Consider the following 144,179-nt stretch of genomic DNA (forward strand, 5'->3'; position numbering starts at 1 on the left):
GAAATACTCCCACCATAATAAACCCCAGAAATTATGATCATGGAGGAATGGGTAGGCGTTCTTATTCTTTCCCAGATTGTGAATGATTAACATACAAGTAATTTCTCCTGGCACTCAGAATGTTGTTCACCTTGTAAGTCCCTTGAGTTACTCACTCTACAGCCTGCCAATTAGTGTGTTCACATCATCCTCAGATAATGCTTTTTGTTTTTTCCTATCTGTATTTTTTTTTGGTCTTGGCAAGGAAATGTCAGAAAACAAGCTTTGTTTTGATTTCTTCCCCTTTGTTTTTCTCAACTGGTACCTTTTCAAAAGTTTTCAGAAATCAAATGCGCGCTTCTGCTTTTTTGTTCCTATTTTATCTGTAGTGGTTTCCTAACTTTCATCCTCCAACTCTAATATCTCCTTTAATGGGGTCTCTGTGCTGCTTTTCTCACAAGGTGAACACTTTCTTCGTTTTTGCATCTGAATGATACAGTTGTACTTCATTAAGAGATTTCTAATTTTTGGTAGCTTTGAGATAAGTGAGATCCTACCACTAAACATACCATATTTTGGATGCATTTCTTGTGTGCACAGTTATTGCTCTTGACTTGGATTAATAATAAATCTCCTTTTTTCTCTAAGGCTCTTCTATTCAAATGCATAATTTCTTCTTTCATTTTTAGATGCTTGTCCAAAGGGAGGTTAAAGTTATGCTTGAATATCATGACACACTCATTTTTTAACAGAAAACCCACAACCTATTGATTGACACTCTCTGGAGCACACCCTTGTGATGATAATAACTGTAATGATATGTGATTTTCTGTAGCAATAGTTTTATTGGCAAATACAATGTTTTGCTTCCTAGTTACATCAATGGGTTTTAATAAAAAAATATCATGCAGCTACAGCAAACTCTCTAATGATATTTCACAAACTACTTTTCCCAACAGGAAGGAAAGCCAGTAGCAGGAATACTTGTCACTGCAGTTCATTACAAACATTTTTAATTTTTGTCTCATTTTAGGCTAGGGGATCTTCAAAATAATACAGTATACACACATGTCCAAAACTCAGAGCACAGCTACATTTTCTCTTCCTCTCTAACTCCTGAGGTCCCTGCTGAAGATTTACTTTAACTGTCTTACAGAGTCTGATGTAAGTTCATACCCGAGACAGATCTCAGTCTTTAGCTGCGGTTCTATATCCAAAAGAATAACCACGATGACTTAGTTCCTGCTATTAGATTATTATTGCACCTGTGACTTCTTAAATTAGCCACAGCTGGCCTGGCTGGGACCTACTAGCTGCCATGGGGAGCAGCAGTCTGCCTGTGCTTCAGGAACGCTCGCAGCTTCTCTGTCACGTGCTGTTGAACTGAGAAACAGCAATCAGGCAGAAGAAGGGCAGTGGCAAACTCAGGTTCTCTTTCCTGTCATAGGAAATAAGCCTTTCTCAGTTTTAGTTGAGTCAAAGCCATGTTCTAACACCTGCTTTCCAGATAACTGCTTAAATTTCTGCATACTGCAAAAATACAATAGGCAAACGCCCTTCTTAATTTGGAAGATCTCCCAGTCACCTGGAAGTAAACTATCGTTTTTACTACTTGTGGCTCCTACTTTCTCCAGATATGCAAACAAAAACCTAAAAAACCAAACCTGGTTCCAGAAGAGGAACTGGAAAAATCTCATTTTAAAAAGAGGTTTAGAAGGACTGCTGATTTTATTCCATCCAGTAGATAACGGGTTCTTTAAAAACAAAAAGCATAACAGAAGGGAAGAGTCACCCTTCTGCTATGGCCTTCCTTAGATATCCTCTTCTGGAAAACCTATAAAAGAGGAATGAATTATATGCTTTAAGGATGCCTTTCATTAGTATAATTAGAGAAGCAATACTGTCTTCTGCTTTCTTCTTGGCTTGGCTTGCCTGTGCAAGTCACACTAAACTGGCTGCAACTTTGGTCAGTGAGAACATAGGGAAGCTGGATACAGGAAAGACTGGATCACCACATTTTCTAGCAACATGCTGTCTTTCAACCTTCTTTCTTAAAGAAAGTATACAAATTGCTCCAGGTTTCCAGTGAAGAGTGGTAAAATACAAAATATATTCCTATTCCCCAGAGGTTAAATTAGTGGGTAGAAGTGTTGTCTGATGACTTGCTTGTTTGTAATTGCCAATTAAGGAAAATGAAAGAAATCCTCCTGTTTTGTTTTGAACAACTCTGTCCCCTTTTGAATGTGGGCAGATGTTTACATATGAAAAGCAAATGGAAATAAATCCAAGTATATAACTTTTAATCTTTTACAGATAAGTAAGCTGCTAAAGCTTACTCAGCTGTGCTCTTAATGGTATAATGGAACTGTTTGTGACACTAATTGTGGTGGATTTGATTTTGCTTCAGGTTGACATTTCATAGCACTAAGTTTGAAAAATTACATCCTCAACAAAACCTTCCTTGGTGGAGCTCTTGGAGGCAGGCATTAAGACCTTCTCAGACTAATTAGAGCCTCTATGGTGGCTGAGTGGTTGCTTCACTCTTCTTTTTGGGTATTTGACACTTCCCCTGTTCCCATCAGATGCTAAAGACAAGATGTCTGAGTGACAAATATAAAGGAGAACCACAAGGGCAGGTCAGTTCACTTGGAAATCAAATGAAAATCAAGTGAATGGAGGATGGCCAGAATAGGTTTATCTGTCATTGCTAATCTGGACTAGGCTTTTCTCTCTATTGAAGCTACAAGAGGTCATGTAAATAGGGAATAGTTTTATGTTTTCGAAAGGGATATATTCATATACATACATGTATAATTGCCAAACATGGTGGAAGTTTGTGGAGACTGATTGCCTTGTGAATCAGTAACAATGAAGCCTTGTCTTCGTAAAATTGAGAGCCTTGGATTACAAATCAAAGTAAGTGGGGGCAAACCAAGAGTTAGTTAATGTATGGCAAGGTTGCTTAGGATCAAGAGGGCAGTCTGTCTTTTAAAGGAATGCTGGTCTTGTTACTGAGGCAGAGTTTGGTAATACCAACACATGGCACTGCCATGCAGAGAAAAGATAAATTTAGATTGAATGATTTCTAGTTAAACAGGGACCAACAGGGAGTTTATAATAAAACAATTTACACTCACTTTGGAATATGACAATGGCAATTTTTCTTGTGCTGAAAACAAACCATTCCTGATGTATGTTTGTGACCCAGCAGGAAGTTTTCTGATGCAGACTCCTTCCACATTTATTCAGTCGCAGACATAATTTGTCCAACGTGTCTAGCAGTATATCATACCATGTATTATTAGTACTGTCACATTTTCCTATGATCCAAAAATCATGGTGAAACATTTAGATTTGTTTGTAATCCCCCAGAAGTGACATATGACCTTCAGCCTTGAAAGTTTAGCCCTTAATGAATTAGAGGCTTAAATTTGCTTCTCTGTTTTTAGATTTCATTGAAAATATTTTTGGTGTAATCTCTAATTCTAAAAAATTTATCAGGTAACATTTTGGCATATATAATAGCAATTTTTTGTTCTTATAAGGTAATGTATATCAAGAGGGGTTCCTCTGTCAGTGCAGTAAATTGGGGTGAAAAAACTGACTTCCTTTTTATGGGAAATTTTAGTTGCATTTAGAATGCCTGATACTAGAACTATTCATGTTACTTATGGTTTATTTTAGCTGTGCAACAGGAGGAATATTGTTAGTATTTCTGATCTAAAGTCTGATGTCTCAAGTTTCTGTCTTCAAGATGGATCCAACAAATCCCACATAAGACTGGTACAGTCAGGAGAGCAGGGGGATAGAGAATTGCTTGTAAGATCAACTGAACTCTCAGGTGATGTTCAGGATCACTTCAGGTCAGATGGAACTATCATTTCTCCTCAGCATCAAGGAGAGTCATTTCCAAGACTTCCTTGCTGAATAAGATGGTACTGACACAGCTGATTCTGTACGAGAGAAACAGCTGGTGTTTATAAGCACAGGATTTTGAAGAGCTCCCAATCTAAGGAAAGTTTTGGTTCTTAGAACTGGTGTTCACCCTTGCTTTTATGGGATAAAGGATACCTGAAATTAATTGGAAAGTGTTAATAATTGCACTGAAATTTCTGTGCAGGTCCAATGGGAACACATTCTTCTGATTTCTAGATTCCCTTAATGGGAGATCTGTATAAACTTTAAAATATTTTAAATATATTCTCCTTTAGAAGAAGAATGCAATTTCTTCAGTTCTTTAATTTTTTTTTTTCTTTCCTACTTCTGAGGAAATATTCAAGGAAAAGGAAATACTGTTTGATGCTGTTTTCCTTTTATAAAGGCAGTAGGCTTCTCTTTTTCACCACGGGCAACTGTTTTGATAGTGGTGTAGAAATACTTTGGACCATGTTAATAATGCTGTTCATTACTAATTTCTTCATTATACTTTGTGATTAACTCTCCGCAGGTTTGCTGAGGGATGAGAAAGCCTAAAACAGTAACAAGCAAGGATCTTGAGTTAGATCTGATTGGCTACGGGAGGAAGAGTAGGACATAGCCAAAAAGCTTGGAATACCATAACTCAGCTGTGAAGCTGAATGATTACCGAACACATTAGTAAATGACAATTCTCTTTGTAATTTTAAAACCTTAAAATTTCTATTTGATCATTAGATATTGCTAAATATGTGACAGGTGAATTAAAACATAATTTGCAGATTAATAACAATGTAAAACTTTAATTTATCTAATTAAAATATAAGCATATATAGAGAAGTATTTGCAGATGCAAGCCATGCACATCATTAGTTTAAAACAAAAGTTGTTTAGATTAGTCCAATTATTAAAATTTAATGCAATCTTTTTGGAGCCAGACTGTGCCTGGTCATTCAGAAATGAAGAAAACTGTGCCTAGGTCTCCAGGAAAGAAATGATTCACCTGTCGTTGGATCCAGTGTAGTCAAAGGGCTTGTTCTCTTCTGAGCGTAGGAAAACGCTCTTACTGAGCTGTATGTATTGGGTTATTTGTTGTGTAGGAGAACAGAAATGAGAAAATGACCAACTTTCAGAACTGCCCAAGTCAGTAGACTTGTCAAGAAAAGAACATGTTTCTTCCTTTCTTAGTGACCTGGGAAGTCCTGGGGATCACTGGGCAACACTGTGTCACCATGTCTGTGGGAGTTTGAAGGTCATCGAGGGGGTGGATGAAAACCCAGTTTTTCAATGTAACAAATGACCTTGCAGTTCTATGAGTAAGATTAAACAAGAGAGGTACTCTCTGGCACATAACACTGCCTTGGAATCTACTTAGAAACACCTTCTAGCCGTTCATACCTGAAGAACTCCCATTACGGTAAGAAAATGGCGAAGAAATTTTTCCAGATTTCCATATATTAGATCTTTACACCTCCTACTGTGAGAGAGAATTTCATCAAATGTAAGAGTCTTTGAACCCTTTGTGGCACTTTTGTTTGTCAGAGACAATTCTGCTACATCTGACATCTTCCTTAGGAGGGTACAGTATTTTATTAAACAAAGACTGACTGAGCTGGCTAGCAGTAAAAGGAGTGCAAATGGATATCATATCCCTTTCTACTACTGGAATCAAGCAAAATGATCTAGTATAACTGATTCAGGCTTACAGACTTGTATAATTTTGTCAGATACCAGCTATCACAAAATAAGAATACTATACTGTAGATAGATTGCTTTACTGGATAAATCAGATACCTTTCCTTGCAGGTTCAGAAACTTTCAAAATATTCCACCCTTCAGTTATAAAATTACAGGCTTCTAGAAACAAATTGCTAAATACATCTAGTAGGTGGTCATAGTAGGGTCTGTATTTTTCCTCTGTGCCTGAGTCACTGTAGAGCAGCATCTTCCCTGTACTCCAGGCTGGTAGGTGACAATGGGCTGATCCAGTGGTGAGCTCAAATCATATCCAAATATAGCAACATCTTGATGCTATTATGATGATTACCTCTTTGCAATTGGTATGTCTTAACTCAGCACAAGAACATAACATTCCTAATGAGATATAGCAATAATTTACCTGTCACTAAATAATCTTTTCCCCACTAAATGACAGTGTCTTACCATTACAAACATGTCCCCATTGACTAAAGCACTAATGAATACAGGTCTAGCATTATCATATTAGATATTTATGCCAGTTGATAAAGTGAAGAGCTTGATCTGGATCAAAACTATTCATATCCTGCATGAATCCTGGAGGTAGCTAAAGCAGAGAGGGTATCTTTTCTCTTTTTTGCCTGTCACACAGGAGCCTTGAACTACTCAGGAAATAACTGGAGCAAATGAAGAGATTTTTCAAAGGAGATTAGAGGAGTTAGGCATTGCAGTCTGAGTGTAAGTTTTCCTAAGCAGTTCCTTTTAGAATCCCTGAGCCATTGTTCCTGTAAGGCTCAGTTTTAGACTCCCTCTTTAGGCTTTAAGCCCACAAATTTATATGGGATTAATTCTAGGCACGTGGTCCTGTGGACTTCAATAGAGCTACTTAAGCCTGAAGTTTGGCATATGTGTAGGCATGTTCAGAAACAGAACTGTAGGAGAGATTCCCATTTATTTTGATGGGAGTTTTGCCTAAATGCAGGTTTAGCCCATGTGTTACAAAAGTCATTCTTTGACACTCCAGTTGGACTGTTGTAACTAGGGAGAAGTTAATTTACTGATAAAAATGTCTATTGGAAATTTGGCCACACTCATCAGAGGAGAATGTTTTTGTAGAGAAAACCTATTCCATTTTTACTGAAATATGCAGAGAATCTTTAAAATGGTAAAAGAAGGCTATGTTCCAAAATGGTCCGTTATTAATATTGAGTAAATATGTACAAAAAAGCACACAGAAGGTACGTAATATAAAGCAGATGCAAAATATTTCTTTAGTAATATTATCTGAGTATTTTCTCTTACATAACCATATTTGTATTTGCTTTGTAAGCAAACTGTTTTCTTTTGAAAGAAAATCACAATTCATACTTGACATAATTTCTGGTAGAACAGAATGAACATGCTTTTAAAATGCTACATGGAAATAATTTCTTTACATCACCCCAACAGGTGGACTTAGATAGTTGAAGAAGGTGAGGAAGAAAAATTAAATGCAAGACGACATCAGTGACCCAAGTTTGCTGTATTTCGGTACAGCAACTGATTCTGATACTACAAGCATGTTGATTCAATCCACAGACTAGTAACTAGCATGTAAAAATGAACCATCTCTGAAATATGTAACATTTATGCATAAGCATAAGCATAAATGTCAGAGTTAATTAGCAAAATAGGTGCAGCAACAATTTTACATCTGTGATAGCTGAAATAATTTAATATTTTAATGATGTAATGATGTATACTAAAGCTCCCGTGAGTTTGAAAGTGCCTATTGAAATAACTATTGACAAGTTCTTTTATGTTCTCAGTGCACTACCTGCTCAGCAGTACACTGTCATTTTAGAGTAATTGCCCAGCAAACTTTTAAAATGCTGTCACAAAAAAATTGCTTAAACAGAGGTAGCTCTTTAATTTGTCTGCCACTTTTTCTGTCACTCCTACTACACTTTATGTTGAGTGCAAGGTTTAGCTGTCACATTTGAAGTTCTTCCACATATTTTTACAGTCTGGGTTGAGGCCATGTTGCCAATTTGTCCTACAATGTTAAGGAAAGTTTTAAATAAATATATTTTTTCACACTCCTTTTCCTTGTACACTGTAATATAGAAGATTGCAAATTATTCCTCCTATAGTTGGAGGAAACTATTTTGGATCTGTAAAACATAATGAGTTTCACTAGAGATGATGATTTGTCCAAATCCAGCTGTTTCATAGGAGTATGTGTATGTGTGTGTGTATATGTGTTTTTATATATATGTATAAAACACAGCTGCTTAAGAATGGTCAGTAGTTGTTGTTCTGTCCCGGTAAAGGTTCATAAAATGAAAATTTTTTGTTTATGGAAGATGAAAAGGCTTCAGTGGGAAGTTTGAGAACAACTTACCTCATACTTCAAGTGGCCAGGATGCTCAGCTGGGATGTAAGAGAAGGCTAAAGAAAGAACTAGGATATGCCTCTGTACACTGTATTTTTGTAGTGCCCACTGATTTGTTCAGATGTGAAACAATAAATCATATGAAAGTTTTGAATTTTCATGAGATGGGAAAACTTTCCTTCACAGTTCTGGATCCAGGAAGTTTCTTGTGCATTAGCTTCTGTTGTATGATGCTGGAGGCAAGAAGGCAAAAATATAACTCCATTTTTTGTATCTCTTCTAAAAGACTTTATTTTCTGCTTGCTTTCTTAGGGAGGCCCTTCCAAGCAATAAAATTCTATGTTATCATTCTCCCAAGGCAGAGTGGAGGTATAAAGCAGCTATGTCAGTCAGCAACTTCCATGTCAAGAAATGGGGAAGAGTTGCTTTAAGGCCGCAAGATCGTTATGCAGTCATCAGACTTCCATGTGGTTAGTATTGATCTTTTTTGGATATTCTGAGATCATGAGCAAGAAGTAGGAGGAATTGTCTGGGTCTGTTATCCTTCTTACAAAAGAAACTTAACTAAGGCATGTATTGCAGACTCTACAATTAAAATTGAGTGTAAAATTCTGAATTACAGCAACTTGATCAGCTAAATGCTCTTAGTGCTAGAAAATGGTTTCTGCTATCTGAATCCCATCAAAATTGGGAACCATATTAGGAGGAAACAGCTGAAGTTTACTATCACAATGGATCACTTTTTGTTTTCTCATTCCTTAAACAGAATTTTCATATTTAGCTTTCATACTTTTTCAGGGTAAAATGGGGAAGAAAAAAATTACTGTTTATATGATTACTTTTCCATTTCAATGAAAGAAAAATTACATTTTGATTTTCAACATAATTTAATTCTCTTAAATAGTTACAAAAATAAAAATATGAAGAGCCAAGTATGATATATATATATATTTAAATGATGGAAGAAATCCTTCTTTTAACATACAGAATTACTAACAGTTTGCACATTTGACTGTAGGGGGAGTGAATATTCATAATAAGAGGAATTTCACAATATGAAATGTCAGTAGTTACTGACAATCTGTAGATATCAAAGAATGAGCACTGGCACATTAATAAGGAACTTAAAAGCAGATCCACAGTCTAACATCTTAATAACTATAAAACTACAACTTCTACATGAGTCATATGTTTGAACTCCAAACTATCTTATAAAATTTAGCTAGAACACATTTTTCTTGACACAAATGAGTATATTAATTTCCATAAGATATTATCTCTTGCCATATATTTAATTCAGATTCTCTTTCTACTCCCACTAAAATAATTGCTTACAACATACTGACTTGATTTTATATGGCTAATTAGAGCAGTGCATGGAAAAAAATAGGTTTGCAGGTAATACTAAAATTAAATATGTTAATCTGTAGCTCAGTGCACACATTTTGTATGAGCTTTAATTTGCTATATAAATTATAGTTCTGCGTTTATAAAATGCCCTTGAAAGAATGTCCTATTTTTTTGAATACTAATACCACAGGGAAACAAATATACAAAGCTTTTAGCTATAGGCTATATTTGCATAAATTAAGACAAGTAGTCAGTCTGAATATCCAACTGTAGATATACTTTTAAAAGATATTCTTCATAGAGTTGCTAGGACTTTACATATTTAAGATTTACATTTTTTTAACAATGTAGCAGCCTTTCATGATAGGCAAGCGAATTTTGAACAATGAGGCATAAATAGTGTAATAAATAGGCTGTGGTTTATCAGCTAGAGCGCGGAACAAATAATTCAAAAGGCTCTGAACTCATTTCTGTATGAGCTAGTAGCAAATATCTCCAGTACCAGTCTGTTTTACAGGTTTATTCTAGAAAAAGCTGGTATGGCTCTCTCGGTGTAGCTTCCCAGTGCAGTGTATGTATTTTGTGACATGACTGCAGTGACACGTGCTATTCCCACATAGATTCTGGTAACCTCAGCTAAAAGACTGATCCTCATTGTTTAGAAAACTCTCCTTCCATGTGAATTCAGTTAATATTCACTAATGATAGGGAGAAGGCAATTACAAAATCTATAATGCAGAGTGTGTCCAAAATTTTACTTAAAGGTTGTAATTAAGAAGGGCAAAGGGATATGCATGACCAATACACTTATGCTTTTTTCATAGGCAGAGTGATCAAAACCTTCTCTCCTGTTTAGGCAGTGGTAGTAAATCCAGTATAGGGATCAAATCCTTAAATATGTACAAGAACCTAAATCCTTTCCATCTCTGGCCCAGGAACAGTATCTCTACTGGAGGTACGTAGCCACGTGTTATGGAAGGAATAGAAAACATCCCTGAAAATGTTTATTTTGAAACAGTATCTTAATTCATTTTTATTTCTCATGCTTCTGTGTTAGTAATCAAGGTCTTGAATGCTCTTGACAGAGCAACGTATCACTGGTCAGAAAGTTTTTGATGAATCTATGACTTAGACTTTCAATAGTGTTAAGAGTATTATCATTTGGGCTGTATGTTATCGCTTCCTTTACCGTCCTAAGAGGCAGCAGTATGCACTGAGTCTTCCCACTAGCTTCACAGTAGAAGAACAGAAAACTCACAGTTAATTTAACCTTCAGACTGTCAAAGTAAAATAAACAGTATTTTAAATGAAAATAGCTAGTCGGGGAATAGTTCACAGTGAAGAACTTCATTTTTTATTCATTCTCTTCATACAAGGTGAAGATCATACAAGTGAATGTCTAATGTTGTTCCTCTGAGGGAGCGTCATTGAAAGTATCACCTAGAATTAATGGTTTGATGATGCTGAACAAGTCAGAGAAAATTGTCCCAGAATGTTTTTTAGTGACACTACTATTTTTGGATGAAGATTTCCCCCCTGGATTTTATTCATTTTATATAATGCTGTTTGTGTGATTAAGTCGTGAATTTAACTTTTTGGCAAAATAACCCTTCAACATCAGCTTTCCAATGAGATTATTTTGGTTGTCCATTGCTACTTGCTGTGATATGGAATTTAGTATAGCGTGACGATAAATCTCCTCATTTACTAGAAGAAAAAAGCACATTACATAAACAAATGTCACCAGCTATGACTAGATACATGACAGTATGAGCCAAAGCCCTAGTTATGAGAACTGGTAGAAGAAATACAATCTCTGGTGATACTTCTGTCAATCTTTAAGCCATGGTCAGAAGTTTATGTGACACCTTTTTATGTCTTCTCCTAGTAACAGCTACTAGACTAGCAATTAAAAAGAAAAAGGAACATTTAAAATATGAAAATTGCCACAAAACTCAACTTAGACAATGTAATGGTGTAAGGTTTGAGGAGAAATCCCTCACAGGAAGAAGTCTATTCCAAAAGTATGATAGAAGTCCTGTTAGTCGGTCAATTTTTAATTTTTTTTTTTTGAAATACAGCAGAACACAGAGCTGAAGGTTACAGTTTTTAGAGCCAGTTAGCATGGAAGACTATCTGGAGTGGTCAAAGAAATCCTGTTTCTTAACAAGCACATTGACAAGTTAACTATGACTATAATAGAGGGAAACATGGCAGCTGAATGATAAGGAGAGTATGAAAAGGTCTAACACAACTTCCCAGATTGACTTAGCCTAAGAAGACATTGGCTGGATTTACTGAGAGGCTCTGCAGTTAAAACCCACAAACTCCACTTAGGAATGGTAAAAATTAGGGGCAAAGGAAGAATGAGCCTTAGTCCTTTCCTCCCATTGCAATGAGAGCTCATACAGTCTGTACTGAGAGCAATGTAATTTGCTTCTGCCTGAAAACTGTCAGCTAAGATCAAGTGAAACTTCAAATGGAACAATTTCCTGCAAGAGTTGCTGAATTCTGTCAGTCTTTCTTTGGAACACTGGGGGACAAAACAGGCATATGCTGCAGATCTGTATTTTGGGATGCTCTCTGGGTGGTGTCTATGTAGATGCAATACTGGAATGTTTGGTGGAACAGAACGTGGAATACATAAACATTCTAGGAATGAGAAAGCAGAGGAGAGGGAGAAAGGAAGGAAAAAAATAGATGTTAATGATAACTGTTCCAGCCTTTTTGAATCACAGGTTTGTCAGATACTGCATAGTCTCAGTATCTCTGAATTAGTATCACATTGAAGTGCAAACTTACTAATTAATTTCTAAACAATATTTTGGATGGAAAGGCAAAGAATTAACAACACAGTTGTCCATCTTCAAAGATGGAGAATACCAGAACTAAAACATGCAGAGAATAGCAAACTAGAATATTTTTTCTGACTAAGACTACTGTAGGGTGTTAAAAACAATCACAACACTTGCATCTGATACAGGATCCTTTTAATTAATTAGTCAACAATGGTCAGGTCTTAAGTCAATGCACCAGAGTCACTGGACTGAACTGGACTAAATCTAATTATTCCCAGTTCCTACTGTCAGACAAAGATGTTTTGATAATGACTTCTAACAGAGTAACAATGATAGTGCTAAAAAAGAGGAGGAAACAAAAGATGATTCTTCAAAATAAAATCAGTTTTATATCAACATATATATCTAAGAACTGCAAGTACTATGTCTTAAATCAATCAAACATCTGCTTTTTGATTTTTAAAATCTGTGACTACTATCCCACTGAGCTTCTCCATTTGCTCTGATTGTAAGGAGTGTTGTTGAAGCTGGTTGACGTAGTTTTCAAACTTTTCACATTACAAGGAAGGTCACTGCATTTAGCCCATGCTACACTCTTTTTTCACGCACACTGACACTCACTCATTTCTACTATTGGACATATTTTACACAATATAATGAGTCGTGATGTTGGGGCTACAAAAGTTGTTCTGAATTTGTCACACATTGCATCCCACCTTTGGGCCTTGGCTGAAAGAGGTCTGTCTGGCAGTGGGAAAAGACAGAATGGAGAGAATCTTGCTTTTAGTTCACTAATTCATTTGACCCTTTTTTCATACAAATTGGCATGGTTATCTGCCTTTTCTTCCAAAGCTCACACTCTGCTCTTCCAGATTTAAGGTTCACGTGTAATGAGTTTTTTTTGATGTCACTTTGTTTTTGAAAAATGCGACAAACCCCTAAGTTTTAGGGTTCTAAAAAATTTGGGAAATCTGTTAGTTAAAACAACTGGAAATATTTTTTAAAAAACACAGCAAAACAAACCCCATACTAACTATGCTTAGTACTGTCAATATGATGAGATACATGCAGATTCCTCAGCTGTGGCTATGGTACAGAAATTCTGGAGTGTGTGATGTTTTAATCTTCAACATGATTTAGCTGCTAGAAAATGCATATTTTTAATATCAAAGTTTTGTTATATAAGCATAGGAAAATTTTGCAAGCCATCAAACTTAATTTTTTCTTACAATTGTTTAAGTTAAAAATGAACTAAACTTTTCCCAAAAACTGATCTAAAAAAATAATTACATTTCTGTTAGAGTCTTTATATGCCAAGTTATAGCCTAATATTAAAGTGTAACTATTTATCTATTAAGAATTCCAGTAAATCCTCTTTACCACTCTTGGATCAAACCATGAAATGTTTAAAAATCTTTCCTTTTGACTTTGATTCTCCCATCTTTCCATGTTTATGACAAATGATATATCTGTAAGTCTGGATTCTGTGCAAAGCAGAATTGTTCAGTGGAATTATTATTTTTGCCTAGATATTTTATTTTGAATATTCCTATAAGTAATCCCAATGATGTAATTTCTTCCTAAATGATTATTTCTAAATGCTTTAAAAGAGCGTAGTAGCTCTCTTATAAAAAGATACGTTTTTTTGGAATACTTGCCTGCTTCCAATGCACAGTGTCCATTGCCAGCCTACGCATCAGCTTTAGAAAGCAGCGTCACTGTTTTCTCAATCTTTTTTTCTTTTTTTCTTTCGATCTGTGAAAAATCCCAGTCTTGTGAAAAGCACTAATTAATGCCGGTGAAATCTGTGGAGCTGGACCCTCGTGGGAGTAGCTAAATCAGGGTAAACTGAGTATTAGGTTTTAAAGTACTATTTTATGGCTACCAGCACGAGCCAGATGACAATCTGGCCATCAGTTCATACTTGTGGCATTTGTTCTTCATCTGTGTAGAGCAGAGGCTGCCGTGTGAAGTGTCGGGCCATGCATCCTGCCATGAGGGGCTCCATCAGTGGGAAGGTTGGGTGGTTATACACATCACAAGCCTTATTCTTAGGAATAAAGGAGTGTTGGTAGGAATGACAGGCTGCGCTGAAACTGCGGGCGCTCAGCGGCCCGAGCTTGACCTTCTCCATCCTTGAAGGGCCCTTCCAGGCAATGACACATCGGGACCGTGTCCCCTCACCTGGGCAGCCGGGCACAGCGTTCGCCAAGAGAGCGCTTGGGCTTGCGGGGAGGTCGCAGAACAGGACGCCGCAATTTGCTCAGGGCAGCCCGAGCGGCAGAGCTTTGTACCAGCCCACGCGGTGGGCAGAGCGTGCGGCTCCCGGCTGCTCCCAGCTCGCCTTCGCCCCGGGGCTGCGCATATGGGAAGCCCCCGGAGCTGTGCCGCAGCCGCGCGGTGCCCCCGGGCTGCAGGCGGCTCCACGCCGGGGGTGGCTCCCGAGCTGGGGCAGGGACACGGACAGGAACAGGACACGGACAGGGGCTGGGGCAGGAACAGGGCAGGGACGGGGCAGGGATAGGGCAGGGGCTGGGGCAGGAACAGGGCAGGGACAGGGACAGGGATAGGGGCAGGGGCTGGGGCAGGGACAGGACAGGGACAGGGGCAGGGATAGGGCAGGGGCTGGGGCGGGGACAGGCTGCCGCCTGCTGCCGGCCGCCGCGCGGGTAATCACACGTCCCCCCTCACTGCTGATTTGCAAGAGCAGATTAATCAGAGCGCGCGGCTTGATGAAATTTGCTGTTATTGTGCCCATTTTTAGCAACATCTTTTATTATCTTCATTATTCATTTACAGGGGACCGGCATCAATTATGCAAATGAGTTCACAGACTTTGCAGATTACTTCATTTGCCGCTATTGTTTGTGGAAATTTAATTATTAAATATTATTAAGCTTGCGTTTTCTTCAATTTTCCGAGGCTTAGTTTCATTTGATTTTTCCTCCAGCTGCTCTCGTTTCCTTTCAGTGCCAAAACAGCTCCTCATCAAAGCGGCTCTGGCATGTGAAGACCAAATAAAATCTCCTCAATTTAATAATTTTGATGTTAGTCCCTTGTTCTCAGCTGCTTGCTCAAAGCAATGCAGAGAGAAACGCAGAGCACATTCAATTTAATGAGTAGAAATTGAATTCAAGTTTGTTCGGAATTGACTTCAATTAAGCAGAGTCTTAATGATAAATTAATCTCTTTTCTTTATTCCCTAGAATTTGTTTTTCAAAGTAGGAAATTGGACTACATTGAAAGACCAAATAAAGAATACCAATTTTAACTAGATTATGGAACCGATAGCAAAATTTAATTCTTTATAGTAACGTACTTGGACAAATAGCATTCACTCTATGGCATGTATTATAATTTATATTCATTGTTACCACTCACACTTTCATGGCGTGGATAAAATGGCAGTTGAATTAAATATGGGCCTGTAATAGACTTCAGAGTTTTAATCTTTATTAAGAAACTCTAATTGAATGCATAATTAGCTTTTCAGGGTCTAGGAAACTAGGTTTAATATCTATGTGGGCCGAAAACATAGATCAGGCATTTTTTTAAGAGCATTTTTTAGGAGTTTATTTTTTAGGAGAAATTATCTTGTAACATGGCTTGTTTAAAAAGCCACATTTTAACTTCATTGCAAGAAGCAATGAAGGAGGAGCAGTAGCAAGTTTTCTTTGTGCCCCTTTGAATGCCCAAACACAGCCCTTCCTGCATTCTGAATCAGTGATGGGTAGTGCAACCGTCTTTCATTAGAACAACTCAACATACCTTGTGCCTGTCCCCGTTGAAACACATAGACAAAAGAAGTCAATGCTTATGAATAACTGAATAACTGCAATGGGACTGTGCCCTTTTCTTTCTATGTTACAATTCTACCACACTTGGTCACCTTATACCTTTGTTATTTTACTCTATGTTATTCTTGTGGTGTGACCACTGCGAGCTCTACATTTTGCTATTTCAGAGAGCAAGATATTTTTTTGAGAGTGGAGAGTGATTTGAGTGCCTGCTCCAGGTTTTCAAAGGTGATCAAGCGTCTTTATGATATCTCAAGCTGGTCATCTCATGCCATTGATAGTTTTTGAAACTTTGATTCTTTAACCCTCTACTCGATGGAAAAAAATCTATTTTGCTGTTTATGATTGAACCTATAAGACGCTCATTAGATGAGGGATAATTCAAACCAAACTCTGTCTCATGTATAGTTATATTTATGTTTAAAATTAATAAAGTATCCACCCATAGTACTAGCATTTTAGAAGCATTATGCAAACATTCTGTCCACTGATGTCTCAGGTATGGAAGTAATTTTTACTAAGATTATTACATAATCAGGGGGGTGTCAAATTCTGTGCTTTGGTACTTCAATGAAGAGAGTGGGTAAGTTTGGCCAGCTGAGGATCATTCAGTCTTCTGCTTTACCCCTATGTAAATTCTTTGGCTCCCAGGCCCTGAGCAAAGGTATATACTGCTTTTTAAGTAAGAAGTAATAAACTGAACAATTTCCTTTAGACACCTTTTACGATCTGCACTGGACTTGTGAGCACCTCCCACTGTGTGTCCAGCACCGGTTATGTTTCTGTTTCCCTGGAGTTTCCTGTTATGTTTTCTTGGTGTAAAGGATCAAGACCCTGCCAACAGACTCTTTGCATGGCACACAATTGAACATATTTATTAAGGCAATATATTTGTTCTTGCAGGTTCGGGAAATTAAGTTTATTGCTTTAAGGATACCCATGTTCTGAAGTGTATGAGGCTCCAAAGCTTTGTTTCAATTTTCTGAGTGAATTTTTCTGTAAATATTCTTATCTATTTGGAAATGGGATCCAAGTTTTTCTAGAAGTGATAGAGAAAGGTTTGTTAATCTGAACTTCCTGTTTATTCGGAGGTGTGGTTTAGTGGTGAACATGGTGGAACTAGGCTGGACTCAATGATCTTAGAGGTCTTTTCCAACCTTAATGATTTTGTGATTCTATGATTCTGCATTTCAGATCTGCAGTTATTTAGAATGAGATGGAGTAAATGTTTTTTACAAGAAACTGCAGTTGCAGTTCATATACAGCTGTGTTGTTTCATGTAGAAATCAGTCCCTGTGTTCCAATAGACACAGACCAGACTTACAGAAACAGTAAGATACTCACAGTCACAGAAAGCCTTATAGAGGTGAGAGATGTCAAAGCTCCATCAGTCTTTGCAGTCTACATCTGATTGAGCTGGTTTTTAGGGATGACACTGTAGGCATCACACACACACATGTTCCAACAATTGATTACATTGTAACACAGCTACAAAAAAGTCATTAAGGTAGTGGTCCTGTTAGAAATACCTATACTATAATAGCACTGTGGTACTCCATATTCCCTAGTATATCACTGATTCTCAGTGCACAAGCATTAAAGGCTTTTACTGCATATAGATCTCGCAAGTTCACTTTAAGGTCTGACCATTAAACCAAGCTGTTTCCACCTATTTGTCATCATTTGCAGTAATGGTTCTGTAGTTCAGTGCCTGCCTTCTGCAGTCTCAGTGTTGTCTGATTAGACTCTTGTTGACACCTGTGCACATCACATTGCCATCTTTTCCTTTCATCTGAAAAAGCCCTACAGGGCCCTATATGTGGTTCGGTGAAACAGTTTCTCAAAGTTACTTGTCTTATGTACAAAGGAAGACCCTATGTCAAAACAGCTTTTTTTATAAAATCTTAAACTGACTTTCCCCCTTTCAGAACTGGATCTGATCTCAGTGAGCGTGCCCTTTCTTTTGCCTTCTACATTTTTCCAGAAAGTTTGGCTTTTTTGAATCTCTATCAGGCAGAAATGGGATGACTCCATAAGGAAAATTCAGCCAAGGCAGTAACTTTCTTGGAGAGAAAAGGAGCCATAAGAACAATTACAATTATATTTTGCATCTGAGCCACAGAAATACTGTGCATGTATTAATATGCCTTTTAAAATAGAAAATAGAATGTTTTTACAAGGGACATTTGTGTCAGTTTTGGCTATGCTAATGAGTATAGTAACTAGTAAATTATGTAGCCTGGCTGGAAGCTCAAGCTCCCTACTTCTCAGAGATGGGTGAGGCAAAATACTGGAAAGGGAAATAATTTGTTTCATCAAGAAAGATGTAAGGGGGAAAAATTACCTTCCTTAAATTATCCTTTACCAATATGGAAGAGCTCTAGTTTGTTAGTATTTATGCATCTACACTGCAAATAATGCCCCACTTCTGACAGTACTATAGTTATTACATATTCTGAGTTTATTTTCTGGAGATTTCAAAATAATAAATTTCCTACCATCAAGATTGTACAGCTTTCTGTAATCTTTTCTTACTGGACAGTATCGTTTTCAGTGCTGCTCTTTTCTACTCCGTTGTTTTTGTTCACACTCCTTCAACAGCCCTGATGGTAAATGCATGAGTCAAGAGTAAGGTTAAGTATTCAAAAGGTAAGAAATGTCACACTTATACAATCTCTCTAAGAAGCAACTCTTGTCTACATTGTCAGCTACTATTTCTGAAGTACAATTATTACATCACTTCAGATAATGTTGCATTTTGTGCTGTTGAACACTTTGTATGTGCCAGAAAATCTGGCAAATCAGTTATTTGTCTCAGCTTTTCAGTGTGCATGAGCCAAATCTGCATTCATAACTACAGCAATCTCTAACCACAGGTCTCTATTCTGTTCTCATGGTCAGGGGCAAAGCGTGAATTTGCTTATCCACCAACATTTGAGTACTTCCTAGTGCATAATTCCATAAATCTCAGCTACTTTGCAGGTTTATTCTACATTGCAGGTGTGGTCATCCACATTTCAAGCCTGGCTGATAATCTGGGTAGATACATTGAATTAACTTTCTAGGACAGAACAAAGCTCTATTCTGGATGTATTTTTCATTTTCCAGGATTTGAGAAAAAAATCTAGAATTGGTTTTTTTCCAGCTAAATATCCAGTGTTATTTGTTGGTCATGGGCTGGCCACTGTTGTTGCATAGTTTGGCTACTTGTCAGATTCATAAACAAGCTTTAAAACACTGTGAGATGTGACTTGCTTTTTTAGGATACCTGTACACACAGCTAAGTTAGCTTCAAAGTGAAATCTCATTTCAAAACTTAACTGAAGGCAGCATTACTGCTGCTTAAAACAAACAAGTCTATAGTATATGACTGCTGACTAAAATAATAAAATATTTACTGAAGAAAGATGAGAATTTAATCACATAAAAGTCTGTGGTAAATACATACTGGGCCATTATGGCAATTTAAATATATGATATTACATGTGTCTCTGTGGGAGAAAAAGTATGATATTGACAAGTAAGTGATTATATAATTAGACTGTACTGCAAAGTATACACAGAAGGTGTAGAGGTTAAAAGATTTAGAGTTTCTGGGCTGTCATGTGACATTCCAAACATAGTTTCTTGAAAAATCTCCAAGTTGAATATCTTCTACTATACAAAGAAAAATTATTAAAAAACAAAGTTCCATTATGTGGAGTCAGTCATCACTACTAGAAGGCTTGATTTCATGGACTTCAAGAACAGCTTTCCCTTTTCTGTAAAATTTGATGCAGGTTTTATTGCAAAAACCTGTGCTTTTTGTGGAAGCTCATTTCAAACCTTCTTCAGTAAGGAGCTTCCTTTATGCAGGGCCTTGCAAGATGTGGAAGAGAGCTGTTAAGAATGTATCCACTGAAGGAGAACCAAGGTCTCTCTTCTCAGTTTTTGTGTGGATTGAAGTCTTACCTAGAGATGGGAACAAAAATCCGGCCTTTCAGCCCTAGTGAAATACTATACTCAAGATGGAGTGAGAGAAGTGGGACTTCTGCAGCTGGGACATTGTCAGGGCTTTCTCTGTGCACAAACTTTTGGATTCCTGTAATTCTGTTGTTGATTGAGATCATTAGCCTCTGTATGGTTCACAGACTGCATACGTTTGTCTTAAGGTGCACAATGGCTGAATTCTGCTTTCCATTATGCCCTTCTAAACCAAAAGTAGTACAATTAGTTTTACTACTGATTTCAGCTAGCATAAGCAAAAGCATTTCCCCTGATTAAAAATTTGTGGCCCACTTGGAAGCACTTCTTAAACAGCACTGTATAGAATAAATTCACATTTTTCTCTGCTGCCCATAGCTATGTCCTGAGAAATAATTTTAGTTGTAGCACGTGCTGGAGTATCACTGTTGTATCAAGAGTCACTGGAGACCTCATCACTCTCTGCAACTCCGTGAAGGGAGGTTGTAGCCAGGTGGGGTTTGGTCTCTTCTACCAGGCAACTATCAGTAAGACAAGAGGGCGTGGTCTTAAGCTCTGCCACGAGAGGTTTAGGTTGGATATTAGGAAGAAATTCTTTCCAGAGAGGGTAATCAGGCATTGGAATGGGCTGCCCAGGGAAGTGGTGGATTCTCCATCCCTGGAGGTTTTTAAGATGAGACTGGATGTTGCACTCAGTGCCATGATCTGGTAACCACGGCAGTGCTGGATGAAGGGTTGGACTTGATGATCTCGGAGGTCCCTTCCAACCCTGCTGATTCTATGATTCTATGGAATGAAAATTTGCATAACAGAAGCATCCCTTGTTCTTTAAAGTGATTACTTATTGTTGTTTTTTTCATCTCTGTTCTTTTGATAGTTGTATTTAAAATCACTGTTTTCATTGTTTGTGTCAGATGTCCACATTGCAAGTTATATTTTGTTATTGCTACTGCTGGGTTTCTTTCAACTTGCCCTGGAGCATCTTCCCTTCAGGAGATAGGATGTGAGACTAAATGGCCTGTGATTCTGATCATGTATGGCAATTCCTGTGATCCTAAGTTTGTGTACTGTATTGGAGCTTAGAAACTCTTACATTAGATGGGATATGGTTGTATTGCCCCAGGGATGCAGAGCTGAAGTACCAAAGGAACAAATTAACAGGATGTCACATAAAAATAATTTTTCAACTGTAATTTAGGTAACTAGTTTAATGTGAATTAATTTAGGAATACTTAAATATAACATAATCACACCTAAATGATGTACAATATCAACAATAATTAAGGTAGAAAAATCAAATTTATGTAAAAAGAAGTCTAGACTTTCAGTGTTTGTACACCTCAAATACATCTGTTGAAAGGAAGCAGAGTCAGAAGGGAATGCTTTTAGTTCCAAATCATGTAGTAAACATTACCGGGGCTGGTCAAGCCCTACTGTCCGCTTGAGAAAACTGTTGAATTTCTGATAAGCACTAAAGCAGTGTGACCACAATATGTAATTATTCCTGAAAATATGTATATTTTCAGTGGTTTTTTAATACATGTGCTCTGGTTCTATTTTATGAAATGTTTAGCAAATGGTGCAGTACCTTTTGGCATGGATGTTTTAACTGCAAAGCAAGTTTCAAGGGTGAAATGCAGAGAAGTGCCAGAAGAAAAAGAACATTTGAAGCTGATGATGTAACTGAAATTGACTAAATGTATGATTAATAATGTGGAAAAACTGATTTTTAAATGGTTTGTTGAAAAGCAAGGAATTACATTTACTGTAATAGGTCAGGTTACCCTGTAAGTGTTAGCACTATTAATTCAACCTGGAGAAATAGCAAAAATATCTGTTTTCATTTTCCCCGTGAACAGACTTCTTCCACTTGTTAATTTCCTTATAAAGAAAAAAATCCTATTTGTCCATCCAGGAACAAAATTCCTTAGGAAAGTGTCAGTGGTCAGTACTCTGTACTGTTTCATCTTACTGCAATACAATTTCAAAAGTTATTATTTGATTAATGATTTTGGTGACTAGTAAATCATTTTTATCATGAAAACTTTTAAAGTGAAAACTCCAAATCAAACTTGGCAGGTTTTGATGCTACATGAAAAATCAAAAATCACCCATAGACTGATGACAACTTGCTATTTGAACAAATGAGCAATTTTTTTTAAGTTTTAGGACTTAAGGCTATAGGTAGTGACTGCATTCCATTGTATAGCTTCCTGCAAGTTTACCTAATTTTAGTAGTTCTATTATACTGCATAGAATAGACTCAAGCAGTTTCCTGCCTGCAAACTTTGTCCCTGTAACTGAGCCGTGAGTTGCCTGAAATACAAGCTATTGACACATCAGAGGAACAGACAGGTGTTTAATCGAGACTCCACTTAGGTGACAAATGAACCACTGCAGAATATAACTTACTACTCTGTGGAGTGAATCTTAATAGAGAAAATTCAGCTCTGTGCCAAAATTTTCATCATGTGAACTTTTGGATTCAGAGTGTTTCCAAAACTCTGCTTAATTGGTGAGAGAAATTCAACACTATGCATGAACATCAGAATGATTTATAGCCTATTCAACACTACTAGCATGGTAGTTTTGCAAAGGATGAGATCATAAGCAAGCAGAGAATTTGTCCTAATTAAACTATATATGTATACTGTGCCTAATATGAAAAAACGCCCAGAAGTAAACTAAGAGAAGTAATTATTAGGTTCTGTTCCACAGAAGCTAATTTTGTTTGCTGCTAATGTTCATCTTATGAATGCTGTTGAGAGATCTATCCTTAAAATACCTGCTAAATAAAAAGAGGAAAGAAATTATTACTTGAACTTTCTTAGACCTCAGCCACAAGCACTTTTAAAGAAAATGTAATGAAATGAGGAAAACTAAGACAATGGGTGAAGAAAGCATGAGTCAGATTAAACAGGAGAGAATGAGTTGGAGAATGTCAGCAATGGAGACTTCTGCTGAAGCTTTCACTCCTATTTACATTCATGGGAGTGTGTTGTGGTTTAACCCAGGCAACTAAGCCCCACACAGCCACTTGCCCACTCCCCCACTAGCAGGTTGGGGGAGAAAATCAGAATAGTCAGAAAACCCGTGGGTTGAGGTAAAGACAATCTAACAAGTAAAGCAAAAGCTGTGCACACAAGCAAAGCAAACCAAGGAATTCATTCACCACTTCCCATAGGGAGGCAAGTATTCAACCATCTCCAGGAAAGCAGGTCTCCATCAGGCATGATGGTTACTTGGGAAGACAAAAAGCCATAACTCCAAACATTCCCCCCTTCCTTTTTCTCCTCCCAGATTTATATGCTGAGCATAGTGCTGTATGGTCTGGAAATATGCCTGTGATCAGTTGGGGTCAACTGTCCCAGCTGTGTCCCATCCCAACTTCTTGTGCATCCCTGGTCTACTCCCTGGTGAGGTGGGGTGAGAAGCTGAGATGACCTTGATGCTGTGTAAGCCCTGCTAAGCAATAACTAAAATATTCCTGAATTTTCAACATTATTTCCAGCACAAATCCAGATTACAGCCCCATACCAGCTACTGAAGAAGAATAACTTTACTCCAGCACAAACCAGTATACAAAGTGTCATTTTACTGTGACCATGGGATGATGTGTACAGGGAGCAATAAGGTTGTCCTGAAGTGCATTTCCCACGTAACTGATAAAACATAAGTCTTGCTAAGAAAAGGAAGTTACGATGCATGAACTTTTCTAGTGCTCTAGTGCAGTATGTTTTCTCCTGTCAGGTGACAAATAGAAGTATGTGAGCCATCTCAAGAGAGAACAGATTGGTGGAAGTGCTGCATTCTTCTCCTCACTGGTGCTGAGTATCTCTAGTTAGTTAACAGGAAGCTTGTTCGGAGGATGTCTGAGTCAGCTGTCTTTTAAGCCTGCTTCTTAAACAGACTGTCCAATGCCTATCCTAGAGAGAGGCTGTCCAGGAGAAGGTTTGTGTATGATACCAACTGCTTTATCTGTGGGTGTATTAACTTGGTTTTGCTTCATCAGCACAGCAACTTTCATCAGCATTCAGTTCTTAGGAAGTAAAACGTTTTAGACTGAGGTGGAGCCTGTTACCCACAATTTCTGTAGCATTAACCTTTGTTATTAACTCTGGCAAAATGTATTTTCCACTTTAGCTTCTCAGTAGTAAGTATATTATTCAAGATCAAGACTTGAGGTACATAAAATAACTGGCAGTATCATACCCATTAAGCTGTCAGTTTTCAGCAGGGCACTCATGATATTACCTTCCTGACTCCCTCTAACAATCTCCTCTTCATCAACTGCCTCTCTTATGCCCCAGACCCTGCTGTCAGTGGCCTTGTGGATGGCTCATTTGACATCTCTGTCATATTGTGAAGCATATGTAGGAGCTGGATTAAATGAAGGGAAAGCTGGCTCATCTGACTGCCTACCAAGGAACTTCAGGTTAGGGAAAGCTTTCTCTACATTAGAACTGCAGTAATTGGAAGGGGAGAAAAGTAGAAGGAAAGGACAGCCTTGCAGTTAGGTAGGGAGAGGGAGGCAGCAAAGACTGGATGGAGATGGCTGAAATACATATGATGCTGATGGAGTCTTCAGTACCATATCGGAGTCTTTGAGAACTTTTAAGGAAATCATTTACTGTCAGCTTTTTCAGCCTTAGATTTTTAGCACACAGGCTTCTCTTACTGCTTGCCAGCATTAGCTCTCCCTGCTTCTGGAAAGCTGGAAGGAGAAAACAGAAGTAGCAGGGATGAATTCTGTCTGCATGTGGATAAAAAGAGTGAGGCACATTTCCCTCCCCTCCCAAACCCGAGTCTTTTGTTGAGCTTGCAATGAGTTACAGAAAATTCATCTGAATAATTCTACACACTCTGGATGTCAGCTGCTTTTTTCAATAGATTTGCTCTCAGATACAGTGGTGATACAGTGGTGAGGTGAGCAGTGAAAATTTCAGACACACTTTTAAGTAAAATGGGAGGTAGCAGCACTTAAAATTGCATTAATGAAAAAACATCCCTGGAAAATAGTGGAGAGAGTTATTTTTATGCAAGTGTAGATTTTTGATGCCAAGACAATAAAGAGAAACCACAGTTTGTTCCATTAAGCTTGTATCATATTGTCAGCACTTGCCCATATGGAAAACATATAAATTGTCATGAAAATATGAAAATGGGACAATTTAGTAATGTTTTGAGTAGGCTTTATAAATATCATATGTATTTTTAAATACATAAGTGATGCAGTTTTGAACACAAAAGAACCACAGTTGTGGCAGCCAGATTTTGCTGTGTTCCCAAAGCAGCAAAATTAGCAGAGCTGCAAATGTAGTTATTCAAAAGTCGAAAATTTGGAGTATGTCAGAAGAAATATTAAGAGATTTGGTGGGAAACCAGTAAAAGCTAAAAGTGGCACAAATATGCATTCTTTTTTCTCACCGGAGGTTGGAATTTGTGTGTGTGCTTCTGGATTTAACTGAGCTTTTGTACAAAGATTCAGTCATTAAGCCTGACAACTAACTTGGTGGCTGGAGCTCAGGGGTGGCTGAAGTAGTGGTATGGTTGGGCAGAGGGTAAAAATGTAGGCAGCTCTCTGACCTTTCACCACATTATGTGCTTGTATGGGTTTGGAAAGTGCTAAGGCTGGGTCTACTGTTTAACAGCCCTGCTGTTAAACACAGCAGTTACGGATTATCAGAGCTCAGGAGGTATGAATGGAAAAATGAGGCTATGCATTAGCTGAGAATCTGGCTCACTATGCAGCGAGGAGGAATCAAAGGCATCTTTGCGGGCTTTTTTCTCTTAGCTTTTCCCACTGACTGTCTTTCCCTTAGGTTTTTTGTTGAATTTGTGATGGTCTCAGTTTCAGGAAAAATAACTTCACTAACACCAGCACTGTTGAGTATTATGGAATGTGTGTTCCAGTAATTGATGCAGGCCAGAGACTAGGAGGTGATTGGCAAGAGGAAGTGTTATTTTGGGATCCAGTGTGCCTGGGATTCCTTCACATAGTAATCATCCAGTAGCTTTCTGCCAAAATCCTTTCTGACTTGATTCTCTGTTTGTAGAATCAGAACAATTCCTTTCATTCTCACCTCGTGTAAGGCCTTCCTTACGGAGTTTAAAGTCTCCAGAGCACATGCCTAGCTGAGGTCTGCTCCAATGTACTTCCTAATGTATTAAATTGTCATTCAGTGTTGCTCTGGGTCTTGAAAACAGTGTCACCTGATTGTACTGGCTTACCCTGTGTGTCTCCTGAGGCACCATCTGAATGAGAACAGCCTACTTTTCTTCTCCACAAATGCCAGCTTGTGTACTAACTCCACCTTCTTGTCTCTCCCTGTGGATTTGTGACCTACTGAAGGGGGTATTCCATCACTGGGGAAGCTGTGCTTCCTTCTCTGGATTTTTTACTGTTTTTCATCCTGATGCTAAGAGAATTTCCTTCTGAAGCTAGAGAAATCTAACTCAGAATGCCAGTGCTTTTAAAATATACTGTAAAGGGATTCTGTGTTGGACCCTCCTGAGAGGGAGGAAAGAGAACATGCAATTAAAAAGTAGTAATTCTTGTTAGTGACATGACAATAATAATAATGTCTGTCTTTTAAAAAAATTCCAAGAAAGTCCTACTGATTCATATTTATATATAAACCAATATTGAAACATTTATTTCATAGCTGGTGGCCAAGGGATAAGATAAAATTCTGGTGCTGTATTTATATTGTGTTTTGCAGACATATCTAATCTTCAGTGGCATGAGAAATGTTGTAGGAAAGTATGTCATCAAAAATTGCTGCAGCATCATACTTAAAAATCTGTCCTCTAGAAACCAGGTCAGCTTTCACTGTAGCTTATGGTAATACATACAGACACTACAGAGTATTTTATATCTTATAATAGAGATAGTTTAGATAATAATATACTTTCATCTATTACTTTTATCAGATCATCTTATCTCCTTTGTGGCATCAAAAGCATGTATTAAGAATAGATTGAGGCAGAAGTGTCTGCTTTATTTAATACACACATGAAGGGCCTGATTCTGTTTACACTGAACTCAGTGGAAATTTCTGTCCTTGATGGGAGCAGAAACAACTGTCTGAATTCTTCTCACAGCATTTCATTGGTGTTCTTTATGGTATGCACATGGGGAATGGAGACTGACCTCTCAAATCATGAAAATATTGTTATAATTGAAAATATATTAGGGCTATAACTTTGTCAGCAATTAACAAACCTGTCAGGTCTGTTCTGTCAAGGTGTCTGCGCGACCTCTCAGTGTTACAGAGTTCAGGCAGCAAAATGAACTCAAAGTAACATGCATACATATACACTCTCTTTGTCTTCCAATCATTAGAAAAAAGCTTCAGTATTTTTCAGGGTCTCAAAATGTTTGTCCTGTTGGAGAAGAAGTGATAGTGCAGGGCATTAGTGAATGTAACTTTTATCTTGATTTTCAGCTCTCTTGAGTGTGGATTAGGAGGTTTTGCTTCCCCCAGACATGGGTGTTGTAGAGTTATTTGGAAGAAGGTATTGTTTATGTCTCCTGCAATTGTCCTAATTCACCACGTGATACTAATTTTTCAGTTAATGATATGTTAGCAATTTTTTAAAAGTCTTTATGTTTTGAAGAATTTCAGGAAGAGAAGTAAAGTTTTAGAGAATCTGTGAATAATTTGGCAATGCAGTGGACAAGAGGCTCCTGCATTTGGTTTGTGAGGAAACGATTTGAATAATTTCGTAACATTTTCTTTCATCCAACAGCTTCTTTTGACTTTATGGTAGCAGCAACTGGCTAAAATAACTGGGTTTTTTGTGAGGTCTTTAATACAGAATAGTTTTTTTCCCTGCTCACCATATTGTATATTTTTAGTTTTCTTTAGGGAGGAATATTCCTGAGAACAGTTTGGTTGATCCCAGTTGTTTGACCTCCTCATCTCCTAAGGAGGTTGAAGACCAGCTATAGGAGACAGTCTGAGATCTTTTTTATGCTTCCAGGATTAACTGCTTGTGTATAGTACTGCTTAACTGTAAAAGTAAGAAGTTAAATGGGCAGTATAATTCTCAAGCTTGTCTTCTTAGGCACCTGTGAGATCAGACCAGTTGTGAGTCACTTTCCAGAAAGGTTTTAGAAGCTCAGCTCACATAACCATAAAAATTATCAGGATAGTTCTTTCAATTGTACTGATTTCCTAAAACTGTCATGCCAGTAGGCTTGTGAATCCACCCTACTTGTTGTATTTGGAATTTATTTTTTTTTTTACCAGATCCAGGCAGAGTAAGAAACTGTAAAGTTCTTCTATAAAATGGTTAAAAGTTTAATTAAATGCATAAACCATCTATGGATCTCAATCAAAAGGTTTGTGTTTTATTTTATCATACTTTTGTTTGCCTTTAATATTTTTAAAATTTGTTATGTAGTTGGGGAGCACAATGACAAGATTCTTCTTTTCTTTTTGGAGACACTAATAAAGGTTGTGAATTTAAAGATAACAACTTTTGAAAATACTTATAAAATTCAAGATCTAGTTGGATCTCTTTAAACCTTTGGTGAGATTTCTATGCTTTCATTGATGGGGGTATAGAGGAAATATTTTCCTAGTTTTCTGTTGCTTTAACAAACAGAGGACATCTGTGGTGAGTCATGGAGGAGATGACTGTGATACGTTACTAAAATGCATTTTGGCAGCGGATAGAGAAGTAACTACTCAATCTGTTGTGAAGCAAGAGAGTCTTTCAACCCATTTTTCAAAGTGCTCATAGTTCCCATTTGAAGACAAGTCAAACAATAAAAGTAGTGAGCAAAGAGAATTAATCTGTATCTGGAATACTTGAATTAAAAATAATAATTATAATGGACCCATAGTGCTCACGAAGTCCTACTTTCTTCTTATTGTTGATTGATTCTGCTAAATTTTACCCTCACAGCGAATAATGTTGCTGTTCTGTTACATTTCATATTTAGTTACTGAGAGATAGTGAGGGAGTTTAAATGTGACTTCTAGGAAAAAATTAGAGTCCTTGTTTTGAATTGAAACAGTATATTTTAAAATAAAGATAGTTGCTTTAGTACAGTGATTATAATGAAAGATTTTGCAATAAAGATCCCAAGCAAGAATTAAGTACAAGAATTAAATAGTCAGAGGACTCTCTTGAAAGCACAAAGCAAATGATAACTTGCAGGAAATTAAAATACAGCCTTGGTAAAGACAGAGTTTAAACAAAGTGATTATGGGAAACAGTGAAATTATTTCTCATACAGGCTTTACTTCTAACCATAAGTTCCCTACTTTGTCCTTTTTCCTGGAATATTGTGTTTCTTCTGAGCATGCTGTCAGTTTTACCACAAGAAACCCCTTTCTGTTGGTAGCATAAGCTAGTTGTGTACAGGCTGTTTCAGTCTGGAAGCCTGCTCTTCATTTTCTGCCAATAAAGTTAAATTGCACATAGTTTTGTTACTTGATGCACATCCTGTAAGACAGGACAGATCTTTCTTCTCTGAATCTGTAACTTTAGTTCAAACTGTAATTTTACCTTAATTTGCAGTGATTCACGTATTTCACACTGTGGTCCAGAATGATATAGGGATTCTGGCACGAATGACTTTCAAACTGTCTTTATCAAGAAACCTTAAAAGTAAAGTATGACTCTGCAGATATTAAGGTTTGAGAGTGATAGAGTTTGCTATCAGAGCAGCAGTCTTTTTTAAAAGAGGATTGTGGTTTGATTGTCACAGCTTACTGAAAACAAAGATAAAGCAGTGGTTTATTTAAGAACACTGTCTTTTTGTTATGTGTTCAGTAAGACAGAGAAAGTGACTCAGAGTAAAGCTGATCTAATTCTGAATCTTTTCCTCCAAAACTTGAAGAAAATCCAAAGAAAGTGGTGGGCCTCAAGTAATATGATGATGTTTCCTTTTTTATGTGTGTTTTCTAACTTCTTCTCTGTGCAAGGAAAGGTTGTGCAAGAGAGCGAATATTGTCAGAAACTTTAGAAGTCCCTACTGAATAAACATGTCGAGACTTCTGAATTTTGCCCTTCATTCTTGATACTGGACATCAACGGACTCGTCTTTGACTAAATTTGTATGTGTTTTAAAGGTATTCCTTAAAGTGGCACATGTGAAAAGATGTTTAGAATTTGAGCCTCATTTTCTTCATTCAGAGGGAGAGGTGGCACCAATACACAGGGCTGCTCACATTTCTTCAGCTGGTGTAGTTATGGGATAGAGCAAGAATTAGTGGAAAACGAGCCAGTTTTGCCTACTTGAGCAAAACCAAAAGAAGAATCACAGGCTTCTGTGGGGAAAAGGCATAGCTATGTCATTCCACTGATACACCTGTGAGCAAAACGTATCCACTTCATACAGAGGCTGGCACAATGAGAAGAACAAAAGTAATGCTACTCTACATTAGAATATAAAAGTGAGAGTTGATTCAGTGTCTGAAGAAGAGAGAAACAGAAAACAAGTCTTAAACCACAGAGTCTATGCAGAATGTGAAGGTTTTATGGTCAGACATTGCTTATCCAAACTATTTATTCTTGTCTAATTTTCAAATATTCGTATGTTACCTCATGAAAGACTCAATCTCTTCTCAATGTATTTTCTAAATTTCTTGTTTTCTGACCAAAATAGATGTCATGGGGTCAGACTGTCATATTTTGAATATGAAATATATCTACATTTTGGTAGAAATGACATGTACAGAGCAGTCATAGAATCAAACAATAGTCACAGAATCAAACATGCAAAATAGATGTCTCTCTCTTGCGGTTTCTCATTTTGTTTTGCCTGAAACAAACAAAGGGAGTCTGCACATACCTGATTGTGTTCAAATATTGTAAGAATTCAAACCACATAAAAACACTCCATCATATATGGGGAAAGAACTGAGGAAAAGTGTTATTCTCTGATTATGTTTTTAAAAATAACCTATTAGAAGAAAAAAGTTATTAAAAAACTTCCATAGTTATTTAGAACTCAGAATAGACTTTAATTCATTTGAGTTTTATAGACTAGTAGTCTTTAATCTTCCTTGCAGAATCTGAAGTGTACCTGTTACTTACTGGTAAATTAGTTGTCAATCCCTCGGGCAGTATATTTTAATATCAGTATTATATGGTAGATGATATAAATCTTGTGTACGATATTATTAGCTTAGGCAGCTGCTGACTTAAAAAGGCCAGTTTAACAAGTCACCACTGTATTATGTTTAATTAGGTACAGTTTATATAATGAGGTGTTCAGTTCTAATGGAAAGACATGCTGTGAGCAGCACATCTGCAGGAATAACTATTACAATCAGCATTGCAGAGACCCATGGAACTGCAAATTAGACTTACTTATCTAGAAATAAATTACATCCCAATGCCTTCATAAAGCTCATTAATTAATTCCACTGGCATAAAGGTCTTTTTCTTAATTTCATGTTCCATTAGCATAATAAACACAATTTGAGTTACAACAGTATGATCAGTTTAATGGATGCTATTTATTTTAGTATTTTATTTAAAGTCCCGGTAACATAGAATTAACATCAATATGCTGTTTGGTCCTTTATTAAAAATTCCCATAGGATAACCAGCACAGATGTTCAATACGGCATCATATATTTGCTACATTTTATGACTTCACTAATTGGCCATATGGAAAGGTGTTGCTTGGATTTAATTTTTTTTTAAAATCTGATAAATTATATGGATTGTAATAGTCACAATTGGTTACTATGTGAAGTTGGACAGGTTAATATACACTGCATGCTGGGAGTAAAACAAGAGTAAGCAAAGTTTTTATGTATGTGGATTCATAGTAAATAGTAACAATATACTTCCCAGTGTCTGACAATCAGGTTCATTTAAATGTAGTTCCTGACATAATTTTAATTCTTTAATTTATGCAGACACTATCTAATCAGAAGGAAATGTTACCAGTTATTTGTTTAGTCACAGTTAGGTTATAGACAACCTAGTTGTTCCATTCAGCTTTTCTTGAGTCCCACTTTTCATGATAAACTACACTATTAGGAACATTTATGGTAAGATGTTGTATGTTACTAGAACAAGAGGTTTCATTATTCATCTGGCTAATACTGGTTACTTTAGATGAAATCCATATCTGTGATTTCGTTAATTTGTAGTATACTAGAAAAATGACTTAAACATTTTTGGGTTTACTTATATTGTCAATCGTATGCTAAAGCCAAACTTTAATATAGCCAAGCTAATTTTGTCATCAGTTTGGTGTATATATTTTATAAGACCCGTCTCTTATATTGTTTTTGCATTTCCTTGTCTTATTTCTCCTCTCTGCATTTAGTACCACTGACTATCTCCTTCAGCCTATAGTGCAATCACCTTCTAAAGTTACAGAGTGATTTTGGTTAATACTCATGGGTCGTATAAATCCATCATCTGAATTTTGAAATAAAAACTGATTTCTGTCATTACACTGGAATTCACCTTTCTATTTCTCCCATGCTTTCCAAAATCATCTGAACCTGAGTCATCTATCTCAGCTAGTGCGATTTCCTTCTGTTACATGACCTCAATTATGGTATCAGAAAGAGCTGCACCAGAGCAGATGAGGGCAAGTTGCCTTAATTTCGGTGTGTATGTCTGTATGGGCATACATATACACAGGTATATAGTTCTCAAGGGTTTAAAGCATTTTGCTTTAAAAAATGCTCTGCAGCTCATTGCATTTTTTAATACCCCCAGCCTGAGACATGCACATGCCCTTGGGGTTTTTGATTTGAGCTTGGTTTTTTCAGCAATTCCTTTTCATATGTTTAATGGCTGGAGTTTTTTAGGCATTTTAACATGGAACTAATCTTAAGAATGAAATGCCTTTTACTTTGAAATTTAGGTTTAAATTGTAATTGGAAATGATCTAACGTCATGCAGAAAAAGAGATGGCCTTTAGTATAATCCCTTGTGGGTGACTCTGAGCTGTAGGAAACACAAAGCAGTGGAGGCTGCATAAAGCAGTGAAGTTGTATGATCAGAATAATGTCTCTTTCTTTGTAAATTTTGTTTAGTGCAGATGTTCAAATGAAATTTTTAAAATGAATCACTATTTTCAGATGTCTCAGTATTATGGGTCCTAAGACACACATGTCAGCAAAAAATGATTTTGCACTGAAGGACGAAGCTAACATTATTACACAGCTGTGTTGTCTGTGAATATAATAAAGTATTTTCATACACTATATAGTCACACACACCATGTAAGGAAGAAAGAGAGGTGGCAATAGGGGATTGATTCTCTCCCATATTTAACAAACAGTGACTTGAAAAGCTTGTGCATTTTCAAAGTCTTACATAGACACTTTTTATACAGTTCAAGCTGGAAATATGCATTACAGGTTTTTAACTACAACAAACACAAGCTGGACGAATAGTGCCGAGTGGTGGCCTTTTGCAGGTGGTTGGGCTGGTTGTGGTTATGCAGACAATCATGTGAGGTCTTCTTTAGCAGTCAAAAATGAACAGTCCCAATTACATGAGCATGTATAAGCTAAACCTTGCTCAGGTGGCAGCAAGCTGCTAGAGGGGATGGACTGAATGCATTTGGGACAGAGGGAGAAGGTACTCTTGGAAAACAGAGTATTAGAATGATTCAGGTGATGATAGCTCTTACTATACTGCTATGAAGTAGGACTGAAGTAGCAAGCAGAGCAGTAAGTATCCATGGGGACTCTGCAGCTACCTGTAGAGCTTCGTGTTGATTTTTTTTCCTTGCTATAGCTTGCTGTGAGAGCTTAAACTTACCTCCTGCTGTTAGCCTGTGTGATTAGCTTATGTTACAAGCGCAAACATACTCTGGAAAATTTTATTCTCAGGAAGAAGATAAAACCCCATTGCTTTATAGCTGGTTTTAAAGGGCTATTTCTATAGTTTATTTTGATATCTCAGTCTGTAATTCCAATTCACCTCCCAAATTATATTCGTAATGACAAGTAACTGATGTAGAAGATCTCGGAAAATCTTCTACCTCCCATTGCTCTGATTTCAGAGCACCTGAGATATCAGCCTATATGAAGATGAGTACTTTGAGTTGCCTGGCATTGGGCGTGTGACAGGTTGGGGTTTTTTTCTCAGCTGTCTTTTGTCATAGACACCACTATCCTATCTCCATTTCCACCACCAACTTTGCACCTTGCAGCTGAACAGGCAGCTGGCTTTGTAGGGTTCAGTGCAGGGTTGTATGCCTGAAATGCACGCAGCAATTTTCTTTGATCTGTAGGATTCAGATTAACAGAGAAGTCTTGGGATCAGAGAGAACAGGTCCTTCCTGTTCATACTTACTGGTCTGATCTCTTACTCATCTCTGTCCCAATGATGACTGTGTTTTCTTAAAATCTGAGTGGATGGATAAGGAAAGGATTTAAATGGGTATTTAAATGCACATCATATGAAATGTTTTAGTGCCTTAATCAGTGGTACCTCTTCTGTTTTGGATACTGCAGTATTACCAGGTAGTTCAGACCGGTAAAATACTTTCTTGCATCCAAGTTTTCATATTATTTATGAGAAAAGTTTGGTTTATTCATTGTCTTGCAGATTCACTCAACTGAAGAGAGGTCTTTGATGTTTTTAGGCCAGGATGTCATGGAGGTTAGAACACAGCTGTCTCATTACTCCTGGTCTGGCCCAAGGTAAGAAACTAGAGAAGGTGGCTCATGTACATCGGGAAGTATCAGGTGGTACAAACCACTGTGTCCAAAATACCCAATGCAAAATTCAGATTCAGGTAGAAGATAAACATGCCTCCTTTATTTTGAGTCTCTGTGTATGTGCCTAAGGCTTAGGATAGAACATTGGGTCATTAACACAGAAGAGCATGGCTGCAAGTGTTATTTCACAAACGTGGCTGGTCCTGGGAAAATTTGGCTAGGGAAGAGGCAAATTACTGTTAATTTCCACCAGAGCCCAATCACACAAAATACAGTTGAGTCAGAAAAAAACACCTCTGCCACATAGACCTAAATGTCACCTAAATTCAAATGGAACCTTACTGTGTTGTATGACTATAGAAGCTCCAACAGTTCTCCAGTTCTTCTCAAGAATAGTTCATGAGAAGCCGAGAGCTTCTCAAACTCCTCAGCAATACCTACACACTTCCTATCTTATTAGTGTCCCATTAAAGAGAATTGGGAGATTTCTTTTTTCTTTAAAACAGTATGAGGAATAAAAATGAAATTGAAATGCTTTGTAATGCAGACTTAATACAGACATTGACCAGATGTCAGGTTGGTATAACTGAATAAAATTTTAATGCGGTCAAATGTTTCTAAAAGCCATCCAGCGCATGTTATTTTCACAGAATGTTACAGATGCTTTTATTTGCATCTTGGTGATAAATATTTTAAGAGCAGTAATATTATTTAAAAACCTTGTAGGACTACAGGTGTCACTTTTCCTAGTAGAATCTCTTTCTCTCAGTAGTTTATATCAATGATCCTGTAAGTGTCCATGGAAATGTATTAATTTCTGCTTATAAGTGCTCTCTGTAGTCTGTTATTTGCATGGTCTTGAGGAAGCACTATCAAGTACCTGCCAAGGCCTTAGACTTCAGACCAACTGTAGCTTTCTGGTTGTTGACTTTTTTCCACAGTACTTGCTTAAAAAAGGTAGATAACTTGTAGAAAAAAAAAAATCAAACAGAAATGGATAGGAAATTGAACAGTAACACTAATGTTGAATCCACAAGCCTTATGACCTTTTTATTTGTTTAAGCAGCCACTTTTAATTAGTCATAGATACTGTTGCACTCAGATTAGTGGTAATTGAAAACAGCACGTAATAAGCAAAGGATTTGTGGAAATTCAATACATATAGCTGAAATCAACTTCAAGAAGTTGCTTTGTTCTTGTCGTAATGCTTGAAGTTAATGGACAACTGAAATAGAATGCCTGTATGTGTCATACACTGAGTGAAGAGGACTGACTAAAAGCCATTAGTGTCCAGAAAAGAAAGACAAAGGTAGAAATTATATTGCTTCCAGCTGAATCCTAACTATTCCCCAAATTCTGTGTTAGTATGATAGACAGGAGGCAGGGCCATTAATCGGAAGGTCAGATAGAGCAAGATTTTCTTGATTGAAAAGGCACCAGAAAATTCTCTAGAATGTTATAGAATCTACAAAATACTTTTTAAAAACTAGTTTAATGGCTTGATGGTCTAAGTGACAATTCTACCTGTCATACTAAAAGGGAAAGTTAGCTTTCAACACCACATATGGTAGAAGTCCTAGAAGAGCTGAGTTATGCTGCGGTTTGAAAAAAATCCATTTAATTATTTTTTTTGTTTCTTCAGAATTGTCTAATAAAGTTAAAGCATAAGCCTTAAAGCTCCCTTAAATTACTACTGTTCTCAAATTGATTTAATGTTTTGGTAATAGAACTTTATCAGCATTTTCTCCTTAACAGTTTAAAAAATAATAATTTAATAGTTAGCTCCCTCACATCCTAAATATAGTTTTTTAATAAATTTCATCAATCATATTTACTATTAATATAATTAAGGTACATTTCAAAACAGTCCACTATCGACATCAAATACTAAATACAAAACAGGTACAAAACATGAATATGTGGAACATGGAAAATTCCACTGTAGACCATTTTTATGTTTCTGAGAAAAACATGTCTCCAACCCATCTCTTTGATTAGCAGATACGTCAGCTGGAGCTTTTAGTACTGAAAACTGTACACGACCTGTTGTTATTTGACTGTTGATTCCTCCCACTTCTCAGTCTCTGCACAGTGTGTGTGTTTGCGGGGCATCTGTATAAAGTCGGTTTGGTAGGAGGCTTGCCTGCCTACTTCAGTTTACCAGTCTTGAAATTCTGAAGTTAGACTAGTACTTAACTTAGGATGAAGAGAGAGGAAAAATCTTAAAATCCTCTTTTTGCTAACCAATAGAAGTTGCTCAGCCAAAAATACTCACATATTTATGGCCTCATGATTAACATAAGGCAACATTTGCTCTCTGGCCTTTTCTCAGCTTTGTTCTCCTGTCACTACTTTTCATTCTTTACTCTCCTCCTGTCAGTAAATCCACATGAACAATAATGGAAGGATCATTCTGTCAATATAATAAATACTGTAATGCATCATTGCTTGGGCTGACTTATCTGCTGCTTGAAGCTTGAATGAATGTCCACAAGTTGCGGTAAATCTGTTTCTCTGTAATGGAGCAAAGCCCAAATACTGCATAGCAAGAATCACTGAACTAGAGCCACTACAGCTCTAATTCTTGTATCCTTGGGCTCTCAGTAGATGTCGGATACCACTTGCAGTTTTGGATGAGAAATTGGACAGGCTACAATAATAAGTGGTCTAGTTAGTGCTGGCTGCAAAATAACTACTTGTACCAAACAAATAGTGTTTTCTGTAAGAAGGGGAAATGCTACTGTTTTAGATTAAAACCTTTCATTTTCCCATTGTGCACATATTTTTCTGTACACTATGAAAGTACAGTTCTGAGGAAGGTGGAGCAGATGTGCAGTCAGACAGTAGTATTTTGTCATTTGACTTAGTGTAAGGAGAACCATGTGACATTTTAAGGTTTGTGTTGTGTAAGAGGTCAAATAAAATCATCTAATGATGCTTTTTAGCCTTGAAAATTAATTAACCTATACTGTGGTTTTTTTAATGAATGAGCTTTCTGAGACTTCTTTCCCATTTCATTGTATTAGAATGTAAACAGTCTTTGTTCGTAATAGTTAATTAGTCTGGTATGCAGAAATGTTGGCACATTCAGGACCAAAATAGGAAAAAAATGCTGGTGTCATGTTTACTGAAGTATTCCTGCTAAATTTTCTTACATATAATGATGTCAGGCAGTTGAATGAGTTATATTCACAGTATGCACAAACCCTTTTCGAAGTAAGAGAACAACCCTTTCTGCCACCCTAAATAACGTAGATTTTTTTTTAACTTTGCATTAAAGACATATGACTTCACTGTTCGTACAGCTTGTCATGAAAAATATTGGTGTCAACTGTTCCCTTTATACCTAGATATTATAGAACTGTCAAAGAAAAATATTGCATTCTTCCTTTCCCTTAATATTTAGCAACTTAAGAGATTTTGTTGTCTGTTGAACAATCTCAGAAGGAAATAAATGACTACATAGTATGGAACTTCCAACTGAAAGACTCATTGTCTTCTTTTTTATTTCTTAGACCATTTTCCATCAGTGCAGTGATATGAAAGAGAGTGCTAGTGCCCAGTGTGGAAGCTACACTGGTTTTCATATCTGTTTGGCTTTTTACCTTTTGCTCTTATTTATCCTAAATAAAATTATGACTTTTTCTGAGGCATTTATCAGTCAAATGTGACATTGTAATCCATTTTATGAGTTTTTTAGCCAAAGTGAATGTCAAATTGCAACTGAGGACACAGCACCATGCAGGGTGGGGCCCAAGAATTAATATTGTGTAATAGTTTTAAAATTGGTAGATTTCATTATGAATTTTTGTTTAAACTGGTGGAAAACTGTCATGGATGAAGTCATGTGCTTCACTTGCAAGAGGGAAGAAACAAAGTGTTCAGTGTTTATGGGATAGTGAGTTAGCAAAGTTCTACTGTAAATGTTACTGCTTTAACAAGAAGTGTGGCAAGGTACATTTGAATATTTATTGCCTAGAGAACTGAGTCAGACAGAACTGTCTGAGACCCTCCTGTTGGGCCATGAGGTTGAGAAAGGACCCCCTTGCATTCTGAACTCCTCAGAGGGGAGTTAAGGTGTGTCAGGATCCAGATTTAGTCCCAGACTTGGTCAACGATTTATGTCTAAAGGGTTATATACGCACGATCATTCCTTTATATCACTTAGGTAAGGTTTCAGAGCTTTGGTGTGCTTTTTCCCAGTTCACTTACCAAGTATTTGACTCAATAGGGATTATTTTAGCATATTCAAGGACTGATCCTGGTGTGCAGCCCACTGCCATGCAGGAGAGCTCAATGGACCCTGGGCTGTCCACTGTTTATGGATGAAGATAATTGACTCACAGACATGTTTGCCTACCAACTACAGATGTTAGTTTCTTCCAGATTTGCCTGGAGAAGGACATTGCCCAGCACTGTGGTTAAGGAGAGTACATTGCTCAAATTAGCCCTTGGCTATTGTGTCTGGCTCCCCTGAATCCACTTTAAGCTGGATGCAGCCATCAGGACCAGACCATCCGTTAGGACCACCAGTGGTGGTTATCACTTGAGCAGGTTTGTGGGAAATAAAGATCAGATTGAGACAGAGAAGGAGAAGCACACGGTCACAAAAAGCATGGAACAGGATAGAATGTACATAAGGATGTATCCTATTTTCATAGGATAGGATGACTGCACTGGGCAAATAATATACTATACGATGTATTTCCTGATTTTAGATAATGCTTTAATGAGAGCTTATAATTTGGAAAACACTCCAAGCCCATATATATTGCGTCCAGAAAACAAGCCTGCAGGTTTCAGTGTGTTTTTCATTTTTACTCTCATGTGACAGCTTAACTTGTTACTACTTGATTATAATTAGGTACTTGATTTTCATCAACAATAATTTCTAAGTGAAGTGCTTTATGTTTTTAAAGTAGGCTTTGCTTAATACTGTGTGATTTCAGGTAAGAACTTGAATTTCTGTGCCTCAGTTTATGTTTTCATACTATGAGTAATTTACCTAACTTAAATATGATATCAAGCATCAAAAAATTTCTATGTAGCATTTTAAGCTCCAGCTGATATTAGCAATAAATTAAACTTATCCCCCATACTAAGATACATTGATTTCTGAAAGCCTAACTGAAACTGATGTTTCGGGCCTTGAAAAATCTTTTGTAACATCTTCTCTTTTCTCTTATTAGCATAACATTTATCTGTTTTAATTTTGTTGAACAGTTCTAATTTCAAAGTCACATGTTTGGCTGAGTTTCTAACCTCCAAAGAACTATCCAGGGTTAATCAAAGCTTAGTCTGTGCAGAGAGAGTCTTTTGATTCTTTTCCTTCTGCTGGCTTTAACAGGATATTCTCTGTGTAAGCAAAATCAGTGGTAAATACTTGCTAGAAATGTCTGGCAGTCAACATAAAAGGTTCTGTCACACAAATGATGGTCCTGGAGAAACTTAAATACTTGAGGCTTTGCTTAGAGTGCTGCAGCCTGGCAGGGGAGCCTGGCAGCACCTGGACATGTGCACATAGGGCTGAATTTAAACCATTTCTCGTACAAAGTAAAGGTAATCAAAAGAAACTGTGAACAGTAAAGTATTACTGGAAAATTATTACTGAAAACTTACTTGCATAATCTGTATATGTGAAATATATGAATCTGGACTGGTTTTTCATTTATGTGCCGGAGACTATTTGAGCCTCTTGTAGGGACACCAGTGGAAAAATGGTTGGGGGTTATAGAGAAAAAAATTATAGAAACCATTTTAAAGGATGCTTTAGTCAGAGGAGGGTATGAGGAAGCAAATTCATTGTTCAGCCTGCCATGGGCAAGCAACTGATTTGGAGGGGAAAAGGGAAAAACACATTTCAAAAAATGGATGTGGACTGTTAGAGAAAAAGTTGTTGCTATTCAAAAGTATGTGAAAAAGTTGTTGCTATTCAAAAGTATGTATTTGAGAGAGAACTGACCCATGAGTCCTGAGCCCTGAAGAAGGTTCAGGAAAGGGAAATGAATGTGGATTTTTAGTGTCTTTATGTGTGGATGCACATGCATATACGAGTATGTTTATATGTGAGACTCTTCTACTCTCCCAAAAAGAACTGTATATGGAAATCTTGTAAAAACCTCCATGTTTTCTGGCTTTGCTATTACATGTGAATGAATAAATTGATAACTGGAGAAGACATGGGTGTAGGAAAAGTCAGTGGATATGCTGGAGGGAAGTCTGTTAGTCTAAAATGGGTCTTGATGATGTGAGCATCAATTCTGAGTGGTGCTATTCTTGGGGGGAAAGGGACAGGGAGATGAAAACTGCCCAAGAAGTGTGACACAGTACAGAAGAGGGACAGATAGTGGGCCTTTTCTCAGAAACTTGTGTTCTGAAATGCAATCTACAAGAAAAGAGTCTAGAGAGTGTTTGGCAAGCGGAGCTCTGTATATTTCTAATTATTATGGGTTTTGAAAGACTTGAGAAGTGGAAAGATTTACTTTGAGTGACCGGTAGATACTGATTGCCTTAGATGTGTGAGGTTTTTTAAGCCACTTTTTCTTTGAGGGATTCTAATTGGACAGTAGCTTAATTCTCTAGCAATAACCTTCTGTGGATATGGCTATTTTGTATTTTTCACAGAAGGACTACTTGTTACACACACAGCATTTTCCTTTTCTCAGAAATCCTTGTGATACACTTACGTAGAATTTTCTTTATGTCTTTTCAAATTCAGAGACCTGAGTCTGAATCCAAGCATGGAGGAGAGCAGACTTTTTTATTTCACAAGAAAAATCAATGGGCAGTCATGATAGGGACTTTATTCTAAGCATTGTGTCTCACCCCAGCAGTAGTGCTGGAACCCATAAAGTAACTTCTTACCTTTCCTGGCAGCTTAATCAGCACTGTACCTGTTTTAAAAACAGACATGTTCTTTTGGGTTGTTGTTCCAAGTTGTGAAAACATGAACAATGTTATGGAACGGATATGTATGTAAGCTTAAAATATATGCTTTCTGAAATCCATAATTATAAAGTTTGCTATACCACCCACAAAGTGGGTGAAATAGATCTGTGTACTGTTCTTCCTGGATTTTTTGTTTTGTTTTGGTTTTGTTTTTCCTAAGTGGGAGAAATCCCATGAGTACTTCAAATCTTCATTTCAGTTGTTGTGTCTATGTGTGCATTCATATGTGTATTTTGACAGAAAGGAAGAAAAGTCAAGAAACACCGTGTACCTGTGTACTTGAACAATGACCAAGGTGGCAGAGTTTGAAGCTCAGATTTCTAAAATTGCTCAAGGCTCATCTGACTGATGCTGAAACCTGTTAGCAGTTCCCACTTACTTTGGTGAGGGCAGAATTAAATCAATACTGAAAGCTTTTGAAAATTAAACAAATTCTTTGCTTAACTGTGATTGAGTAGTCTGACCTGGTTCTGATATGTTACTGTTGAAAATCTAAGGTAAGCACAATTTTCTTAATCTCCATAATTTGTTGAACACTTCCCTGTTCTTTTGTCTCCTTTTGAAACTCCTGCTGCCTGCTGGTGGGAAGCTATACCTGCTTGTGCTGTTTAGAATGAGATGGTTCCAGTAATATGCTTTTCTTATTGGAATGACTATGGAAAAGAGCAGAACTGCTATTGAAGATGGTCAACTGCCATACTACTGAAAATCTAACTATGTCTTAGATAAATTTCTTAAATACTTCTGCCGGAATTTGAGAAGTGAAGAATTTTAAGAAGTGTAAATTACAATTACTATGTAGTAAATTATTCTTTTACATCCAGAACTTCCAGTTCAGATAGCTACTCAAGAATCATAGATGTTTCAACAACCTGAAGCATTTTTTTGCAATTACGTTTGTCCTTTTCCTCAGTGGCTTTCTTGGGACTGTCCTTACTTAGGACACCATGTTCAGAAATATTAAAGATTTCTAATATAAGCATCTAGAATCTTTATTAACTTGAATATAAAGCAGAGAACGGTGACTCTGGGTAACAAATACAGCTGCTTCTTGGGCTGACTGGTTGATTTCAGCAGTTCTGGTTTCAGTAGTTGTCAGTAAATTCTGCCACATTTAAAGTTCTGTGTTTTCTTCCACTAAGACATGTCTTTGGTGAATTGCTAAGATAGAGGTTTCAGGGCCTTTTATACTGTACTTGTGGTTCATCTAGTTGGCTGTTTTCAGAACAGGTTAAAAGTATTGAAATCAAAGTGAAAAGCATGAACTCATAGAACTTGGTTTAGGAAACAGCTCTCCCTTAATCCAGAAAAGTATGTGAGAGTTGATAACATTGGTACATCTTATCTTTCTGAGACCTGATTCTTGCAGACTCTTACGTACCCTCGTAAAATGTTCATATCCTATTGATATTGCAGGATCTAGACCTTCTTGTAGTTATGGAAGTTATCCTTCTGTGGCTAAATACTCCATTTGTTTCTTTATGGCTGGCAAACTCTCAACCTAGCTAACTACAGGCAGAAAGAAGTTGCACGAGGTGTTTATTTAAAATCCTGTTTTGTGGTTTTAAAACTTTGTAATTTTTCCTTGGTATAGTTCAGGCTGTTTATTATGTGGAAGGGTCCCTACAAGTACTTAGTGTAAAAAAATGATGGGATTAAGAAGTTGCACTGTTAAAGATTCAAATCTGTGATCAGTATTATATTCTACAGTGAAGTTCTCCAACTGTGTTATTGAAGTTTTTGTGTTAATCATGTCTGCTCTGCCTGAGCTGACCTGAGCCTGGGTACACTGTGGCTGAGTTTATACAGTTCTGTGTTGTATGGGTTTGCTTGGTTTGCTTGGGCTGGATTTGGGATCCCTGTATGTCAGTGTTGCTAACTTTTCTCCTTCCCATCAAAACTTCATTTTTTATTTCATAATGTCTGTGGTTTTGCTTTATCTGGGCTATCTTGTCTCACTGTTTTCTTGGAGAATAAAGGGGTGAACTGGATAATGAGTATTGTTCCCTCTTCCTTTCTCAGCATAGCAGGATGCCTTACTTGCTTTTGTGGTGACTGACAAACAGATTTGCTGAGCAGCCCGTGACACTGCTCTGTTCCGTCTGTACTCCTGTGGCATTTGGAGCCCCTCAGTGTGCAGGCTGAACTGATCCTTCTACCTCATAATGCTTTACTCACTCCTGTAGTATTTTCAGTGATTCAGCACTGCATTTTAGATTTATAAGTATACTTAGATTCTCCCATCAGTTCCTCAAAAGCATCTTATAATGTGACAGCTACAGGTGCAAATGTGTTCATTCCTATATAATTTCACTTACAGATCAATAGCTATCTTAAATATTAGAGCTGTGATAGATTTCCTTGGAAAATTGCATTTGTCAGTGCGGTGCAGTGGGGTCTATAAAAGGATATGAAGTAGATAGCTTTTTTTACAGAATTTTCTTTTAATAGTGAAATGATCTATTATTTAATTCTGTAATGAGATGGGTGGGGAAACGAGTAACTACGTCTATAAAGCACAAACATGAACTGGCAGCACCACAGTGCAAACTGCGGGCTTGATTGCTCTTAACTCATGGTAAATATAAGATAACATGCTCCTTAGTAATGTGGTAACAATGGGGGAATTAGCACAGAGAAGCTGTAGTGTGCAGTATCCCACTCCAGATTACTACATCCATGTGTTTACTTGTCCATATTGTAATTGCTCTCTATACCTAAATTTTTTCCCTTGGTTTGTGATTAGATAATTTCTCTAATAGCTCATTGTTATTGTGGAAGAGCTGCACAACAGCCTTTGTATTTCATTTTACTTCTGAAGCATTTGTTTGCATCACATTCTTTTTCTAAGAAAATAAATAATATCTATTAACAGTGGAATAAAAGCGATTTTGTTGTGGTGGGCTTATGTGGGTGTGGTTTTAGGAAGAAGGTTAAGGGGATCCAGAGGGTGGTTGGGCACTGGAACAGGCTCCCCAGTGCAGTGGTCACAGCACCAAGCCTGGCAGAGTTCAAGGAGTGTTTGGACAATGCTCTCAGACACATGCTGTGGCTCTTGAGGCTGTCCTGTGCAGGGTCAGGAGTTGGACTTGATGATCCTTATGAACCTCTTCCAGCTCAGCATATTCTGTGATTCTGTCCTGCCCTCCACATGTCTTGGAGGACACGATCACACGCAGCATGACACATAGGACAGGGACCCTCTTTTCCTTCTCCTATCCAGATCGTATCTGTATTGACCTGGTGTTCTGCTCTGATTTCTGTCATGGAGGATGTGTGTTCCTATTCACAGTTCATGCTTTTATGCCTCCAAGGAGGTGGTTCTCCCTTGGTTTTTGAACCAGGCTATAAATTTGGGATAGATGCATGAGGAAGCCTGGATGTTCTGTTTGTAAATTAAAGATCACTAGTCTAGTGTGGGGTTATGTCCTGTAATTCTGACATATGCGTTGATGTTGAGAGAGAGGAACAGATTTCATTCTGCCTCCAAACTTTGCATTTGTTTTTATGGGGGCTTTCTATGTCTATGTTTTAAAAATATACAAGCTTCCTCAATTTGGATCCTTGCCCCAAATTATTCCGGGCATTTTTCAGATGTAGAGTTATGGGCATACAAATTACACATGCAACGTGTGAGATTTTGGGAATCAGGTGTTCATAAATCTTAGGCAGTATTGCATGTGTATGTGTAGATTGTATAGATTTGAATACAAGCAATACACAAATTGCCAGTGAATAGATTGCAGAACTTCCTGTCATTTATTTTTATAGCTAATGGCTTTTTTTATATTCCATTTTCTACAAGTTTTCATTAAGCAGTGCATGTGAAGTGCTTCAACTTGACTTTGATGCACACTCAGTATGAGAAGGAAAGATCAGGCCTTTTATCTCTAGACTACAGATCAATTACCTTTCTAAACACTTACCTCATAATTTTCCTTAAAATAAAAAAAAAAAAAGGTACTACAATCAACTGTATTTAAAAAAATGAAAGCAATTAGAAAAAATGGAAGCATCACCGAAGATCAGGTACGAGGGACTGTGGACCTGCTGTTACAGGATTAGATACCGGTGTACAATTATCACACAGAGTGTAAAAGAGAAAATGATAACTTACATTTGGAAGTGAAAAAATTCTTAATTTCTTGAAGCAGGTAGCTGGCTTGCTAATGAATTAAATATGTGACAACTTTTAAGTGAAGCACAGCTGCTGAGTTGTCAGAGCAAGTGACTTTATCATCAGCAGATTTTGATGGTATTACGCTTAGGATGAAATAACCACTTGTTTCAAAAAACAGTCTCTAGTATCCTATCTGAAGGTCGGTCTCATAGATTTCATTCCTTAATATTCTAGCTGACATTCCCATTTTCTGAAGTATGAGTCTTTAGATACATAAGTCTTGGATATTGTAGTATCAAGAAGGCTACTATGTGCAGCATTGCAATTAGGTAGAGAAAATCTTCTTACTATGGTACATATGTGACCAGTAAACCAAAAGTTCCAATTTTTTTTGTTGTTGTTTATACATTTTTCCTAGGACTCTCATAATAGTACAGTCAGGTTCTAAATATGAGTGCTTTTCGATTCAGCACTATAAGACTAAAAAAAAAAAATCATTCAATAGAAATAGCACTGCAGTTCAATGTAGATAATAAAATACTAACATCCTCTTACACAGCTCTCAGCTGTGTGGGTTTGACTTGTGAGATATTTTTCTTTTCTCGTGAAGTGACATGACATTGAGTTATTATTTCAGAAAGGAAAAAGAGAGACTATTATTTTATTCATTTGTATTCCACCTATATTAAACATGCTAGTTTAAAAACACAAGACTCCCCCTCTTTGAAACTAACAAAATAGTCAAATGCAGAAGAAGCTATTCAAAATTGTCTTTTAATAAAAGTTTAAAGTCTTCAAAATATATTTGCCCCTGGAGCAAACTTTTTTCATTTAATATTGTGTCTGTTAATTAGTGCTTCAAATTTGCAAATTCTTTATTGGTTTATATCTATGTAATACCCAAAGCTCATCTCATTGCCAGTTTTGAATGAAATATGATCCTGTTTATTCTATTAAAACGAAGGCTTGAAATTGTTACCCAAATGCCACAGGAATTCTTGCCATTTTCTCATCAAATTCCTCATCAGATTTTTTGTTAAAGTCACATTGTTTTAGATTTTGAGCCTTGGCATTTAAATGAAATTCAATGTGCCCCACTGGAGAAAACATCTGCAGGGACATATTATGTACAATATCCATTCCAATCAAGCAGGAGTGCACTGTGTGACTGAATGAGAAGCTTATTCTTACTCCACTTAGGTTTACCCTGATGTGGCTATTGAGTCAGTCTGTAAGAAGAAATGTTTAGAAAATTAAACTAGCAGAACAGCAAAGATTTTTTTTAATACTCAGAGCAAATACTTCCAGTTGCACAATATTAATTTAAGAATGACATTTTAAAAAAGAACCTGGAGGAGTTTGGAGCCAGATTCTCTCAGGGATTCAGTGCAGCCTGGGAATTGAAGCCTTCAGGTTGCCTCGGTAAATCTCTCTGAGTGATTAGTATTAAGAGATTTCTTTGAATATAAAACCGTGATCTACAGAAACTGAAGGGAGCAGAGAGGTTTTGGGGGAGAATGAAAAGAAAGAATTAAAAAATCAGTTTTGTAATACTGAAACATACATTAAAAGTTACAGAAATTCTAGAAGCATGAGGTTAGCTCTTTTTGAAGATGACTTGGAAGAGGCCTTTTTCTTTTTGAAGTAGCTGCCTTACACACTAAGCTTGTCCCACCAGTTGGTGAGCAAAAGAAGGCAGTGTGGAGGAGCAAGCCCTTCTACAGCAGCAGTGGGTGTTTGTGGAACTTGCTCCTTTTCCTAATGAGGAATTCTGACCAAAAAACCCTAAAAAACTCTCTTTAAAATGTATTCACGGTGACAGAGTCCTCTGCCATCCTTTGAGAGACTTACTTTTACAGGCAGAGCACCTGCCTGTAACACCTCTTCTGCTGCAGAGCTGTGGCTAAGAGCTGTTGTTACAAGCTTTTCAGCTACTTTAAATAAAGACTAGAAGAGACATGACAGTGGAGGTGAGGGGATCACTCCAGAGAATTACTGTAATTTATTTGTCTTTAACACTATAGGCTATGAAGACCACATCAAGTATACCAGGTCCAGTTTTTGTGCCCCTTCATACAGGAAGGACCTTGATAAAGGGAAAAGTTCAGCAGAGGTCTAAGCAGGATGGAGCCAGGCTGTTGACAGTGGGGTGTGGGGAGAGGAGGAGAAACAACAGGCATCAATTGGGGGGGGGGGAATAGAGATTCTAACTGGATGTAAGGGAAAACTGTTTTCTCTTGAGGGACAGGAAGGCATTGGAATAGAGTTGCAGATGCAGAAAGGCTGTGCAGTCTCCATCCGTGGAAGTTTTTCACATCAAGTTAGATGAAGCCCTATTTAACCTGATCTGACTTCAAAGCTGGCCCTGCTGTGAGCTTGAGTTTGGGCTAGAGACATCCTGAGGTCTCTTTCTGCCTGAACTTTCCTATGATACAACTCAATTTGTAGAGGAAGTTTCACATTTCTATTTAAAATATTCTCCACTCCTTCCTTGTCTGTATCCTACCTGTTTTTCTCAGTTTATTATTTAGACTTACATCAATGGATCCATTGACGTGTATAGTTCCAGTGTGTATAGTTCCTTTCAAGAGCACTTCTGGAAGAACTGATTAGTAATGAAAAAGAAAAAAAACAACAAAACAAAAAGCACAACAAAGCAGCAAATACAGTCAGGAAAAGTTGTCCAATAAGGTTACCAGATAGAGGGAATTCAATTTGTAGGGTACAGAGACAAAAGAATAATGATAATGAAACAGTAAAGTTATGATGCAGTTCTAATACTGTGTGTAACTTTGTTTATAAAATATGCCTGTCTGACAAAAGCAGGCACATTAAAACTTATAAGCATATGATTAACCCAAGCAGTGCAGTTCTAAACTTTTCAGGTTCACGTCTACTTCCTTCAAGTTTGAGAAGACGAATTGTGCGCTGAATTTGGAATTCAGTAAAGCTGTACACTAAACAGAAAAGCTGTTACAGAAAATAGTCTGGTTGAAATCTCTTACATTTGACACCCAGAAAGTATTCATGTAATATTAACAGCTGATCCTAGCTGTCAGAGGAGCTGTGCAGTAAACAAGTACTTTCTTAGGAATTGCATAGATCAGATGGGAATTGGGTAGATCCCACTACAGTGAGTACTCTGTGCTTATAGAAAATAACTCTGGTGCACCTTATAACTAACTGCATGAAAAAGGTAATTTTAAGCACAAATTGTAACATATTGTCTCAAGAAGTATTCTTCAAATCCTTTTGTTTCTGATTTGAAAGGATTTATACACTCTAACTGCTTAAACCTTATAGTGCAAGTGAGGTTTTTTTAACCAACTATAGGTCTCTACCTCACCACAGAAACTGAAATTTGTTTTCTCTAATATTTTGCATATGGCTGTATTGAGTAGAAATGGATGATGAAAAGGAAGTGTGAGTTATTCTAGCACCTCACAAGTAAGACAAGTTGTGTGGGGCTTTTTGTGACCATGAAAGGATAGAAAAAGCTAATCAGAAGCGATCTTCTGTTCTTGTCCTGCATAACCATTAAGGGGAAATCGTGCTCTGTGAAGGGTGCAGTGCAAGTAGGTAAAGAGAAATGTGAAACATACTGAAGTAGGTCTGTAAATATTTTGGTCATAGTAGGACAAACAGGAGGAGAAACATGAATTAAAACATCATCATGCTTGTTCAACAATTCTGCTCACTTCTGCTGGCAGAAAGGGAGTTGGGTGATGACATGATAAGTGAATAAGTATGTACAGCAAGGCTAGATTGTTTCTTTTTTCATAATGTTTCAGCCTTTGCTGTGTACTTCAACAGTAATGTGAAAAATGTAGTGCTAAAGTAGGAGCAGATTCTTTGTTTATTTCTGTCGGTGATTCCGTATTACGTTTGCAGAGATGACATGTCAAAGACGAATTTCTGAACTGCCTCTTCAGCAATCTCCAGTGGTCTCTGAATTTCAGACTCAGATGCTTTCTGGCTCCAGCATAATTATCAGGAATAAAAGTATCACTAGGTCTAACTCTGCTTTCAGCTATAGCCAGGTAATCTCCTTATCTTTTGTAAGCAGAATACAGGAAATTCTTTTCCTCGTGGAATGATTCAATTTTGGGTTTACGTTTATGTTATAAAACTAAGTCTTCATAATGCATGTGTTGAATTTATCTTGCTTTCCTTTAGTTACTGTCTCTGCAATGCTAGCATGAGTAAAAATAGTATGTTAATGGTTATTTATTTTTATTTGTTCACTAGTTAATAGGTACGATTCTGAAGATATGAATTCTTATGTGAGGAGCAGACTGGTTAAATAAGCAGTCACTATTTTGCCAGGCAGAGTACATGTTCAAAACAGAAAGCTGCTAATACCACAGAGATAAAAGGATCATTTGCACTAATTTATGAAGCTAATTAATCAAATGAACTGAGTATATTAACCAGTTGATGCTATTCTGCTGAGCAGGAACTGAAACAGTTAGAAACTTCTTCAGTCTTATTTTGCTTATTACTATGACATACTTTGACTTATATTGCAAGTCTCCTACAATGATAACCCTTTCATAAACACTGACATCTTAAGCAGTTCAACAAACAAGAACTGCGAATGCTCACAATGTCCTCTTTGTATCATAACGTTTTCTTAATGAATTACTGAGAATGAAAGACATAGTATGTAAAGACTGCTCTGGCTGTAAATATTAGAGGTATGAAAAAATTTTAAATATTTACTACATGTTTTTTAGTAGGAATAGTAGGGATTTATCTGAATTTATGGCGAGTTTTAAAAATGTTGAAGTTCTGTGCAGCTTCAGAAGATTCTACATTGAAAAGATGTTGTTTTTACTAAAATTTCGTAAATAAAAATACCAAAGAATGGTTGTTTTGTGTTGCCTAGAGTCTGTATGAGATGCAGAGGCAATGTATTTCAGTGTTAGATTTGTTGGTAAAACCATCATCAAAGGCGGAGCAAAATGTTTCAAGATAGATGCAAGAGTTTTGCAGAGGCAAGCCAAATAAGGCCCCCTAAATCAGAATTGAAAGCAGACATTAAGGGTTGCTTTCTGACATGACAGAAATGTGTGTACAGATTCCATTTTATCTCTAGAAGCCAGTGAGAATGAGATATGCAAAATAGATGAAAGTTTGTCTGTGAGTGTCCAAGGCAAATCTGTAGAAATACATTCCCACATTGTAGAGTGCCTAGTACATGTGCTTTGGGAACTGCTTCCCAGTCGTACGGCTGTACAGCACCTTATTGGCCCAACCAGCTGGGCCATGAGCTTCTGTCTGCTGTGCCTGCTCCCGTGCATTGACAGCAACCTGGCAAGAAATAAAACCTCTATATCTGGAATGAAGTTGTGTGGCCAACACTGGTATGGAAAGGTTAGGGAGGTGTAGAGCCTGAGACCTTAATCTGTGCGGTTAGCTCAGGGCATGTGTTGGCATTCTGTACCAGAGGGAGTGAGGTTATGCAGCAGGAAGTTTTGAGGTAAGATGAGAGAGGAGGAAGTGATAGGAGTTTATCTCCTTCTTATTTAGTGCTGCTTGTGCCAGTAGCTGTGACTGAAATAAATTTAGGAATCCCTGCTATCAAACATAAAATTCAGTGGATTCAGTAGTATCTTCAATAACCTCTGGAGATTTGTTTTCCATTCACTTTTCATTTCTTCTTGTCTTGAACTTTAATTTCCTATATCTTCATGCTAAAAACTGCCTACTCTGTCAGTGACGTGTCATGCTGGTAAAGAGAGAGCACAAAAGCAGAACCTAAATACAGAGGTCAGTTCTTTTTCCAGCCCAGTCCATTTCCCACCCTCGAAGGCTGAAAGGAATAGCCTCCCTGATACCCTTTTGAACCTCTTGTCAGCTGACATGAATTGTAGCAACTCCAAGACTACTCAGCTTTGTTTTGTGGTCAAAGCTGAACAAAGTCAAGAAAGAATAATGTTCAAAACTGGACTTCTGGATTTGATGCCACAGTACAACACTCAGTGCATAAGGAATACAACATATCAAACCAACATTTCCAAGAGTATCTTTACAAGAAATTGAAAAGAAGGTATTTTGAAATATAGAAAAACCTAAAGTTTGGTGATGATTTCCCACTAGTTTTCAGAAAGAGAGGCACCCCTAAGTTTTCATGATGTCTTTGAAGGTCTCTGCTTAACATTTAATGCTGTCTAGTGCAGCAGTATTTTCCTTTCTATGTTAAATAATTAACTGATGATATCTAGTTCATAGTTTCAAGGACACTTCATATTTTTTGTCACTCTTCAATTTGTAGAATAGTTCCTCCCCCTGGCAATTCCCACACATTTTTATTGCATATTGAGTGGCCTCAATTCAAATGTCTTCTGTGAACTTGAGCATCTTTCAGGATCAAACCATGAGTCTCAGAAATAGTTATAATTTTAAGGATTAATGCTTTTCAATGCATAGAATACATTTTGTAAGTTATGTATTGTGAGAGTTGCTGGTATCTTCTTAGAAACAGTTGCATGAGATCAAAACCATTTCCTACTCTGTTGTCCTTTACCATATCAAATAACAATTGAAACAGCAGCAGCAGCCAATGAACATGGATCAATGGTATCTTCAGCCACTACATTTGTGTAGGCATAATCCATTTATGTGAAAATCAAGTTACTGCTGGCCTGCTTTTTCTTTACTGGAAACAATTGATAACATTACTTCAGAAGAAATTAATCCAGAGAATTAATTAACAGAATCTAGTATCCAATAAATGTAGTCTTGAGAAAGATTTTGTGGGTGGTCAATTGTGACATTAGATGGAAAGTAAAAAAATACATACTGCTAGCTGTTTTCCATAATCAAACAGAAGTAACAGAAAAGGAACAAACAGGATGACATTGACTTTGGAGAGAAGTAAATAGGTCAGTTATTGTACCTGTCACAGAAAAGCTTGGAGAACAATTTTTTCATGTTTTTTGGCTTAGGCCCATTTTAAGGGCTTAAATTTTTGGAAGAAATACTTTGAAAAATAAAAAGAAGAAAAGATTGTTTACAAGCCAATGAGATTTATACTGCAGAAACTGCACTGGTGCTTTAGGATCAAATTCAACCCAAGTCAGTGGGAGAAAAAAAAGTTAGTGCTTACTACCTTCATCATAATTCCTATGACTTTTAGTAAAATAAGTTTTTACAATTCAAGAATGTGGACCTTACCTATAATTATAGTTAATGCAATTTGGCTGATGAGTGGTAACCTCCATAACTGTAGTACAGGAATTTTCTATTTTGAGTCCAGCTCATTTTTTTTAATTATTATTTTAATGTTATTATCAATGGACTGCACTTAAAAATACAAATGGAGATCAGTGTGCTATTTCACGAGGGCTCTGTGTGTGTACAGCCAAGTACTTTGAGCCAGATTTTCAAAGGTATTTAAGAGTCTGAACTTTCAGAGAGATGCCTAAGAGGATCTTTGAGAGACTGTCTGCATGTTTAAGCAGCTAAATGACTTTAAATATCTCGGATTATTTTTGAGAGATTTAGGCAAGTGTTTAAGCACCTTCTTGAAACAGGGTTTTAGTAAGAGTGAAGGTCTCTTAAAATCCTGAATAGGTCATATTTTTCTGGGGATGGGAGTTGTTCATGCACCTACCACATGGGAAAGATGTTTCTAAAAACTAGTTGTGTTTCATTTGAGAACTCCTTAAAAACTGGCTTTTGCTGCTTACTCCAGTAGATGGAACTTTAAGGAAAAAGAATCCACTTTCTAGATAGAAATTCTATTTTAAACCATTTTTCTCTTGACCCATAGGCCTACGTATGTCTGACTTAACTCTGTGGGCTGTAGCTTGTTACAGAGAATAACTCTGCTTTTGGAAGCTGTGCTCATTCAGCGTGTTTGCTAACTTAGCAGCAAAGTGCTTCTGTATTTCCTTTGTCTTGGTTTCTGAGCAGTGACTCATTTACTGAAACATTTCTTTTTCTCTCTCTTTTTTTTTTTTTTTTTTTTTTTACTTATTGGAATTGATTGTGTGTGTGAAATTCAGAATGTTGTGATTGCAGGATTGTATGCTGTCAGTTTTTCTAGCAGGTATTATATGCTTATAGGACCTTGTGTTTCACTAATTACTCTGACTAAAGAATAACTGAACTAGGAAAACATACTCTATCAATATTCACATTAGATATCTTTTTGGTACAGTCTTACTTGTAAAATTAGGAATTTTTCAAAGATGGATTTTTTTGGATGTATTTAAATTAGTAGTTGCTTTTTTTTTCAGAAAAAAAGCCCTGAGGCGTGTGTAAAACTAGTGGCTACAGAAAGCTGAAGAATCAGATGTCTACTGGGCAAATTGACAGAACTCATTAATCTTAAATGCAGTGTACTATAGAGTCTGTCCTTTCATGCACCTGCCCATGCCTGAAGTAATTACATGATGGCACTATTAATACTGAAGAGCTTGAGTGGGGATAGGGTTATCTTCTCTTCCTAGTAATTGATTGCTAGCTGATTAGTGGACAACATTTCTCCTGCAGTATAATTGCCTTTCAGCTATTGTAGCCTCTCTAACCTGGGGTTAGACCCATCTTTCTGGTTTTGAGGCCCTAGCAATAGCACCACAGACCTTAAAGTAATGAACTGGAACTCAGTCACTGTGAATTCCCCAAACAGAAGATGACTAGTTAAATGTATTTCAATGATAGTATGTTTTACAGCAATCAGACAATAGAAGATTTGTTATGTTCCCTCCTGCCTCTTCTTTCTCTGAAGATATTTTCAAACCCTCTGATTCCTGTGTGGAAAAGCAGACAGTTGACTTCTATTAAATCACATCTGTTGCTTGTATAAAGTTATTATCTAAAATATATCAGATCTGTGTAATAAGCTTGTACGTTCTTCTGTGACCCTATAGAAATAGAAATCTCTATATTTGCTTCTTTAGAAGCAAACTGGTAATAAAGGAGCGTATGAATTCTGTAGTGGGGTCTCAGAGATCTGCTGGTTTCTAAATATAATTATGTTCTCATGTTCTGAAAGTTGACTCTGTGATATTTTTGTTGAAATCTGGTAGATATCAGTCTGCTGCTTGGTTAAATCTGTCAAAGGAAGCATCTTTTGCTCAGAGAGAGTAGATGATTTCCAGGGCTAAAAATGCTGCAGCATTTTTCTCTCCCGGTGACCCCTGGTGCCGTACTGGCTCGGGGACTCAGAGGCCTGCTGACCAACTATACTTGGTGTGCAGGTTCATGAAGGTGCAGGTGAAAGATTATGCTGCAGGCAGTTTGACAGATCTGAATCTTAGGAGTAAGTTGGATATGAAATAAATGCTAATTCCCACCCACCAGCTTTCTGCTTACCTGAAAAATAACTCCTACCTTGCATAAGCCTTGCATCATGCTCTGTTTCTCTTTTGTATAACTCTGCACTAAACCAGAGTCACATTAATCTTTGAGCTTTCTTATGTTGGTCCTGGAATCATACGGGATGGGAGAGCAGTGGTACAGCATAGAAATGTCTAATTTCTGCCTGAATGCTGAACCATGTACATAAACAGATTATCAGTTTATTCTATGACTAATTCTGTTAACATTTTCTAAAGACTTCTGGTTGGCCCTGTTCAGTACAATTACTTAGCTTAATCACTGAAGTGGATGTCTAGATTTAAATTATGCAACCAGTTCCCTAGATCTCCATTTCCAAAGGTATTTAGGAGCAGTTATGAATGTTATAACAGTATTGTTTCCAGTCCTGTGTCTATGAATCCAGCCAGAGGCATATTCCTAAGATAAAAATGCAAGAACACACAGTTGTCCACTGTGTGACATAACCTGCCTGGAAGGACATTTCATTTTCTAACTTTTGTAAATTACCAGGTACCCAAAAGAGTGATGATTTGCCTTAGGAATAGTACTAAACTGGTCAGATATCTAAGTGACTTCTGGCTTTCTGCTTGTGGCATGCCCTCAAAAATAATACAAACAGCTGAAATGAATGAGTACTTTGATTGATGATTTTGTAGTAGCCTGTGGGCTGTGGAAAGGTTCATATGGAAATCAAATCCCCTGCCAACTGACTTGCATGAGTGCTAGTTTAGGTCTCAGACAAGCTTTTTCTCTGCTAATGGAGATTTTTACCTGACTGGTGATTCTCAAAACAAACTTCTGACAGATATGTAGCAGTTATAGAGAAACTATAGGGGAAAGACAAACTGAGTTTTGTGTACACTTAACTGGTGACATGACTGCTATTAAAAATTCACTCTTCAGATCTAGGAAATGAGCCTCATGTGAACTGGAGCTGAGAGAAAGTGAGGTCTCCTGTGCAGGGTATCTCTTTGCTCCATGGCATGGCCAGCCTTCAAAAAACTGAACTCTGTGCACCTGTGAAGATTCACCACACAAACCCACTTACATTGCATTGTTTAACAGCTGCATGTACTGGTTGGATTTTACCAGGAGACACCATAGTTTGTACTCCATGTCCTTATAGAGTATTCAGTTAAGTTATCCTTTAAACATTTGCCTGGGATTACAAACTGAGCCTCTGCCTTTCTCGGTGAGTTAACATTGATATAAAAATGTCTAGCATACAAACTCATGCAAAATGCAGCACTTTTCAGCATTTACAGGAGGATGACAGGGCATTAGGGATGGATATTACAGAGTCTTCAGGTCATAATAGAAGTGTGTTGTCAGGAAAGGGGAAAAGCCTCCTCATTTTTTTCCAGATTTCCTTTGTTTTCGGCAAATATAAAACAGCCCATTCTTCACACCATAAAATTTAAACCAAGAATCTTGAGCTGCATAATTCCTTAAAGCAGTCCTTATAGCTCTATAACTGTTAAGACCTCATTTGTTGGACAAAAGGAGAAAAAGCAGTCCTTCCCAAGTAAATGCTAAAGGATTTTTAGAAAATTTTAATGTAATATATGCATACACTTATTCTAAGTGGGCTTATATTATGTGTCGTAAAAAATCTTTCAAATGTTAAGACTGCAAAATGAAACTTTCAAGTCAGGAAATGCCAGCATTAAGGTTGCTCCTTTAAAAGCCTTTCCCTGCTTTGTGGCAATGTTTCATGAACAGTCTTTAATTATTGGATCACATGCTGGTTTTTTTTCCTACAGGACCACTGCCTCATTCACTGCACAGATGGGTTATGTTCTTAGAGTTCAGCATTTTAGCTTTGTTGTTTCATGTGTGGCCCTAACTCATATTATCTGGGAAATACTCATATCCTGCTCTAATTAGAGAACATTTCACTTCCACGTGGGCTTACCTGGGCTGCTCACTACTGTCATGCAAAATGTTTCTCAACCGTTACACATTAATTTTCATGATACATTTAGAAAGGGGAAGTTGTGTGTCCGTTCTACATAGGGAGGACTGAAGCACAGAATGACAGTTATAGTCTTACCCAGATATTTGGTCCAAGATACTCAGGCCCTGATTTTTCAGGATGCTTATAGGAGTATGTGATAATGTTTATGCTCACTGCTAGAGTTCCTCTTGATTTTGATCAAGGTGTCCAGAAGATGTTAAGAGGACGTCCTTGTCTACTCCAGACTTTACTACAAGTCTCTCAAACTCCCCATCACATTCTATTGAACTTTGGACCCTTTGAACAAAAACAAATTCTCAAGAAAAACCAGAAGAGATGAAAGGCATTTTCACTACCATTAATGACTAAAATTATTTACAATGGCAAATATTTTTTAAAAGAAAAGACTGTGCTTCATGAGAAACACTCCTTCTTAACCTGTATTTTTGCTAAGATGACCTGAGAAAAATGTGTTTCCTGAACCTCTGATCTGATTGGTTTAACTCTTATGATGTGAGCAAGACCTGGCTTGTGAAAATCCCAGACTTCCAGCTTCCAGTCCGTGTATTTGATGTGTTACCAATTAGACTCTTTACGTTCAATAATCCATCTCCTTTTTTAATATTTGCTTCCCAAATGCATGCATTTACTCATTGAATCTACATCTAACCTCCACAAAAAAACTTTCAAGATCCTTTGATCTTGACAAGCAGGTAAAGCAGGTAAAGCAGGAGTCAGAATGAAGTTCTCAGTCCTTCATCAGTCTTGTGTATGAGGCTGTATTTCTTTTTTTGCTATGGATCATAAGAATTCATTTTTCTGAATGAAAAGAAGTGAGGAGACGTACACAAGGAGCATATTTAATACTCTCCAGTGCTAGTAGTTTGCAACCTGAAGCAGATGTGGACCTTAGAATGTTAACACCAAGGGGGGTTGTGTACTGATCCCTTCCCATTGATCTCAATAGAGATCAAACTGACGCATTAATTTATGCTCTCAGATTTCAGCACCAGGAACATTTCTTCAAATGCATAAACGTTTGCAGTCAGGGATGGTAACTGTTAAGAGTAGTAGGTTGCCAACACACAATTAGGCATATGTTTTTGTAGACATTTTGTATAGAAAATTTCAGCCCAAGCAGTTGAAGCTGGACATGATGCCAAGGGAAGTGTCATGGGAAGTGCTGGGCAACCTTAACTACAGGTGACATTACTGGCTCCACCTGTAGTATATACTCTACAACTATTTAAGCAATGTTGTCCTTCGCTATCATGTTTCTTGCATTGAACTTTTTGAATAGTGAGCCTGAAAATAACAAGCTGAGCTCATTAGTAGATTAGGTGTTGCAGTGAATTCATGTGTGCAGTGGTAGTTCTCCTTCTTCAGTTTGATAGGGTTTCTTTTAGAGAGCAATTACATCTGATTGACATGTTTTCATGTGCCTCTAGCCTTGACTCCTTCTTACTAAACAATTCTAGATCAAGGACAGTGACTTTTCTACTGCCATTAACTAAAATCAGGATCCAGGAGAAAAAGTTAAATACATTTTAAGATGCAACTTGAAACGAATTATAAAATATGTATAAAGAGGAATATATTTTGGTTTCGTATACTGTAGTTGTTGAAAGTCAAGCAAAAAACATAGTTTAAGGCATGGGAGTGCATTAAAATTAAGAAACAAATTCTGTGTTTCTACTTCAGCAAAGCAAAATGAAGGAGAGGGCCAAATCCTATAATTAAATGTGCATATAGCTTTTCTATGTAATTTGCACTTTATAATTCACATTAAATGATATAATTTAGTGAAGTTTTATACTAATAATGCTACTATATATCCTGAAAGCCTAGTAAGTAGAAATTACTTTTTTCTAAAATTAAATGTTTCACCATAAAAAAAAAAATGCGTACTTGAAGATACCAAGTGTTCTTGCCCAGTGGATTTTGCCATTTATGGAAAAAGCCTTATTTTGAAAAGGATTAAAGGCTCAAAAATTAAACAAACAAAAATCATTCCTCCCTTACTAAGTCCACTACAGCTGAATGTTTGCTTTAGTTTTAATTCAGTTTTTTATCTTGTACTTGTATTGGTTTTTGAGGCTTTTTTTCGAATTTAAAATTTTATGTATGGGTTAAAATGAAACAAGTCTATTCTCCTGCTCCCTTTGCAGGGATGTGTTTTTACATCCCTTATATGCACCTATTATGATCTGTAAGCAGAAATTATTTGGTTGAATTTGTGTTTTAATGAGGTTGAAAGAATCTATCAGGATTGTCCAATGAAGAGTTTTTGCCTGAGCACAGCAAGTAAATACAAGCAGAAACTACAATTGCTCTCCTTTCGTAAATCAATGGCTCTTTTTTCTGATACCTGTCTTGGGAAGCTACGTAACAATTTGCGTTACTTAAACGATCCCATTGAATCCCATTTGAAGTAAGTTGTCACGCTCTAGCTTTTGAATATATTCTGCCTTTCTCGGTGGAGATAGTCCAGGTCATGTGGCTGCAGAGGATGTTGACTAAATTATGTACTTGATGTCTGTCTCGCCCTGAGGGTTTCTTAAAAAGGATTATTTATCTCTTTGATTTTTTTTATATATGTTTAAGACTATATAAGAGTGCAATGTAAAATTAATGTATTGGGTTTGCCAAAACTAGAAATTCCAGGTAGTATCATGCAAAGCAATAATGGCTCTGTTAGTAATTTCATGTTTTGTGTTGAATTATCCTGCATTATAAGTTGTAGTAGCCCAATGTGATCACACATACAGTTGTCTTACATTTTTCCTTAAATAGTTACGTTCCCATTTATTTCAGAATTTCCTTTCCCTGGTATTGCTCACACTCAGTTAAGTGCTATGCTATACTGGTGTTACTAACTACAGAGTATGCCAGGTATACTTTTCTTTTTGACAACAGAAGTTCAGATGACAAAACTGTTTTGTTTCTACGCATTTTTCCCTGAAAACTTACCATAATAAAATAGTTCTCTCTTGCCAAAATAACAGTTTAGTATAGTAATTAGTGAGTTCTGCCAAAGTATCTGTTCCAGCAAGGAATTGCATTTGGGAGCTCTTCTATTTTTTTCCCTTAAGCACTGACCACAGAACTTAATTAACTTTCTTTTCCATCATAAATTCCAGTGCAGGCAATGACCACTGTGTCCTCCCCCACTCCTACGTGTTCACTTATGATAAATTGTCCCTTACTCAGCCAATCTGGAGGCAGGTGCCTGTATGAATCTCAGGGGTTATACAGACTGTACTGTCCACAGGGCTGATTAATAATGAGCTTTTCACTGAACCCCCTTCTTTATTTTGTGTTCATGCTTCAGTGAAATAGGGAGAAGTTTATGGTAAAATGAGAGGTTTCCTCCCCTCCCAATTATACTTCTCATTTGAACTGATGTCTTTTGGAATTGATTTGCATGTGCATGCTGCAAGGTGCCTGCACTTACCCCCTTGACCCACACAGCCATTCCTGTGGTGTATTGTAAATACAACCTTTGCCCCCTTTCTTTTTCTCAGTAACTCCTATATTTGTAAATACAGGAGTTACATTTGCATCAGTGTCTTTCCTCTCTGCATTTCCTCTTCCCTTCTTGTCAACACTGCATTTCTAGTCAGTTCCAGCTGAACCCCTATTGCCCAAGAGTTTGTGTAAAGGATCTTCTATTTTGTTTGTAACTTTGCCTGAGAGGTTTTTATCCATAGAAATCACTACAAGTTGTGATCAGTTTGATTGAATATTTCAGGAGATACTTTCTAGGAGTCTATCTATATCTCAACACACACATCTGTAAACGTAGTCAGGAGCCAAAATTTAATCCCAGAGCTATGAAACACAAGCTATTATGTGTCCATGGGAATAGATGCTGCAGTGCACATTATGCTGGATTTCCTAGGCGAAATGCTGTGGTGCTGTGCAAATGCACGAGCCTGGGTTCAAACAGTAAACTAAAAGGACACAGTAACTCAAGGGCCAGTGCTGTCATGCAGTGTTCGCTTTTGGGTCTTGGTCTGGCTCACTTAAAAGTCTCCACACCACACTCCTTGGAGGTGAGAGTCTCTCCAGCAGATCTGAAGTGTAGACAAGTGTAGCATCTGAAGTGTAGACAAGGCCTAAGCTACTCTGGAAATGAAAAGTTGCTTTCTTCCCGCTCTGGTCACGAGGCATTTCCGAAAGCGTCAGTTCCTTTTTATAGGGAAATCTTTCCAGGCCTCTAATAACCTTTCTTTTTTTAAATTTTTTTTCCCCGCTTTTGCTCCACTTTTTCAGAGCTCTGATTACTAAACTAGAACTAGGAATTAGGGATAGGAAGGTTGCCCTCAAATTAGGTATTTAAGTCTTTCCTTGCCTTAATATAACACTGTATTTTTGTTTGCTTTTGATTTAGTTTAAAAATATTGCAGATTCTGAGCAGACAATTTCATTGCACTGTCAGCAAGAATGTTTTTGTGTTTCTTTTGTGGTGGCAACTTTTTTGTCTCCAAATTGCATGTGAATACAGCAAACACACCATTTTCATTTGATGGAATTCCCTAGTGTCTTGTTGAATTTATTGTAGCTGATCACTGGGGAAAAGATTTTGGCCATGATTGACTCCTGTTCTTTGGTTATTTCCAGCACTAGGGAATTTAGTCTTCATTCAGTGTCGAGTGTACTGCAGGCCTGACTGGTTTTGATATACTGCTTCATCACCCTTTATTTTAATCTTTTTCCTTAATGCTTGGTCTCCAGTACCTTTGCATATTTTAGTTCTTTCCATGACCTATTGATTTTTACGTAATTTTCTTATTTCCTGTTCAAGGCAGTTCTTTTTTTTTTTTTCTTTTCCCTGTTCCCACCATTCTCATGCATGAGAAAATACTCAGGAAGGATATCAGAAAAGGCAGTGTGAACTTCCATGTAGTCATTGTTGTTCTTGGTTCAAACCCAAAGCAATCCATAACTAAATCAAGCTCAAATGTCTTGTCATCAGATTGAGGATGGATGTTTTAATTACTAAGAGGTTCCAAAAGGGGAGGGGACAAAAAGCCTACTTGAAAGAATAAGCTTTATTATCTCCTGCTGCTGTATGTGACTTCATCATATAAAGCTGTCAACTTGACTTTCCCTCTCGAAAATATCCTCATGAAATTTTTTGATAATTATTGGAGGGTTAAACTGAAATAGTATTTAACTACAGTTTATGATTCCTTTAATTTTGCTAGGCAGACTGTCACTAATGAGAAGTGTGATGTTTCAACTTCCTGCATTTTTCACTTATTATCCAAGTCTAACTATAGTTTTTTTATTATCTTGCATTCAAAATAAAAGCAGGACACAGAAAAAAATAGATGTCATGCTGAGCCCAAACATCACCGAACAAAAGGCTGTTTCATACATAAAGGTTTCTGTCTGATCTTCAGATCAGCCCTTAAAAAAGCATAACAACAATTAATGCCAGGGGGGTTTCTGCTTACTTTTGATAAGGACACTTTAAAGCAGAAAGAGTTATGGTAGGGGGTGTTGGTGTTGTTTCCTTGTTGAAAACAGTCGTATTCACATGCCTTCAAGATGAGAGTTTATGTATTTCAATGGAGTAAGCTTGGCTTGTTAAAAAAAATGGTGGATGTTTTTGAGATGCTTCATGATACCATAGTGGCATAACAGGAGCAATCTCTACTTAGGAGGGGTCCTTTCTCCCTGTTAGAGAACTTTCTAAAGGATGAAGGAATCTTATGATGCTTTCAGACATTATTTATAATGTATTTCAGTGGAGTATCAATCACCAATAATTTATTAGGAACTGGTGCTTACAGCCTGAAAGTTCTAACAACTACCAGTAGCAATGAATTCAGTATGTGGTATGGTTTTATTTGCAAGTAAAAGAACCTATTTGCTTTTATCACTTGAAAAGCCAAGGACTAATTATTTCCATTTGGGTATTATATTAGCAAGGTTTGGCTTTTGCCTCAGGTGAGAAAGAGAGCTTTATTTATTTTTTTTTTTTTTAGTGCCTGATGCTTTTAATGATTGCAGTATTGGACATGCAGGAAGGAGGTTTCAGTGGTTTCCACTGTGGCAGTCTGTGGTTGGACTGGTTGTGAACCCATTTCTCGGAGAAATGCCTGTGGTCTGTATTATCAGCTACACTGTGAGTGCTATTGGCAGCACTGACACAGACTCAGCTATGCTGCTCCATGTGTTACTAATGTTCAGATGGATCAAAATGCATTCCAGCCTGGGTTTGTGCTTTTCATTTACATACTCTTCGTCCTTATAGGGAGAGCTTGGCAATGAGCTGCACCTTCCCATCATACTCTCACTTGAGTCTCCTTATTTATGTACTTTTTTTCTTAATGGTTTCTTTTCCTGATGTAGAATATCTTTAGATAAGGATAGAAGGTCAGTGTTGGGAACTACAGTAGCAAGGAACTTGGTTGTTGCAATTCAGAGTAAAATTTGTTCCAGCAAGTCCCAAGTTTTCTAAGATGCTAATGCATGAGGTTTTAATGAGAAACCTTTTGTAAAAACATACCTTGAATTCTGAATACCATAGTGAAATCTTTAGTGTGTTGGGTTCAAAGCTGTTTGGATGGTGACAGGATCTTGAAGAAGTATCACAACCTATAGCTTTAAGTCTAGGCTATCTGCTATTCAGCATATTACGTGGGGAGTTGATTACAGCTGCTATGTATAAGAGCTGCCATACATTTAGGATAAACATCAGAAGCCATAGACCCTTGAAAGGCTAAACTAAGGCTAGACCAGACAGGAGAGAAGACTTCACTGTGGAACAGATGCAAAACCAGAAATTGGGAAATTCATCCTTGTGGGGGAGGAGGATGAGGGCATTTGAGTGCTACAGATGAAAGAGCAGACAGAGCCAGTATGGCAGAGGCGGAGGGTGGATGGTCAGGAAATGAAGACAACATGACCCTGAAAGAAAGCTAGAAGGGAGCCCTTCAGCACAGGCTAGAAAAAAGCAGCATACTGCACTGAGCATCTGCTGTTTTCCCACTTTGTTCAGGGGAACAGTACATATATATTTTTGAAAATAAGTAACTTTGCATCAAAGAAATACCTTGACTCTGTCGTCAACTTCTCCATGTAAAAGGGAAAAGAATACATAAGATGCTGAATGTTTGCTACTGTGTTACATAGCATTATTTATCTCTCTGCCTGTACCAAGGAACATATGAGGCTGCTGAGGCTACCTGCTGAGGGCCTTATGGCACATTTTAAAAGGTATTTAAGCTCCTGAAGATGTAGAGGCACCTAGCGGAGTTTTTAAAAACACCTGGGATCTTAACTCTCTTCATAGACAATGGCAATTAGATTCCTAGGTGTTTTAGAGAGATCCCATTAAAAGGCCTCTAGGTCTTTCAGTGCTTTGGAAAGGATGCACCCTCATGCATTAATCTGAACTGCTTTTGACTGTGGAAATCCTGTGGCTGGTCTTTAGTGCTGACAAATGTATTGGTCTGTTCTCTCTATTGCTTATTCATTCCAGGTGACAAGAGAAACAGACCATATATTTTTGAAGAAAACAAACAGGGCTTTAAGTGGAAGCTTAGCTATCGAATGGCTTTTTTCGTTTTCGCTCTTCTCTGGGGTCTTGGTAGTAAAAGCAACCCATTCACTCAGCTTTGTGAGTGTTGTGATACAGGCTACTTGGGAATGACATATAGTGGTCAGGGGTCAAATCCAGAAAGTCAGATTTATGGCAAGGAAAATTAGTAATATAATTGTAAACAGTTTCTCAGTGTACTGAAGCCCTGCCATCATTAACACAATCAACATGGCAGTGTTCTGTTTGAAATGTTTATTAGACTTTGTTCTTCTTATTTTCCAAAATTTCCCCTTTCGTACAGAAGCCATTTTAGGTTACAAGAGTTGGATTTGGCTTTTTTATTTTCTCTATGCAGCCACACATTGGCTATTAATTAATACAACTTAAAGATGGCAAATATTTATCCTTAGGAAAGTGCACAGTATTATCCCAAGTCGCATCTATGCAATGCAGTTCTTAAAATGATTCCTATGGTTCACCCCAGACATCCTGTAAAAGTAAGCAATACTCAGTATTCAAAACAGAAAAAAATAGTGGAGTCTGGCCATCATCTTTTCAGGAATTCTTGAGTGTTGGCTCACTCACAGAAAGGTATAAGTCTTGTCACTGTTATTTTTAACTGGAAGAATGCAGAGTATTTTGTTGTTTCCTAAAATATTTTCCTAAGCCCTGCTTTCTGCATAGCTGTGGAATCTCAGTAGTTCTGAACAGGAAAAAATTCTGAAGTTATTTTCTATGTTAACTTCAGTGGCTGCTGTTTGCCATTTTGATTATATTGCCAAATTTTGAAGGTCACCCTGTCTTTAGCAATCCCATCAGAACAAAGTGCTGACTTTTTTCCTGACAATGTAGAGCTTTAACTAGCACGCAAGAGGAGTCCATCAAAACTTTATCCTCCACTGAGTATTATTGCATTTGTAAAGATAATATTAATACACATTTCTAATGCTCCATGGATCATTATCTGGCAGTGGACCAATAATTGGGTATAAAACATTAACAACTAAAAAGGAATACTGATTCCTTTGGGCTTATAATTGTTGTTCGTTACAAATTGCTACCAAAATAGGCCTGAGCTGATTCATAGAGAATTAAGTGGATTTGGTTTAGTAATGTTTTCAGGTTTCTGAATAAATTATGAATGCATCTTGTCTGTTAGAAAGAGCCACTGACATTATGAAACGGTAATGAACAGATCTGCAAGAGAAAAACAGCCTCAGCTGATCATCCTGTTCAAAACCTATTAAGGTTTGATGAAATGAGAAGATTTTTTCCTTCCATGTATAGATGTGCAACAAGTCATAAGTTGTGGACTTTAATAATATATTTTCTTCACAAGCAATAACACAGCAATTAGGAAGTGCTCACTGAGGTAGAAATAATGGTAACTGCTGCACAGATTAGCTTTGCTAAAGGGAGCTCTCAGACATACAGTAAAACAACATATTCCAGGTTCCTGTTGGTGTGTAATTTCTACTTTATTTACTTATCATCTCAGTTAAAGAGGACTCCTGGCAGTAATGAGGCTACATAAATGCACATATAATACTATAAGATGTTACAAATTATATAAAAGATAAATCTAATGATTACCTATTATAATGACAGTGCAATCACTGGGGAAATTGTACAGTTCCGAGAAGCCCGTGGCTGGCAAAAATACCACTGCATAGTGTATTATTTCTGAGCTTTTGCTCCTCCGTGGAGGTTTGTAAGAGGTGTGTAATTCACTTGGAAGGCAGCTGCTAAACACAAGGGCTCACAAACCTTCATCTAGTGCAGCAATACTTACAAGTACTGTGGTAAGTATGAAGATAACAGTCCTGAAAACTTGGAGGGATTTTCTTCCTGGAAATTCAGAGTATTGTTGCCACTGTGGTGAAAATAAGATAACATGACTGCCAAAATGAATCTCTTATACTCTAACTGCCTTAAAAATAAACATGAAAAAATGCCACTTGCTGCAAGTTCTGTGAAAAGAAGGTATGTTCAAGTCTATCAGAGCTAACTCAGGGAAATGGATATTAGTATCTCTGAGCCCCAGCAGAGTTTTAATCTTTAAAATCTGCAAGGACCCTGACTCTGATGCCTCAGATGTAGAACATTAAAAAAAAATGTCAAAGAGAGTTTAGTCATAGATTAAGCATAGTACATTTAGAATATGTGCTTACAGTAAAACATTTGTAAAATAGCAAATGTTAATTAAAATAAATTATGATTAAAAAGGACTTCAGAAGTATCAGATTTTTTTTTCTTTTTATGCTAGATGATAATGCCTAAATCCTACCCTCTCCTCCTGTGGAGGAATTGATAGGATTATATATGTAATTTCAGATGTAAAGGTAATATAGGAGGTCTGTTACTGAGTGGTATGGAGATATTAGAGGCATTCTGTGCTGAGTAAGTTCTGGTATTTGTGTAAGTGAAATATGTGAACGAGAGCCAAAACTAAGATTTTAATAAACAAATGACTAAAGTTAAGCTGTTAAATGTTCTCTGTAACAGCTGAGCATTTGGTATTTAAAATCTAAGTGCTTACTAATTTAGGAAACTAAATATGAATTTACTAACCGTAGCCATGTTGTGTTGTGAAATATTGGCTTGAAGAAGACATAGTGATTTTTTGTTGTTGTTGTTATTATTATTATTATTATTATTACTATTGAGTGAACAAAGAGAATAGTAGTTGGTAGATTGTAGTAAGGTGTAGACTAGAAGTGGGTGTAGACTCCATGGGCTTTTTTGAGTAAGCTCTGGAAATGAATGGCAGAGAGAGTGGCTATGGTGTGTTCACGCTCTCTGCAAAATGGTGCAGTGGTTGAAACTGGACCTGGAATGGAAAGGTGCCTGCAGGAAGGGTGCCAAACAGTCTTCTAGTCTATGAGAGGATATGAATGGGGAAGATTAGACACTTGATTTTTATGATTGGTAGTTTACACACTTGATGGCAGAGGAAGGGAATGAAAGTTATGAGGAACGACAGGAACTAGCCTCTTGGAGCTAAAGAGGGAGATAAATAAGACACATCTGTATTTGAGAATACTCTTTTTATTCAGGGAAAGTGTTCACTCTCCAAGATATTTGTCTGACAATGAGTTCTTTTCTACTATCCTTGTCCACCTCTGGAAGTTCCAGATTGGGACTAGCTTTTTTCCTCCTCCTTGAATACTTTTACAATGAAGGGCACAAAAATAACATCCTTCTTGGAGATCTCTAGGAACAACTGCAGTCTCTCAAAAGAGAAATTTCTGGAGAAGAAAATGAAGGCATTTGTTAACAGGCAGCAAGGCTCATAAGAGGAATTGTTAAGGTAATAAGCAATTGAGTAAAACTGCCTGAATTTTGCCTGAAAAAGGTGTCTATATTCAATTACTCTGAAGAAATCAATATGTGTATTGTTAAACGGTATGACCTGAAGTCAGTGGACTTCAAATGTTTTAGGCCTTGTGCTGTGTTTGCATGTTTGACTGAAATGGCAGACTCCTGCTCTCATTTACCAGTTCCAGAACTTTGAGATTTGCTTCAAACTGGTCAAAAGTCATGAAGAGAAAGACAGACAGCTTATATGTCTGTGTCACCCTGTTTTCTGTTTGCATGACCTAGGCATACTTCCATTTTTTACAAAGATGCCCATTTCAGAAGTTTTTTCCATGGCCCAGGATTTAATTAGTGCTTTAAAAAATACAGGAACCCCGTCTTCCTTAACCAGTCACTCTTGTAGTATCTTTAGTGTCTCTATAAGATTATATCAATGTCAAGAACAGTGAACCAATTTTTATATGACAGCCAGAAACTCTTCCAGCAACTGTTGGTGAGCGATAATGTCTTAAACTAAAAAGCACAGAAGACTCCCTAGCTGCTTCCCTGCAGTGACAGTCATGTGATTGCCAGCTCGTGGCTGAAGCAAAGTAGATGATGTCCTCACTTACACACCAAGTTCTCCCCGGTTTGTGAGGTATAAACTAATTCCGCTTTGTGTGTATATATCTGGTGGTGTGGAACTATACTATCAAGAAATGTGTGTTTTCAATAAGGCATCCCATCTTACCAGTACTATAAGCTATAGATTATACCAGCGTACTGTGCCTGACTCAATCTCCCCGTGCTAAATCATGTCAGAATCTGAAATTCACTGTTCCATACAAAAGGATAGAGGGAGCCAAAATATCTGTGCACACAGATAGGTGCATGTATATAGCAAAAAATTATAAGTCATTTGGAGACTCTTAACAATCCCTGCCAAATCCCCTGGGAATGTTTTTTCCCAGGCTAGATTTCCAAGGGAAATGACAGAAGCCCAGTCACTCTGGGTCATTTACAGCCAGACCAGACAAAGCACCTCAGCATTTTAGAGCAGGAGGAAATCCTGCGCTGGCAGACCAATGTTATTAATGACCGTTAAGTCTTGTGCATCTATAAGATAAATTTTGCTCAGCACAGATATGCCTCATTTTGTTAAGTTTCTATTCACATTTGAGAGTGTCCCTCATTATTTTTCGAGATCAAAGCCATAAGATGCAACAGGCAATAAATGCATTTGTAAAAGTAGTCCTTTTTTAAAAGTTTAGGAATTAGAAGTAACTCACATTGTATAAATCATATGGCATAATTATTGCATTTAAATGTTACATTACACTTACGTTTACATTAATTCTTAATAGGTCTGATTTTTTTCCTTCTGAACACATAATTGGAAACTATATTTTCCCTCTTATTCTAATTAAAATATTTTAATAAATGTTTATTTAGATACTATGTCATGGAAGGTTGCAGCCTTGGCTGCCTAATGTAATGTAAAAATCAATTAGATGCAGAAAAATATCTGTTTTTAATTTACAAAGACTAGATATCTGCCTGATCGCTGCTGGGTAGCAATATCCATAACGTTTTATATATTAAAATAGTAATGATTAGTATTAATCTTGGACATACTGAAGTATTTACCTATTCATATATTCAAAGGTAATCTGTTTTCCTGAATGCAGCTTTTGAGTTGCCATATTGTATCATTTTTTTACCACAATGTCTTCTACAGTGGTTTGAAAGCAATTTCTAACATGCATCATGTACTTGAGGTTTATTTGTCTCATGCAGAGATCAGCATGCAAACACTGCTGCATATGTAAGCCTTGGAACTAATTGCATGCAAAACAATGCAAAGATTTTAACATTGTACAGCAATTAATAATATCTCTGCTAGTGTAAGTATGTTTCCTTCCCCATACTCTCTTCCTCCATGCCCCCTCCAACCATAAATCATTTCCAACCTGTCAGAATGGATCTGTGCTGGCAAAGAAACAAGGGTAATGTTTCAATTTTCTCCATCTGGTGAGATATTTTCTGTTAGTTTTTCTCCCTCTCTGTAGTTATTGAATTTGCATGAAGAACTATGTATTGTAGACTAATAAGATTTCCTGAAATAGAGTGGAGGAAGCATGACCTGTCTCCCACTGAATCTGAGGTTGTGTGAGAAAGAGTAAATTCTGTCATGTTAATGTTATTGAGAAGCGAAGCTGAGGACCAGACTGCCTTCCTGCCCCTCTAGTGCAAAGGGGGGGATGCTGGCATGCTGGCAGGGAGGCTAGGATTGGGACTGTGAGTCACTGTACTCTAAGCACATCATTCCAGTCTTCTCAGTTTACAAAATCAATTAAAATTTCTTTATAATGCTTCTTTGTTTTCCTAAATATCAGTCATTCCAGCATCTGGTCTTAAGCATCTAAGCATCTTTTTGTGGCTTAAACTGCAAGCATGGTGGGTTACATAAACTTCATTTATATTAGGTATATTAGGAATTACTTTTTAAAAATAATTCCATATGGGAAAAAGCAATATCCTCTCCAAGTACCAGATCCTGTGTTCATGATAGCCCTTGTGAACAATTCTCTGTATTGCTGGGGGAGTCTCCATTACAAACTGGCTCACAAATGAGGTGCGGTTTTGTTATAGCCATACAAAATAAAACCTGACATTACTTGCACAGAGAGAAATTTTTGATCCTTCTGAAGTAACCATGTGCTGTACTTGTTGGATCCGTAGACAAAAAGAAATATGTGATGTTTGTAATAGCAAATGGTTTTTGAATAGTTCAAGCTCCTTGAAGCAAAGCACTTGTTGGGAGGGCAGTACAGCAAAGCATGGGTAGCAAAGGTGGACCTGGCAATGAAGCTCTGATTGGTGCTACTGCACCAACTCCTGGCCAAAAACACTCCTAGAGATCTGATTCATGTCTGAAGTGGGATAATTCCTCCCTCTTGCCCTCATTCTATGCTTGGTAGCACCCAGCATTTATCTGAGGATTTTAGCCAATTTCCTCTACTTGGCAAATCCAAGTATTCAATACTGAGTTGAAATTAAGAAATTGTATTAAAATTATGATGTAATTTAACACCCCACTTGTTTTTCATTTATTTTAAGTTTACCTTTGGTTGTTTTAGGTGTTTTGGGTACATTCAGTTCACATTTTTAGGTTTTACTTCATGTTTGAGAAATCTAGACACTTTTTTAAATGGAAGCTCAGATTCACATTTATTCATATAATTTCAACAGTCAGAGCTTTAAGAAAAATAGCAAATATCACAAGATTCATAGGAAAATAATGAGAGTTGTCAACACTATAAATTTCCTCTGAGCATGCTTCCATTATAGTTAGATTATTGGACACAGTTATTTGTTACTGCAAGACTTCCTCTGTATGGAAAGAGCAGAGAGCCTTGATCTGAAAGAGAATAAAACCCAAGAAGCAGACGTAAATTCTCTGTGAAAGAGCAGAGAGGCAGTGTGCATGTGCATGCATGCCTCTGTCTCCGCAGATAGTCAGCACTGAACACTGAAAACAAAATGCTGTTTGACTTAACAAGTAGGGAGAGTACTCGGAAATGTAGAGGCACAAAAACGTCCATGTAATTTCACAGCTAAATACACTACAATTATAATCTAATGCAATAACAATTTTAAGGGTCATTTCATAGTAAGAGATGAAATATCTTTTGAGTGGTAGAAAGCTCCCACCCAGCCATCACCTAAACAATAGTTATGGTCCCTGGGAGGGGAAACATTTGGACCAAATTGCTGACACAGGGACAAAATACCTTTTCAGGTGTTTTCTTGGTGTACCTGAATTCGTAGAAGATAAGACAGACTTTAAAATTACACATACCCATACACATCTGGAGTCTCAAACTCAGCATCCCTATCAAAAAAAAGTTAACTGTGCCTGATCTGTGGGTTTGATGTCTAAATCTTTTACTAGTTAATTATTTAGTTATTGCTTTTGTTTTTTGTTTAGTCTTTAGCAGTTCCACAATGTTTCTATGTCTGGAAGAAAACTGTCCATGTCCCAGGACACAGAGTTGTAGAACTATTGATAAATAAAGGGTAACTATTTTTTAATGAGGTCTAGGTATATGGAAAATAGTGCACTATGCTTAAAACATGAGGACTTTGGGTAAGATCCTAACTAAAGACAAAACTAATGGGAATTTTCCTTTTATCCTGTAACTTCAGTTTCAGTTTTTTCCTTTTTATGTGTTTGCAAAGTCTGTCTAAGTCTTATCTGTGATGATGTTCATTTCAGCCCCTTGTTTTTCTCTGTGGTCCAGCAGTGACTGGGAGCACTTCAGAGACAGCACACTTTCAGGTGTCATGTTACAGCATCTCCCCTGGCTGGTAAAAAGGTAGTATTAACAAGCTCCAAAAAAGCCTCGTATCCAGTGCTTTCACCACCGTAGTGCTGTTCATTAACATGTTAGTAAGCATCAGTAGATGCCTCCAAAAGCAGCCAAAATAGAGCTACTCCTTCCAAACATAAGCAGTGATATAGAAGTACTAGGTTTGAGAGGAGAGTTCCATTCTGTTTCATGGGTCTTTGAAAACAATGTTATATGTCACCATTATTAAATAAAAAGACACCCTCTGTGCCTGCCAGCCTTTATGTCTGCCAATCAGATTTCTGGAATCCAGTGTTTTCCCTTATAAAGCTAAAATGTGGTATGATGAGTTGAGAAAGGCAGAAAAAAGGAAAAAAGAAAATTTGAACTGATCCAAATATAAACCAGGAATTGTTAAATGTTTGTGAAGTATTGCACCAAATTTTCAAAATTAGGTCTTCCAAGTTCTGCTGAGCTACAGCTCTCATTTTCTGTTTATCCAAAGTATGTATTTTTTTTTTATTCAATATTCCATCTTCCTCATAGAGTGTCAACTAGCTTTTCAAAAGGAAAAATAAAATAGAAAGGGAGCAGTTGTAAGAAATGTCATGTAAAACAATGTGTGTGCGTACGAGTAAAAAGGGGAAAATATGATGAAAATTATGTCAGTTTAAAACATTAAGGAATTAGAAGCAAGTAATTGCATTAATTTAAAAAGATGTCTTCTGAGGTAATAGAAGGCAGGGATTTGCTTATCAGAAGTGTAACTACTTGCCTTTCTAAATGCATGATCCCAGTGGAAGTAGCTGAGATTTACAAGGCAGCTGTATGTGTGTAATGTGATAGATACTGCTGTTTGCTCAAGGAAAGCATTGAAATAGCCAGCCACTTGAGTTGTTGGTTCATCTGTGTTGCTTGGAATGTAAGTGGGTCCTAACACTGTTTATTCCAAATGGGATTTTTTTAGATGTTTTGCTCCATACAAGCCAGTAAGACCGAAACATGTTAGCTTGATCACATACCTGGGTTTGGACTTAGTAGTGTATGACCGAAGGATTTATGAAGGCAAGATCCCAAATTCTTGCTGTTTTTAGAAGGTTATTTAAATTTTAAGATTACAGTTGAAGTAAGTACTTACTAAATGTTATCATTCCAGCCAGTTTTATTCTTTGTCTACTGTGCAATAAGATTAAAATCCCAGGCAAATGTATAAACCCAAACCTGAAACGCTAGCAGGCTTGTGAGGGAGTGCTGACAGTGTGTTAGGGTCAGGGCTATTTAAAATGCATTGGTTTCTGAATGCTGCAGAAATGAAGAAGCACAGCTGAGAAGTTCAAGATCAAATTATTATCCCAGCTGTGCTATCACTGCCAAAAGGGGAAGTTCCTTTCACCTCCCCAGGCTTCCTCCTAATTAGGAAGTCCTGCCTTTTCCTGTAACAGGCATCCCTCTTTGCTCACTGGGTCAGTTTTCCAATGTTTTGCCCAGCTGAAAGAGGCCAGGTCTCGAGGAGCCAGAGGCAGGAGTGCATGGTGAGGAGCACACACTTGCGAGCAGATGGCAGAGTAGAGCTTTTCCAACAGCAGTAACCACTGGGATCAGCTCTCCATCTTATATGTAGCTTCACCCAAAGCATCAGATTCACCTTTGTCAAAGTTTCAGTGGCTTTGCTTTTAACACGCTTATAACTGATGTAGATATAATTACTTTTCCCAACATATATTTTCAGGTTGGGGATTGGTGTCTGATCCAATGAAGGGGCACAGTAAAGTTACTTTGTGTTATCTGTGATCATGAATGAGAATGCTCATATTTTTTTCACAGGCACTTTTTTGAAGAAGCTGACTTCTGAAAGCTTTTAATTGTTTTCCTCTTTTATAAGTGATAACGATCAAACAAATAACAACCTGCTCAAAAAGGCACACTTTATAGAAAATCACCCAAAAGCCAGTGCTTACCCTAAATGGTAAATTTCCTTTTGAGGAAATGCCATATGTGGGGAACTGGACCTTGGTCTTATATCTGTTTTGTTATGTGGTTATTCCATCAGACAAATTCCTCATTCAAGGTGTTTCAGCCTGAAGTACATTTCAGTAGTCAGACTGTCAACATCTCTAAATTGGTTTATAATACAAAAGCCGATGGAAGGAACTCTACGAAAGAAGCAGTTATAAGAAAATACCAGAAAACCACACTAGATCTAATTATGCTCTGAAGAAGTAGTTATATTTATAGTTTTGTTTTGTGCCTTGAACTTTGTTTTCACATCTTAGAACTATATTCAGACTACTTTGAATTTAATTTACTCAGTCAAAAGCCAAGCCAGTGTTGTTTATTGTGTGGATTATATTCATGCTTACTGAAGAATTCACAAGCACTGAGTTTCTAATTATTGTTTTTATCCATGCAGTGAGGTGTTTTGTATGTTGCCTTCTGACCATTGCCCAACTGGAAATAGTTTCCAGTTTTGTAGGATTTTGGTAGCAAAACCAGAATTTTGTGAGGCCCGTGCAAGTTTAGTACATTTGCATAGCTCTTATTTTTATGTTAGAATATTTGCTGGAAATATATTATGCCTTTCTTATTTCCTGAGAAAGCCAGTGATTCATGGGATTTTTTATTGCTGTAGCTCTGGCTGTGTGGCCCAATGATGACCTTCAGCATCATACGTGCAAACAAGGTCTGTGGCACAGGATAGGAAGTATAAAGAGACTGCAGCATTCTCCCCTGCAGAGTTACAATTCTGGGGTGTAGGACAACTTGTATAAACACCCAGCTTGCATTGGCTGCCCTTCTCACTGGCCCAGGAGAGAAGAACTGGAGCAAGTTTCTTTAGTGCTTTCTTCAGCTTTATTCAGAGGTTCATTTGCTGTGGTGCTGGGCTTGGAGACAGAGGTCAGGCACATGCTTCATCCTGGGGTACCAGCATGGGCCTTTTCTATGTTGTACCCGTATAAACAAAAAGGTTTTAGTACTTCCAAATGATGTACTTTTTTATTGCAGAATATAGTCATATGAGATTTTAAATTCAGCTGCCGGCTCTTTGTTGATATAATGTTTGAAATGTTCTTGTCCATAATAAGGACGTTTGTTTTGTCTTCATTAAGCTCACTGCCATTTTTCACCACAAGATAATGTAAAGTCTGCTATGTATGGGATTTCTGTAAACAAAACAGTGCTTAGTTTTAAGAACTCTCAATATACAACTATCAGACTCTTTAACAAGATGTTTTAAACTTCAGAAAAGTTTGACTTATATATTTCCCAGATACCTTCTTTCATTGTTGCTCTTAAAGTTCTGCTTTAATGTCTGTTGTGGTTTTGGACATTTTGCTAATTCATAAATTTGGTGTTTAGGGTAACATTTAGATAATAATGGTTTATTATTTTCTGTAACTGTTTATTGTATGCTTGTAGATGTAATTTTGTTTTGCTATATATAGGATTGGCCATATTCCCTTATTTTATTGTTGTGCAAATTCAGGTTCTTGCCTGAATTTCCTTCCTAGTCTACCATTTTTTTCACAGACAGCTCTCATCATCTGTGGAAACTGATTGACCCAAGGGCCTAAAAACTTCTTTTACCTGTAAAAAAGATACCAGAAGAATGCAGCACAGTTAATGTGGTGATTTGTCTTTGCAGTTCACTTCAGTACCTTATCTGTGGGAGCACTGTAGTGCGTGTTAATGTAGTACATTTAAACATCAGCAGATGGGGCCCTTGTTTCCTTTGAAGAATGATTTCTCTTTGAATTTTATTTTTTTAATGTCTGTGGCAAGAATGAATTTTTCTTGTTAAAACACATGAAATTAATGTAGTCTTTGTAGCAGATAGGGATCTAAACGCAGATCAGAATGCCTGAACTTTAGTGGGAAGCGAGTGTTTCCAAATCTAACTGGCGATCTAATTTTCATGGCTGGCCCTTATTTCTGTAACTGACTGAACAAAAACCTCTGCTTTGAATACCTCAGACATTTTCTAGGGTTTGGAAACCATCTGTTTGCCTTGTGGTTGAATCCATCTTTCAACTGTATTTCATAAATCTTTCCAGAGGTAAAAGAATAAAGCAAATTCTGTGTCTTCTCCAGAATAGGCAGCACTTTTCAAAGTTATTTACAAAATGCAGTTTCCTTCTCCAAAGGTGAAATAACAGAAGGGTTGTATAAAAGTGAAGAAAAAGGCATTGTAGAAGGAAAGCAGGAATCACTGTAAAAACTAATGCTTTCTTTTAACTGTTGCATCTAAGGGAAAACATAGGAACATGCAGCTAAGGGGAGCATGTGTCAACTCAATTTCCTTGCTTTTGAAAGACTTGAGTTATAAGTGGAACGGGTTCAATATTTGAATATGGTCGTTGTGTTTCTAAGCTTGGTTGTCCCCTAATGATTCTGTTAGAACTAAAATACTTGCATTTTGTGTGTAAGTAAAAAAAGGTACAGAGGGTGAAGCGATATACTCTGATGCCTTAACCAAGCTTATGAATGTGTTACAAATTTATACTTGTAATTTTCAAATGGGTGTCTCATAGTTTGGAATGACTTTTTCAGAGTTGTTAATCTTTCTGATCTAAATAAGAATCTTATTGGAATGTGGCTATAAAGTGGGTTTTTAACATAATGTATCATAGAGGGCAAATCTTTCATATTATTAACTTGAAATGCCAAAATTTCTCCTTCTGTGTCATTCTAATCTGTCATTTAAAATGACTGCTACTTGCTTCTGCGAGCTTCTTCACATGGTAAACATGTGGACTAACTTACAGACTACAGGTTTGGATTTTTTGGGGGAAAAAACAGAATAACAAATACATTAAAAAATCCGTAAGTGAAGAGAAACTGTGTCTGAAAGAGGAGCAGGCAGTTTGCATTTGTTGGATATTGTACCACTACCCAAGGGTTGATACCAAGGGTTAAAGTCCTACAATTTTAAAATTGAAAATTACATAACATGCAAACAGTTATTAGGTTAAGCACATCGATTTGGTATATAATTTATTATTGGTTATATGTAAAAAATTACGTATGTGCAGCCATGATTTACATTTATTCTTTACTTTTACATATGAGACTTGTTACTAACATTAAGCACATTTTTGGTGCCTAATGGTGCAGGCCATGCAAGGCCTGTCAAAAATTATTAATATTTTGATTCTATTTTTTAACTGCATTTTTGTTGGAGGTATGATTTGTTTTCCAGAATTTAATAGGGAGCAAACTTCAGAACATTTTACTGGTTGCTCATAGAGCTGATTTAGGGGCATACCTCATAAACGGTATGTCCCATTGAAAGATCACCCACCATTCTGCTTGAATTATAATTATTTTATCTGTGTGATATGGTATAATCTGAGCATCTCAATGCTTCCCTGTATTTTATTACTGATTTCTTCATATGTTCCCCTATATATTTGTCTGGTTTGGACCAAATTGTTCTGTGCTTTACACAGATGAAATATAGGGAGAAATAATCTGATCAAATCACTGGAATTGTACTGGATTTTTACTGGTGAAATTCCCATAAAAATTTTGTTCCCTGCAGACGAAATTGTAGCAGTGCTTTAACTTGAGGGAAAAATTGACTTGCACACCGCATTGACTCTATTGGTATTTTCTTCCAAAATGGCAGTGGATTATTTTTCTGGTAAATAAGAAATGACAATTTTATTTGGGCCACAGAACACTGGGGAAAATAGTTTCCTATACAGTACACTTTTCTTTCTGTATGCATGAAAAGGTATGATTTTAAGGTATGCATACAGTGTATAAAACCAGACAAAACGTTTAGGTTAACTATGAACTAGTTCTTGTATAGTACATTAGATAAGTAAAGAGAGACTTAGATCCAAGGGCACAGTACAGTTGTCTAATTTAAATTATTATTATTGTGGCTTATCGATCATTTTACTCAACTAATTTTTGCATCTCATTAGCCAAGTATTTGTCATGCAGATGATAAAACGGAATTTGACTTACTGTTGCTCAAGAGGGAAAGTAAAGAGGTTTAAACCTTTGAGTAGGAGGAAGGGAGGGAAAGAAAGTTAAAAGGGAGGTTACTTTCTTTAGAAGTAGGAAGTCTACTTTAGTTGGAAACTGAGATAGTGCAGCTGTTGAGAGCAGCTTACATCTTTGGTCATGATTTGAGTGTCATTTGAAACTGTTCTGTACATTGATAAGTGTAAAAATGTAAGAAAGGGAAAGGGCTTTGAAGAACAAGGCCCTTTTGGAAATAAAGATCATATTTACAGTAGCTTTATCTAGGAATTTCTACACATATAGTAATAATCGTTACTAGGCATCTGTTAGACTGTTTAGCTAATTGTACCTAGTAGATTTTCTAAATCTAGAGTTTATCTTGCAGCTTGGTGGTCTCTTTTTTTCCATTAGAAATGTACTAAAATAAAAACGTGAATTAAGATGTGAATTGTATAGGTTAATCTTAAAGCTTTCTCTGTAGCTCTTTTTGAGAAAAGGTCTTTGAAGAACTTTTCTAATGGATGCTGGTTTTGGGTTCTGTCTTCTTGGAAGGCCTGCACAGAGTACATTGAATAAAAACAATACATAGACTACTTCTTTTTTTTTTTCCCTAATTTGATGAGCAGTTCTGGATGTGGTGGAAGTGTTCCTGTGTGCTTCTTTTCTTGCTGAGGGATTGTAAAATGCCTGGCCACAAAGTATAACATAATGGCTGTTTGACGTAGCTCACTGTGGGGTAAATTTTGGAGAAAATAGGGATGTTCCATTCATTGTATTTCTGAGGTTGGAGCTCTATGAACAGGGTGAAAGCTTTAGGTCAGAAGAGCTTTTGACACTGGTGATGTCAGAAACTCTCAGATACCGTGGGTCAAGAAGGGAGCCTCCTCCAGATCAGAGTTCACATCTCTCTACATCTCTGCACCTTTAATGGGGGGAGGTTGGGTATATTCAGTATATTCTTTTTATTCCCTGCAAAACTGATTTACCTTAAAATTGTATAAAAGGGACCAATATAAGAAAATACGTAGTTTTCTCTACGTTTTTGAGCACGTCAGCAGAGCTGGTTGGGCTTACAGCTCTGCCTTACTGAGCTTGGAAATTTCCTCAGATCAGGAGCTCTAGCAAAGCCAGTACCAGAGCTGACATTTTCATTGCATGTCAGTGGATTTACCACAATGTGGCAGGTTTGAATTCCAGCAGCCCAACACCCTACTCTTACAGCTGGAGTTTAGGTAGTGCTTAGCAATGCTCCTGAGGAGCTTGTCTGAATCCCAGGGCTATCTGTTCAAGATTGCAGAAAGTTTGACATTATTAATTCTAACTTTGGAATGTCTGACTTAAAACTCCATGTTTTAAAACTTTATTTTGGGCATGGTTTCTTAGCTTGGCTTTCAACACGGTGTTCTACATGAGTAATGTTTGATGTTTTGCAATACTTTAAATTAATAGATAACCATTTACAACGTTAACACTATCTTAATGAAGATTTTTGCTTGGGATTAGAAACAGCTGCTGGAAATACAGTTCATCTATCATTTATAATCTTCTATTAAATTTGCACCTGGCAATGCAGCTATAGTTAAAAGTCTGTTAATTATGAGACCTGTGTTTGGGAGGCCTGTAGTCCTCTCATTTCCAATCTCATCAGGCTAGAATTTTGTATGTAATATTTAGACTAGGGTGTCCATTTTACTTCTTGGGTGGGTCAACATTTAACTTCTTCCCTTCTCAATAAATAGGTAAATACTCAAGAATTACTAGAATGTGCCAAGTAAGAAAAGAATTGGGGTTCCTTTTTTGCTTTTTTATCCTGCTCCTTCTGAAGCTGTCTTTGCCTGGAATGGAAAAACAAATAACAGAACAGAGATGAAAAATAGTTCATAATAAATGATTTAACATGTATAACTTTTTTCATTTGTGAATTGTCTGTGAGCTGCTTTGATTTTCTCAAATGAATTTGCTATTCAAAATTATTCACCAAATACTTTATCTGAATAATTTTTGGTCTAGAGATTGTTGGCAAGCAGATTGTTGCATGTATTTGAATTTCTAATTTCAGATATCACTCTGTATATGTTGATTAGATGTAGTAACGTTTGCGATCCCTATTTGAAAGAGAAGGTACTAGAACTCTTAAAATGAGATTTCTGCCTGAATCCTGGTGTTTGCAAGTTCAGAATTGTCAGTGAGTACATAGTCTCCAAGTGGATGGGCTATTCATTGCTATTTGAGTGTAAACTCGTTTGACAAATTCTAACTCTGATGCCTCTCTCAGAAACATAAGAAACAACAACAAATCCGCCAAAAAATTGATATATGCAAGACCTGACATATTTCTAAAAAAGTATTAACTTGACCTTATTTTATTGATGTTTTTAGTTTTCCAGATCCGATAGTGGGTTAAGATTGCCTTTCTCAGGGAGCTGCCATGGTCAGGGCAGATCAGGCTGGAGGCTGGTAAAAGGATTGGAAGAGTTTATAGCAGCTGGGTGAATAGGACTTGAAAGGAAAATCAGAATATTTCATAGTAACAGAATAAATAAACATGTCAATTTAGGGGCCACATTAAACTGTCCAGTATTACATTATTTTAGGTTGAAAAATCTAATGAAGAGTATAGGAAGGATGGATGGGCAGAGAGAAAGATGATTCAATGTATTGTTTTTATGTAGCAATTTCATACAAACTATCTCTAACCAGCTTACCAATAATGAGATATTGCTATATGGAACTCAAAACAATAGCTTTTACATTTGTCACACAGGAAGACAAGACAATCTCTTGAAGAAAAAGAGATGGGGAAAATGATGAGGAGTATTAGAAGAATGGTATAAGTTCTTCTGTAGGGAGAGAAACAGAAAAGCACAGAAGAATGTGTGAGAGTGAGGGGGATAACATGCAGAGTGGAGCTAGAACTGACCTGCTGGATCATCTAGTCTGACATCTAAAGTACATCACAGGAGGGCTTGCTATATTAATCATGTTAGCTTGCTTGCTGTAGCAGTTGGTCACGCAGCTTTTGCTTAATTTTGCCACTTTGAAAGTGGCATTTTGGGGTAGCATTTCATTGGGTGTTTTGCTATCACGAATGCTTTATCTGTCTTTGTTGGCAGTGTATTCCATACCCAATGACTGGATTAAATACAGGCAAGTTCTAAGAAGAAAGTTCAGGCTTGGTTTAAAAATGAATAGTGATTTCTTAAAGAAGGACCAATGTTTTTAACTAGATGGGTTAACATATCCCCGTGAAAGAATAACCTCTAACTATTAAGTGTCATACTGATCTGGTAGAAAAAAGGGGCGTTGGCCTTAGATATAGTGGCCAAGTGGATTCCTAAAGTAAGTCCAGAAGAATAATTGTCACTGAATACATGTTTTATTTTGCTTTAATAAGTAACTTCACAGTGATCATGGTTGTTGTCACACTTCTGGATTAGAAAAAGTCTGTAACCCTTTGGACACTGCTGATATTTAGAGTGACAGAACGAAATCATAGAAGATAGTACTGTATTATTTGGACAGTTGAGTAATGCATAATTGTTTTTGAAATCATGACTAATAGTGGGAGTAATTATAATAGGATTTGCTGGGGAATAAACAGGAGACCTCAAAGAGAATTACGGAGAGTGAACTTTAAAGGGAATTTTGGAGAGGGAATGCATGTTTTAGGCTCAGGGCTGATTTCAAGAGCTCTAATCTCATCAGTAGAGGAAAGATTAAGTGTGGCCTGTGTTTACATGCCCATGCAACTCCACAGAAGACAGAATTAATTGTGCTGACACAAATCAGAAGAATTTAGCTCCTTCTTACAATAAGGTGGCCAGCATAGCGGATGATCCTGCCAAAATCCAGTGCAATACTGAAGCTTGCACTTTTTCAATCTTTTTCTAGCTGGATGCTGTTCTTCTAGAGGTTTGCTTTCTCAATTTTTATACTTTTTTTTTCTTTTGCAGTGCACTTTCATTATAAGTCTTTTTTTTCAAGTTATGTATTTTCTGGAGGCTTTTGAGATTTTCCTAAGCACTTTTGTGAGTCTTTTTATGTACCTCTAGTTACAGTCTGATTGCTGACTGTTTTGGAGGAGTATCTGCGGTTTGGATGAATAGCTGAAGGTGCACCAAATGGCAGCATTCAGAGGTGTTTGACCAAGAATGATTGACAGTGTCTGTAACTACTTATTATGTCAAAGCTTCAGCACACCGATTGATGGGAAATGATGTATAATAAATTAGAATGATCACACATCATTTCCCATCGATTGAAATGCCAAATTCTTTGATGGAGTAATGAGTTATGGCCAATACTACTCACTGTCTTAGTAGGAGATTGATTGCATATCCCTTCATCAATGTGATCAAACAACTGAGGAATCCAAAGTACACATGTAGCACACAAGTTCTGCTGCATTTTCAGGATAATGTGAGAGCAGTACTATAAAGTCATTGTTGCTTCTGTGGTATTATCAGCCTGAGTATATGTGAAACATAAGTAAGCATGTAAATGTGGCCGAATTCATTCAATACAGACGCTTTAAAGAAACAAACTCTGATTCTCTCTGTTTTACAGACCAACAGAAGACTAAGGATGAGTTTAAATTTACCAAAATCAGTTATGCAATAAATTCAAATTTAAAAAGTCCTAACTAATGAAAACTCCGTTTTTGTTTTAATTTTTTCTCAATTGCATGTCCTTACAGAAATTAAACTTCATTTGCACTGACCCAGGAAAGAGTAGGTAGAGCTGTATCTCCAGGAAAGTACAAACCCTCCACATTAGTAAGGAAACTTTCTAGCAGTCTCCTAAGAATTGCTTTAGAATTTTGTATTTTTCTTCCCTTTGGTAAAGCTCTTCATCTCCATCTCCACCTGTATATTATTTGTACTGGCTAGTCCTTCTTTCTCAGGAGAGATACTTCAGTGCAAATGCATGTGTGCACACACACATTGAACAGTATTTAAAGTCTGCACTGTGCCTATTCCAGTGTGTTATTGCTTATATACTCAGTGTTTCAGCCATCCAGTTGTGCTTCATGTATAGCAGTATTCTCCATTAGCCAAAAAACCCACCAGAAAGCATTGCCTAACGCACAAGATAATGTAGTTGAAGCAATTATGGTCTAGAACAAAATAAGAATAAGAAGACCTGTTTCTGGAGCCCATGCATTGAACACAGAAGCCATTTGTTTATTATTCATCTGTGAGAGAATCTGATAATGAGGAAAAGTGGATTTGTTGTGTACTTAAGTGAGTTTCAAGTGTTTTATAAATAAATTTCCACTTGAAAGAATAATTCTAAAATGAGGATTTCTAGATTACAGTTGCGCAATAAGGACTGGTCATCAGAGCAACGACAGCAGTAGGAGATCAATGGATGGAAGCTGACTTTACAACAGGCACTGTTGCTGTCTTGCCATAGCAGCATGAGGCTTAATGGGGGCCAATTAACCCGACCTGTCATGAAGATTTTGCAGCAGGCAGTCACCTTCAAAGTGCTAGAGCAAGACAGCTACCGAGATTGGAGCTGGCTAGTTTAAGCTCATGAGAATCTACACTGCCCTGCAATCACTACTTTTATGGACTATGGAACCTTTGCAGTGTGAAAGCACTGTGGTCACGCTGCAGTACTGAGTCTGCAGGCAAGTATTTGTAAATTAGAAAATGTTGGATTGTAGGTTGCTTGTTGATACTTATGCTTGTCTGTGTATGCATATTCACTATGGCAGAGCCTTTAATTACATGATCACCTGCTACGTTTTTCTACCGGCTTCTGAATGCATTCCATGGGTAACAATCAGCAACTTTTTAGTATCTTCTTAGTAGAAAAAGAGAAGCATGTTTCTATGGTTGTATGGATCCTGGCCCAGATGGAATTTGAAACTTGAACTTTTGTTCTTGAAATGTGATGAACTTTAGGTCTAAATGAGAATGCAGCAGGAAAAGCCTAGGAAGTAGGAAAGGCATGATTTGCTTGAACTGTGAGCTAGGTCAGATGGGTACCAGAAAGTGGTCCAAGGCATCTTTCTCTTCTCCATCCCTCCATCCATCCCTCCATCCATCTACCCACCCACCCACCCACCCTGGAAGGGCCAGCTGCCACTGAGGCTTCCAGTGTATCATGGACAGTGTTTCAGTTTCTTTGGCTGGGTATAGACTCAGCTATAGATTACAAACAGGGTTGCTCTGCAGGTAGTCTTTTGACAGTCTGTAGTTGCTGACTGCTCAGCAGAGACAGGAAAACTCTTTCTTTTCCCAGAATTTTATAACTATGGAAAACCTAGGCAAAATATACAGGGACATAGAAATGAAAGTTCTGTGGGTTAAGAACTTCTTTTTTATCCCAGTTCTAAAGTTACCTGTAGCAGTGACATTGTTAGAGTTTGTTATGGATGCCTCCAGAAAACCTTAATGCAAATAATTGCATTAGCTATTACAAGTGACAACAGGATGAACTAAAAAAGTAGCAACTGTATAATAATTAAAAAATTGACACTGAGAACTGGGTTTTTAAAATCACATAATATATGTACAGGCACATGAATAACAGAATTTTTAAAATTCTGCTCTGCAAGATGCAAACCCAGTGTTTCACTTAGTGCCACTTGGCTTTCATCCATTTGCTGTGTTCGAAGCCATTCTGCATTCTCATTAGCACAACAGCAGCACGATGTACACAGTGCATAGCCTGTTCTTGAAAAATATATGCCAACTTCCACATTCCCTTTTAATATTTTTGTCTGTAAGGAAAGACTAAAATATATGGAAGTTGATAGAATGACTGTGCTTTGTTTTTTTATACCAGTGCAAGTCACAGCAAAATTTGACCTCAGATGTTTAACTTGCCTCCCATGAAAATCAGTGTATTTGGTGCATCCAAGTTCTCATTTAAATGTACACTGAGACACCGATGTACTTTTTATAAAAGTGAATTTTTGACCGAGTACAGTAAATTGTAACAGCTTCTGACACTGTTACAATAAATACATAATTTATCACAAATACTCTACTAAACACAATTTTTCTGAAGTATCTCAGAGAGGTAGTTACTTGCTATGCATATGCAGTTGCCACTTTTTAATATTTAAATATCCTGAAGTTTTAGTTTTTTGTTCAAAATGGGAAAGGCATCAGCTTTCATAGCTGAATCAAGATCAGTGTTAAATAATTACAAATGAAAAAATCATCTGAAGCTATCTATGTATTTTTATACATTATCTCAGAAGGTCAAAACTAAGATTAAGAAAACATGCATGAATACAAATTGCTTTGCCATATTCAGGTTCCTGTGTGGTTCCTTTAGTTTTTATGGATGATTGAAACAACTCTTCAAACAACAGGGCTGCAGAAGGACAGCAAATTCCAGGGCATCACTCAGCAATGTATGGTTCTGGAGACTTACCCTGTTACCAGACTCCCCTTTGCACAAATACCAGCTCGCAGTTGGGATTTAGTATTACTGAGAAATACATTGCAGGGCTTTGAACTTTGAGAGAGAGAAATATGCATAAAAATCTCATAAGCAGCTAAACTTCAGAAAAAAATTGGGATAAATTTAGTTGCAATGATATTATTAAGGTTACCAAAGAAGCCAAAGATCTGATGAGGAAAACGCATTGTGATAGATTAGCCAGGGTAGACCACGGTATTAGTGAGGCCACACTTGTTTGTCTACATACCTTAACAGCACCTTTGTCATTGCCCACTGGTGTTCCCCATGTAGGCATTAGGAAAACTTTTAGGTAGGGGATATATCATTTTTTCAGGCATTTCAGGTAGCACCAGCTCACAGAGAGAAAATGCTGAAGTGAATGTTCTAAAATTCATAAATCCATGATGAAACTGGTTTACTCTTTCATTTGATTCTCTGATTCTTTTCTGGAGAATAAGTCTTGTGTCCTGCCAGCGCTTTATAGGATACCACAGAGTCTGTAGTGTTTTCTAAGTGGTTGCTTGGGAAAGTGTAAAACATTTACAGATGAAACCTCTCAGTTTTCAGTATGCAATAAAATGCACACAGAGAAGTTACGCAAATAACAGTACCTTTAAGAGCATTTTTTCAGTGCTATAATGATGCTCAAATTAATTCCAGTGATTTTATTAGAGATAAAAATTATTGAAAAACATGATTTCTTCTCTGATGCCTCTAAGTCTATACCTAAGTGAAACATTTTTGCTTTAGATTCAGAAATAAAAACTTCTGGCATTGCTCATCATTAGAATTTTCCCCCTCAGGCTTTGTCTTTATTAGCAGCTTAAGAGTATATTTAGCACTGTCATATGTGAAATCTCTTCTGTTTGCTAAACTAATATGGGATAAAATGTTTTTTTTTACAGTGTTACTCATTCATTATATAAAAATGAAAGAAAGTACTTTAGTGTGTATATAAAACTACTCTCTATTTTTATGACAGAAGGGAGGTGACAATACACATCCCTTAGGCACCCAGGGGTATTATGTAAGAGTCATTAGTGTAATTGATATCCATATAAAGAGTGTTGTATCAAACATGATTAAAATGTGCAATATATTACAGAGGTTCCAGCGTTCCAGCTGCTTTGTTATAATCCTTCTTCTGATAGATATGTTTCTGCTTTCTTGTGAAAAAGTAAAATTCTTTCAGAAGAAAGGATCTTTTCCTTCTTTACCTAAATTTAAGACATGATTTCAAAAAGGCATATCTTGGCCTATGTATATGATTTTCTCGGCTACAATGAGCTGAACATTTACGGTATGTCTACTCATGCAATAACAATTTAATCAAGAGAATTCCTTGTTTTATGAAGACTTTTTATTAGAGATCATTTCCAAAGACTTCTAATAGGCCTTACCAATTCTCATAATAGAATAAGATAGTCTCTTGATGACATGCTACACTTTGTCAAGAAAATGAAGCTCAGAAGAATAGGTTTTATATCTGCTTACACCTCTTTTACACCAAAATGATAGTGCTGCATTTATCCTCCTGAGAGACATGGAGGTATACATTTCTAGATATGGGTTTTAAGTTTGCATTCTTATATTTTTGTTTCTTTGGATTTTTTAAAGGAAATTTTACAGTATTTTTTCATTTCTAGTTTTAGAGGTTTTTTTTTTTTAATTTCTAGTTTTTCTAGTTTATGTTACCCTTTATTCTGAATATTGTAGAAACATCTTCCTTCAATTCCCTTCTTTAAAGAACTTCTCTCAATGCAATTTTTCAGAAAAATCTAATATTTGAAAGCAACCCCTAAAGTAAAAATCCTCCCATTTTCAAATGTTAGCCGGGCAGAAAGTAGTCATCAGATAAGAGACAGCCTGCCTAGAGCTCAAACTTCAGGGGACCATAGTCACAGGACAAGATTTCCTATGGCAATATCAGTTTCTAATGGATGACCAAGCATGAGTTTTCCACATTCATCTCTGCCCAAAACTTTCTGGTCTCTATAGCGCCAGCCCTGCACAGCTCTGTAGCTCACACTGTCACAGGCTGTGCCTTTTAAGATTCAGGGTTCCTGATACAGTGCCACACAAGGCGTATTCTTCATTCTCTGTCGAGTTTAGGTTACAAGGTCTTCATTCTTTTCCATTTGTAAGCACTAAGTCCCCATTGCCAACTGAAAGCACAACGTTTATGTGTGACTCTCATCATGTTTCATGTCACAGCCATCAGAGTTTAAAATTAAGCTGCTGATAATGGTCTTTTATTGCTATTGCTAAATTAATAATTTCTAACTCTACCAAACTTTACTACATTAGCTGGCATTTTCCACAACAGGCATCTGTCCCAAACACAGTGTGTCTGATGATTAAGCTCTAGCATTTAAGTAATTTTCAAGTGCAAGGTTATGAGCAGTTTCTCTGTCTGCTTGAAGGATATTCTTGCTTCTTGAAAAGTTGTTTCTCTGCCATGGGTGTTGAAATTTGGCAGGGTTATGCTCATGTGAAAATTTATCCTAAGCATGTTCCTATTTTTGCTATTTATATTCCTTAAAGAACATGCTATGCTCCAAGCCTGTAGGGATGCTGAATGGGATTGTCCCCATAACTCCAGGTACAACTGTGATGCTGGGCACAGGAACTTTCTGTTGGGACACACCAGCAGAACATGGAGATAAGTGTGAAAATTTGCTGAACTCAGAACTGGAAGCATGAGAAACAGAGGTGAGGAGAAAAAAAAGGAACCTACTGTAGTGGAAACGAGGTTTGAACTGAAAAGGATCGATGTTAAGAAACGGAGTGCAGGAGTAGCATGGACATGTCAGAGCAACAAGGAATAGAATGTGATGGAAGGCAAAAGAACAATAGGTAGTCTTATTGTGAGAAGCTGGAACTTCCTCCACAAACCTGGATTTGAACCCAAGAGTCTTGGATTTCTTCCTGCTTCTGCTCTTGGTAAGTATTTGGCAGAGCATGTATCTCTTTCACTCTGCCGTCTGGGTGCAGGGTAGGTCAGAGTACTGTGCCCAGCTTCTGGATTTTGCCTTGGTGGGAGAAAAAGCATTCTCTGGCTAATGCAATAAGCCTCAGCTGCCTCAGCCACCCTCTTTCCCGGTTCATGTACAGGGATAGGATTGACAGTATTTGCAGTGTGCTAGTTTTAGTTGGGTTGGGTCTGCTAAGGCTGAGTTCACACACACTGCACTGGTTCTTTTTCCAGGATGCACATTCTGAGTATTCAAAATTTCTTGAAGTTTTCCAATTTCCAAAGAAGCTTTATGTAGATTTTCCAGGCATCTGTCATACTATAACAGATATTTCCTGTGTACAAATGTACTTGGAAGCTGGAATCATTGTGTTCAAAAAGCTATTAGGCTCCCATGAGAGAGGTGATGAAAATGTGACCAGTAGAAAGGAAAACCTGCACAGAGGGAAAATCAGCATCTGCATGTGATGACTGTCAGCAAGAATTTTTTGCACTGCCATGTCTCATAGCTTGTTACTTTAACTCAGAGTTATTTAATGGAATGTTTCCTATACATTTAGTGCAACCTATTTACCTATACTTACTATCTATCTATCTATCTGTCTATCCATCTATCCATCCATCTATCTATTGTTTGCAATACTACATAAACAGTGAGTTTACTGTAGGAGATGACAGTGGTATAACAGCAACACTTAAAGTATGATCCTTCTTTTACATGAGTGAAGTTATTGATTATAGAGAACCTGTTTTGCAACCAGCACAGTGACTTTGCTGTGCAGTAACTGTATGTATGTTGCAGTTTGCCAAGGACATATGTGATTGCCCGAGAGCCATATTGCCCTCTACTCTGGTAACTTAATTTTGAATCTGGTGCTTCTGCTTTGCATTATGAATAAAGTAATACAGCAATGCTGCACAGGAGTGTGTATGGGAAGAGTGTCAGCTTTTCTTCTTGTATGTTCTGTGTTGAAGCTACTTTGTGCATCATGTTTCTTTTTAATCTCAGCCCTAGTCAAATTTATGACAACAGTTGTAGGGGTGAAACAAGCAATCTGCAGGTCAGATTCGATGGAGACAGAACTGGGTAAGTGCACTTACTCTCCTGTAAGCCTTTATTACTGAGTGTTTATTCTCAAGAAAGAGAAATCCATTCTGACCAGCTTCATTGCAAATTCTGGACTTACAGTTTTTAGAAGAAACAGAAAATTTCTGTTGGCCAGTAGGATGAGTGCTTTATCTTTTAGCAGTGGGTTTCATTCAGACAATATTTCTTCATTTTTTGTTTTGGCCACTTGATTATTACACAAGTGTACAGTTTCCAAGGAAGGACTGGTTTTCTTGTGTTTTTAAGCAGGAAGTAACCACGAAATCTTGCCTATAGTGATGCTAGAGCATGCTCCTCTCAGGATTCTGATTGCTTTGGACACACAATAGGAAGTGCATGTCCAGATGGGTGCTTTGAGAATCAGCTTGTTCTTGTGTTAGGCGATGTACCTTTCACACTTGAGGAAAGCCTGAGCTTCACATGCATGAATGTGTACACCCTCTCTGCACTTAGAAATCAGGTTTTGAGAATAAAACAAACTCGAATTAAATTGGTTTCATTTTGAAAAGTCAAACCCCATAAGACTTTAATACTTGGGTGTATGCTGATGAAATACCATGACTCTAAAGGCTATTAATATTCATGGAAGTCTGAAATAATTCATGACTTTCTGGAGTAATGTTAGATGATGTACGATGGTAAACAGTATCATTTACACTGAACCTTAAAAATTATTGACAAAGACAAGTTCCTAAACACTGGCTAAACCTTGTATTTGTTGTTATGATTTCTTGGTTTTATACTTCAAGCAGATTTTCAATTAACTCCACTGTATTCAGAGTAATTATTCATTTATTATAGTCAGTTTAGATACGGTAAAGATTAAAGGAGTAAAACAAATCATTTCAGTGACATAGGCTAGTGATACATTGTTATTATTCTGATTTCTTTGCCTCTTGCGTAAGGAAGATTTATAGCATCCATTTTTGAGTGAATCCTTGTTAGCATATATATTTATAGATATTTATTTGCTAAAATAAAGTATTTTGATAAAGTAAGAAGCTATCTTCCTCTCTCCCCATTCCTTTAGAAAATACAAACATTCCTAGAATAAAAGCAAAAGGATTGTAGATTTGAACAGCACACTTATGCAGTAAAATGTGCTTGTCTATCAATAAAAAAAATACATAATATGATGCACCACTGTTCTAAGATAACTACATGTGTTCGATGTTGAGAAATTAATGGCACGGAGCAGATGCCTTCAGTTATCTAGGAAGTGTGGTTTCCCAGAGTACTGCAACTGCATGCCCTGCAGTGTATCATCTCTCTTATAAAGGGGTTTTACATGTTTATAAAAGTGTGTTAAACATTGGTAAAGTTTATTTTATGCATTATGCATAAAAGTTCTCATTAGGATTTAACAAAGCAGCTTGCAGAGAAAGATTACAAATAAAATCTCTGTATACAGAAACGATTTGGATGGTTTAGCTAGATGGTTCTGACTAAAAAAAAAATTAACATTTCACTTACTGTTCTCAAACATTCAGAGAAAGGAGAAAAACAGCACTAACTGAAAAGAGTGAAATATATGTTGTTACAGCAGTGCTTAGTAGGATCACTATTACAGAGGTTATTTTAGTATTTCCATTATAAATCCTCTTTATTCAGTGTAATATCATGGTAATTTCAAATCACATTTGACTTTAACTTGGCAAATAATCTGTCAACACAAAAATTCAGTTCATTTATATGCATATGTGCATTTATTCTTACATGTGCACAGACTATATCATGTTCACACATGGCTGATGTATAGATTTAAAAATAAGCAATGATTGTAAAGCTACTCTTTTTTTGGTCCGGTTTTCCTAACCATCAATTTAAAGGAGATTACAGATTGGATTTTCAGAAGCATTTAGCATTGCCTTAAATGGTCACATTTAAGTTAATGGTAAAATTCCTATGACTTAAATTGCAGTAAAGTTAGGTCAATGCTGTTGAAAGTCTCACTCCATCCTTTCTCCAACTCTGTTTAGGGGTCTAGCTCTAGGTGTGTGGTGTAAGTGACACACTTATGGGCACAGTAACATTTTAGTGGAACTTCAAGGAGATTAGTCAGATCTCTTTTGTTTCTCTGAATGTTCCCTGATGAGATAAAAAGCCTAAAGCACTAATCTAGACACCTATGTTAGATGTTTAATTGATTCAGTTGGGGGAAATTGTTTTCCTCTTTAAAAACAAAGTTGAAAGGATGCTTTTATGTTGGAGTTAAATAAGGAGAAAAGATCTATTAGGAAGTGAAGGATGCCACAAATAAACAAGATGGATGAATGTCATGGCTGGAGTTATATGGCAGTAATATAAGTATGAGAGGTGGAGGTATCAATAAGCATGTAGAAGAAATTTGCTGACAAATAATAAAAAGACCCACTTTCGGCAGCCATACTTTTATTTTTATGATGCTGTGTGTTCTGTTTTTTTTCCAGTTGGATACCTCCCTTTTTGCCATATTTTCCGTACTCACATGCATCTGTACCTAGTTAAGACATTATCTGTCAGGTAATAGTATTTATATACTTTTTACAAATCAGAACAGAACTTCTGCAAAGATCCGGGAACTGGAGCACCTCTGTATGACACAGGCTGAAAGAGCTGGAGTTTTTTAGCCTGTAGAAGAGAAGGCTCTGGGGACGCCTTATAACACCTTCAAGTACCCAAGGGGGGCCTACAAGAGAGTAGGAGAGGTGCTTTTTACAAGGGCATGTAGTGATAGGACAAGGGGGAATGGCTTTAAACTGAGTTTGTAATCTTGCCTAATATAGGACACTCTGAAAGCTCTGGGTTTAACTTTCTGCTTCCTGAATGGAAGACTCTCTTCTGTGCCTTGTGTCTGTCTCCTTGGTAGGCTGCAGTGAAATAAAGAGCCCAGGTCAGTTTTCCTTCTACGCATTGCAAGTTTAAAATGATCTGTGAATTTAATTAATGCAACTTTATTTTTCCTTAGTATCTTAAAGCACATTGTATCAAAAACATTACATGGGTAAACGTCAAAGCAAGAAATCCAGAGAAAATATTTGCTACTCAAGAGACTATTGAAATACAGTTATCACAGGTCCTGATGGCCTGGCACTGAGAGGGGCTCATGAGGTTTTTTTACCTTTAGAACACTATAGGTCGTATCTAATGGGAACTGACTACTGGCTAAACCTCATCCTATCTTAGACTTATCTGAACTGTTCTGTGGCCTGCAGGAAGCATTTAAATCCAGCATTTAAGTCCAGTTTCTGCCACCGTTCAAGCCCAACTGCTTCACTGGCTTCTTATCATTGGGCACTCCTTGCACTTTCCCAGCTATGAGACAATCCAGGATTTTCTGGGATCCCAAATATAATTAGTAGCAAGGGCTGTATAGTTTATGATTTGTGTGGGATGCCAGATTGCTGTGAATTTCCATGGAGCTGATTGTCTGTCATTCTGCAGAGAACTGTTGATCTTCAGAAAGTGCAATTCTGGCTACATTCCTTACTCTTTACAACAAAATGTACCTGCTGGAACTAGGATTTTAGGTACCTTTCAGGAAAGTCTGACCTGCAGGATTAGGGAACATAATATCTGTGTCTATATCACAGAACCTTTCATTATCCTGGCCAAGTACGGTATAATTATGCAAAAGGACACATCTTCACCATCCATGCAATCGTTTGTTCCTTTTGTGCTGCTATCAAGGGACCAAGTAGGGAAGGAAATTTACTTCATGTGTTTCTCTTTTCATGTTTTCTGAACAAGAAATTACAATGCTTGGTAAATAGAGCAGGTCCTTTATACTCATTATGGACTATTGTGTGAAAATGCTTTGCTGACTTCAGAGGAAAACCCATAAATTTGTTAGATGTGTTTTGCTAAGTGTATATTTGACCCAGAGTGAAAATTATTACTACAAAAGAGATTTCTGAAGAATAAATGTGAGTTATGTGTTATTTCAGCTATGGAAATTGCAATTTGGGTGGCTGTTTGATCTGACCCATAATCTAATAAATGAGCATGTGCATGTTAAAATGACACAGGCTCAGCAGGCCGGGATGAACAACACAAATAGACTGTGCTAGCACTTGTTACCTGTAGGAAGTTTAATTTTCTTGTTTCTCCACCCCCTACAGAATATTGTACACTGCTTTGTTTCTCAGTGCATATGAAATAATGATGGTTTAGTAAACCATTTATGGTATTTTTTTGTATGATTTAGGATGGAATTTCATATGCTTGCTGGATCAACACTTGACACAATAAAAAAACAATGGGGAATTTTTCTTTGCTCTTCTTATTTCTTGACCCTTGAGATTGCTGAAGGAAAAAACAGTCTCTAGTATAAATAGAGATAACAGCGACAAATTGAGTAACAGCTGCTGAAGAACTGCTCCACTAACCATGCCAAAGAGATCTTTCATGTTCTTGCTGTGTTTCTTCTTTGGCCTGTTCTGCATAGTACTCATGCACTGACATCAGGTGATCTAGGTTGTGTAGTGTTCTGAGGGGCTGCTGGTGACAAGGACATTTTCAGCCATGTATCGACATGGTCTTTATGTCCCTTTTGCACTGCTGGCACAACACAAAAGGAATATAAAAATATCTAAAAGGGATGTTATTTTGGTCTGGTTTTCATAAACGAGAATTGCATTCTCTGCTTTAATCATTTTATCTTTATTTTTCATTTCTTAGTTCTTCTGCTAATCAGAGATTTTTGTGTTTTGCAAAAGAGAGGAACTTGCAGCAATCAGTGTTGTGCCTTGCAACATCTTTTCTTTGTAAAGTAGAATTATTGCCTAACAAAAAGCAGAGATTGCCCTCAACTACTATAGGCTAGAACATCAGCGGTCAAATGAAGTCTTGGCAGCTTGCTGTAGAACAGGCTGCCTAAAATTCTGGATAATTTGTCTCCCCCACTGCCCCTTATCTTGTAAAAGATCCGGTGATCCTTACAGACCCCAAATCCACAAGGAAATAGGTTGGTAAAAAATCCAAACATGAGTACATTATGCAATTGTTGGGCATTAATTTTGATAATATTATAATCACCTTTCTGATTGCACCACAATAAATAGAGACTCAGAGTCAAAAATAGCAAAATCTATTTTTTCTATTTTTGTCTTTGCAAGCATGGATGTGTGAGAATGATTTCTTTATAGAAACTCACAATTAAGGGGAGGAAGTGATGAGGTGAAAATGGGCAGATACTGATTCTGCACCAGAGGGTATGATTTTTAACACTGAAATACTGCTTTTCATTTGATACTCAAGAATAACATTTTTTTGGAGGGGAACTGGCACTGTGTAACTCAATACATCTAAGCATGTCTTAAATTGCACTCCAGTAAAGCAAACGTTAACTGTGTTTACATTTCCAGCTAGTGGTATTAGTAACAAGGTGAAGACAAAATGCAGCTCTTCTGATCAGAGAACAAACCATATTCACTAACAACAGAAGGAACAGAAAGATAGTTGTAGGCTCCTGATTCTGTCATAACACTGGTGTATTGTGCCCCTGTAACAGTAGTTTTGTTCCACAGACCGTTTCCATCAGCATATTTAGTAAGAGACATCTTACCTACTTCCACATCCTTCCTTTTGTGGACAAAAATATAAAAAGAAATCCAATACGTGGACAAAAGAAGCTGCAGCTAAAATGTGGGACTCTTGACTTTTTCCAGCAGAACCTGTGAGCTAAACACTGCTGGATCAATCTAGAGTGACCCATGGACAGATTTCAGATTAGTATGTGCTTCTTAAACCAAGAAGTCGTTGAATTTTAAAGAGACAGCTATTGTTTCTCTTTCCACAGACTGAATATGATTTGTCTGTACCATAGCAGCACAATTAGCTTAAATGTATCACAATGAACTGCGTACTGGGAATATTACAGGCTTTTGCTTTGCATCTACTTTTGCCTTGTATCTAGTAGGTGCTAAGCTATCTGTTAAATAGGGTTAGGGTTGCCTCCTGGTTTGTGTTGCAGATCACCTACCTGATGTTAAAACACAGAAATCAGTAGCAGCATGAATGACTCGGTGAGCAGAGTTGTTATTAAAGCATTAATGGCTTCTATCTGTAATCCATATTATACGATGATGAGAAAAGAGATTAATGAAAACAATCAATGGTAATTTCTGTGCTTTTACTAAATAAGAATCAATTTATAGTTTTGGTGTTGAAATCAGAGTAATGTTAGGTCTTAAACTAGAACCAAAGTTTATGGCATTTGAATGATTTTCTCTGCATATTGGTCTCTTAATCCACTTGAAGTGCCTTCCAAGGCTGGAAAATTTTTCAAATGAGTCGAGTTCTCTATAGCATGTTACTTTTTTTTAGGAAAGGAAATAGTTATTATAAGAGCAAGAGCACCTATCTTGGAAGTAGCTGATACTACTTTTCTGTCTGTAATCTGCAGTGAGATCATTCTAGATTTCAAGAAAAATGCTGCAGAAATCTATTTCTTATTTAATTTCTACTGTTCTTTTGAACAGCAGTTTGCAGAATGCATCTGGGTGTACAGCTAATGACCCATGAGCAATAAGCAACTGTTTAAGTAAAATGCACTATGAAAAAGCTTTTACCAAACAGCATTTTAATATTTTAAATAGATTTTCCATTGCAGGCTCTTTGTAACTGGATTAGTTCTCTGATGTGTTCTGACAGAGCTGTTGTTAGGGATACTCCATTAACTTTGTCTGTCATCTTATTTTCCCCAGTATCTGGCATAACACCCTTATATTTCATAATTTGTATTGCTATCAGTGCTGATTTGTAAATGTGCAAATTATAATTAACAACGGCCACTACTTCTATTAAATATTAAATCATTCTTGCAGCCTGTATTTTCCACAGCAGATGGAGCCCTGTGGTATGCAAATAGACTTTCCTTAAGTAGTCAGCAGTTTTTACCAAAATTTTGGCTTTAAAAATGCCTTCTTTTTGTGTTTGCTTTATGTTTTCTGTGGCATTTAGGTTAATATTTATTCACTGCAGATTCTCTTTCTCCCCATAAGAATTTCATGGACTATTACATTCTAGTACTGAGGTTTTGTTTCACTTCATTAATAGCTCCTTAATCATATAGCTTGCTTGTAAAGTACAAATGCTTGTTATTTGTACTTATGCTGCAGTATTGCATAAGAGGCATTTAGTTATATTTTAATATGTATGGCCGAAGCAAAAATGCTGGGTACACCAACATAGTTTTTAATTTGAAAACCAATTTATGTGCACAGTTTTTTTCCCCAGAATAAGCAAAAGCATTTATGATTTTATACTGTGTCTTAAACATTCCATTAAATGTCATCAGCTGATTCAGGAAAATGTATTGCAAAATTACTAGAGAACTGTAAAATGTGTAAATGTAATGAATACTCAGGACATAGAAAGTCCAACATTTATCAGGTAACTATAAAACAGCAAGAAACATTGATAGAACATTACATTTTCTAATGTATAATACCTTAAGCATGAAACTCTTATTTTTGGTGTTTACTGCTGTGCTGTTTTATTAAAGAACACTGATCCAGAGTTAACATTCCTTTCTAATACTGAGAGGAATCTGAAAGGCAAGCAGCATCATTCAGGAAATGGTTTCACTACCCACCTGAGCAATTGCAAATGAAGATTTTTCAAATGATCGACTCTGAGATTGTATCCTAAATAAGGGCAACTCACTTTGTTTCTGCATTTTTAAATGGACACAGGAACATAGAGCTCAAGGACATTAACTGCCACATTAACCAAAGAGTAATGAAAACTTCTTTGAATGAACATTTCAGTGAGCTGAAATGGCTTCAGTGATATAGAAATGAATTGCAAGAAGTTAGGGTCTTGTCTTCCTGCTGTTTTAGTAGGAGTTGGAATTAGCATGCTAAATGGGATCAGCAACAGTAAGCAACTGGATTGGAGTATCCTGGAGTCCATGCTGTGAATGCACGAGGATAGTGCGATACCTCTCGTAACACTGAGGTACCATTTAATCAAAAGTATTGATATGTTTTAAATTGAAGTTTTAAGTGATGCTGGAATGGAATTCTGGGCTCTATTGCCAGCTAGTCTGGGTGGGAGCAGCTCTGGTCACTCAGATACATCTATCAAGAAGGTAGTTTTTAGGTGTATTCCATAGGAGGAGGAATTCAGATAACAGGACAGGACATGATGCTAACCATTTGGGAAGAGTTATTGTAATTTAAAAGATACTATTTGCACAATTAGACAGTGAAAGACATGCTTCCTGTTCACGCAGATATATCAACTTTATTGTTAATGTTAAGAAGAAATGTGATTTGAAGGATGCTGCTGGGTTGATATCTTCAAAAAGGGAGAGTAAGTTTTAAAAAGTGAGCAGCAAGCAGAGCAGAATTGCTATAGGTGAGCTTCTGTTTGACAACCACACCACAGCATGCAGAAGAGCACAGACAGACTTTAAACCAGTGGAAGTACTAGGACCAGTCAGCTTGTGGCAGCCTGGAATTGTGTGTGGGTTGACTTACATGTTAACCAAGTGACTTAGTGTCCACTGAACTCGGGCTTGATAGAATGGCATAGATCAGCATTTTCATCAATAGCCTTCAGTCTGTGCTTTCCCAGAAATCTGCTTTTACATGCAGAGGATAGTCTTGATGTTTTCATGTAATCTCTTACTGCAAAGGGAGGTTCAAAGAGGCAGAAATTTGACCTATTTATTGAAATGAAAAGTGTCCTTGTACATTTAAGTGTTACAGAAAGTTGAGTTTCAGAAACATTTCAACCACAGTCAGGGTAATATTTGATGTGTGTAGTGTATTCACTGAAATATCTAAAGCATGTCCTTGTGAAAGGAACTTCACAGGAACTTTCAAAGAATGTGCACTACAGAAACTTTTGTGCTGTGCCTAGGAAATAGTTGTATCCTTGTCTTTATCTCCTTATAATGTCACACTGCAACTGCTGTTCCTCACATGCGCAGCATGGAACTAATCCCTCCCCCTGCCTTGAACTATAGAATTACTGGCTGGTAGTTTGACTCTCTCTGCACAGCTTTGCCCCTTGGCTTTTGGTATCAGCCCTGCTCTCTGAGTCCACCTGTTTAGAGTTGTCAGCTTTTGTAAAATGGGCCTGACGATTTTTATGTCTGTAGGACACTTTATACGGATGATTTGGTGCCTTTCAGTGTAATATACAGTTGATGAAGATATCGGACTGAACGTAGATACGATCTTCCAGCACGCTCCCCTCCCTCTGAAGCCAGAGTTCTGGTACGCAATACCTTTGAAAATCTGATATATAGTGGCTAATGAAAGAATTTACAGGCAATTGAACATCTCTTAATATCAGATAAAAAGAAGACATTAGGGAAGAGAGCCTACTTTCTTGAGGTTCAGAAACACAGTTGAAGCAAAGCCATTAGACTATTCCTATTTAGAGTCATAGGAAATCCTCTCTGGAGAAGCTAAGGAAAAATGAGTATATTTCAGTCATTGATATCCCACTTAAGCCTTGTTTAGAGTCTGTCTAAGGAGGAAATAATATTTTGTCTGTGAAACTGTAGTATTTTTCTTCTCTAGGAGTAGCTTGTTAGGAGTATTTTAATGATATTGAACAATTTAAATGACTATATTTCTTCATTCCTTTCATGAAATCTCACTGTTCTCAGTGTGGGAGATTTGGATGTTATAAATTCTTCAGGAAGCACTCTTTAAATATCAATTTGTGTATCTTTGAGGCTTAAAATAAAAACATTGGTAAGGGTTGTGCATCACTACCCTTGAAATCACTCAGTGTTTTTTGAGGAATACTCAATTATATGGGATCAGCAATCTACAGGAATCTATAATGAGGAGAAAGAGAAGCAGGACTGCTAAGCATCCATTCCTCCTGCCCCCCGCTCCTCAGTCCTGAGACTCTGTTCATTCTTGGCTATGCAGTGATTGGAAAAGCTTAGAAAAATTAGGAAAGAGCTTAACAGTTGTGGGTAGTAGTGGTGAATGTAAGAGAAGGTGGTCATTCCACATGGCCAATTCCACACTGGAGATTCACAGTCTTAGTTAGGACCCTCAAAAACTCAACATTAGATCTTCTGTTTGCAACTGGACCCCAAAAGGTCATGTCTTTACTGTGCCTCCACATCCTTGTCTGTTCTGATTCTAATATAAGAACTTTGCTTCTCCGCACAGAATAAAATGATGGCAGTGTTTTGGCTTCCTTCCACCCTGCAAAGCAAATTCATTTGTTAGTCTTCTGTCTCTAAATTAATGTATATTGGAAAGGAGAGCAGGCTGTAGACTTCCAGCTGTTTTCCAAGTATATGTTTGCAGTCCTATTCTACCTGTGCATGACCAAAAAAATGGAATATCTGGGGGAAAAAGCTGGTGCCACAATATTTAGAATTCTGGGACTCATAGAGTAGACCAGAGCAGATTTAAACATAAATGTCTTAAATTTTTGAGTTGTACAGCTAAATCAAATACAATTGAAATGAAGACCTACTGAAACAGGGTACAGTATAAAAACATTTCATTAGACTACATCAAACCATAATACAGCTGACATGGTATCTGGGATTCTGATCTCCAAGGCTGAAATTCTCATTTTTTAACTGTAGTAATAAAAACATAAAACATAACATAAAGATGCTATTTACAAACAGGACAATTTTATAGTGGTGTGGAATTTTGCGCCTGGTAGTAGTTCAGTGAATATGAACTTTAAATTTTCACCTTTCCCTGAGAAGTAAAAAGTGAGAGTTAAGTGCCTAAGCAAAGTGCATCTGTAATATCAGTCACGGAAAATGTTCTGAACTGTAGACAAACTGTTCATTGCTTTCATGTTGGTTAAAGCTACAGGTTTGTTCTAAGTGATAATGGTAATGAACTGTGCTGAGATTCAGAAAACTTTACAAGGACAGAACCTTATTATTCCTTGCCTTGGACATACTATTTGAAGAGTTTCTAAAGTGGCTTAGATTTTGATCAGGAATTGTCAAATTTCAGAATCTCTGAGCTCTACTTAAGGAGCATGGTTGATGCATCTGTGGTAAATTTTATCATACAGTATTTTTGTTTAATTAGATTGTGAACTCTCAATGACTTCCTGAGAGTAAATTTTCTTGAGAGGAGAATTAGAAAACATTAGATGAGAAAAAGGACTTGAGAATACTTGTCCAGAAGAGATTGATAAGAGCATAACTAGGACAGCTGTGAGCTGTGCTTTAAAATTGTAAATGATGCTAGTAAGTGATTTTCACTTCTGATTTTAAATAGTCTCAGAAATTGTCTTCTTCCAAAGCTTCTTTGAATTAAATTTTTCGTAGTAATCAGAACCACTATATGTGAAGCATTTTGGAGCTCATTACATACAAGGAGAGTGTGAGAGTTGGATTTGCTCAGGTTTAAGAAGGGAAGGCTAAGGATCTTATTGCTGTCTACAGGTACCCAATGGGAGAATACTGAAATACTAGAAATTTTGTATAATTTTTGAATGCATTTTAATTAATGCAAAATCAGTTTACACTTCCTTTAACTTTGGAAGAACTCTCATCTGATGAAAAGGCAGATGTTGGGAGACAAGCAGTCAAAAGATTTTTGGAGGGTGACAGGGATAACTTGATACAGGTATTGGAAGGGCCAGCTGGAGTGATTCACAGCTGGATCTGCTGCTGTCCACTAACAATAAAGGTTTGGTTGAGGATGTGGTAATTGGTGGTGAACTTGGCTGTAATGACCATGATAGAATGGAGTTCAATATCCTGAGAGAAATGAGGAAGGAGAGTGGCAGAGTGAAAACTCTGGACCTCAGGAGAGTCAGCTTTGACTGGTTAAGGAAACTAATGGTCAGATCCCATGGGAGGCAGCTCTGAAGGGGAAACACACCCAGGAAAGGTGGCAGGTTTTTAAGGACAGTATCATCCAAGCACAAGAGCACCCATCCCAATACTCAGAAGAATAAGCGGATGTATTGGCTAAGTAGGGAGTTAATGGCAGAGGTCCAAAGTGCGGATGTAAACCCCTGGAGATGTCTGCATGGGTTTTTTTTAAGAGAATAACACATAGACTATTCTGGCATAGAGGAAAATAATAGTCCAACCAACTGGAACGGTCTGGCCAAACTCTTTGGTCTCTGATGGTCTGTTTCTGTAAAGTCTGTAGAGAAACTTGGCACTGTCCAGCTGCACTTTAGTTTCTCTGATGATGTCTCTGCAACATACCAGTTTATTTTATTCCTTAATTTTGTTTGCTTACTAAGAGCTATGTGTCTGCACCATGAAATGGTAGGTAATGCAAAAATGACGGAGGCTGCGTTTCTTCCAGGCTGGAAGGAGAACTACAGCAATATGGTGCCACTAGAAAGCCCTACTGCTATGCAGAGTTCTTACACATGCACAACAGCATTGCCATTGTTTTAAAGCTTCTGTATTTTGAGCCTTTGCAACATATTCTGCATCCTGTTGAAAACCAGTTGCACTTATGTTTTTGCTTTGACTGCTTGACACTGCTGGTATTGTCAGCCAAGTGACTGGCACTACTAGCTTGCTAGCATTAGGAAGACATAAAGTATATGTGACAAATCCTGTAGGCCAAATACATGCTAATGGAACTGTTCAAGCTGAATCATAAGTCCTTTGCTAAAACAATCAGGATTTGGCCCTACTTGCCCTTGGACTAATCTTGTCCTCTACTCACTAAACATTATATGGGATGTAAATGATTTATTTCCATTCATCAAATTTATGAGGTATGCCTATATCTGTGAAACAGATTTTTTAAGAAGATACAGCACAGTTCATAATCTGTATTAAAAAAAGGAAAAGCATCCATGTATTAGGCCATCAAGAGTCAAAAGCATAATTTGAAATGATAAACGTATCCATTTTAAGTTACACATTACTTTGCATAGTTAATATCACTATAATTAGTCATAGTTCCTGTAATTTATTGAAAAAGATGCTCAGCCCCTCTAGTGTACTACAGTGATGAATGTTGGAAGTGCAACTTTGGAAGCAGGAATCAAGAAAATTAGTAACAGTTGGAGAATTAGCATGTAAATCAATAATATCCTTTCTCTTGCATCTTGAAAACTGAGGGTGTACATCACACATTGCATAACGAAAGGGAGGGTAGAAGTTAGAATTGTAACCTCCTTTACATTACTAGATCTGCCTTTACTGCAAGAGCTGTTTAAAATAATTTCAAACGTTAGAGTAAATCTCTAGTAAATATTTAAACTATGTATAACTAGTCACAAATAAATTAAGCTGATTTTATGCATTCTCTCTAATTAGAAGGGCACAGCATTTGTTGAAACGTGATTAGTATTATTCATTAAGCAAAAAATTCTCATTTGTATCTTATTATCACTACTCTGCATAAACCAACACAATTTGTCATGAACTCCCTCATTTGCTGTATCCTCAAAAAGCAGATTATGCTTATTTTTCATTTGGACAGTGGAAAATCAAGCCAGGTGTTTGGCAGCACCAGAGTGTTCAGGTGTAACTGTGCCAGTGATGGTACATTACTAGCAGCGTGGATGAAGAATGAGGCATGGAGAATCTTGGGACTGAGGTGCCTCGAGGCCCATCCCTTTAGAGTGGTCCTGCTGATGAGACAGGTGGTGTTGTATAGGACTGAAAAAAAAGAAAGAAACTTTTTTGTAAAGTCAGCCTTTCACCTTCAAGTGGAAAAGAGAGGTACTTTCACATAGCTGCTGCTGCACTGAAGTACCTGGACATTTCTGTGACTAAAGTCTCTGTGGTAGATACTTTTCATCTGAAAGTTTACTAAAGCTGTAAAAGGCCATTTGGTGCACAGAGGTCTCTGTCACTGTCGCTGTCACTGTCTGCATGGGCAGTGCACTGGACATAAATATTTATATGTGACCTTGATTGTAGTATATTATGCAGGATAGCTGATTCATTGTATGCATATTCTTCCCTTTCTTTCCTCTCATTTCTTTGTAAGCTTTGAAGAACATCTCTTTACACATGCCATATTTGATTCTGCCCTCATTCACATGCATGTAAACCATCAGTAACACTGCTGAGCTCAGTGGTGCTGAGTCAGTGTAGGGTGGGTTGGAACAGAGCAGCAGGCTTTCTACATCAGCTCACTGATGTCATGGATTAAAAACTATGTGAGCTTTGTCTTTCATTTGCAAGGAGACAGGACAAGAACAGTTTTGGCTGCATAGACAGTTAGATCCATCCTCTCTGAATGTTTGAATTTTTCACTGTTTTCTTACACTTAAATGGTGATGAGTGGCCCAGTAAGTTCTACACAGCACAGTAAATGGTACCCCTCAGAGTACGTGGTAGCATGTGATAGACCCATGTACTTGTTCTTTACAGCTCCCTTTTTTGCCTTTGGCAATAAGTTGCTTCTTTATCAAACTGGACTCTCACAGAAATTTTGCATGGAGTCTGATGTCTGATCTTACATTTGAAGCAAGGAAACAATGAGACAACCCTGTCTACATTATGATATGGAAATATATTGACACTCTTGCAAGAGATATGAGATGAAATTTTCATCCCAAGATCAAAGCAGAGGAAAAGTGCTATTTCCAACATAAGCCAATAGCAGTGAAAGTCCTATGCAGAGTAATAGTGAAAAGGAAGGACTTTGTATATGGTCATGCTAAAATAATGAAAGCGTAGTTGCAAACATAAACACCACATCTTGCCACTTGAAAATTCATTAATATTATATATCTTTGCCTTTGCTCATCTATATCTTGTCTATGAGTTACTATGACTAGTTTATTCCATTTTACTGAATATGTACTTGTGAGTTACAAATCCTGATTATGAGTATCTTAAATAGCTAGTAAGAGAAACAATTACATTTTCTTTCTCTCTAACATGCAATTTTAATTTTCATAATTCTATAAAAACTATCCCCCACAATGCAGACCTGCTGGGAGGCCTGAAATCTGCAGGCTATAGCCTCTCGGGCTCTTTTCCAATGACTCATTTTTAATTTTAAAGAAGCATTATCTCTAGCTAGTAAATTAACAACAGCCTATAGTGCACACACACTGTCATCCATCTGCTCAAGGCTCTTGTCATTTGACACCAGTCTTGTATCTATAGACTTCATCTGGTATTCAAAAGCTATCAACCCTGCCTCCAAGATAGCCCACCTTCTGGCTCCAGGCTAGAAGAGTGACTCTCCATTTCCAATTCTAATGAACACATAGCTAGCAGCAGTTTTTTCATTAAGGATCTGGTCTTCTTCGAAAACAGACAGTGTTGGAGTTACTTGGATCCAGAACTGCATGGAAAGTGTCTGTAAAAGAGACTGAAGTACTTGAAGAGTGTTCCTTAGGCTGCCTGACTTCTATTTCTGCACTTTTTCTGTCAAGCAGAGTATTCACTGTTACCTCCCCCTTGCAGTGCATTGGACATTAGTGTTTATACCGCTGCATTTTTGAGGAGTGGAACATGCTAACAGATTAAATTCTTTATGATATCTTTTAAATTATCAACACCATTTCAAGGGAGTTTGGAGAAATACAATGTCAAAAATCTCATGACTGGTATGAATCCCTCAAAGAAGAGAAAGCCATGTACATTAGTATATCCAAACAGTATATAGTTGGATGCCACAGTTTCTAAATTTTGTGTAATTTCAAATTTGGCTGCAAATGAGGTAATTTGTATTCTTGCAAATAATTTCTACATAATCTGATGTCTGTTGTGAAGAAGTGATAAGGATTTAACAGAGAATTATGTCTTCTTGACAAGTTTCAGTTGTCACAGGATAGAACAAGTTCACAACACCTATTGCTTAATCAAGGTTAGGGAACTTATTCCAAGAGTAATTGAAGAAAAGGGGCTTGTGTTCTAGATCCGAAGGACATAATTTTTTTAGATTTTCTTTTCCAGATTATGGTAGATGTGGCTGTCATAGACATAAGCGAGAAGAATTGACACAAGTCATATGAAGTTGTAGTTAGGGATGAAATATAGGTGATATCAGCATTTAAAAAATCAAGGAAGGCAGGGGAGGTAATTTATCCTTTTATTTTCCCCAAGCTTGGAAAGTTCCATCTAGGCCATTTGTTTGTGATTTTTTTGGTCTGATAATCCATGCAGTGAAAAAATTATCTGGTTTGATGGGCTTTGTTTTCACTGCATATCTCGCAAAAAGTCTCTTTTATTCGTATGTCCTTCCAGAGGGTTGTGGTGTCGCGGTACTTCCAAGAAAACAGAGCTCTAAAGGATGTGATCGATGGTAGTAACTCTGCTTCTGCAGCCTGTGGAAAGTACCCACACCAGTCAGCACACAAGTAATTATGCTTTAACTTGCAATAGACCCAGAACGATATTCTCATCTGTTCAGTTGAGGAGTGAGGCTGAGAGAGAACCAAGAGACTTCAGAAAATCAGGCTATTCTAAACCTTGGTGTGAAAATAGTGTAATTCCGTTTGTGTGAACTCCTGCTGATGACCGGTGTCTTGTTTCACAAATTTAAGGTTTTAGCACTTTGCTATCAATCATCAATATTTTTTGTGAGTTATCTTTGAGAAAAGGACTCTTTTACTCGTATTTGCGAGACTTTACTTCCTTTTGAATAGAAAACCTCAGGTTATTTTGAGGAATATAGTGACAGTTTAACAAAAGTAATGTTAAGTATATATATTATTTAATAACATTCTCAGTTGCATGTGTCATTTTCTTGTAATTTGTATGAAGAATACAAGCAGTATCTTTAAAATAGTTTTTAAAAAGTACTTTAAAATTCTTGTGCATGCATCAAATATGAAAATGCCCTAGAATAATAAACATTTGAGATAATTTTTGATCATTATTTATTTAATTTTATTTCTGTTGGGTAGTGTTATATCAAATGTTTAAGTTCAGTACCTAATGAGATAAAGTAAAAAGCTCCTTATGCTCAGTCTTTGTAATATGTGACAGAGAAATGGCTGTTGATTTCTACTTTTAAAGAAAATAAGATTTGTATGTAAACAATTTAAAATAAAGCATGTAATTTGCTTCCAATTATATATTATATAAAGCATTAGTGATGGAAGCAAATTAGGCATGATTTTTATTTATACATTATCAATTGGGAAAATTGGCCCTTCACCAAACGTAGCCTTCACTCCGCAAATGTTTGTTTACTTCCTTACCTTTAGGCATCTAATTCATCCTCCTGAAGTCAGGGGGACAAATTCTGTGATTGCAGTTTACCAGCGATAACTGTCTACAGGTTTGGAGGTCAAACAGAGACTTAAACTTGCCCTGGAAAGGATACAGAGAAAATGTAATAGAGTGCCAAGGCGACTCTGGGATTGCAGGACACTGTGCAATACTTCCTTGCCAAATACATTGTGATTTTGTCAGACTTGGCTTTTGGTTGTGAAGGCTGAATAGTTGTCCAGTACCCTTTGCTAGGTAAGCCAGCAGGTGTTTATATCTTCATTTTACAGATGCAAGAGGTGATTTGCTGAAGGCTGCAGACTCAAGAACCTGTTGCTGGAGCAAAGGTTAGAACAGAGCAGCTCTTGGTTCCTGATTCTGCATTCAGTTCGCAGCAAAGTGCCATTCTTCAAGAAAATTTGTGGAAATATGTACATAAATTAATTATAAACAAGTAGCTTATTGAGTCCAGTATGTATGCACTGGTAGACAATGAGTATTAGAGGAATAATAACTAATCCTGTCTGATGGTGTGCAAGCCTCCTTACAGTGCTTTAGAAATACTAACTCATTCTGTAAAAGATTGGTGCACTGTATAGCTCTTGCTACATAGAACTGCATCCCCAACAGAATTAGGTATGCAGTACCTGATTTTCCCTGGGATCTTTCAGGTATTGTTTGTATTATTTGTTGTCAGTTGTTTCACTGGAATGAGTTTATCAGGCAGATAATGGACAGACACTGTATTCTGCTTTTCAATTTATAAATGAACAAATGACATTTCTATTTGTTAAAAGTGGAATATGGATGATAGATAAATTCTAAATTTCTATTTTTGTGGGTCAGCATTGCCTATGTAGATAATAGCACAACATTATTATAATTATTTCCATGGTATAAAATGCTGTTGGGTTTGTTTTTTTTAAAATACAAACACTGACCAGACAAGGCAGTGATGGCATCTGCTGCCTTTGCAACTTGGGCCTGATGGTACAGGATAAGAAGTGAAGGGACTCTCTGAGGCAGAGGCCACTAAGGCTGTAAACAGGTTTCAGTGGAGGATGTATCAGGCCCAGAGGGTAAAGGATGTGACTGAATAGCAGTGGCACTTGATATACAGAAAAGACTGGAAGTAGCTTTTGGTAGTGAGACAGCTTTTTAGGTATTCCATCACAAAACATTCTAAACACATTTCCAGAGTGTTACCTTTACACATGAGGATTTTTCTTTATTGAAAACATTTTATGGCTATCCAAGTACCTTATAGGAGAAAAGAACTTTAAAAAAACAAGCTGTCTTCAACCCCATCTTTTATAATCAAATCTACTTCAGTCTAGCTGAAAATTGTATCTGGAAATTGTCCTATATATCAGCCTATCTTGATTTTTTTCCCAGCTGTCTGTATGCGTAAGTGCAGCAATAGTCATAAGGTATATGCTCAAAAGTTTGTGAAATCTTTATAGAAATTATAAAGTACAGCATTGAATTTTAGGGACTCAGTGTAAGAAGTACCTTTGCTAGTCCATTATTTGATTGTTAGCAAAATTTTCTTGTAGGAAAACAATGCTTTGAAAGTGAACCCATGGAATAGGCAGCTGTAATTTTGTAACTAACAAGTATGTATTTAGTATTTGTGCTATTATGTATTCAGTAAATAATGATATTCAGTAAAAAATACTGAATATCAGGGGTACCGATTTAAAAAAAAAATCTCAAGAAAAAAATGTGAAAAGGTATTCTGTTAATGAAAAGAATACTTTACTGTAGGAGAAATGCCTTTTATAAAGAGAATGAACAAAAAAAATTCAAGGTAATCTAAAAGCCTTCATCTCAACCTTTGCCCCTTTCATTCTTTGCCCAAAACTCCTGGTCTGTGCATTTTGAAATCTTTCTCTTCTTCAAGCTCTCACAAGCTGATGATAGAAATCTACAATAGCTCCTTTCTTATCCTTCATATAACTTTCCACAAATATAGGCAAAGAAAGAGTCATTCCTCTACAAACTGGAAGTCTCTGCCTGCCTCAACCACCTTCCAAAGCTGCCATGACTGCCAGTTTTTGCCGATTTATATGATTAGAAGCTTAATGATACAGCCATTGCATCCCTTCTGAAAAATATTCAGAAGTTGTATCTTTAGATAGAGCTACAGCCCCTGAGTAAATGACACGTTTAGAGGACATTGGTCAGAGATAAAATTGTACCTTGGATCTTAACTGTTTCTTTTCAGTTCATGCAAGATTCACATTGACTTGGACAATAAATGACTTAAGATCTCTAGATTGATGACCCATTCTCTAAGAAATAACTTTGTTTCCAGCATATACTTCCATGTGTTTCAAACATTTTTAGATATTTGGCTTCATGGAAATAAAAATTTAAAGCTACAGATGTCTATCCATAATTTATCAGGCTATTTTCAGGCTTTTCTTATAAAAAATCCAAATTAGTTTCTTTTGATTATGTTTGAAATGTTGCAGTAGTAGGATGGAGGGCATTGAACCAGACATTCTCTACCTGAAGCTTTATCCTTGTTGTGCCAGAAAATTTATGCCCTTCAGTCTTTATTTAGGATTTTTGTTGGCCATTTCTATGCTGGAATCTTTAACAATTTTTGTAATCTGAAATATGTAGCTGAGTGATGAGACAAGGCTGGGAAAATGCTATTTTGAAGGAATGGCTGAGTGCCTGCGTTTTCTGTGATGTTCAGGACTATATATCTGTGTTTTAATCAACTGGCTGTAAATGAATAAGCATGCCATTGTATGATTAATGAAAACTGCTGGTTTTAAAGTTATGGTAATGTATGTATGTTAAAGATTTAGACTGTTCTGTATAGCTATTCAAGTTTGCTATTAGTATGAGCAGCACTGCACTGAGTTCGGACTGTTTGCTGTATTGTACATCCCTCAGCTTAAGGAACCGTACTTTTATTCAGTGATGGTACAAGGATACTCCAAAGTTAAGTGAGCATGATTCAACTTTAAACATCATGCTATATTTCCAATTAACCATTGTCATTTACATAAACCCAAATGTTTTGATAGGAAAAGCAATTGCTGTAGACAGAAAAAAAATTCAGACTTCATACAGATCAGTTCAATAAGCAAGAGTTCTTGGCGTGTTATAAGGCAGTGGCTTCCCAGCTCTTGGGACAAATTGCAGTTTGATCGACTGCCAGTAAGTGAGGTCATACTCATATCTTTTTTATTTGTTTATTTTTAATTTGTGGGTGAAGACTGTGCTCATTAAAGTGAGGAACTCCACACTAGTTTTAGCCAAGTGTTACCATATTCTATATGATGAATTGTGTATGCTTGTATCCTTTTCAGTCAGTCATCTAATTTTCCTTGGAATTGCACAAAATACTTTTATTATTAATTATTTTTCCAGTTGGTACTATTTATATTTCTGGTACAAACCTGAATTTGGTTACACTCATATAGTAGATGCTTTGTCCTTTCTATGTGGAAGGGAACCTGTTGCCCTTTTTTGTTCATTTATTTGGCTTTGTTTTGACAGGTAAGAGAAAGAATTGACCAAGCAAATGGATTAAAGTTATTCTCTGTATTTTGGGATATATAATGAGTCCAATGAATTTGAAGTACTGTAGACCATTACACCTTTATATTGTTTTCTGGTCTTACCATAGAGTAGAAAATATTTTCACTATCTATTTTAAGCAAAATCAGTAAGTTTTTTCTTTGTTTCTTATTTGTTAATAGTGACATGGCCCTTGCTTTTCTCCTTCAAATTTTGATGGATTAATTATTGAGTTTATTAGAGAAGTACTGAGAAGATCTGTTCTGGTGGCAGTTAGATACCAGTGGCTTAATGCCTTGGCCACAAGGCTAAGCAATATCAGATTGCTGAAGCCTGTGACAGTTAAAATATCCAGATTGTGTCTAAATGTTTTCACTTTTGAAAATGTAAACTTTTAGCATTAATGCTACCATTACCAGAATGTTGCTGGCATTGCTCCTGTGTTAGAAGATGATTACTGGACTCATTCCTGACATGTAACATTTCTTTTTTTCAGGGAGGTGGGTGGACTAACACAGAACTCACTGCTGAACTACTGAACTTGGGTAAGTTCTGTTGCCTTCGTCGGTTCTGTGTGGCTTTCAAAATATGGAAAGAGTTGATGGAGAAATCATCTGTGTAGTTCACATTACTAGAGGAATTTGTTTATTATACTTTGCACTAAGGTTGTTCCTGTTTTTGTGTGCCTGGTAAACAGTTTGATTTTTGATTGCCTTTAAGCCTTTTCAGATGACCTTCATGGAACTTTTTATTTTGATTTCTACCAAGGTGGTTTTTAAGTTATTCCTGCTTTGTCGCTTTGTGAAAACGTACAAAATTCACCTTAGCTTAGAGGACTATTACAGGTGCTCTGAACCACCTAACACTTCATAATAAATGCATTTCCCAGATAGAGACTAAAAAATCTGTTGAGGGTCTTGGTGTATCTTACTTCTACCTCAATGGAAAGCTAATGCTTTAGATTTGACCTATAGCAAACAGAAAGAAAAAGAATTGCAGTGTAATCCAGGTATTGCTTCTTCACCTAGTCATACAGACATTTCCTACCTTTCTGTCCCAGCATTATGACTGTTTCCTTCATCCTTTCTGGTTCTTCCACTCTAATAAAGATGATCCAATGTGGTGCCCTAAAAGCATTATTTTCCCCTTAATGAAATGCCACACTTTCTTCTACACAGTGCAGGAGAGTATGTTTGGAGCTTTGGTGGACTGCCAGCTCCATTTGCTGTGTGGAGGGGGAGGAAATGCACAGAAGTACAATCCTTTTCAAGGCTTTCATTCCCTACAGAATGTATTAACAAGTCCGAAAGCAGCTGTGCTTGCTCCATCTGTACAAATGGTACATCCGAAAGTGTAGCCATCCCTCTCCTTGCCATGAGTTTCAGTCTCACTACATAGTTACAGTTCCTTCTCTAGACTGTGGCAAAAATGAAACTTAAAGAGCAAATCAGAAAATTTTAGAAAGTTAGGAAATTAGAGAAAATCAAATGTCTAACTGGATTTTCATTACTCCTTATTTCTAACAACATGCAAAAAATTGGAGAGAATAAAGTAGAAAACTTAAACTCCCATTAAAGACATTTTTTCACTACATATATGGTTGACTTATGTGAAATACATGTTTAAATATGCTCTTTCTGTAGTTTCCTTGTCATACATCTTGATGTCAGCAACATCTGCAATGGAATTGCAATGCGGATCAATGCAGATTATCACCAGTTAATAAAGAGTCAAATGTGTATTTTAGGTAGCTCAATCTCTTCCATTTGTTTCTATGGATAATCTACTCATATGTTTTCAATAGCAACTTACATTAAACACCAATGTTATGTACAGCATGATGTGAATGACTTTATTATTGGCATAGCATTTGCTTGTCAGAGGTCAAATCCTACAGCTTGGTCTCCTCTTCTGATCTGAGCTACAAATACTCCTTGTTTATTTAGCAGTTCTCTGAAGCATGATTTGAGCTATCATTTTGACATAGATCTCGCAAGAGGAGTACTCTTGACTTTATGTGCATCCTTAAAATCAAGAAGAATAATGTGAAATTATTCAGTTCAGGGGTTCATTCCTTAAACATTGATTCTGAAAGTGAATGGAGATCATGAGGGAACCTTTCCTCTTAACAGTGTCATTTTATGTCATGCCATAAAAAAAGATCAAAATTTCAATAATTTCAACTGGAAGTTTTTGGATGCACTGCTGACTCATTAACTGTAAACTGTAGTTTTCAGAACAATCTCAAAGATGTCCAGAAATTACAACAGGAGAAAAGAAAATCATATTCCCCAGCCCCAGAGGCAATTTTGAAAATATAATTCTAGTTACTGTTGGATCTTATTAACAATACAGAGTTTCTACCTTACCTTTGTTACCACAAGAAATACTTTTTCTGAGCGTACTGTTTCTGAAGATGACATTTATCCCTGATTGATTGCCTTTGAGATGGTGGCACTTTCCATTTTATGGAAATACTAGAGGACTTTGAATATTGAGCTTCAGCAAGACTCTGGAGATGAACAAATAGATAGGCTACAAGACCTACAAGGGTGCAAACTGGATAAATGAAACAGATTATGTAGAGTTTGAATGGGGGAAAGATGTCATGCCTCGCTCTCTGCAAGTATTCCCCACAAGGCTGCTGGCTTTGTTTAGTTCTGAACAGCAGGTCAGCATTTGCTGTCAGTCCTGCAGCCATGATAGAGCTAGGCCCAGCAGTTTAACATTTAGTTAGTGCCAGCTTTGTTTTTTATGTGAGCCCTTGAAGTGCTCTCACAGTAAGTGCAAACACTTCAGGTGAATATTGTGGAGACAAACAACCTGCTGGTTTCAAGGAAGTGCTTTTAGGATTTTTTTTTTTTTGTGGTAATTTGTGGGCCCAAACTACCTGATAATCAGTTTTATATCAGTGTAACTTTCCCCTGGTACCCAAAAAGATTTGCCCTCCCACCTGTGCTTAAAGGCACTTGGAAAAATTGGCTGGGGCCTTCCGTAGAAATGTCATGTACATAGCAAAGCTTTTTGTATTTGTAGTGGTAGCAGGAGCAGAAATACAGAAATTCCTTTATTTCTTAGTAGTAGGGTTCTTATAATTATTATTAATTATAATTAGTTTTCAGTAAGATAAGAATTACTAGTAAAATCAGTAATCATTGCATCTTCAATGGAACATATTTGTAGTTGCTGTTATCCTGTGTGTGAACAAATGATGTATTTGGTCTTAGAGTAGCACAATGTCCCTGTGGTTATAGCTGCCTAAATATGCACTACCTGCATGTGTGTAGTGCCTCTGGCTCCCCCAAGAGCGGTAGGGGATACAAATGCATGTGTTCTTCAGGGATATGGCAGGACACCAGAATACAACATCTTACTGAGTTAACGGGCGCTTTGCTACATTCGACGAACCTGAAATAGGAAAGCAAAAGAATGATCAGACTCTGTGTTGTGTTGTTTGCAAGTCTTTGTCTTTGCCAGGACATAGAAGTTATCAGAGCTCAGTGGACTTTTTGTGGGCACTGAGTCTGAACGTGCAATTCAGTGTGAAACCAGCATTGCACAAGCATTGACAGTATGGAGCAAAATACTCTTAGATTAAAAATTAAACAAGATCAGGAGTTTTTCTTGCATACACTGGGCCTAGCCATTTCAGAGATGAAAATAAGCAGATTTCTGAGGTTCTGAATGCAAATCATGATGGAACCGTTTGAATTTACAAAATGAATAAATAAAATAGCCCCAAATGAAGCCCTGCTTGAAGGACTGAACATGCCAGTAGCAAGTTCTGCTTCGGACTTCAAGAGATAAAGTACGTTTAGCCCGTATCAGTGAGTGTAATTTATTCAGTGTCATTGCCATATCACAACCTTCTGTTTGATTTTCTTATAAACTAATAATTTCCTGAATGAACTAATACTGCCACAGCCACTAGTACCTCTGCCTTGTAGAAGTTTTTTATTGTTGTGTATGCAACTAAATTGAAATATCTTTCACTTGAAATATTGACTTTAATATCTCATTTGAAAAATTCATGAAGCCTTTGATGTTAAATCCATACTCAATTTAGCCAAATGCCATTAGAATATGCAATATGCCTGAATACAGAGAGCATTATTGTCTGTGTTTCTGCAGAAGAATTACATTTTATGACTGTAACGTCAGGATCTTTTTTGGATTTGTTCATGAAGAAAAGAAAGGGAAAGGCAGAACATTAGAAGCAAAATGAAAAGTGGTATTGATTAGGCTCTCATTTACCCTCTCTTTGCTTGAATCCTTAAATGCATGGAAATAAGGATTGTGCCACAGCAAGTAACAATGCTTTGTAATGAATGGAACAATCTTTAGAAAATTAGTGTAAACACGTATGATAGTGCACAGATGTTACTCCTAGTAACTGTCGTGCATTTATTTTACATCTCCATTTACATACATCTCTTTATTTCCTAATAGTATCATAATAGAAACATGACAATAGTTAATGATTTCATAAAACGTGGAATGTAAAGCTGACAGAGAGGTAGAACATTAATTGAAACCTATAGCTATAGTACATTAGAATTACATCTCCTAAATGACTCTTGATAAAAATATCCCTTTTTCACAGAGAAAGACAAAGACAGGTAAAAAACTAGGCTTTCAGCAAATTAATTTTTTTTTTCCCAGTAAAACAGAGACTGGCAAATGTTGCAAAATCTCCTGAGTGCTAATAGAATGGTATTTGCCTTTAGTAATTTATGGGCACTTTTCCCCCAGCTATCGATCACATTTGAAAAAAGTAAACTGCATTAACATTTTAGGCAATAATGGCTCCAGAAAATGTTTGATTTTTATCACTACCAAAACTGATGTCATGATACTTGGTTCTTCAGCAGATGTGGGAAAGCTGAGTGCATCCAGTCTGTAGTGTGTTTATGCGAGTGCCCTGATCCGACCGAACAAACTGGATGTTAACCAATGTTTTGAGCTTGTTATGTTATCTTAAAACATAAAAAGTAAGTTGATGGCACAAGTCAGGAGACTACTGTGTTTTAGTGTAATGAGGTGCCCAGAGGACCTTGGGGTCTATGAGAATTAAAATCACCATGATAAAGGGAGAGAGGGAGAGCTGCTCTCTGCCACCATCTCCTGGCCGGTCTCTGGGACACAAACCGCCTCTGCTTCATCTCCTGCCAGCTTTCCCAAGTCTATTGCCTCAACCGAGAGGACAATCACAGCCGTTTGAAGCAAACTCACTCATACTGGAAAAATAACATTTTTTAAAAAATTTCCAAAGGGCATCTGGACCTTAACAACCTCATGTAGATGTATATTGAAGTGGACAGTGCAAAATACCAGACTAAGGGAGCTGAAAGCTCTGTGAATAAATCCAGAGCATTAGTGCCTGGGATTTTATGCTTGTAATAAGGAGAAAATGTTGTTTTGGTCTGTGCTGATGACTCCTGTTGTCAGATAGTCCTGAATGCTCTAGAAATGTGTATTACACTGAATGGTGACTGGACTTGAATTCCTGCAGAATATTTATATGTTACAAGAGGAAACAACTAAGTTTCAAGAGTTAACACTTTTTTAATCTCAATGTTAGCGTTAACAGCTGAACTTAGTGCTTTGTTATTGGGAAGCAGTGTTGTAAGGTAGATTCAAATTGAGAGTGAAATTAGATTTGAAGTTTCAGACTTTAGGTTAGATTTCTGGTTTAACCGTAGGCCTTTACCGTTTGCAAAAATCTGTGATATACGAAAGTGAGTTTAATAAAAGTTCTTCTTCTTACGTTACTGTTATTGTAGGTGGCAACATAGCACAATAGAATGATACTTGATATCTCTATAATTATTTGTGACAACAACGAACACATGGAATTAATGTACAAAGTGAAACTGCTATCCTTCTGATTCCTTTCATTGCTCAGGTTATTTCATACTTTTATCTCTTTAGAACAATGAAATTATACTGCTGTCTGGTCATTTGTTAGATTAATTATTACAAGTTAAAATAGATGTTCAAGCGAGCGTCCTATAAATTAATTAACAGTTGATTAGTACAGTTTATATTTTTTCATAAGAAGAAGAATCATGTATATTGTGAGTACAAATGAAAATTAAGTATTTCCACATACTGGAAGAAATTTGTGAGTTGAAGATCATGTAAACAATATGATCTGTATTATGTAGAACCAAATTAATATGCTTGTTTGTGTTTTAAACAAATGTGCAAACATTTCTTGGAGATCTCATACCCTAGTGCTTTTTCTTCAACTGAAAAAAAGAAAAAGAACATCAGAACCTCTGTGTCTCAAAATATTATTTTTTGCATGTCAAAAAAACTATGCAATAGTCTGAAGTATATATTAGGATGTAGCATATAGTTTATATGTACCACCAAATCTGATAGAAGTGAATAAAAACGTATTAGAAAAATCCATTTGCCATGCCTGAAGACTTTACAGTGAACAGTTTTACAGATCTCATTTTTCAGATCTGAATTTTATTTCAGAAGCTTTGCAATATGCTGACTAATGAAGAATTGTGGGAAAGAACACAAAAGTTGTATCAAAAAGAAAGAAACTTTCAACTGCAATTTAGAAATATCGCACAAATCAGCATGTGGCTATACACCTGTGCGTACCAAACATGAAAACAAATTGCATCCTTTATCCTTGCTCAGTGGTGTTGAATTTCTGACTTTTAGTTTCAACCAGGTAAGATGAGGTGGCCTGTTCAGCCCATGTTATTAAAGAAATTGGTTCACCTATTTGATTTCATGTCATTGTAGTTCCAGCCATTCATTTATTCAATAAACAGTTTGGTATGTTCTGAGAAATAATGAATATTGATTAAAAAATCGATCACTTATTAAGAAACAGTCTAAGGGAAATTGTTTATCCAATCAATTTTAATTTTTGATTTGTTATTTATATTTTCCAATTTAATCCACCCCTCCCTTAGGCTCCCAAACTACCAAGCAAATCAGGAGCAAGGGCAGAGAGACACTGGCAGCAACTGTGCAAAGAACACAAAACCTAATGCATTCATTTCAGATTAGACTGGTGGAAATAGGCCATAATGAAGGAGACCGTGACTGAGAACTGTGGATACATTACCTCGTGCACCTTTGGCTATTGGACTGAAACTTTAACTTTTAATAGGATTTATGAGGCTTTCCTACCTGTTATGTTAGTCAAATATGACACTGTCAAAACACAATAGTTATATAAATATTACGCTACTTATCGGCCTCTTCCCTTATCTGGCTCAAAATCCAGTTTGTACATCCAGTGATGGGTGTCCCTGTCCTCTGCACCTGGCAGTTACTGCAAGTGGTTGGTTGTTTGAGTCATTAACCATTAACAGTGCAGTCTCTCACAGGAGGATAGCTTACAAAAGGAGGAGATGCAGTCCCAGCATGCATTTCAGCCTCTGTGGAAACCCAAGGCCCTGAGATATGATTAGCAGTGTTAAGTCATCAAGGAAAAGCCTTATTCATACTAGTTATTTTGTTAATCTATCAAGCATGGAAGAGTAAGGGAAGAAATAATTTTTTTTTACCTCCAGTAAACAAACATACTATGTGGGAGTTGAGAGTTCAAATTATACATAAAACTGCTGTTACCTGGCTTGTGTAGTCTATCTACCTTTTAAAATTCTGTGGGAAATTTTAACTAGTCACATTTACCATCAGTCTAATGGAGAAATTTTAAAGTTGGCTTTATCCTTTATATTTCATGACATTCTGCTTGTTGATGATCTTCTCACTTTCCTTTTAATTCTTATCTTCTTTCATCAGTTTTTAAGGCAGATGAGATAGACCTTGCATTTCATTTCCTTTCCCTTCATTCACAAAAGAACTGTAGTCTGCTCTGTGATTGAAATAGAAAAAACCCACGTTATAAAATCTCTTTTTATGCTTAAAATATACAGATGGTGGTGTAGGAAACTATGAATAGGATGAAGCTAAGTACAACATTTACATAAATGTTTAAAAATACTCAAAGATAGCAATACTTTGTTTTGCACCTCGGGATGTACACAACAGGCTTCCCTAAGGTGCCCTGTGGATCTGGTTCTACTCTGATGATATAGCAGCAGATACCGTTAAAAAGTTTTTGGCTGGCACCAATCTAGAACAGTTTGCAAGCACTTGGGAGATTAAGTTTAGAATTCAAATGATCTTGATAAGTACTGGGGGAGAAGAAAAACAAGGTGTAATTTCAGGATACATGATCAGGACCCTCAGATATAAAACTGGGGGGAAAATTACTCCTTGAAATGCAAGACCTCAGGTTCAATACTCTGCCTGAGTTTTGGTCAAGATAAATGTGGGCTAATCAAAGACTTATGAAACAGAACAAACAAACTCCCTTGAAACCCCTGGATTTACCAAGCTGAGAAAAGATTGAGGGTGGAATACTATAAACTCTAAATGATTGCTATGAATAGGATATGAACCAGTTGTTCCCTGTGTTCATTAAGTGCAGGGCAAGATACACTTCTTTAGTGTGTAGCAAATGAGATTTGTATTATTTATAATGAAAGAAGCAATCTCATTCTATAGTGCTAATTGCGGGATGGGATTAGCTATTTTAAGAGGCTGTGTAATTGTCATAATTTTTAAGAAACAGGTTATAGAGAAATTTACAGATTATACCTTGTTTATAATAGACCCTGCTTCAAAGTGCAGAGCTGCACTGGTTGGCCTGCTGAGCTTCTTTTTCTCCCATCCCTGATAGCACTCCTTGATTTGCTTAATTGTTGATTACTTGTCCCAGGTTAAGTCTTTGAATAAGAAATGGTTAAATAACCTGGAGACTATAAGTTACTGCTGCTACCCATCGCTTTCCTTTTCATTCACTTCACTGCATTCCTATATTTGGGAGCGGATGTAAGTTGCATCAATGAAGATATATAAGTATCTGAAAAGGAAAGATAAGATATAAGGACAGTTTGGTACAGAGCAAGTTAGACTTGGGTGTTTCTATGTGTTTATTCATAAGACTAGGAGGGTGAAAAGTTGGATGCAAACCCCCAGCCATTATTCTGTGAAACTTTTATCTCCTGTGGATGTGATCACTATCGATAAAGGTAATCAATATTGGTTCTACCTAAATTTTCATGTGATATAATCTCTGGATAATCAGTAAATATTTAGTAAGACAATACTGAATTGCTTCACACATCTAAAAAATGAACAGCATTCAGTGTAATACATTGAAAAAGACCACGGGAATGTTGCACAGCACCTCACCTTTCCAAAGAACAGATGTTTCTACAGGTAACCATGAAAACAGATCTAGAGATGAAAGTGCTCTAACCTTTTTTCCAAAACTGGGAAAGATTTTGATTCACTTAGAGCAACAGTAAGCTTTATTTAAAGTTGAAGCCTGAACACTGTATATATTTGCCAGTTCAAGGCTAGTTAAATTTAATTGCATTACATTGCCACAAAACAAACGTTAACAGCCTGGAGAACTGTGTCCACTGTGTTTGTGTTAAAGAAGGCCATGAGTTTGAAGCGAAAGTCTTGTAAAAAGGAGTGATGATTAATTTTCTAGAGCAACTATCCTTTTGAAAAACTTACATTCATACTTTTATCTCATGACTCTCCCAATACTTCTGGTGGGATTTTTCCCACAAGGACTTCCAGGTATAATGCAGAGTAGTCTTGTTGGAGCCACTCCTGAGTGTAAGCAGAGGCCTTGTTCTGTTTGCGGCATCAGATTAAAGTGTAGTGAACTGATGTTGAGATGATTTTGAGTCATTTTAAGAAGATATTTGTGTTAACCTGTTCTTCATGAAAATGTGAAGAGCTGGTAAGCAAGTACATTTCTTATTAATGAACAACCTTGATTCATTAGGGCCCTGTGTGTCAGTCTCTATTCACTAAAGGAGTCTAGACTCCTTAATGTGTATGTGACTAGTTGTGAATTGTTCTGGCTTATCATATTTTCTGCATTATCTGATCTTCTCAGTATGAATGGAATTGCATCCCCTTTTGTTTGACAGCAAAGACAAACATCAAGCTGTCCAGAAGATAGAGTGCCATTTTGTTCCTCTTTTGGAATTCTTGATGGGATGGGCAAAATATCAGCAAAGACTCAAGAAAAAAAACCTTCTTACCCTCCAATTATTGTTGCTGACATTTTTATAATAATTGCCTTTTCAAGAAATATTGAGTCCTTTGTGCCAGAAGAAAAACAAAACCAAATAAAACCCAAAAAACAACCTCAAACTTTCTTTAATTGCCATTTGGTCAGAACCTTAATTTTACTGTAGTCCTAAGTTGAATTAAATTAGTGCTCAGAATATTATGTTTTTCCCACTAGAATCCTTGAAATTCAAGCAAAACATGCTACAGTAGAATCATTATGTTAAAATTGCTATTTATGATTGTTTTAAACCAAATGGTTTGAACTAGCTTTATTCCCAGGCTCACATTAAATATCATGCACACTGCTACTGTGTAATTGTGGCTACACATTTTAGAATGTTCCTTATGTGTACAGAATGGAGAAAAATCATATTACCATGTTATTCAACATGAAAAACTATTAAAGCTGCAATTCAAATATGCCTTTTTGAGACTATTGAATTAACAGTGCTAGATTAAAATATAAATGCACTTGTTAAGTAATATTTTATTTTCAAAACCCATTTTCTCTTTATATTATTTACACAGTTGGTGTGTTTGACCAAGAGAATTGATATATTGTCCTCAATAGGGTAAATATCCACCGTGATTACTCCTTTAATTGCCAGAGCAATCTTTCTCCTTTCAAAGAAAGCAGTCTTTAAGAAAATAAGTCCATTGCTGTTTCTCCAAGCACAGTGCTCTGTCTGGAAGATGAGCCTGTCCTTCCTCTTTCCATGTAAAATCATAGACCTTGTACTTTCTGCAGGCACAGTGTGTTAAACCACCCTCTCCCTCTGTGTCGGCCCTGGCAGACAGGAGGCTGCCAGGCTTAGTGCCACCTGCTAACACCGAACTGTGCACAATGGATTCTCCTGAGTTCATGGTTGAGTATCTTGATAACAAGATAAAAATAATGCATGGTGTTAAAAACATCAGAGATCAATTTATACGGGTGCAAAGTATAGTGTTTATTCACATTCCCAGGCACAAAACTGGGTATGTTCACTCCACAGTTTGGGTGCTTAATAAGCGCAAGTCCCAACGAATTGGTTCTTGACAGTTATGAATGGTAGACTAGCTGCATTAAAGCAATGAGGGAGCTAACAGCAGGTTTGAAACTGGGTTTGAATAAATCATCAACCAAACATAGAACGGCATTGTAGCAGTAGGCCAAAACCTCTCCAGCCATGTGATTGCTAGTTGCCAGGAGACCATGAATCTTGGGCATTCTGAAAATATTGAAATAATTTTAGCTGTCTCAAATTTATAGAATCTCTGGGAAAAAATCTAATACATTTAAATTTATTAAAATATAACTACTTTGTCAGGGTGCATGTAAAGCTTTTAGACAAAATATGGCTTTTTAACTAAAACGATTCTTTTGCACATTGATCTGCTTTCTTCTGTATGATTTATAACGTATTTAAAAAGAATATTTGCAAAATGAGATGTGGTATTTAAAATCTTGACTGCAGTAACTCAGTGTCTCTAATGAACACATGCAAAATTATTGTTGGCCTCTTAGGTGTCCGTTCTGCCATCCCTTTTGCTTACAGGGGTAACTTTGTGCTTTAAAATAGTCCACTGGAGGTCAAATGCACTGCTTTAGTGTTTAAATTTAATTGCATTAACAAGCCTTTAAAAGCTAAGACCTAATACTGTGTTTGCAAATACCTTTCCTGCCAAAAATTATGTCAGTGGTAGAAGTATTGCATCAAATCCAGTCTTTTTTAGTCCCCTTTTTCAGAAGGAATTTTGCCAGATGCGTATCTGTGTTATTCACAGATGCATTGTATAAGTGATAGGTCTGATTTGCAGTGGGATTTTTAGACTGTCTTCTAGTTTTGTGGATTGAATGTTGAACTTGGTTGAACTGGATTACATAGATATTTAGTTGTCTGATGTGTGGCCTCAGAGAGGAGAGAGTCAGAATGACTCCTCTTGAGCTGCTCCTCTGGCTCACAAGCCATCTCCTGGAAAAGCAACAACTGGTGCACACCACCAGCACTTGCTGCAAGACTTGGATGAGTGTAGAAGACCTCATAACGGCTGAAAGATAGAGCTTTTTTTGTTTTGTAGTTCTGCAACAAATTATCTTTTGTATGACTTTGGGCAGTTGCTTAATTTTCCTGGAATTAGGGAAGACTTCCTTTCTTAGAAGAGTCAGGAGAAAGAATGATTTACTGATTGTAAGGCCATTGTGTTTTGTGATTATAAGGACAAAATGAGTTGTTGACTTACAGTAAAAGAAAAGGAGAAAAATCCGATGATTTGTGAAGTGTAAAATAATGGTGTATTTAAATTCTGCCTTAAGTAGATATAGTGAATACAGTAATGATATTCCTTTTGTGAACTGAAATAATACAGACATAAGAATTTCTTTCAACACAATATGTTTTTGCAAGATTTTTTGTTGTTTAGAAGAGATCTCTTTTTGTAAGACAGCAACATCATAAAAATAGGCACTATGCAAAGCTTGGGAGAGAGAAATGGAGTGAGTGAAACTAAGGGCATGTGAAGAACAGTCACTATCCAGCAACAGCAGCAAAACAGTTTCAATTTTCTGGATTATTAATTCAAATTCACACGCACATGCCAGTTAAAATTAAAGGCCTTTTTTTACTGCTCTAGTTTAAATTAAAGATTATATTCTGCTCCACAAGTCTGAATTAAATAGCTTATTTTGCACACCAAGCTCTCATTTTAAAGCTAATAAAGAAAAGACATAGCATGTACGTGCAAGCTTGAGACAGGAAGGGTCTAAATTACTACACCTGTTTCACTTGGGAGCTACTTTATTAGTGTTACAAAACTTGGCTTTCAATTTGGCAGTCAGAAGCACATTTAGAACAAGCATTTCTTTGTTTTGACAGAAAGGCTATGGTAAATGAATGACGTTTGAGCGAGGTGTGAAATGTGAAGGTACAAAATTAACTGGTAAGATAATTACTGTTCTAATTCTGCATAAACAAGCGTTTTGAAAATCATTAATAGTTCAGGGAAATAATGTTAGTGATTAAATAAGGTGTTTTGCATCACTGAGCACAACTAAGCTGCTTTAATTACATTTGAAAGCAAGGGAAAGCAGCTAATTAAAATTAGCACAGGGTACCTGAATGACCAGCATTGCATTGTTGCCCTAACCTGTTTAATTGCTTGTTTATTAATAATATGTCTTTATTTTCCCCTCTTCTGCATTTAGCAAAATTATTAAAGAAACTGAAATGTGTAAAGAGGATCTGACTATGTATACTTATCAGAATATGCAATGCAGATATAACCCAGGGAATTACTTGCAAGGCAAACCAACATCATTCAAAAGTCATAACTTTTCTTCATATTAATAATGTTTTCTTCCTGAGTCACATTCCTATGTCAATCACGTTCGTGGACAAGAAAAATGGTCTTTGGCACGATTGCAGAGTTGCAGCATTTTGTAGCTGCTTTATTTTTAAAATTGCTCGAATAGTTAGCTAAAATATAGGTAATAAATCTCAGAGTAATCAATAATAAATTATGGAAAGCATGAGCAAAAATATAATCTAAATTAAAAGAAAGCTTTTTACTGTCTCAGCCTTTTTTAACACAACTTCTGCTAAATTTACCATCTGCAATAGGTAAGCCTGTTCTTAGAAAAAAAAACCCTCAGTATTCCAAAGTTTTCAGCACATTTGTCCTTCAGTTAAGGAACATCTGTATTAGACATCTGACTTTCTCTACCTAGTCCCTCATGAGTTAAGTTACACTTTATTAGCATAAACCTATAGGAAATAGTTGGGAGGCGTGTTAATCTGCACACTTTAAGCAAATATACAGTATAATACAATGAAGACAACTAAAAATAGAGTAAAATGCTAATTTATTTTTTCATATTTAGCCATAATCAAGTCAAGTTAAAGCAGACATGATGCTTTCCACGTTGATTTAGTATTTATAGTGTACCTCTGATGTGAAAGGCTCAGATGCGTAATAATTTACATACATATACATTTTAAACAGTAAAAATTCATAAAAATGTGAAGTTCTATATGGAAAGGTAGCACATCCCTATGAAAGCAGGTTAAATCATGAGAATTATGCTTATGGAACTGATAAGCAATTAAAACAAGAAGTTAATTTTAACTTCATGAATAGTGGAGAATATTCAGCAGACAGTACATACATTATTTTATAGGGGTATATTTTTATGAACAAAGAGGAGGATTCTACTCTGTCTTATAGGACAGTAAAGAAAGATCCAAGTCACAGATTTCAATGGGAATTTTCTGCTTCAAGTCTACACAAAGTCTGTGATCAGCATTTTGAACCATAGTATGCAACAGAAATATCTGTGAAGGTTGTAGAGAGATAGGATTGGCACCGTTCAAGTGACTGTTGTATTTGACATCCAAAGCAGAGGAAGATATCTAGTATAACTTACTTAAATACTGAAAGTTCTCAAGTACTTTAGAAAAAAATCTTCCTAACTTTTTAAAAGCAAACAGCTAAACAACAGAAGTGAAGTAGAAAGAAAAGAAGAAAGAATGGGAGAAAATCCCCATGAGATTAAACAAATGACCTAATTAAGTCTCAGAAAGAATTTTTAGTAGCATTTCATTGCCATAACAACAATCTTGCATCATCAAAGGGATATATGACAACTTTTTTAGTAATCAATGTAGTATATAATTAATGGTGGCATTTCTTTGTGCCCTGGCAATAGATAAATAGAATTTTCTTTTTTTTTTTTAATTGCAAGGTTCCTTGGCCTTCTGGTAGGTCATGGTCATCACAATTATGATTAAACCATTCGTTAAGCATTCTGTAATCTATTTCCTCAAATTATTATCTGTAAAATTGTAAAAGCCACAAAACTCCCACTATATAAAGAAGAGACTAGTAAAACTTATCAGACATTATTCCCATATGTGATGTCAATTATTCATATTCTTGTTTAATCTATTTCTGTGCCCACTTTTATTTGTGTAGGGTTCTGGTAAAAGTGTTCTGATAGATTTAAGTTGCGATGGTTTAATATCTTAGTCCCCAAAGTATCTACTCTGCCCCTCTTTTGTAGGCCCCTGCTCCAGTGTTGGGATATATCTCATCCCACCTCCCCTAGTCCATAGCCTGCAGTATTTTCAGACTCATAAGGAGTGTGGGCCTGCATTCATTTACAGGGGCATATTGCGCCACATCTCTGAGGTGAGGAGATGACCTCACATGGGTGGCAGTAATAACATGGTAAGCTTTGCACCTACATCTACCAGAGCCTTGTTTAGTTCACCAGTCTCCACCCAAAACATGATTTACCCTTCTAATGGGAACACATTTTCTCTTCCTTGCCACATGGTGGTTTTATCTTAGTTTTCAGAATATTGATATGACATGTAAATGATGTTGCTAATAGAAATTTTTAAAATGGGTGATGAATCGAAATGTGGAAGATGTTTTTTGTTTCATATGTCTTTTTGCTAGTTCCAGTATAACCTGAAGAAGTTCTCTGCTTTGGGGTGTTTGTGTTATTAAAGTATCTAAATGTGTCAAAATCTTTTAATTGTTTAACTCTGAAATACCCTGGAGTTGTAGTTGTAAGTGCTCTTAACCCTCGATAGAAACAAGCCCACTCACCCAAGACACAGAGGAAACAGTGATGTGCTAGGGTCTTGTATATCCAGATCTAACACTGTTATTGCTGGCCAATACTATCTTTCTTCCTCTGCAAACCTGGGCTTCTTGGTTTTCCTTTATTCTCAGTAAGGACATGAGAGCATACTACAGCAAAAAGTGAGCTCTTTATAGGGTGATTTATTCCTCTGCCATGTGCTAGCACTATGAATACATTGCAATTGAATTTTATTGATATGGAGAAAGGGCCAATCCTAAAATGTGATGAGACCCTGCAGGAGGTTTCAGCTACTCAGATGTTTGCTTACAACTTAATAGAGGCAGAGAAATAAATACTTGAAGCGAGAGGATGTGACTGACTGATCTAGTGCCAGACTTGCTTTTGGCTTTTAGGTGAGGTAAGCAAAGTACTTCCAGCATGTGCTGGAAGCCTCTGTGTGGTACAACACGGCTGCTAGGTGTTTGCAGCCTCCTATTTCATAGTAGAACTTAGATTTACAGGGGAATAGAGATTTGATTGTACTTTCTGTATTTCTGATGTCAACTTAAAATCAGAATTAAAAATAAATAAATAACTCCTGTGTTTTCAAACATAAACAATTAAGGATACTGATTTGTGTGGCATCTACCTTTATTTAGCATTAATGAAGAACACGATCATCTTGTAGAACATCCCAACAGGGGAGTTAGAAGAAATTCTTAGCAGAGAGCATTAGCAAGTGAACGTGATCTGATTAACTGTATTATGGCAGTAGTGTTAAAGCAATGTGTTGAGGGAGTTTAATTGTTAAAGCTGCCATTTCTCTTGCCCCTTTGCTTCATCATGGCCACTGCAATCATGACTGAAACCTTTCATTAACCTTCCTCAATTTAATTCAATACTTTGAGCTAATAGCATTAAAACATGAGATGTACAAAATGTGTGTGCCATTTTACACAGCGCAGTGCCTCACCTTCCTGCTCTCTGTAGTTGGAAAAATGGTACAATACTTACTGGCTTGTTGAAAGCACATTTTACGGGCATGATTTTGAGCACACTGAAGAGGCAGGCTTGTGATGGAAGACAGTTGTGGGTTTTTCCTTTTTTATAACACACATAAGCACTGACAAACTGAGTTTTGTGCTGATGAAGGGTATATAACTGGCAAAACATTGTGCCAGAAATACTAAGGCTAGGTGAGAGATGAAATAAAAATTGTTTGGAAGTCACAACATCACAAAGAGTTCTGATGGGGTAAACAAGTAACTGTATCATCCCAAAACAAACAAATGACACAGAACACCTCACAAAGACAGGCTCTCTGTAGCCAGTCTGTGTCCTGCACAGAAGCAGAAATTTGGAGAAAGGAGAGAGATTAGCAAAATCCTGAACAGCATTGGAGGGCTAGCAGTTTTCATGGTAAATAGAGGTCAAATAAACAAACATGCCTCTTGTATCAACCAGTTTAGACTGGTTAAATGTCATCAGAGTTAATGCCATCCCATGTGGTCTTCACTGCTCCTTATGGTAAAAACCTTTCTGGGTCATATAGCTGCTATCTGAGTGCACCTGTCATGGAACAAAGTGTGAGCATAAATAATTTACCACTGGCCAACTTTTGCTAGTATTCTTAACACCTTTAACCCAGATTGCAGGTCTGGCAAAGAAGCAGTGATGATTATGCAGCAGATGATTTATCACCAGCCAGAGGGAGGTGATTGTCCCGCTCTACTCTGTGCTGGTCAGCCTCACCTCGAGTTTTGGGCACCATGATATAACAGTATAAAGCTCTTAGAGAGCATATAAAGGAGGGCAATGAAGATGGTGAAGGGCCTTGAGGAGAAGTCATGTGAGGAGCAGCTGAGGTCACTTGGCTTGTTCAGCCTGGAGAAGAGGAGACTGAGGGGAGACCTCATTGAAGTCTTCAACATCCTCACGAGGGGAAGCGGAGGAGCAGGCACTGATCTTCTGGTGATAAGACAGGACATGAGGGAATGGCATGAAGCTGTGGCAGGGGAGGATTAGGCTGGATGTTAGGAAAAGGTCCCAGAGGGTGGTTGGGTATGGGAACAGGCTCCCCAGTGAGGTGGTCACGGCCTCAGGTCTGACAGAGTTCAAGACGCATTTGGACAATGCTCTCAGGCACATGGTGTGACTCTTGGGGCTGCTGTGCAGAGCCAGAAGTTGGATTTTTATGATCCTTGTGGGTTCCTTCCAGCTCACGATATTCTATGATTCTATTTGTTTCCAAAAAAAGGAAGCAAAAATCCAGGCTTTTATATTTTGTAGTCTTTAGGAGTTTTGCCATATGTTGCAGGCTCAAAGTGCAGTAGTATATGATATATTCTGAAACAGTGCAACATGATGGCTAATTAATATAAAGCATATAAGTGCATACAACATCAGGAGTGAATTGTGTGCAAATGTCCAGGTTAAAACATAAGCCTTTTTAACGGCCAACTGGCCTAAAGCTGCCTCTGTTCTCATAGTTACAGACAGGGCCATATCAACCTCCCATTTTTGAACTGTAGAAATAGCAGATAATTATGGGCATCCAGTACTAGAAAGAACAGCATGTATTCTAGGTAGAGCAAGTGAGTATGAATCACTTGTGGAAGTCTGTTCCTTGATTTGGCAACCAAGTCAATGCATAGGTCTTCCCAAGCTGAGACCTAATGACATAAAAAAAAATCTCATCCTCTGATTCATGATCCTAATTCGTTCTTCTTGTACCTTGAGCAAAATAAGCTGAAGGTGAAAACAAGTCATATCCTCACTTCAAGGAGGATTTGTGAAACTGTTTGCCATATGTAGGCATAAAAACTTCATGCCTTGCTATTTTCACAACATAAGGTTGTGAGATACACATCAGACTGCATCATCTAACAAGACAGATTTCCTTACAATGAAGTGGAGAAACTCTAATGAAACAAACATAAGTGGATTTTGAGACTTTGATACTCATAACTTCCTCTGATATGAATGTCATAGGGGACAATGGAAGAACTCTGATTGACTTTACTGGGTCAGGATTTTATTAATAGAGAAAAGAACTAAAAACCCCAAACATTATGGAAACTGGCACAGCTGTAACAACTGTGCCCTGTTGCTACCATAAATGTGTTTCACAGGAATTATCTGCATAAGGTAAGAAATTAGTGCAGACATCTGATAATATCAGTTGACTGTCTCTGAATTTGGAAAGCCAAATCAAAAAATGTCCAATCTAACCAAATTAAAGACAGTATGAGGATAGTGCTTAGAATGCCAGTCAGAAGAAAAGAATAAGCCATCATGCATTGTAAATCAATCAAAATTAACAAGTTCATCTTCTAGAAGGCACAAGAATTGCCAATACAATATGCATAATGGCTGGAGAAAAGTTAGTGCTCTGATAACTAACATCAGTAGAACTGCTTTGATAGGGAATCAAAGAATGAGAGAAGTCTCACCCCAGCAGACTAAATGGTAGGCTCGAATGAGAAAAGACACGAGGCCCTGCCATGTTCTCACAGAATGGTCTGAGTACGCAGTAAGCACAGAAACAGCAAGGACATGTTGGCTGATTTGCTTACCAGAGCCCAGTAGATAATTTCCATATTAAAATTTGAGTTACCTTTTTTGTGTTCTAGATGTTAACAGTGTGTGTCTGAGTGGTGCATTTAATTAGTTTTTTCTCTCTAGTCTGTTGCCTAGCATTTGTGCCTAATTGTACACTTTTGGAAGCTGGGGGTCTCTCTCCTTTAGTATGAAACAACTACTAGCAATTTCTCAAGAGCTGTACCGAGTTGGTTTAATTAACATCTTATGTGTCAAATCCATTTGTGATAGTCAATTTTTGTCGCCATCTGCCTACCAGTAAATGTATTCAGCCTACTTGTCCATCTTAAAATCCAATGAAATAGAAATTATTTTTTAGCATCCAACCCTATCAGCCCTTTTAGGTTTTCTACTTGTTTCTGTAACAATAGCATGAACAGCAAAGTGGTTTTTTTCCATAGCACTATGATGGCATGAGTTGGACATTTCTGTTCTGAAATCACCTGGCTTTGGGGTGTTAAGTAGGACCTTGAACACTATTATTTGTGTTTGATTCTACATAGCATTGAATTGTTACCTTGCCCTAAGCTGTGGAAGTCACTGCTATCCTTTCCAGTAGCCACTTTTTAGCGCCCTGTCCTTGACTTCATAATCCTCAAATACCAAGCTTGGAAATCTGCTTCTGGCAGAATGAGATCCTTCATCTTTTGGGTCATGTTCCAGGCTTTTGTTCAGTCACAAGTTCGGTTTGGATTTGTCTTCAGTACGTCTACTTGAATATTCAAAAAATCATCAGCTAGTCTAATTTGGTTTTTTTGAAGTCATGTAAAAGACTGATTTGCTTTGACAGGTGGATCAGAAACAGAATTGAAGCTATTTTATCTGGACCTAATTAAACAACCTTCATTACTGGCAGGTATGTGTTTGTGATGACTAGAAATTAGCTTGATTGGAATTAAAACTCAAAATATAAGGCATTGAATTGACTTGTTTTTAAAAAATATACGGTTTAAAAATATATCTGTGAAGTACATTTTTAAATGTGGCAAGTGCGTGTCTAAATTTTAAATCATACCCAATTCCACTTTGTATTTTATGTTAATGACACCTGTCACAGGTATTTATGAGGATATTGCCAACACGTATAAAATGGCACCACACTAGTTCAGAACTATGAGACTTTAATAAAACATTAGGAACAGTTCTTTTTTCTTCTTGCAGGCACAGAAATTCTGCAGTATTTTGTGTGGTGTATTTGAGGTGAGTGTCAGGCATGCAAATGAGGCAAGCATGAGGCGGGTCAATGCTTATGCCCTCAAAAAGGGGTTTAGTGCATCTTAAAGTAATACATGTATGTTGGTCCTGTTTTGCCTTCACAGAGCCCAGTTATTTCCAACTAGTAAAATAAACTCGATGTCTGCTGAATTAAGGGAACATTTCTCTCACTGCCCATTGCAACTCCAGCCTGTGGAATAGATGTCAACCTCCTCAGTGTCACTGGAATGGCATGCAAAAGTCATTAAATTGCACGATAAGTTCTGTTTGTTCTATTTGCCTTCTCCTGTGATGAATCCAGGCATAACTTTTTAGTAAAGTCTTCCAGTGATCCTGACTGTTCACTCAGTCCAAATATGCTGCCTGAGGGTTTCAACACCTACCTTAAAAAACCCTAAGTGTTCACATACAGATGAAATACTTGAGTGCATATTGCACTGCTAAGCACTTTTATATCATAGTTTTCTATGGCTGTTCTGATTATGGAGAGTTTAGGACAAGGTATCTTGGAAGAGATTTTTCAGAGAAATTGAATTACTGCTCTGAGTAAGTGCTAAGCAGCTGGTTCAACAGCCTTTGGTGTGGATATGACATAGCTGTGAAGAGGAGAGTATCATTGGAGAGGAGAACATCATGACGAACTAGCCAACAAAATAAATACATATTTCTTTCAAATAAAAATATTAGTGAAGTAATGTTATCTGTGCCAAATGGAAAAATATATGTTTATGTCAGTTTATGGACCCAAAAGGCTACAAAGTTTTTTAAAAAGTCCAAATGTTATTTCTGTGAGGCATTTGCATTCTTCCCTATAGATAGTAGAAAAATCCTGTATTAGAAAGGCGGCTCCTTGGGTCAGGATATCTGACAAAGTTCAAGCTATTCTGGTTATTGTCAACACTGATATAAGAATAGAATATTCTCCCTTTCAGTGTCAGATGGTGGCATCTGTAAGACAAGTAAGGGCTGTGTTTTGCTAATTATACCCTTTAAACTATGTCATGTAGGGGGATGCACCACTCATGCCATAAACTTCATGTTCATTTCATGAACAGGAAATATAATTTGTCCTTCTGAAGGACACAAATGCATACGTGCAAATCCTTAGATTCTTTTTAGTTAAGGAGAGGCATAAAGCATGATCATAAAATCAAATACTAGCTCTATGAATCCATACTGCAGTTCTGCTGGATAAAATCAGGTCCATGTTACCAGTTCAGGATGTAACTGTTACCAATTTAACAATTGGCAACATGTGTTTATGCTTTGGAATTTCCAAAATGTGTCTAATTTAAGGTCTCAGGATGAGAGTACGTAATGATGCAACAGATTACATTTTAAATCAAACATGAAAACAACTAAAACATAGGAATAAATGTCCTCCTGCTTTCTTAGTCAATGACTACACTGTCAGAATGAGCTGAAATTTCTGCTATCTTTTCTGCCTCTTTCCTGAGAAGAGCTCCTTATTGTCTGAGATGAGTGTACATATCAGTCAATCCAAAACTGTCAGGTAGGTCCTGCTAACACACTGATTTTTCTGTGTAACTTCTTATGCTTGAAACTAGGACAAAAAGCCTTTATAGGGCTGTCTGTAGAGCAGTGTATAAACTGCAAACCATTTCCCCTCAGAGAACTTTTGGACTGAGAAAGTCCAGCAACTGCCATCAGTAGCAATTATCTGTGGATAAAATACCACTTCAGAACATATTTCTGTAATTAAATTAGAAATGCCGAGGCTAAAGCACTATCACAAATGCAAAATGAGAGTAGGCAATGTAGTCCTAAAATACGCTGATCTAGGCAAGAGCCTTGTATTTTGTTTTTGTCTTTATTCTGGATGATCCAGGGAGTTTGTGTTATCTGTGTGGTTCCATCCCCTATCAATATGAATGGGATGGATACCTGCTTGCTTTTGTAGTGTGCTTTGAGATCTGTATGTATGCTCTAAGGGTCATTTTCACATACTGACAGTCAGAAACAACAATGCCTACTCTGGAATGCACATTTTTCCATTGTTTATTAAAAACTTAATATGCATACACATCCTTGCTGGGATGTGAAGAAAGGTATTACACATAACATTTTGCTAGGCTGACTTACAAGCCTGGTCTTCCTGTGATCACAAACATCTGTTTGCAAAACTCCTGTGCATTAATTGTTTTCTCTTACACACTGGTCGGTGCCTGTGAACTTTATTCAGTAATGGCTTGTGCACCAGTTAACAGGAATTCATTTAGGAAGGGAAGTGAAACAAACCAACAAAGAGTGAACATACCATTAGTTTCATCCCTCAGATGTTTCTTTTCCCATATGCTTTTGGCTAACTGTACCAGGCTATGATCAGTGTGCAGACCATGAAAACAGACAAAACCAGCTGAAAAAGCAACCTTGTGCCTCTTTAAGAAAAGGGAAAAAACTTTCCAATTGATTTAGTGCTTCATAAATTAGCCTAGGGACAGCTTTAAATTGTGCTCTTATTATGCATACAGGATTCTACTCACCTAATAATTTTGCTATTCGATAGAAAAAAAAATGTTTTGAATAGCAACCAAACATGCCATAAAAGTACACTATCCACATTCTGCAAAGAGTGAAAATGTAAATGAATGGATTGAAAATGTCCCCAATACGATTTCTTTCTTGTTGACTTTCCAATTTAATTTTTCATGGGGAAAAAGATGTACTGGGAAATAGAATGCATGATCTACAAGTAGGAGTTTAGGAAGTCATTATATACCCATTAGTTATGTGCATTTATTAAATCTGTCTGGTAAAATTAAGGAAGCTAAAATTTTATGTATTTATTTCTATCTAGTGTACCTTGTATATCTGGTATGCCAGTCAGCATTTAAGATAAGCAAATTAACTGATCGTATCAGTGAACAGAAGCCTTGAACTGGGAAGGATATACCCACTGAAGAAAGTCTCCTGAGATTCTGTAGCTGTGGTCCCTGTGTGATTTTGGGGTGCTATCCATTTTCATTTAATGATCAAAGTCTTTTATGACTATCTTTCAAAAACTATTGGAAGTATAAACAACTACTTTCTCAGTATTTTCTTTCAAGCTGTAGGAAATCCTTTAGGCTGCCCTGGAAAGGAGCACTGAATCTGCCTGTAGTTATGGTGTTTGGCCAGTGCATAGTCCTAAGGGCCTTTACGATGGCTGTAAGACCAGTTATTCATCCCTGAGACCCATGATGGTGAGAATATTTATTTACTTAGATACTATCTTAATCAAAGCAAAGCCAGAAGAGCTCCTTAGACTGCATGTCTTGGCCAGTAAGGGTCCTAGGGTTTTTAATAAGTACCCCAAACCCTCTTACATTAACCAATTCTCCCAGTTTAGACTTAGTGATATTCATGGGAGATGCCAGGATTTGGATCTTAAATTTTTACTAGTCAAAAAAGTAATACAAATAGATGGAAGGAATAATAGATTTTTATTTTATCCCTTTCCCATAGGAAATGGGATTGGAAACTTCTGCCACTAATGCTCTTTGCTTTCAGTATGTCTGCTTTCTATTATAGTAGCATCTAAATCATAGAATCATAGAATCACAGAATCAGCAGGGTTGGAAGGGACCTCCGAGATCATAAAGTCCAACCCTTGATCCAGCACTGCCGTGGTTACCAGACCATGGCACTAAGTGCCACATCCAGTCTCATCTTAAAAACCTCCAGGGACGGAGAATCCACCACCTCCCTGGGCAGCCCATTCCAATGTCTGATTACCCTCTCTAGAAAGAATTTCTTCCTAACATCCAACCTAAACCTCTCCTGGCAGAGCTTAAGACCATGCCCTAGGAAAGGGAAAGCAGTGGACAAGTAAGTGTTTGCTTGTCACGCACCACTTGATTCACTCTGGCATGGTGAAATATAAACTCAGTAGGATTAGAACTAAATTTCTTTTAAAAGAATGCTCCAAAGATCCTAGGTATGGATGCCTCAGTCTTGCTTTGGTCATCTGTCTAAAGATTTGGTAAAAGGATTTTTTGAGCATAAATGTGAAAGTCTCTGTCTGAAAAGAATCCGTGAGGTTACCAAGAATGCAGCACAGGTTCTGTCAGACACTGCCACTTGCCGGCTGCCCCCCTGCAGGGGCCATGATGGCAGAGCCTGATCTCATAGCAGCATGGAGCTATTGCCAAAGCTGGAGACAGTCCCCAAATCTTTCACATATTCCAGTGGCTATAAAACATTTATAGTCTTTCTGGTGTGTGTTATCATCAATGATAGGGATCTGATTCAAAAACTTTCCTGCTTCTACCTATTTTTGTAAGCTCTAAACTGGATGTGAGACATAGACCAAAGGATTTCTCTGAGTTAATTCCTCCTTCAAGCCCTATAGCTGTGGCAAAGCTAGAAGGAGGATTTTATGATGACGTGCAAATCATAGTCCTGTTTTGCTCTGAATGATCAGCACTGTGATGTTCAGTTATCAGAGGGACAGAAAGCAGAATTCCAGTCATGTAAATTCTGTCTGAAAATGAAGGACTCTGATCAAGGTACATTTAGCTGAATGCATTAAGTTTACAGTGATATGTTTAGGAAGTGGAATAAAATTAAAAAAAAAATATTTGAGAGTGTTTTCCAAAGATAATCAACTATTTAGCAAACAAAATTAGCAAAAGAAGGTCTCCTGGCATTGTACAGACACATGACTCTTTGCTGGTACTCATTTTCCCTGGGGTAACAGGAGTCAGGGAATTCAGAATGCTGGTTAGAGTCCTACATAAAATCCTTCATATCTAGTGACATGACCTCCTGAAGCAGCAGTCTGAGCTGCAAAGTGTCCTGCAGCTCTTATTTTATTTTTTTCTGCCAGGGCATCAGAATTAACTCTTCTAAAATTCAATAAAAGGCAGGTAATGAAAAAAAAAAAGAAAGGGAAAGAAAAAAAAAAGGGAAAGGTATGAATTTCTACAGCTGTAAGAATAAACCCCTGCAGATAGCCATGAGTATTACCTTTTTCTGCATGTGTAGAAGGCAATTAGATCTTTTGATTATGGAAACGCAAAAGAGATTCTCTGGGCAGAGGTGGTGTGAGGTAAGTATAGCTGGTGTGAACCTGGTGGTTGGAACTTCAGAGGTGCCAGAGTAGCATTCAGATACTTGGGAGAGGGCAAAATTTTCCTGTAGAGTATTTGATGTTATTCAGTCACTGACTAACACATAATGACTACTGAGGCACAGTGAATATTAACTCTATTTGCTGCAGTTCATTGGACTAGTTCTGAGAGAACTTTCCATGTGATGGTTTGAAAGTCTGCCTCTATGGACATGACTAAACTAAAAAGTAACATCTTTCTTTCCATTTGATGCAAGTGTAGCCCTAAATTCCCTTTTCTGTAATACAACCAATTGAAATAACGGTGCTGGATATTGAACAAGTCCACCTCCACCACCACAGGTAACTAATTTGCATCCCAAATACCTGACTAAGTCTTTGCAGGTAATTGGTAGTTGGGTAATCTGCCTATTAATTTCTTCATTTCTAGACAGTCTCTAGTTATTAATCAATAGTCTTCTTTTCTAATGAAGAAATGGCCTTGACATCCTGGCCTTTGTGCAGTGTTAAAATAACATTGATCGTTATCATTATCATATGTCCTTGATATACTGTATAAGGGCAAGGATATCAGTCCTACAGTACAGAGACACTTAATAAGCTGGGATAAATAATTGTGATTGGTCAAAGAAGTATTCATGGTTTTCTGGGCAAAGATGTGTGGGAGAGAATTAATAAAATGTTGTATATTAGTTCTATCTCCAAATCTAAACAGAAGACAGTCTCCCCAAAGATATATGAAAGATGCACAAAGACACATGAAAGCTGGAGGCGGGGTTATGTTTCTCCTCATTGTACTGGACATCTCCAAAGAAAACATCTTTCTGACTCTGTAGTTGGCTATTCCCACTGGTCATTTCTCCTTTCTATGAGGAGGGTAAACCCTTACCAGGTGAGGGAGGAAGTCTGTGGCTAACACATCAAATATAGTAACTCAGTTTTGGATTTTTTTTTCAAATTTTAGTCTTTTGTGTTAGTCTTCTTCCACTATTAGTAGAGCTTCAAAACTTTTATGTCTTGCAGGAGCCCTTTTCCTGAGAGAAATCAAAATATTAATTGTGTCCTCTTGGACTCTTTAAGTAGAACTTGAAGACCATTTTTCATCAATGGCATACTACAGACCAGAGCACAGTCTATATTTGGATCTTTTGACTAAGGTACAATGTCTAATTAAAAAAAATAATGGTACTGTAGATCTTATTTTACTAATCTTCCATAATAATAAGATCTTTCTTTTTGCTTCCAGAATTTATACTCTGCTATTAAATAAGGAAAATCTTTTGTACGGTAGGTGTAAAATTACATCACTGTCAAACCATTATTTAAAAGAGAAAAAAAATAAAGGACTCCTGTGCTAATATTAAAAATCTGAAATGAGTTACATTTAAAAGGTGATGGTACCCACTGGCAAGTCTTCCACAGCAGCCTACAGAAGCCATGGGTAGGTTTGGTGTTGCAGACTTGGTTATGGTTGACATTTGTGTGTTTTGACTATCAATTTCAAAAGCAAGGTTTGTGGAAATAGCATTAAGCCAAGGGCTTCTGAACTTTGTTGAAATAGGTTATGGGAATTCATGCCTTTGCCCTGGAACATAAACACGATCTCCAAGTACCATTTGTTTTGTATCTATAAATACACTGATGTTCATGCAGGCAGAGGAATTTATACGATCTTTTTTTCTTGTGAATGTATAGAAATGTTTATAATTATACCCAGCTGCATTGTATCAGCACAGGTTATGTCCCCCCAAGAGTAACCCAGAGTGTGGTTGCAACATGACCTGTGGACTGCATGAGGCAGTGTGGGGGAGGTGAGAGGGGCAAGCCATGGCTGCCTGGCCAACAACATAACCACCTGCTTTTTGAGATCCCTAAACGAAGGTATACCATTTTAAATCTATGTCCAGTCATTTCCAGGTGTACATAAGATACAGTTTGCTCTTTAAAAAGATTACAGTGTTTTTCATTAAGCATGCATCAGGGCCTTTTGTGTGTGGGCTGTTAGCTGACCATAGCCTGGGTACGTGTCTGCATACACGTCCCCACACACCTGTGTGCTCCCCTGCAGAAAAGAGCTACACTAGCTGTATGATACAATCCTTTACTGATTGTCAGAGGAGGGGCAGATTCCTAAATAATTGTCACTAGATTATTTTAAGACTCCCAAATATTCCATTTATAGCTTAAATATTTGATAACATTATTTTATAAAAGTTTGTACGCTTGAAAAGTGTTTGATGCTAAAGTATAAGACAGTGGAGCCTCTTCCTTCAGAAAACATTTTGGTTTTCAAAAGTGAATAAATAACAAGACTCTTAGCACTTGGTTCTGAGTCTTCTCCATGCTATTTGTAAGTGGAGTGAGAGCAGCTATTATTATTTTTATAAATATTTGGCACTGCATGGCCTTGATATGCAATCGTGTCTGTTCAAAGAATGTCTAGCAAACAAAGGAACTGGTCTTAGGGCATGAATGTTATCCTGAAGCAACTAAAGGATACAAGCCTTGTCACTTCTTGTCTCATTTTCATTAAGAAAATCATGTGGTTTAGCTTTAGGGGGGTGGTGATGAATCAAACATGTGACTAAGGGCAGGTGGCCATCTTAAAGCAGCTCTTATCTCTAGTAAAAATGAGAATTAAAAGGAGGGGATGGCAGGGTAAGGGAGTGGGGGAGGTGTTCAGCTCCATAAGATGTTCCGTCACTGGGCTGCCACGGAGTAAATATTTTTACAAATATATTATTTACTACAAGGGAAGATTTTCCCAGAGAAGGCAGATAAATGTGCCTGCTATGGGAGCTTTATGGCCACTACAGGCCCAACTGTCATTCCTTCGGTACTTCCTGTCAGTCTGACTAAACTCTGTCATCCTTCAACCCAGTTTAAATTAACAGGTAATTTGTAAATGTCACTTCAGGTTAGGCCGCTCATTTTGTTTCTACTCTACCAATGCAAAGTCTAGGACTAATTTTTCTTGTCTTCTTTTAATAGGATTTTCATTTATAAATAGAATTATGTTCTGAAAATAAATTACAGTAAGTGATGCACAGAACTGGTAGCAGCAGCACTTTCATAGAATTTCAAGCACCTACATCAGAAGAGATTAATAAAAACACTTCAAAGGCTAAATTCTATTTAAGCAGAAGACAGCTTTTGGTTAATATTTAATCTGAGTAACTGAGATCTTGGTTGAAAATATAATTTTTTAATATCTAAATTAATTTGCAAAACAAAACCATTAATTTTGCCTGAGAGCTTTCATAATGCAAAAGTTTCAGTAATTTATTTGAAAAAAAAGTAATTCTGTAGTAAAAGTCCCTATTTTAATATGGAATTTATTTCTAATGCAATATATTATATTTGATCAGCAATAGTGCTTTAAGTCTATACTTTCTTTTAATGATTGCTAATGCGCTGTATTGAATAAGAAAAAGAATCAGACTTTTCATGAGAGTTTTTAATTTATAAAAGAGATTGCCTTTAGGTTCAGTATTAACAAATAGACATCACCCATTTCTTAATGGTAGTATGCTACTGAAAGAAGGACTATTTCACTATAATATAGACATGCATGATAGGAGCTGATAGAATATTTTTCAGCAACATAGTTTTTGAAGTGTTGTAGTTACAGCACATGCTTTGCTTGTTCACCTTCTGAAATGTCATACCCAAGTGAGCTGGAGGAGCTGTTTGCAGGGTGAGACTCCTGTGCCTTCCCTCTGCTTTCTGGTGGGAGGAGGCATCTCCTTTTCCTCCCACACCTAAAGGAAACCTTGCATCTTTCCAGCAAAAAGACAGAAGAGACTCAGTTCATGTGTTTAAGGGAATCTCAGCACCTTCTGGTCCTTGTAAAAGCTTTCTAGGCTTGGGCAGAGGCTTGACTGTCCCTTCATAACAAAAGCCATTGTCTAATCCCCTCTGTTTGCTTCAGTAGTAGGCAAACTCAGCTGTGGGGAGTGAAGGCCAAAATCCGGTTCTTCTCTTTCACCAACCTCTCTCTTTGTTAATTTTATTCTCTTCTACTGTCATCCCATTCACTTCTTCACTCTCAATCCTGTCATCATATTTTTCCTCTCATCATTTACATTAAGCGTTTATTTGGATTTTTGTGACCCTTTTTATTTTTGTTGATTATGTTTCTGATTTCTTCCAGCAAGTCCCTTTTATTAGTCCATCAGTACCCAGAAGTGTTCTGCAGCAGCTGCACAGGTGTTTTGTAGGAGTTACGTTAACAGTCAGGGTATCTGGAAGACAAAGGTATTCCCTTAAATAGTGGAGTAGTAGCAAGGGTTCTTCTCAGTGACATGGTGAGCAGGAATTCAAGAACCACAGCAAAAAGTTTTGGCACTGAGCCACCAGTGATGAGTGATTACATTGGCTAGTGCTCTGGTAATTAATATATAAGGGATATCAACATGGGAGATTGCAATATAATGTGGCATAAGTTAACTAACTCTCACTTAAAGAGTTGGATCCTTTAAATTGGCTTCAGTGCAACTGTGCTTTAAGCCTTCACTCAGACAACATCTGTATTATTTAAAATCTTATGTTTGGATCCTATAGGTAAACCTGTAAGCCCATCGTAAATCTATTTCGACTGCTATTGTAAAGGCTATTTCAGGTGTTTTTAAAATTACATTTTTAGTGACATTAGCAGTATCAGAGTCCAGTATCAAATACTAAAAAAGCAGTTTTCATTGTGTATTAATATTGACTTATTATCAGAAACATAACTTTTCTATGTAAATATTAATTGTTTTGTTTAAACATTTAAGACTTTACTTGATTCTGAATATTAAATTATCACTAATACAAGAAGAGTCTAGGACTTGAAAAGAGAGCCATGGGATATCAAATACTAACTGAAGTTCCTTCGCCCTGATTCATGATAATTAGTAGGAATGCATGTCTAGTTGGAATGTCACTCTTTTTTCTTGTGCTTTAGTGGATTTTAGCTGTAAAAGCAGCATCAGTCCAATTTTCCACATAACTTACCTTAACATGTTTTCACAAATTGATCAACTCAAACTTGTTACTTTTTCCCACTGTATAACATATGAAACATTTTATGGTGAAGCAGAAGTAAGCTTGGACCTTCTATGTATGGCTAAAGTGAATCAATACGAGAGAGAATGATGAAACTTAGGAAACTGACCTTTATGTGAACTGACCTTTACGTGCTGGTGTTCATGAAATTTGAACTAAGACTCAGTTTTAGGAAAACTGTGAAAGAGCTAATATTCTGAAATGCTGACAAAAAGGAATCCACTGTGAAATGAATGCCTGTCTGCCTGTCTGACCATCAAAATTAAAGCAGAGAAGTAGAAATTTATTGCCACCTGTCCGAGAGACAAATATGCGAGATAGATGTGTGTGGCTTTCTCCAGGATGACATCTGGAGGAGTGTGGTGTGTTGACCTTGGCTGGATGCCAGGTGCCCTCCAAGCTGCTCTGTCACTCCCCTCCTCAGCAGGACAGGGTGAGGGGAGAAAATAAGATGGAAAAAACCCTTCTGTGTCAAGATAAAGGCAGTTTAATAAAGCAAAAGAAAGGCCACGTGCAGAAGCAGAGGAAAACAAAAGATTTATTCTCTACTTTCAATCAGCAGGTGATGTCCAGCCACTTCCCAGGAAGTAGGGCTTCAGCACATGTAGTGTTTTCTCTAGAAGACAAATGTCATAATAACAAATTCCCCCACTACCTCCCTCTTTTTCTTTGTTTTCATTCGTTTTCTTGCTGAGTGGACCTCATATGGTATGGAATACCCCTTTGATCAGTTTGGGTCAGCTCTCCTGTCTGTGTCCACTCCCAAGATCTTGCCCACCCCCAGCCTACTGTGGGGTGGAGGCTGCGAATGAGGTGGGAATGTTGGAGAAACAGCTCCAATGCTGTGCCAGCTCTGCTCAGCAGTAGCTAAAACACTGGTGTGTTATCAACACCTTTCTAGCCACTGATACACAGGACAGCACTCTGAGGGCTGCTGTGGGGAAAATTATCTCAGCCAGACCAGATACGAGGAGCACTTACTGACTATCAAAGTTATTGCAAAAAGAGCTACTGTCTCAGTTGCTCCTAATTCAACTTAAATACATGGAGATTCTTTCAGCAATTAAATGAACATGACTTGTAAGATGCACATTTCTCTTTTAATCAGAATATTTTTTCCCATTTTTTGTCTCACTTGTAGTTTACTCAAGAAGGTCAAATATGTATGTACTTAAAATTTATTGCAGGGAGAAAGCCTGCAAAGAAAGAGAGGCCATTCCAAAGGTCATTATTAGGATGCAGCAGCCCCTGGATGTAGTTCCCATTATTTCTAAATGGACACCAATACTGAATCTTTTAGCCTCAATCCTCCATTTTACAGACAGCAGATTAAGCAAAAATTCCAAGTATTATCTCTATAATTTCACTGATTTAGTGTATTACCTTTTTTTGTGTCTGAATTTTTCATTCTGTGGTAAATTGTCTAGGTTGATATGTCTCTTAATGCAGCTGTGACTGTTCTCAAGAATCACATCATGCTACCTAACAGGTGTTTTTTACATGTGGTTCTGTTTTTCAAAACTGGATCACATTTATGAATTGCATTTTGTTGGTTGACTCTTGACTAAAGTGGTGTTTTTACCCAAGAAGTAATAAGACATTCACTATCCCAGCAATAATCTAGCTGTATTTGGGTGGGAGATAGAGGAGCGTGTTGCATTCAGATACTACTGTCTATGCTGATCAAAGGTTATGATATCTGAATTTGGGATTTTTGAAGCACAGCATTGAACTATGTGTTGTCGGAACTATTTCTAAAACCTTTCCATGTGACAGATCACTCTTTTAAATATAAAATTAGTGATATTCTAATTTCATCTCATGCTTCAGAGTACGTATCCAATTTTCCAACACTGATTTTCAGCACTTCATTTTCTGGGGTCCAAACAGAATTCTTCTGGGCTGTTTTGAAACACGCTTGGAGGGACCAGTTATTCCACACTAAGTAAAACATAGGCTGAGAACCTCTCCGGTTTGCTATCTAGTCTTGGGGAGATTTGAAACGTTAGGTTTAGCACAGAGCTAACAGTTGAGACAGATGAGGGCAATCTTCCTCAAAGCTGTTGCGTTAGACTGAGACAAAACTGCAGCCACGTACAAATGAAAAGTTTATCTTTGCAAGCAGCAACGGTATAGTTTGACTATTTTTCAATTAAAAGTTGAATTCCATAGTGCATTGAATCTGTCACAGTGAAAAATGTAGGCTGATTGTTAATAATACTGCTCTATAATTATTGCTATTATACAGTCCAGATACCTCATGAGGGCATGATCCCCTGATTATATTTGGTTTGGTACAGACTGCAGAAGAAGCAATTCCCGAGCTGTAAGGTTGGTAAGCTTGGTATAAGACTCATGCAGGTAGATTCAAGAAGCTTTTCTGTTGTGCCTGTTGGTGTTGCTGAAAGTGATCTGTCACAGTGAGAGCTGCCCCCGTTTAGCCTTACATTGCATTCTTGTTCTCTTGTTTTGACATGTTAGGTGTTGAATGGCTAAGAGTGAGCTTTCTTGTTACAGAAGGTGTTTTTTCAATATTAAAAAAAACTTTTAAAATATTTTCTTAAATTCATAGAGAGTTTAATAAAAAAATTTCAACACAAGATTATTAAAATATATTGCCTTCTTTAAAACAGAAAATTAAAAAACCCTCCACAAAATGCTTTTAATGTAATTTTAGAGTGAAATAATTGCTTGGAGGTGCCTCTGGTACAAAGTTCAGCACCTTTTTCCCAGGGATATATAATTACAGATTGAAGAGAACAAGAAATTGGTATAGACAGGTGTTCTCCCATAGCATCATCCCCCTTAGTGGACTGATGACAAGTGAATGCTTGAAATGGGAGACAAAATTCAAGTTTAAGTGTTTCGTCTCTGGCCAGATGACTCATAAAGGTGTAAAAATATATATCGCTTTCTGGTCATCCTCCTCTTTGGAAGAGACACTCAGTTGGCTCTCTTGCTGTATTAGCCACAACCTAGACAGTGAGTACCCCTTGTAAGACACCCTTCAGATGCTAGATGAAATAGTTAGATTGAAAAACTCCCATTTTATTTCAGAATTTTGCTTAAAGTTTTCTGCTGTTCAAGAGAATACAGTGAGGGAAACACAGTGCTTTGCCTGTGTTCATTTCTTTAAGTTATAGTCTTACTGAGAATTGCTGGAGCTCCCATAGAAAAGCAAGGACTTGCCATTTGGCAGCAGTGATAAGCATGTCAGGGCGTGGCTTTCACTGCTGTCATAAAGGAAGTGTGAAAGTTTGGCTAACTAATCAGCTGCTATAAAAAAATCCAGTTAGTTTTTACTTATTTTCTTCAGGGAGAGTTATT

The sequence above is a fragment of the Corapipo altera genome, unplaced genomic scaffold (genome assembly GCF_003945725.1).
Source record: "Corapipo altera isolate COAL_440 unplaced genomic scaffold, ASM394572v1 57, whole genome shotgun sequence".
NCBI lineage: Eukaryota > Metazoa > Chordata > Aves > Passeriformes > Pipridae > Corapipo > Corapipo altera.